The following is a 144,179-nucleotide window of genomic DNA, read 5'->3' on the forward strand; positions in this document are numbered from 1 at the left end:
CTACAATTTTACCATGAAGTATCTAGCTTATTATTAACCACTGTTTTTTTTAAGAACTGTTTGCCTCTTTTCTAGAAAGAAGCTATAGGAATAAAAATAAAAATGTAAGTTCAATAAAACTGCCAGCCTACTGTGTAAAAGATCTTATATTCTCCGACACAGAATATTAAATGATTTAACTTTTTCCATGACGCATAGCAAAGGTAATTCATATAAATAAGGTTTTGAAGCAAGGTAGCCAGGTCTGTATTCAAGCTACTCAAGAAGCTAGAGAGGAAGGAAGAAAATGGAAAGCTCACAGCCAACCTGGGAACAAAGTAATTTCAAGACCTGAGACTGCACAGTTAAGCAGGCAGGGACAGCTCCGGGGTAGAACAATCACCTAGCCTGTCAGGTGCTAGGTTCAATCACCAGTACTGGGGGAAATTGTTTAAGTGTAATAAGTATCATTTCAGTTGACCTTTAGTTCTGAGCCTTTTTCAAGTTGTATAAACTTTTGAAAAACAAATTTCAAAGGTACAAAAGAACTGAAATCCAAAATCCAAGAGAACTTGATCCAAAACCGCATTTCATGAGGTTGTCCTCCATTCCTCAGCCTTCCTGGCTGGCAGAGGCACGGACTGGTCCTAAAAGGCACTATGTGGCTCATCAAAAACTTAAAAGCTGCATTTCCATGTTTTCCTTTTGGCCCCCACCCCCACACCTTAAAGTGCACAAAGCAAAGAGAGAAGAAAGTAGCCTTGGGTCTGTCAGCAAGAAAAAGAAATGCTTCCAAGACAAGTGGAATGGGAAACCATAGGAGAGGTCAGTTCATTTATTATGGTGCCCTGTCTCAGCTCTTCCAGGATGGTCTCAGATCAGCCATTCCTTTGGAACTGGACCCATGATGGCATTAGCAGAAACACAGGTGCTGATTGGGCTTTTGTTGAATCTTGTCATTAAGATGCTATTGAGCCTTTTTATCCGTAGGTGGTCTCCCAACGATGGCATCCCTCACTGCAGCCTGAGTAGAATTACCAATATGAGAAGAAGCCTGCAAAAGTTCATTTAGTTAATGTATTAGTTATTAAACTACAACACAGCATAAAAAAAAAAAAAAAAAAAAAAAACTAAGTCCTAGGCCATAACTTCTAATTATCTTTCCTCATCAGCAGTGAATGAGACCAAGTGGTGAGAGGAAACCACGGCCATAGCTGATTCCTAAGGGTCAGTGGAGCATATGCTCCTCTGCTGAGGAGGTGGAGGCTTCACACCATTGACCTAATAGATCTGTTTATGCTACAGAAAAAGAAACAAACTTGTGCTAAAAATATACAAAATGACCAGCTGTAGTGGTACACACCTGCAATGCAATTTACTCAGGAGGCTGAGGTAGAAGGATTATAGATGTTTCAGGCCATTCTGCATAACACAGTGAGTTCCAGGCCATCCTAAACTATGGAAAGACCCTTTCTCAAAAATCAATTTATGAAAACTAGAGCTCAGCCAGGTATAGCATATAGGATATGCCTATACCCTCAGCACTTATATAGCACTTAAGAGCTCTTTAGAGACAGCAAAATCAGAAGTTCGAGAGTTTAAGTTCATCTTCTAATTACGAACTCTGAAACCAGCCTAGGCAACATGAGACTATCTCAAACAAACAAACAAAAACCTAAATGGGCTAGCAAGATGGCTCATCAGGTAAATACTTGCTGTTCAACCCTAACGACCTGAGTAAATACTTGCTGTTCAACCCTAACGACCTGAGTTCAATTCCCAGAACCCATATAAAGGTAAATGACAAAAACTGACTCCACAAAGTTGTCCTCTAACCTCCACATCTTGTGCTCTGGGTTTCATACACCCACATTCACATATCATATACAACACAACACACACAATAGTAACAAACTTAAACTTTAAAAATAAAAAAATCTCAGATTATGTCAATCTCAAAAACCATTTGCAGCCAAGCAGTGGTGGCGCACGACATTAATCCCAGCACTCTGAAGGCAGAGGCAGGCAGATCTCTGTGAGTTTAAGGCCAGCCTGGTCTACAGAGTGAGTTCCAGAACAGCTAGGACTGTTACATAGAAATCCTGTCTCAAAAAACCAAAAAAAAGGAAAAAAAAATTGCATTTTGAAGACACAAATGATAGTATATATGAAGATGCCATAAAGAACCCCACTACTTTGCATGTTAACCAAAACAATTAATTAAAAATAAAAATAAAACTGCTCCAGGAGAAACAGAGTAGATCAAAGGCCTTTTTTTTTTTTTTTTTTTTTGCATTAAAGGGCCATTTTCGGCCTTAAAACGAAGTATCAGGATTAAGTATTAATATACTAAAAAGGAATAAAATATAAAGCCTATCAGAAAATGGGCTTAACCCCTTTTTTCACTATGAAATTCTTCCAAATTTTACAACATAAGCACAATCACCACAGACCCCCCACACACCCTAGCCTCAGCCAGCACCACTCACCTGCTCTAACACATATGCTGCACCAGAGTCAATAGCTCCACCCAGCTCACGATACTGACCGGAATACCTGACATACCCCCAGGTAAGGAGTGCTATTAACAGCAATCCAACCAGACAGTTGAACAGCTGAGCCACAACCTCAAGCCCAATGAAGCCAGTGAAGCCCGAGGCTATGTATAACGCTGCTATGACTGTGAACAGAACTGCAGGGGTTCGGAAGGTGCTGAAGACATTCTTGCTGCCATTGTGTTTGCAGAAGTTCTCATACAGTTCCTTGATTTCCTCCTCCAGCTCCTGCTGGTAACGGAAGCTGAAGTCCTTCCCACCCATCTTTTTGGTCTTCTTAAAGTGGTCCAAAGAGAGTTGTCTGAATTCTTGGTGCTTCTCTTCTAAAATGTCTGGAGACAAATAAGGTTTCTCTCCCCCACAAACCTAAAAATGACAAAGACACGTGATGAAAATTCTTGTTCATACCAAATAAAACAAGTAAAAAGAGACAGTAAAGATTAGAATGCTCTTAAAAGTTTAGAAAAAAAGCTTAGAAGTTAACTTCAGAAAATATTCAAGGAAGACTGAGGACATAACACATACGGTAGAGTACTTGCCTAGTATGCAGAGCCCTGGGTTCAATCTCAATATCATATAAATCAGTATTGTGGTGCACATGTATAATTCCAACATTCCAGAGGTGGTTACCAGAGGATCAGAAAGTCCAAGGTCATTCTCAACTACATAGAGTTTGAGGCCCACCTAGGCTACATGAGATCCTACTTTAATAAGAAGTCAGAAAAGGGGCTGGAGAGACGGCTAAGCGGTCAAGAGCACTGACCCAGGTTCAATTCCCAGCACCCACATGGCAGCTCACAATTGTCTGTAACTCCAATTCCAAGAGACCCAACACTCACACAGACATACATGCAGGCAAAAATACCAATGCATATAAAAAATTTTTTTAAAGGGGCTGGAGAGATGGCTCAGAGGTTAAGAACACTGACTGCTCTTCCAGAGGTCCTGAGTTCAATTCCCAGCATCCACATGGTGGCTCACAACCATCTGTAATGAGATCTGGCACCCTCTCCTGTTTACATAATAAATAAATAAATCTTTAAAAAAAAAATTTTTTTTAAAGTCAGAAAAGACAAATAGCTAAGGCCAAAGCCAGACATACTAGTATAACTAGTATATATCTATAATCCCAGCACTCAGGAGGCAGAGGCAACAGACAGAGCTGGAGCTGGTCTATATAAATTCCAGGCCAACCAGGGCTACATAGCAAGCCCTGGTATACAAATATGATAATTAATTTTAAAATTAAAAAAAAAGAAAAAACAGGGTAACACTAATTAGAAAGAACAAAAATACTCTTGAGAAAGCTTGGTTAGAAATGGTTAATAACCAGACACAGAGAGGCTGGAGAGATGGCTCAGCAGTTAAGAACACTTGCTGCTCTTGCATACAATCAGAGTTCAGTTCCCAGCAAACAATCAGGAAGCTCACAACCACCTGTAACTAGAGCTCCAGGGGATCTAATGCCCACCTCTGGCCCACTCAGGTACCTACAGGTACAGATACACATAAATAGTAAATCTTAAAAGAAAAGAAATAATACACATAGCAGCACACATTTGCAATCTAAGACTCAGGAGACTTGTCATGAGAGGATTGTCATGAGTTTGAAACCAACCTGGACTACATATCAAGACCCTGTCTCAGAAAAACAAAAATAACTAGAAGATCCCAATTACACAGACTCTGTTTCAAAAGAAAAGAAAAAATTTTAAAAAATAATTAGAAAATCCCAATTACCAGGGTGATCTGAAAAACAGCTTGTGTCTCATCATCTTAAGACACATTAAGCTGGGACTGTAAAGACAGCTAGTAGTTTAAAGAGGGCTTTCAGCTTTCCCAAATAACCAGGTTACATTTCCATCACGCATGCTAAGCCATTCACAAACACCTAAAACCTTAGCTTCAGAGGATCCAACGCCCTCTTCTGGTGTCCGTAAACACCCACATATATGTGTCATGAATTCACAAAGATTCGTAAGTGCAAACAAATCTTTAAAGCACATCCTGTGCCACAGCATTAGTGAGGTAAAGGCAGTACAATCAGACGTTTCAAGCCAGCCTCTACTACACAGTGATTTTCAGGGCAGCCTAGTACATAAAACCCTATCTCAAACAAAAAGGCTACATTGAGTAGCATAAAGTTTGGCTCTCTGAAGTCAACAGTCATGCTCAGGAAATAGAGAAATAGACACTCCAGAAAAAAAGGTGTTACCAACATACCTCCTCCATGTTGTTGTAATAAATATCTTTGGCAGAGGCTGCAGCTGCCAAATTGTTGGCTTCAGCAGTGGCCTTTTAAAAAAGAAAAGTATGAACTATAAATACTTCTTGAAACTTTTTCCCAGAAACCAAACAAAAATATCACTTATTCTCATTCTTTCTTTTTTATTAACCTGTCATTATTTATATTTCCATATAATTCAACTGATAAAATATATACTTTTGCCAAATTTTGTGCCAAAACATCTATCCTAGCACTTAAGAATCTTTAGTATAAACCAAACCTCCAAAACTCAAGAAAATATAATTCCCTTTACTTCAATTTCCACCTTAACAGTTGCATACTTTGGACTGGGGAGGAAGCTCAGTGGTAGAACACTTACCTAACCTATAAGGTGTAAGCACCTGAGTTTAATCCCAGTGCCTCAAAATAAGAAAAACAAAAACAAGGGCAAAAATTTCATTTATACTATTAATCATGAGGTCCAGTGATTTTGTGAAAATATTTTGCTACTAAAGAAATCAGTATTTAGCAATAAATGCCTACATATTCAGCATATGAAAGTGAGAGGCTGTTTTAACCAAATGACCAATGAATCCTCAGGACAAGAGCCAGAAGTTATACCAAAGTACAGCACCAATGACTGGAAGTGGCTTGTCTAACACAGCAACTATACTTCAGCTGCGTATAGCAAAGCAGTGTTTCCCAAGTGAGTCGTGAAAGGAGAGCAGCCCCAAATGCATTAACTGCCCTACAGAGAACACAGATGAAGCAGAGGGTACCCACACTTGCTGCAAATGTGCTCTCAAAAGTCAAGGTAAGGCTATAAGAAGAAGAGTGGTCTTGCTCTCATCTTCAGGACTCAGTTATGTCATGTCTGGGCCAATTCCAGCAATTACAACATGTAATTTAGGATACCAAAGACTTTATTACCTGAAGCATGGATTTTGGATGAGGCAGATCTTCTCCTTGGTAAATTTTAATATATGCCTTAAAACATAAACATAGAAGCAATCACAAAAATACAATTCTAAAATATTTTGCTCATATTTTAAAATAGTGAAACCACACAACTGCATTTTCCTAAAATCCTAGATCAACAATCAAAAATTAGCAGAAGCAGGACACACTTCTGAGTGCATGTTAGCATTTTTAGTTATCTAAAAGTACTCTCAAGCAGCACAAGCCTACCAAGGCCAAGATTACAGTCAGGCCCCCATGCACAATGGTCTCACCACGACCTGTGGGCAGAGACTATCCACCTGGAGATAGTTGCGTCCCATTTACGTGCGTCTCCTACTCACAGCAACCTCCTAACCACCTCCTGTCCACATCATCTTCCTTGGAGACACGGTAATGACTACTCTAAGAGAGTGCAAAGAACATCATTTGGTTCTTATGCCCATACTGCCACCCAGTGGCCCACTCCTGGAAGGATACTATGGTTGTAAAATGCCTCTGACCATCTCCCAGAGAAAACTACTAACAATAAAATCAATTTTACCAAAAAAAAAAAAAAAAAAAGTTTAGAACTAAAACTCACATTTACCTTAAAATATTCCAACAGTCCCCGGCAGGTGACTTTGGAGCCATTGATCTCCTTTTCCATTAACTTAGATGGGTTTAGTACATACGGTATCAGTGCCTGCAACTGCTCTTTGAATTCACTTGCAATATCTATATACAGGATCATAAAGAAACAAAAAGCCAAAATGAGCACAAAACAAAACTCTTGCAGAAAGGGGGTGAAGACTATGTTTGCTAGCCAGAATTGAAACACAAGAAAAAGGGTTTTTTCCCCTGTGTAACCCTGGCTGTCCTGTAACTCATTGTGTAGAGGAGGCTGGCCTTGAACTCACAAAAATCCACCTGCTTCTGCCTCCCAAGTGCTAGGATTAAAGGCATGCATCACCACTGCCTGGCTAGATAAGTATAGTCTCTTTATTTTATTCTGAACTGGAAAGGACTTAAATGTGACAGGAAGGAAGGGTACAAATGAAAGCAGATCTTAGACTTTATCCCTGTTGCTAAGTGATACTGTACTTTTAGATTAAGTGACTGTATTTTTAGATTTATAGATGGGTATTGTATAATTTTAGACCCAACAAAAGGCATTTAAAATTTTCATATTACCAAATTACTATGCATAAAAACTGTAACACAGCCAGGTGGCAATGGTGCACATCTTCAATCCCAACACTCGGGAGGCAGAGGCAGAGGCAGGCAGACCTCTGTAAGTTCAAGGCCAGCCTGGTCTACAGAGAAACCCTGTCTTGGGGGAAGAAAAAAAAAAACTGTAACATACTAACATATTTTTGTTTTTCTGATTGTTGTAATGGCTCACTATTTTCAATAATTTGGGTTTGGGAATTTAGAGATTAGGGTCTGTAACTGGATTTGGGCTGTTTTGTTTGCTTTTTGGTTTCTGCTCAATGCTAAGGATCACACTCAGGGCTTCATGCATGCCAGGGAAGCCTCTATAAATGAGCTACATACCTCTAACCCTTCTTGGACTTGCCTTCTCATACATATATTTAAAAAAAAGACTTAAACTCTATTTTATTTTATAGTTCTATTTTGAAGCTAGTCATAGTGGTGCACACCTTTAATTCCAGCATTCCAGAAACAGAGATAGGCATATCTCTGTGAGTTCAAGGCCAGCCTGGTCTACATACATAGTAAATTTCAAAGGACAGCTAAGACTATATAGTGAGACCCTCTCTCAAAAAATAATTTAAAAAAATATAGTTCTACCTTGAATGAGGGAACCAAATGGTTCCTAGTCATGAGACTGGAGACTACTTACACTAAATTTGCTCCCTGTCTCATAAACATATACAGTGTGAAACAACATACTTCCTGTTTAGTGACTAAACCACCTGTAAACTATGTGTGGACAGTGGAGTAAATAGCGCTGCCTCCCCCAAACATGCCCATATGTAACCTCAGAATGTGACCTTATTTGTAAGGTGTCCCAGCAAATGTGATTCACTAAAATGAGGACTTAAAATGGCTCTGAGGGGGCCTTAAATCCAGAGATGGGCTGGTAGGAGGAAGAACAAACAAAGAAGACAGTCACGTGACAACAAAAAAGATAAGAGTGTAAGAGTGGTACAACCACAGCCGAAGAATGCCAGGATTGCCATCACCTCCCGGGGCCACGAGAGCGAAATGGGACAGATTCTCCTCAGCACCCCTGGAGGGAACCAGCCACTACTTCACACTTCTAGCCTCCTGAACTGTAAAGGAATAAATCTCTGTCGTCTTAAGCTGCCTAGCTTGTAGTAACTTGTTAAAGGCAACCACTGGAATGTAAACAACGTGCATCCCAGTAACAATATACCTTCAAGTCACAGTCAAACAACTTTTAAAAACTGCCCACTTTCTAAATAAAAATGTTAAAATGAAACTTAGTTTCAAAACAGAACGCTTTGAAATATTAAAATGCCTTAAAATAGGAAAGGATGCCATTTTTCTATGCTTATATCTGGTAACCTGACCTCCCCATGAGACAATGGCATGAAAAGTCACTCTGGTCCATCCTCCTAAACCAGGTGTGGTAGAATATGTCTGTAATCCCAGCACTTAGGAAGTGGAAACAAGAGAACTGCTCCAAGTTCAAAGCCAGCCTGGTCTACATATCAACTCCCAGGTAAGGCAGGTCAAAATACCAAGACCTCAACTCAAAACAAACAAAAATCCAACAGTTTAGATTTTGTAAAAATACAGCTAATCATGAAGTGCCATAACACTGAAAGAACATTACAGCTAGGCACAGTGGTGTGTATCTTAATCCCAGCAGTCAGGTGGGAAGATAAGATCAAAGTTACCCTTGGCTACCAAGTGAATTTGAGGCCAGCCTGGGCTACATGAGATCCTGCCCCTCCAAAAAAATAAAAAGGAAAAAAACAAATGTTATCACTACTCACACACATACACAAACACATAAACACACACACACACAAATGCACTTAACTCTGAAAAATTCTCTCCCAGTTCTTTAGGTACAGTCTATAGTTCCACTGTTTGCCTAAGCAGATATCTCTACCAAGCCCAGGCCTTGCCCTTGAATCTCTCAATCATTGTAGGGTGCCATCCCACCTCCACTTTTCCCCAGGGTACTCTTGAGCAGGAGCAGCATGAAATATTAGATAGAAAGACAGCTTGGGGGGGGGGGGGGCTGGAGAGATGGCTCAGCGGTTAAGAGCACTAACTGCTCTTCCAGAGGTCCTGAGTTCAATTCCCAGCAACCACATGGTAGCTCACAACCATCTATAATGAGATCTGGTGCCCTCTTCTGGCCTGCAGATGTACATGCAGGCAGAACACTGTATACATAATAAATATATGTTTAAAAAAAAAAAAAAAAAAAAAAAGACATCTGGAGAGAGAGAGCCAGAAACACAGGATAGCCTCGGGAGGGCCTAGATCCTAATCCATTGGGCCCTGACTGTCTCTGCCAAAGAGCTTTTAAAGGAATGCCAAGGGGTGGAGCAAAAGACCTCCCCCTAGCACAGCCAAGTACAGACCATCCCAGATACCTGGTAACCATGCATGTGGTCAAGCCATCCCCTAATGCAGCCCTGCTTTGTAAAGCAAGCTCAGATCTAATGAGGAAACCTTTGTGGGCTCCCACAAATCATTAAGTGGCAAACTCTCAGAGTATCCCCTTCAGGAAAGCTGCCAACTGCTTGACATATCATGCAAGTGTCAAACAGAAGGTAAAGGTTACACCTCTCAAAGTCAATTTGTTCCACAGAACTTTGACCAGCTGGTCTGTAAATCTTTTTTAAAAATTTATTAGTGGGAGGAGGGGACAGGGTAAGAGCGATGGCTCAGCAGACGAGCACTGCTCTTCCAGAGGATTCCAATGTGATTTCCAGCACCCACATAATGGCTCAAAAACATCTGTAACTCCAGTTCCAGAGGATCAGACACCCTCTTCTGGCCTCTGCAGGCAATATACGTACGTAAGTGGTGCACAGACATACATGCTGGCAAAACACTCATACACATTAAATAAAAAAATAAATCTTTGAGGAAAAAAGATGGAGAGATGGCTCAGCAGTTAGGCATACTCGTTGCCCTTGCAGAGGACCCAGGTTCAGTTCTCAGCATCCACATGGAGGCTCACAACAATCAGTAACTCCAGTTCCAGGGGATCCAGCACTTTTCTGAGCTCTGCAGGCACCAGGTGTACACATGGTGCACAAACATACACGCAGGCAAAACACTCATACACACAGAATAAATTTTTTTAAAAAAAGTTAAGTATCTCCTTTTATGGGGGGCTGCTGCATGTATATATGTGTCCTATGTTCGTGCCAGCACCCAGGTCAGAAGAAGGCAGCAGATCCCCTGAAACTGCAGTTACAGACAGTTGTGAACTATTTGATGCAGGTGCTAGGAACAGAACCCAAGAACACTCTAAACTACTGAGTTATCTCTTTAGCCTTGACTTAGACAAATATATTATTCTTCTTAGATTAACTAAATCAAAAAAATTAAAACTATATATTTTTTAAAAAGGCAAGTTGTCCTGGTAACTCAACAAGTACATATTCTCTGAAGACTTCCTCCAAAGAACAATGAACTTCTATTCCCATGGTGTGGGCTTTAAGGCACCAGAACCCGGATGTGAACCTCTGCCCCATTGCTTTTAGCAGAGAACTTTGAGTGAGTTGCTTAACTTTCCTTGTTTCCACCAGCTTCCTCATGTTGAGATAAAAGAAATGATGTAACTTCATGGAATGACTGTGAATTTAGTTTGAAAGCACTTTGCACAACAGTGGGAACCCAACTGGACTGCAAAGCTGGCACCTACTATGATCAGTGTTTTAGGGAAAATTAAGAGGCCCTGATCAGCCTATGAACAAACTGCTTAACAAGTATAAACTGTGGGCCAGCCATCAGGTGACTCAAGGCCTCCAGGAATAGGGAACAAAATAAGATAATGGTACCCAAGCATCCCGACTCTGATTCTCTAACCTACCAACTACTCAGCACTTCCTGACATTAGCCCATGACCCAGCATCAGGTTTTGCTACAAGCACAAATAAGCTTAAACAGTAACTTAGCCATGTATCATGGTACTTTTCCTGAGGAAGATAATTTTACTTGAAAAATATTAGCTGTCTTAGCTTTCAGTCTTCCTTTATTTAGCACTTTGATCTCTTATAAAGTGGGAACTATAATATGTCTCTTAGAAAGATCCCTAAAGAACAACATCTTATTTTCAGTTTGTGAAACAGGCAAAATACTTCTGATGGTCACAGTAGGTCAAGAGCAAAATCTGAACTAGACTAACACTATTCTTTCTATAAGACCATATTCATTCTCATAACCATCCATTTGACTTATAATTGACACTTACTGCTCATTCTGGGATTCCAAAGATCAAATCATATGTACAGTAACAATGTCTGTAACACACCTTTCAATTTCCCATCAAAGTCAGGACTTGTGGCCACCTGGAGCCCTGGATGTGGTAAGAGAAAACAGGTAACATCCGAGAAACATGAGTGAATATGATTTCGAACGTTCTGAATTTCTTCATGTTGATGTTCCTTCACCTGCCAAGGAAAATCAACACTTTACCAGCCAAAAATGATTTACTATTCTTCACTAACAGCCACTAGCATAAGGACAAAGGAAAGAAGACTTCCTGACTGACAGATCAGAGTGACCAATGGGAAGAGCCAGAACCCCAAGAAGCAGTAAGTATATGAATGTGCACTTGGCTGTCATAGCTAACAGAGAGCAGGTACTAAAGACTTGGTTTTAAAGGGTATTGCAGGCTGAAGAGATGGCTCAGCAGTTAAGAGATCTGGTTGTTCTTCCAGAGAACCCGGGTTCAATTTCCAGCACCTACATAGCAGCTCACAACTGTCTGTAACTCCAAGATCTGACAGTCTCACATAGACATACATGCAGGCAAAACACCAATGTACATAAATAAAATAAAGTTTAAAAAAAAGGGAGGGGTGGTACTGTACAACATTTAAGAAGAACAGCAGGCTTGCTGGCCAGAAGGAGGATCCAATAAGCTAGCAGTGACTGACAAAGGTCTCCTGTGCTTCGATTTCAGGGAACAGACTAGGCTGCTTTTATACATATAAGCCAAAGCAAATAATAATGACTAAGGACAGAACTACAATTCTAAACATGACATTCTAAAGGCACAAATAGAACCTGATTCAAAATAATAACTCAAAATTATAATTATAATGGCCTTTTGCTCACAGTTCCTCTACAGTACCTATATATTATATACCCAGGCTCTTCAATTTTACCATGAAAAAAATACTAGGGCCAGAAAGGTGGCTCAGCAAGTAAAGGTACTTGCCACCAAGTCTACTGACCTGAGTTTGATCCCTGAGACCCACGTGGTGGAAAGAGAGAACTAACTCCCACAAGTTGTCCTGACCTTCATATGAGTACTGTAGTGCTCTCCTCTCTACCACACATACAAATATATACATGTAATTTTAAAAATTTTAAACAAAAAAGTATGCTGGTTTATGCTAATATTTATAAACATTTTACAGAGTATCATTTTCAATAATATGCTTTAAATACAACAGTCAAAAGCAAATGAGAAAGTTACTTTTAGATAATTATTCAGATTTCCCACTTACCTGTAAACGCTTATCCAAAAATGCCATTCCTCCTTGCAATCCATAGCTATACTCATAAGGGAAACTCCAGTCTCGAATCAAAAACATCAGTGTCTATTGTGACAGAGCAGAACAGAATTATAACACTGTACAAGTGCATATGCAAGATTAGTTACAGTTATTGTAATACTTTCTCCTAATCTTTTCAAAGGGGGCAAGGGCATGCTGAAGGAGACCAGTCTGAGCTATATAACAAGAGTCAGTCTCAACCAAAAAAACAAAAACAAAAAACAAAACCTGTAGGTTACAGGTCATATTAAAAACAGGCAGATCGGCTGAACTGTGAACTAAACAAAGATATGAATAACATCCATAGTGCTTTACCTGGAAGGGTTTTTGGAAAATTTCATCCATTGCCAGACGGCCATATTCTGTGAAGAGCTTTAAAAAAGAAGAGTTAGTGGCTTGAAACTACTTTAAATAGTTTTATGGTATTCTTTTGCAAAAATATTTGAGGAGCTGGTAAGATGGTTCAGTGGTTAAGAATATTTGTTCTGCCAGAGGACCTGGGTTCAATTCTAGCACCCACATGAAGGCTCACAACCATTTGTAACTCCAGTTCCAGGGGATACAACACTCTTCTGGTCTCCACGGGCACCAGGCACATTCATACATGTAGGCAAAACACTCATACACATAAAATAAATCTAAAAAACACTTAAAATATTCATTTGGCTGGGCCTGGTAGCCTTTAATCACCATGAGCACTCAGACTAGTGTGTAGGGACATTCCCATTTTGTGCACTGTTATAATAAATATATTATATTGGTGATATAGTAAATATCTACGCCATTCAAATGACTGAATGAATTAACTCAGATTAGGATTCCCGCATATATTTACCTGCTTCTTATGAAGCCACAGTTAAGTATAATAAAATGAAGCTTAAATGTCAAATTCACTGGACAAAGGGGGCATGAAATAATATGACAGTACAAAGAACTTGTCACAAACACTATGAACGAAAAGAAACAGAGGGCAACTGACTAGTTCTGGCATTTTTTTATGTCCTGCTAACAAATGGGAGGAAGCAAAAGGCCCAAGAAGTAAAACATTCTCTCAGCAGAATCCTTGACTGGCTAAGAAATGAAAAGCTGAGTTCCTTGCAGGAGGGCAAAGGAGTGGGACTGACAGCTGAAGAAATGTTTACAAGTCTCCCCTAGATCTCCACCCGCTACCAGAGACATACAACAGTAATGCATGTGGTCTTAACAACAAAAATCTAGCCTTGGGGCTGAGAAAATCACTTAGTGGGTAAAAGCTTTAGGCATACAAGCCTGAGGACCCTAACCCAAATTCAATCCCTAGAATCCACACAAAAAGCCAGATGTGGTAGCTTGTATCTACAACCCCAGCACTCCTATAGCAAGACGCTGGAGCATCAGGACAGACACCCAAAGCTACCAAGCTAGCTAGCTGAAGACACACAGCAGCACAAGACAAGTTCTGCCTCAACAAGGTGGAAAGTGAATACTGACTCCCAAATTAAGCTCCACGTGTGTACCATAGCATGCAAACACACAAACATATACATATATAATTTTTTAAATCTAGTCTTTAATACCAAACTTCGTAATGGCATGTTGGACATTGAACTAAGGTTATACGCATGATAAGCAGTTGCTTTACCACTTAGCCACATCTCCAGCCTCCCTTATTTAACTTATTCATTTTGTGTGTGTGAGACCACTTTTATGTGGGTTAAGGGACAACTTTGTAGAATTGGTTCTCCACTGCCACCCTGTGGGATCCAGGGATTGAACTTGAGGCATCAGGCCTGCATGCAATCGCCTGTACCCAGTGAACCATCTCACTGGCCCATCTCCAACACTTTATTTTCAGCAATTCTGCAGAAAATATACCATCCAGTTTGCAGAGTATTTTGATAGCAGTCTTTGACCACTATGCCTGTTCATTCATGTCTATCTCACAAACTGGACTATAAAACCTGTGAAGGTAGCCAGGCGAGGTGGTGCGTGCCTTTAATCCCTTGAGAGGCAGAGACAGATGGATCTCTCTGAATTTGAGGCCAGCTTGATCTACAGAGCAAGTTCCAGGACAGCCAGGGCTACACAGACAAACCCTGTCTCAACCTGTGAAGGTAAGAATTGTCCATCTCACTGGGTGTGGTAGTACATGCCTTTAATCCCAGCAGAGGCAGAGGCTGAGGCAGGATTTCTGAGTTCTTGAGGCCAGCCAAAACTACACAGAGACCCTGAAAGGGAAAAAAAATAATTGTGTCTATCTCAACCACTGCTATATCTATAACATGTGGCCCCTTTTCATACAGGATAAGATTTTTGAAAAATTGTGAAAGAGGAATCAAAAACCCTGGAGAGATGGCTCAACTGTTTTTACTCACAGTGTTCTCACAGTTCAGTTCCCTGCAGCCAAGTCAGATGGCTCACAACCACCTCTAACTCCACCTCAGCAACAGATACGGCCTGTTGTAGTAGAGCATACCTGTAATCACAGCACTTGGGAGGTAGAGGCAAGAAAATCAGAAGTCCAAGACCAGCCTGTCTCAAGAGAAGGAAAAAAGAGAGAGACAAGTGTAGTAGAATATTATTTTAAGGTGTGTTACTTTTGTTTATGTTGCGTTTGTTTAACTCTGTGAAGCTGTTACTGTGCCTGTCTAAAACACCTGATGGTCTAATAAAGAACTGAATGGCCAATAGCAAGGCAGGAGAGAGATAGGCAGGGCTGGCAGGCAGAGAGAATACATAGAAGGAGAAATCTAGGAGGGGAGGAAAATAAGAGATGGAGGAAAGAAAGAGTGAAGAAAGGAGGAGCCAGAGAAGGAAGAGGACTCTAGGGGCCAGCCACCCAGCTACATAGCAAGCCATAGAGTAAGAAGCAAAGAAAGGTATGCAGGAATAAAAAAGGAAAAGCCCAGAGGCAAAAGATAGACAGGATAATATAAGTTAAGAAAAATTGCCAGATGGTGGTGGCACACGCCTTTAATCCCAGCACTTGGGAGGCAGAGCCAAGAGAATCTCTGTGAGTTCAAAGCCAACCTGGTCTACAGAGTAAGTTCCAGGATAGCCAGGACTGCTTCACAGAGAAACCCTGTCTCAAAAAACCAGAAAAAAAAAAAAGAAAAGAAAAGTTGGCAGTTGGCAAGAAACTAAGCCAAGCTTAGGCTGGGCATCCATAATTAAGAACAAGCCTCTGTGTGTGATTTATTTGGGAGCTGGGTGGTAGGCCCCCCAAAAGACCAAAAAACCCAAAAAAGAAAAAACAAACAACAACAGACAGCTACAGAGTGGAGGATTACTTCAACCAAAACCCTTTTTTTTTTTTTTTAAAGACGGGGTTTCTCTATGTAGCCCTGGCTGTCTGGCCTCAAACTCACAGAGATCCACCTGCCTCTGCCTCCTAAGTGCTGGGATTAAAGGTGTGCACCACCACCACCACCACCTGACTTGTTTAAGTTTTTTTGTATTTATTTATTTGTGCACACACACATACACACACACAACAGTGTGCACATGTAGAGGTTAGAGGACAACTTTAAGAAGTTGATTTTCTCTTACCATGGGGGTTCTAGGGACCTAACTCTTCCACTGAGTCATTGCACCAGATCTCACCAGATCCATTTGTTTGTTTGTTTGTTTGACACAGGGTTTCTCTGTGAAGCAGTCCTGACTGTCCTGGAACTAACTCTGTAGACCAGGCTGGCCTCAAACTCAGAGATCCACCTGCCTCTGCCTCCCAAGTCCTGGAATTAATGGCGTGTGCCACCACCGCCCAGCTTATTCTTGAATTCTTTAAAATGATGTATTATGATATTAAAATGTTTATGAGGCCAGCTGTAGTGGCACATGGCTTTAATCACAGCACTTTGGAGGCTTAGGCAAGTGGATCTCTATGAGTTCCAGGCCAGCCACGGATACATAGAGAGACCCTGTCTCAAAAAACAAATATTCTTTTTATATAAATGTTCTTCAATTTACATTTGTTCTTATGATAAGAGGAAAAATTAATATGTTAATATGAGGAATCCCTAAGCTAGATGAAAAAATAACTATTTAATAAAGCTTGAATACTATGAAAATGTGCACCACACTGCATAAATAGAAACAGAGTGAATGTAAGCCATGTGATTTTTAATGCTTCTATACAAAACACTTAGCTCCAAATATCACATAGTGTCACTATCTCCATATCTCTTCAGAAAGTAGCCCCAAGTCCATATTAAACTAATAAGCTTTAAACTTTTACCAAGCTGCTGTGAACTACTACTTTGCTTGCCAAAGTTCTTGTCTTTTTCTTTCCTTTCAAATCCATCTATGACGGTTTCTAGAAGTGTTTTGAGATCATTGAAAAAATAGTAAGCCATATTACCTCTAAAAGCCCAATACCTTCTTGCAATTTAGAAATGTTGAAATACATAGCTTCAGTTTTTAAATACAGTTTGAATTTCTTCTCTATTAATTATTGATAGTTTCATTTATAAACACTAAATCCTATCACCTGCCATTATATTTCTTACTCATTTAAATGTGGTTTTTCTTATGTATATTACAAAAATATTTTATGACTGCCTACATAAATAAATAATTGTAAATGGTCAAAAAAAATATTCAAAAAAAACCCACATAAAATTATGAGGAATATATACCTACAGCTGTTTGCTTTTATTTTTGTTTTTTTATGTGTATGTTTATGCTATGTGTGTGTAATGTGTGTGTGGTATATGCATGTGTACATGCTCATGTATATATATACATGTGCATGTGAGGTGTGTGTGTATGTTGTGGCCTGTGTATGTGAGACCAGAGGAAAATGTCAGGTTTCTTCTATAACTTTCAACCTTAGTTTATGAGACAAGGTCTCTCACTGAACCTGGAGCTAACCAGTTGCCTAGACTACTGGCCAGTGAGCTCTAGATACTGTCCTATTTTCACCTCTCCAAAAGTAGGGTTAGCAAACCACCATGCTGGAACTCACTTTGTAGACCAGCCTGGCCTCAAGCTTAGAGAGCCACATGCCTCTGCCTCCTGAGTGCTGTGATAAAAGGCATGTGTCACCACTCCTGGTTGTTCATTTTATGTGAGTGCTCAGGTCCTCAGGTCCTCTTGCTTGCACAGCAGGAACTGAGCCTCTTCTTTCCAGCACCACCCACCCACCCACTGCCATTTTCTCACATCCCTCCTCCTCTTTGGTCTCCTTCTGTCCTCAGACAGTACCTCCTTCTGCTTTCACGTCTAGATTCCACATGGGATAGGGAACACTTGACATTTTATCTTTCAGCCACTATTCCCATTACCCTTTCTTATTACCTGTAGCTGCTGAAGATCATCTTCCTGGATGTTCTGGGACAAATTGTAAATCTAGAAAACAAAATCCAGATTGACAGCACTCTGGCTTACTTCAAACAAGTCCCAAATAAGCTTAGAACACTGGATGGAGCTTTGTACAATTGAAGATTTGCATTTAAGCATATGAGGGCTATTTTTATATACAGCAGTATCAGTCTTTGGGAAAAATAAGAATAAAAGGCTAGAATCCAAAAATTCCTTCTTTATAGTTTAAAACAGTTTAAGAGGTTTGAGATTTTTTTCTTGGAATACTTTGTATATAATTATATAAGTAGAAAAAAAAAACTAATTTTGAGCTTAAGAGTTTGTTATACATGTAGCTTGTGCTGGTTAAATTTTTTTTAACAACCTGACACAACCCTAAAGTCACTTGGAAAATCAGAAACCTCAACTGAATAATTTCCTCAATCAGACTGTCCTATGGCCATGATTAAAAGAGATTTTCTTTCTTTCTTTTTGAGATGTATCTTTTTATTTGTTTTTATTTTGCCTGCATGCACAGGTATGTGCACCACATCCATGCCTGGTGCTATGGATCCCCTGGATATGGAGTTACAGACAGTTGTGAACTGCCAAGTAGGTGCTGGGAAATGAACCCAGGTCCTCTAGAGGAGTAGCCAGTGCTCTTAACTGCTGAGCCAGGAAGAGATTTTCTTGATTGGTGACATGAGCAGGAAAAAGCCAGCAAGCAGCATTCCTCTTATGGTTCCTGTCTCCAGATCTCCAGATTCCTGCCTTGAGTTCCTGTCCTTACTTCCCTCAATGATAGATCGTGACCTAGAAGTGTAAGCCAAATAAACCTTTTCTTCCCCAAGTTTGGTTTTAATCAGAGTGGTTTATCACAGCCACAGAAGAGCAAACTAGAACACAGTCTAAAAAGAACACTCATACACAACCACAAGAATTGTGTTAACAGAAAATAACCGACAGACTAGAGAGCTCAGTGTAGAAGAGTTGCCCAGCATTGTCAAGATCCTAAGTTCAATCCCCAGAAGGGAGGGAGGAAGGGAAAGGGGAAGATGGGAAAAAAAGGAAGGGAAAAGAGGAGGGATCTTACCTGAACAGAACTAGTCATGGTGCTTAGAGCAAAGATGGTAGCACAATCTTTCACAGTTGATTGGCTGTCAAATGCTCCCTGAGTATCCATCAGAACAACTGCGACCTAAAATGGAAAGGAAAAACAGAAAAAGATTAAGATGAAGAGAGGGAGAATGCAAAGAATAAATTAAAAGTACACCGTTAGACCTGGTATCCTATAATCCCAGCACTTGAGAAGTTGAAGCAAGAGGATAGCTATAATGTTCAAATCAGTTTGAACTACATAAGGAGTTAAGAGACCAGCATGGACTATAGAATGAGACCCTGTCTCAAAACATCAAAAAGGAAAAAAAAAAATTAAAGTAACATTTACATGAGCCACCCAACACCTGTAGGTTCTATCAGAAAAATGCAATTAGGTGCCTTGCTTCGATAAAAGTACTTCACTGGGCAGTATCTGCTCTGACAGGGTGAAATCACAAATCACAGGCACATGCAGCTACATGAAGATAAAATTATCCCACCAAAGGAAAATGCCAGTGTCATAGCCAGCCACTTCTCACTATCCACCAGGCATCTCATGTTTTAGTATTTTTTAATTAAATTCTAAAATATTTATTTATTGGGAATATGGAATAGCCACTATGGAAATCAGCGGCTTAAAAATTAAAAATAAAAAACATATGATCCAGCTATACCACTCATAGGCATACCAAAAGACTCTATATGCTACCACAGAGATATGTGCTCATGCATGTTATGGAAATCAGCGGCTTAAAAATTAAAAATAAAAAACATATGATCCAGCTATACCACTCATAGGCATACCAAAAGACTCTATATGCTACCACAGAGATATGTGCTCATGCATGTTCATTGCTTCTCTATTCGAAATAAGAAATCACCCTAGATGATGAATGAATAAAAAATGTGGTACATGTAAACAAAACAATTTTATTCAGCCATAAGGAAAAATGCAATTCCCAAGGAAGTGGATAGGAATGAAAAATAGTATATTAAGCAAGGTGACTCAGGCTCAGAAAAACAAACACCACGTTTTCTTTTATATGCAGATGCCAGCTTCTAAATTTTTATATATGCCTTATTTATGTGGATGAATGTGTAGAGGCCAAAAAGAAAAGAGAAGAGGGAGGCTTTAAGAGAGATGGGATTAAACCAGGAGTTGGTGGTGCAGGGTTTAATCCCAGCACTTGAGAGGCAGAGGCAAGCAGATCTCTGAGTTTGAGGCCAGCCTGATCTACAGAGTTCCAGGACATTCAAGGCTGTTACACAGAGAAACCCTGTCTCAAAAAAAAAAAGGGGCAGAGAAATGGGGTTACTAGATGACATGTGATTTAAAAGTGAAAGGGGGAATACTGGGGCTGAAAATATTTAAATGAGAATGAGGGACAAAACAGAGAGGGTGAGGGAAAGGGCCAACCAAAACTATGTATGAAAAAAATCATAAGGAAACCCACTGCTTTGTAAACTAATTTACAAAGATGAGCCAGGGACTAGAGAGATGATTCAATCAATGGTTAAGAGCACTTGCTACTCTTCCAGAGGACCCGGGATCAATTCCCAGTACCCACATGGCAACTCACAACCATCTGTAACTCCAGTTCCAAAGGATCCGATGCCCTCTTCTGGTTCACAGATACCAGTTACGTATGTGGTGAAGACATACACATAGGCAAAACACTCATACACATAAAATAAAAAATTCTGTAAACTTTGGATTTGATTTGAATAGATATTACTCCAAAGAAGTACAAATGGCTCTTAAGTACCTAAAAAAGGTTTAATACCATCAGTCATTAGTAAAATATAAATGAATTATAATATATATATAATACAAAACCACAATGACTTACTACTTCACACCTACTAAGCTGGATATCAAACACACACACACACACACACACACACACACACACACACACACACACAGAGGAGCTGAGAGAAAATGGCTCAGTCAGTAAAGTGCGTTTGTACTCCTCAGAACCCATATGAAGATCCTGCACTTCATGGTATATGCTTATAATCCCAACACTGGGGAGGAAGAGACAAGAGGATCCCTGCAGCTCACTAGCCAACAGTCTAGCCTAATTGGTAAACTCCATGCCAATGAGACACTATCTCAAAAGAGATAAATAACATCCCTAAGGAAAACATCAAAGGCTACAGTTCTCCTCTGGCTTCAACATATATGTACACAAACACACATAAACATATATGCATCAACACAAGAATACACACAAATACACACACACACACACACACACACACACACACACACAGAGACGGGGGGGGGGGGGGGAGTCTTAAGGCAAAGGGAATGGGGGCTATTCAGAAGTGTATGCAAAGTCATCAAGTAAATTACTAGGCATAAAAAGGGCAAACAAGCCAAGCATATTGGTGCACACCTGTAATCCCAGGACTACTCAAGAGGCTAAAGTCTCAAATTGGAGGCCAGCTTTGATTTTAAATCTGATCTCATTCAAAAGAAAGAAAAAATAGTATCAGGGGCTGGAAAGATGTAAAAACTAGAGCCTCTTGCATTGTTAGTTATGCACATAGGTTACTAGAGCTATCTTTAGAAGATATTAGGCATCTTTTTAAAGTTAGTCACAGGGGTTAGAGAGGTGGTTCAGTGGTTAGGAGCACAAGTTGCTCTATCAGGGGACCTGAGTTTGATTCCCAGCATCCACATATAGGGCTCACAACCATCCAAAACCCCAGTTCAGGGGATCTATTGCCCTCCTCCGGCTTCTGTAGGCACTGCATGCACATGGTGCACAGAAATACATGCAGGCCTAACACCTATACACATAAAAAAATAAAGTAAGTTTAAAAAAAAGTTAGTCACAGAGTTGCCATGTGACACAAACACACACAGCATTTTCCCCAAGCAGCTCTTTTGCTGAAGATTCTGTCCTCAGCTGCTGAATCTATTAAGAGGTGACTATATACGAGGGCATTCACCTCATTAATGATGACCCACTAATGAGTTCATATTGAATGAGGAAGTAGGTGGCTCAGGACACAACTGTGAGGCCTATGTTTGCCCTGGCTCTTCCTGTCTGTCTCCAGCTTCTTGTCTACTGCAAACTGAGCTGCTCTGCTCCACCATATGCTTTCCACCATGATATTCAACCTTGCCTCATCACATGCTTCCTCTCATGTTCAGCTTAGCCTCAGGCCCACAGCAATGGACAGCTGAGAACTGAAATTTCTGAAGCTGTGACCAAAATAAACCTTTCCTCCCTTAAGTTGTGTATCTCAGGTATTTGTCACAGACACAAAAAGCAAACATATGGATATATACAAGAAAGCTTCAATCTTAGAGAACTTGTACATAGATGTTTAAGGCAGGTAGTATTTTCATAAGATTTTTTAGATGTGTTTATTTTATTATTTTGTGTATATGACTACTTTGTTTGCATGTATGTCTGTGCAACACATAGGTGGTACCCACTGAGGTTGCAAGAGGGTATTGGATCCCCTGAGACTTGAATTACAGACAGTTGTGAGACATCATGTGGGGGTTGGGAATTGAACCCAGGTCCTCTAAAGGAGCAGCTTTTACAGGATGCTCGTGAGCCACTGAACCAACTCTCCATCTCTGAGTTTTTGTTTATTTTGAAGAGAGAGGTTAATTTAGACAGGATCTCACACTGTAGGCCAAGCTACCCTGAAACTCATGCCTCAGCCTCCCAAAAACTAAGATTACAGGCATGTACAGGCAGCATTATTTATAATATACAAAAGGTATAAGCAGCTCAAATATTCACAACTGATGAATACAAAAATATATTTTCATACAATGGAATATTGCTCAGCCATGAAAGGGAGTAAAGAACTATTGAATGCTGTGAGAGAATTAGGCTGAATGGATGAGGGCAGACCCAAAATACACATCATTTCACTTGTATCATATGCTCAGAATAGACAGTCCATGGAGATACTCAAGATGTAACAGAGCTAGAACATTTGCCTGGCATACACATAGTACTAGGGTCAATCCCTGATGCCAGAAAAGACAGGAAGGCAGGGAAAGGAAGAAGACAGAAAGAGGGAGAGAAGGGAAGGTGGAATGCAAGCACACCTAGTTCTCCATCCCGTTGTACTTCCTAACAGCTCAGACTATAGTAAATTAGTAGAGACAAGGGGCTGGAAGAAGATGGAAATGGAGAGTGACTGCTAACATTACTGCAGGCTTCTTTTGAGGTAACGAATTGTTCTGGAGTCAGATGGTGCTGATACCTGTTCAGCTTTATGTATATATACACTCAAAATCACTGAATCAAGATGAATTCTAAATCACCTTGATATCCCAATTGAACAAAAGTTTGTTAACACATGTCTGCTAATTAGAAAAATGAGACTAAAGAAGAAACAAGGGGATATACTGGAAGCTCTCTGAAGAGCAGAAGCTACATGTGTACTCAACATTGAGAGAATGGTTTCACAGCACACACTAGCAGAGTAAACTTCCAAACCACTTTTTTGTTGTTTTGAAACAGTGTCCCACACTTTACAACCATGCTGTCCTCAAATTTGTGCTAATCTTCCTACCTCAGCCTCTCGAGTGTAGGGATTACAGGCATAAGTCATCATGCTAAGCTCTTTTATGCACATTTTAAGAAACCCAGGCTGGCCTCTAAGTGGTGGCCCTCCTACATCAGCCCCCAGTGCTAAGACTATAGGTACGAACAGCACATATAGCTCTAAGAGTTGCTTTCTTTTGTTTTACAACATTTTTTTTCAAACAGTAGAGTGGCTTTTTCAAAGAAATTCAAAGATGGAAGGGAGGTCTGGGTAAGCAATCAGTTTTACAAAGCAAATATTTTTAATTATAAAATATATACTGATATCTCCCTGAATCAGGCTTTCTACTTAGTAAAGTAGCTAGCTAAGTACATTGTAGGATCTACTGTCAAAAAACTCAACAGAAAAGTAATTACATTAGGGACATAAGAGTTATCATGGACATATAAAGATCAAAGTTATTTTTTGACTGGAATAACACAGAATATGTTAAGGTTCTTATCTAGAGCCAAGCATGGCAATATGCACCTATGATCCCGGCACACAGGCAGCTGAAGCAGGGTTCTCAGGATTCAAGGCCAGCCTGGGGTACCTCATGAGTTCCAGACCCACCTGGCAAACTTATCAAGAAAAATCCCATCTCAAGAAAAAATAAACATTCTCATTTGATTATTCTGTTATAACATCTAAGTCTTTTTCTTTTTCCTTCTCTCTTCCTTCCTTTGTTCCTTCCTTCCTTTTCTTTTTCTTCTATCTTTATTATCCTTACCTTTTTCCCACCTGGCTTCTCCACAGTGAAAACTTCACTCCAAATCTGAATCCCAGTGGTTTCAGGGTCAGAGCCTCCTCGCCATGAAAATCCTGTCAGTGGTTCTTCAGGGTCACCCAACCAATTTGAATGACCATCTTCTTTCTACAGTAGAAATAAGATGTTCCATTACATCTTTGGTTTTGTTTTCTGAAGCACTGGGGATAAAATACAGGGCCTCACACATGCTAGGCAAGCACTTTACCATTATACTACATACCCAGACCCCTCACCAAATCTTAAGTAATTTTAATTTATGAGCTTATTTTGCTCACTTTCTACTTTAAAATAAACTACTTCTTCCTTACCTGAGAATATAAATATCGCAGCATAAAGTCCAGAATGAAGGATTTGCCCTTTCGAAAGGCACCAGCCACTGATACTACCACCACATCAAGATCTCGGACGTGGTCCTGCAGGAGGATGCTGGCCAAGGCGCTCTCTTCTAGCTCAAAGGAGTGTTGTTCTTTGTGAACCAAAACAACCTGCACTGGACCAGGTTTTCCATTCTCCATGGCATCACCTATGCTCATTTACAGACAAAAAAAATTAAGTTTTATACACACACACATACCATGAAGAGAACAAAAGCTTTAATAAGGCACATATATGATAACCATAAAAGAGGGAGTATGTGGAGGTACTAATGAAACTCCATTAACACTAATAACATCTATTAATTAAAAGATCCCAGGGGCCTGAAAGATGGCTCAGCAGGTAAAGGTGCCTGCCGCCAAGCTATACAACCTGAGTTCAATCCCCAAGACCTACATGTTTAAAGAAGAGAACCAATACCTGAAGTGTCCTCTGCTCCCCACATGTGGGATGTGTGTGCCCATATGCTAAATACACACACAGAGACACAAATGAATATAATATTTTTTAATTAAAAGGTCCCAGTAACAGCAGAAACTGCAGAGACTCATAACTGATCAGAGTGCTGAAAATAAAGTGCTGTTGAACATTCAGCCATAAGAGACTCTGTGTCACTTCCCCTGCCAAGATGGAAAGATCATCATAGAGGACAAGGGAGAAAGAATGTGAAGAGCCAGAAGACAGAGCAGAGTGAGATGGAACTGACTTTTCAGAACATGGCATCACCCCTGCACTCTATCTCATAGCAATTGTGAATACTAGCACAAGAACTGGACAAGACTGGATCTGTCAACACCTTGTCATGGGAGAAGAAGCCCATGAAGGAATACTCCCACTGAAGATCAATATGTAGGTGATGGTAGCTAGGGGGAGGGGCTCATGAGGACCCATCTCTCCCTGAGTTATCTATAGCCAATTAATGGTCACTGGGGGACAGAGACACATTTTCTTCAGTGGCAAAGAATCCTACAAATGTACTTCACCCCGGACTATAATGAAGCTCAATGGGTCAAAAAAATAATAAAGGCAGGAGAATAGAAGAGGAACTAGGTGGAAAGAAAAAAGGAATCATTGGGAGTGGGGGCGAGCAGGAAAGGGTAATGAAGTGAACATAATAAAAGTATTATAAATGGGGCCAGTGAGATGGCTCAGCAGGTAAAAGCACTTGCCCTGAATGCCTGAAAACCAGAGTTCAATCTCCAAGACTCACATAAAAAAGCCAGATGCGATGGAATTAATTCCAGTACTCCCACAGCACTTCTACAGAGATAGAAGGCAGAGACAGAACTACTGGGGAGGTCAAGGGCCAGCTAGCCTAGAGTATGCAGTAAAGCAGCAGAAACAAGAAAAACCTGGCCCAACAGGAAGACAAGAAGTCATTCCCAAAAGTTGTCCTCCAACCTCCATATGTACTCACACTCAGTGATGCTCTATTACACACAATAATAACAAACAAATTTTAATTTGTTTTTCAAGACAGGGTTTTTCTGGGTAACAGTCCTGGAAAAAATAAATTTTTTTTTTAATCAAATAAATGGTAGCATACACCTTCAATCCCAACAGTCAGGAGGCAAACATAGACAGATCTGTGAATTTAAGGGCTACATAGTTGAGTTCCAGGTCAGCCAGGGCAACACAATGAGAAGAAAAAGGAAGGAAGGAAGGAAGGAAGGAAGGAAGGAAGGAAAGAGAGGAAAGAGAGAAAGGAAAGAAGAAAAGAAAAAAAGAAAGAAAATTAAATATATTATGTATGTATGAAAATGCTATCATGAAACCAATTATTATGTATAAAGAACATGTGCTAATATGTTACATGCGGAGATCCCAGAACAATTTTCAGAAACTGTTCTTTCCTCCTTCCACCACGGAATCCAGGAATTCAACATAGGTTGTCAGGCTTACATGGCAAGTGTTTTTATCAGATGAGCTATATCATTGACCCCAAAAATATTTTTTAAAAGGATATAAAGAGTCTGCAATGCCTGATTTTGATACAGGAGAGAAGAGACTCCTGTCAAGGTATTCTCTGATCTCCACATGCACACTATGGAACACATATACCCACACACATACACACCAGCATAAAGTAAATGTAATAAAAATATTTTAGTAAAATAAAAAGATACCAATAAAAAGGATGCCAGGCAGGTGGCACATGTCTTGAAGCCCAGCACTTGAGAGGCAAAGTCAGAAGGATCTCTGTGAATTCAAGGCCATCCTGGTCTACAGGGTGAGTTCCAGGACAGCTGGGGCAACACAGAGAACCCCCATCTCAAAAAACCAAATATATATAATTTGGGGCTCACACTTAATAGAATTATAATGAGCTCTAAGACAGCCTGGGATACAGAATGAGACCCTGTCTTAAAACAATAAAAAAACAGGAGCTGGAGATATGGTTCATCTGTTAAAGAGTCCTTATTGCTCTTTCAGAGGACCCAAATTCAATTCCCAGCACCCACATGGCATCTCACAACTATCTGTAACTTCAGTCCCAAGGGATTCAACACTCTATTCTGATCTCTGTGGGTGCCAGACATGCATGCAGAGCAAATACATAGATGCAGGCAAAACACCCATACACATAAAATAAATCTTTAAAAAAAAAAAAAAAAAAAGGCTAAGGGGATGGCTTAGAGATTAAAGTGCTTGAGGACCTAAATTCAGATCCCCAGAACCCAGGGTGGGTTATGGCAGTCTGCTTATAATTCCACCCTCAGAAGGCAGATTCCCCAGAGCAAGTTGGCTAGCTAAACTAGCTACATTGCCGTGCTCTGGGTTTGATTAGCTGACCCTGGCTCAACAAATAAGGTGGAAGAGTATAATCAAGGATGATTCCTGATGTCAACCTTGGGTCTCCAAATGTACCTACACACACATGCAAACAAACATACACACACACACACATACACACACATACACACATACACACACACACACACACACACACACACACCATACAAATGGGAAAGGGGAATTTTTTTTTAGGCCTGGAGTCCATTATGTGCTTCAAATTGGCCTAAAACTCAAGATCCTCCCGCCTCAGCTTCCCAAGTGCTGAGATTACAGGCATGTACCACTACTTCTATCTTATTAATTATTGACACCACAGCAGATAAATCCAAGACTCAAAAGTCTTTAGTCTCTCATACAAAAGAACTAATAAGGGGTTGGGGATTTAGCTCAGTGGTAGAGTGCTTGCCAAGCACAAGGCCCTGGGTTCGATCCTCAGTTCAAAAAAAAAAAAAAAAAAAAAAAAACCTAATGAGAAAAATCTGAGCTGAGGATGCAGCTCAGTAGTAAAGCATTTCCCCACTGCATGCAAGTCCCTGGGTTCCATTCCCAGCACTTTAATAAATTAAAAAAAAAAAAAATCTGGGAAGTTTGTTTGTTTGTTTATTTATTTATGATACAGGGTTTCTCTGTGTAGATTTGGAGCCTTTCCTAAAACTCACTCTGTAGCCCAGGTTAGCCTCAAACTCACAGAGATCCCCCTGCCTCTGCCTCAGAGTGCTGGGATTAAAGGCGTGCACTACCACTACCCAGCTGGGAAGTTTATTCTTAAGGAAAAGCCAGGGTTAAAGTAATATATAGGACTCAAAGAAGTATACAAAACAAGGTCCAACTGTGACGGAGATGGCATTCTCTCAGTCAACAAGAATTCCTAGAAAGGCTGGGCAGTAGTGGCCTTCAGTTCCCAGAACAGCCATTTTCTTGCCTATACTTGCCTTGTTTTTTTTTGTTTGTTTTGGTTTTTTTTGTTGTTTTTTTTTTTGTTTTGTTTTGTTTTGTTTTTTTTTTGGTTTTTTTTTTTGTTTTTTGTTTTTTTGTTTTTCAAGACAGGGTTTCTCTGTGTAGCTTTGCGCCTTTCCTGGAACTCACTTAGTAGCCCAGGCTGGCCTCGAACTCACAGAGATCCGCCGGCCTCTGCCTCCTGAGTGCTGGGATTAAAGGGGTGCGCCACCACCGCCCGGCGCCTTGATTTTTTTACTTGTTATGTTAAACTACAAAACTTCATGACACTGCTTCCATGTTCCTAAGATTTAGGATAGCCTAAATCTATATTCCTGGGCCATGGCCACTCAAATATGGCTCCAGAACAAACTCTTATTTCCCTTTAAGATGAAAGCTGAGTTTTTGCAACAATACCCCAAAACTCTCTGATTTCTCCCTGTTGCTATACAACAGGGTTGGGTGAGTGCCTGTGTGCAGTGTGGTGTTCCTGTTGTCTTGGTTTGGTTTGTTTGGTGGTTTTTTGGTTTGGTTTGGTTTTTTTGTCATACAAAGTAATGGGTTTCATTATGGCATTTGCATACGTATGTACTTATGCAACCAAACAATTGCCATCTTGGGGTGTTCAGTGTTGGCCAAACAACTGCCATCTTGGGGTGTTCAGTGTTGGCTTCTTGCAAAACAGTTATCCCAGCTGGGTGGGGTCGTTGGCCGTTAACACTGCTTTGTGGAGTTGTGAAGAGAGTGACAAGACCCTTATCTGAGTAGTAGTATCCAGTCACTATCAATCACCTACTGTGCTGGCTAGTTTTGTGTCAAGTTGACACAAGCTAGAATCATCCAAGAGGAAGGAGCCTCAATTGAGAAAATGTCTCCCTAAGATCAGGCTGTAGGGCATTTTCTTAACTAGTGATTCATGGGAGAGAGCCCAGCCCATTGTGGGGACACTGGTAGGCTGGTAGTCCTGTCTTCTATAAGAAAGCAGGCTAGCAAGGCTCTATAAAAAGCATGGGGCACTCCTCCATGGCTACTACACCAGCTCTGCCTCCAGGTTCTTGCCCTGCTTGAGTTCCTGCCCTGACTTCCTTTGATGATGAACTGCAATGTGCAAGCTTAAGCCAAATAAACCTTTTCCTCTCAAGTTGCTTTGGTCATGGTGTTTCATTACAGAAACAGTAACCCGGGGCTGGAGAGATGGCTCAGTGGTTAAAAGCACTGGCTGTTCTTCCATAGGTTCAATTCCAAGCACCTACATGGCAGCTCACAACTGTCTGTAACTCCTTTTCCAGGGGGTCCCATACTCTCACACAGGCAAAATACCAATATACATAAAATAAAAATAAATAAATAATTTTAAAAAACAACAGAAACAGTAACTCTAAGACACCTATCATGCAATTCAGCCTTATTTGCACTAATACTCTAGGTAAAGGCTTTCCAGTTGTGACCTATTGGAAGGAGGAGCACTCACGCCCCTGTAATAAACCTCTCAACCTATGTTCTGTAGAGAAGCTCAATAAACTCCTGGATTCCCCAGGGTATACTTTTGACAGAATTGTGCCTTGGTTTGTGCTTGGACCATTAGGAGAAGAGGTAGACAGAGGTTGTTTATGGGATGAAATTTTAACATGTCATTATTGTCCAATTCATGCCCCTCCCCTATGTAAGTTTTTAGCAGGACATTAACCACCCAAAAGAAACACATATCCAGACCAACTTTGTGATCATGTGACACATGAAAGTTTTATCAGTAGAATATGACTGAAAAAAAAAAAAAAAGACAAGCAACTTCCAGATTAAGCATTTTCCCCTTCTGACTGGATGGAAAAATGGAAGTGAGTCACTGAGGGCCAGGCACAGGAGGGCAACACCCTAAAACACTGGCACAACAAGAGAGGCAGGACCTGAGCTCCATGCAGAAGTGCCCTACCAGTTCACTTTTATGGGAAAGAAATCTATCTTGTTTAACTCAGTATCATAGCAACTTTCAGATACAACCAAATCAAGCAATCAATACAAGTCTCCCAAGACTTTATTACTAAGTTTATACACTGGAACATTCAACTTCATCTATTTTTCTATTACAGCTTGATTGAACAATGATAATGACACATGGCAAACACAGTAATTCTCAAATGAGGGGTGATATGCTAAACCTGTTATCCTGAGTTCAGTCCTTGGGACCTACATGGTGGAAAGAGAGAACTAAGCCTTATAAGTTTTCCTCTCATGTCTACACATGAACCCAAGCACCAGTGCAAGCACACATATACACACACAAACAATAAAAGAAATGAAACAAAAAAATTAAAACCAAGTACTCAGAGGGTGAGGTAGTGATCCAGACAAGAGGAGTTGGGTACTGAAGTCTGAGTCAAGAGCAAGAAGAATCTCAGGCCACAAGATAAGTGGTTGTATGGGTCATCTACATGAAATTGTAGAGTTAAGGCAGGCAAAATAGGGCTTGAGCCCAAGCTTTCTCCCTGGAAAAATATCAGTGAGAATGAATTTTCCAAGCAGAATGTGGTTAGGAGTATGGGAAATAGTGAAACATTTTGACTTACAAGATGAAAACTTAGCTTTGAACTGTCAGTCCATAAATGTTTTATTTTATATTTTTGTGTAGCTGGGGGTGGAACATGGGGCTTTGTGCATACTAGACAGGCCTCTGCCACTGAGCTGTATCCCTATACCTTGTAATTTTGATAGCATTTAATGTGGCTGTCTTCATGATAATATTTTTTGGTTTTTCTTTTCATTCTTTTTTTTTTTTTTTTTGGGTTTTTTGGACAGGATTTCTTTGTGTAGCCTTGGTTGTCCTAGAACTAGGTCTCTAGACCAGGCTGGCCTCAAACTCACAGAGATTCACCTGCCTCTGCCTCCCAAGTGCTGGGACTAACGGCTTGTGCCACCATTGCCTGGCTAGTTTTTGGTTTTTCAAGACAGGTTTCTCTGTGTAGCCCTAACTGTCCTAGAACTCACTCTGTAAGCCAGGCTGGTCTTGAACTTTGCGATCTGACTGCCTCTGCCTCCTGAGTGCTGGGATTAAAGGTGTATGCCACTACTTCCTGGCTATGATGTACTTAATATGTAAAAAAGTATAGGAGTGATGTAGTCAAAGGAACAGTCAGAGATAATGATTAGGCTATCTCACCTGCTCTGCTTTCTATAGTATAATTAAAAAATAAATAAAAATAGGCTTTAGCATCAAGACAGAGCAAGGCATGAATTCTGGCATTATCCACTCCAAGTTCTATGAGTGCAGGAAGTTTTGTATTTTGTTCAATGCTATGTCCTCCAAGTTCCCAGAACAATGCCCACAAACAGCAGCCAACAAAAAATTGTGGTATAGCCGGGCAGTGGTGGTGGTGCACACCTTTAATCCCAGCACTCAGGAGGCAGAGCCAGGCAGATCTCTATGAGTTCAAGGCCAGCCTGGTCTATAGAGAGAGATCCAGGACAGGCACCAAAACTACACAGAGAAATCCTGTCTCAAAAAACAAAAACAAAAATTGTGGCATAAACAAAGTATGACTTTGTCTCAGTATAACTCTAGAAAACATATAGCCACTTCAGTCTCCATTTATAAACCTAACCTAGCTGCCAAAAGGAGGAAAACTCAGAAGAACTGTTGATTCAAACCCAAACTAGGCTACAGTATCAGTTCAAAACCAGGATGTTGTCTCAAAAACAAAACAAAACAAAAAAAAGGGCTGGAGAGATGGCTCAGAGGTTAAGAGCACTGGCTGCTCTTCTAGAGGTCCTGAGTTCAATTCCCAGCATCCACATGGTGACTCACAACCATCTATAATGAGATCTGGTGCCCCTTTCTGGCATCCAAACATATGCCCAGGTAGAAGACTGTATACATAATAAATAAATAAAAACTTATTTTAAAAAAAAATCTGCTGGGCAGTGGTGGTGCTCACCTTTAATCCCAGCACTCAAGAGGCAAAGGCAGGTGGATCTCTGTGAGTTCTAGGCCAGCCTAGTCTACAGAGCCCAGGACAGCCAGGGCTACATAGAGAAACCCTGTCTTAAAAAAAAAAAAAAAAAAAAACTAAAGGCTAAAACATAGCACCTGACAATATAAGGTGCTCAATAAACAGTCTTCCTTCCCACATTCCTGTTTCCACTGAGATATGTACATACCATTACTTCATACTTCATTTATTACAATATTGTCATACTATAATTAAGAATTATCAGTTGAAGGATGGTAGCACGTGCCTGCAAATCCCAACACTCAAAAGTCAGAGGCAAGAGAATCAAGCATTTTAGGCCAGCTTTAGAAACATAGGAAGACAAAATGTACACTGGACCACAAATCTTCAAGGAAAAAAAAAGCCTCACAAATAAAAAATCTAGCAACCAGACTGGAAGCTATAACCTAGTAATCCTAGAACTAGGGAGGGTTGAAAGTTTGAGGCAAACTGAGGCTACATAAAGAGAGCCTGTCTCACCCTCCTCTCTCGCAAGGGGTGAAAAAGAAAAGCAACTTAAAACCCCTATTCAAGACACATCCTACCATCCTTTCAGGCCCTTTGGCATCTCCTTGCAGAAGTTCTTTTCTTTCCTCACCTTCAGTGGCTGGATTTGTATCAATGCTCTTCTGTAATCTCTTGTAGTTCTTACTCTCTCAATGAGCTTTTTTGCAGGGACAGAGGGTCTCAAAGTCAGAATGTAACCAAGGCTGACCCCACCTCCCAAGTGCTAGGTGTACAGGCACGACCACTATGGCTAGCCTAATGAGCTCTTTATTTTATAATTTCAACTCTGTGCTCAATTTTCAATTTCTTTCTTTTTCTACCCTGTATTTTGATGATATAACTCGCCTACTCTAACCTACACTGGGGTGACATGTACAAAAGCCTAAGTACAGAGTCACCAGCTGTTCCACTCACACTAGCAAAAGGGATATGTGGAAACACACTGACCTGAAAAGTCAGAAGACAAGTCTTTATTCTAGTTCTGCCACTCAGCCTGTGTGATCCAGCAGGTTTGCCTTCAGACTCCTTTCAAAACTCCGCCGTGATAATTTTACAAGTCTACACTTAGTATTTCAAAATGGTTCTTCTCAATTACTCCATCACTCCCAAGTCCTCTGCATTTTCCCTGCTTTATCTCCCTATATGCAATATACTATCAAGTCTCCCTTCTAGAACTGAAGTTTCTGCTTTAGCAAAGGTTATTTGCAGGTATTTTTATTTGAGCTTTTTGTTTTTACAGGGTCTTGCCCAGGTTCACCTCAAACTCTCAATCTTCCTGCTTCAGCCTGCAGAGTGCTGGAATTACAGGGCTGGGATTAAAGACAAAGGTTGTCACTCTAATGAGGCAATGTGCAAAGAAGAAAAGCCTACCATAACAATAAGGAAGCACTAGAGTTTTGGCCCTGGTTCTGTACTGAGTAAATCATTTCATTTCCACACCTCCATTTGTACTACAAAGTCAGGTAGAAACTATTCGTTTAGCTCTAAAAATCCAACTACTGCTTTTTTGGTAAACACACGTTTGGTTGTTGTTGTTGTTGTTGTTTTGTGTGTGTGTGTGTGTGTGTGTGTGTGTGTGTTTTGAGACATGGTCTCACACTTCAGCTCAAGCTGGCTAAAACTCATGGCAATCCTTCTGCTTAGCCTCCTACATGTTGAGATTACAGGCATGAGCCACAACACCTGGTTTACCTCTCAAGAATCTCAAACTCTTGGTGATTACATTTAATCTTAAGGATAATATCCTCCTCTCCCTTTAAAGAAGCAGTTATTTCCAAAGTACACATCTGCACACTGAGACAATACATAATACTATAGATTATAAGCACTTACACAAATGTGGATAACAGATGTAAGACTTCGAAAATATGCAAAAATCTGGCCTATCTATAGTTATATCCATATCCACAGAAGTAAACTTAAGCCTATACCTGAAGAAAATAGAAACACTGTTATCACTGTTGTCTGACTACTGCTGCAAATTGCTCATGATAACTATCAGTCATCATTTTAGCATGCCAAAAATCTTGAGTAATGAGAAAACAATCTAACAGCTTATGTGGACACTACAACCTTTTTCCTAATTACTTATGAACTATTGACTTATCCTTTACTTTTGACACAATATATCTAATCCACACTAACCAAGAGGTTTAACAGGCCTATTCAAACAATCTCTCTAGTAAACCACATTCCATATATTCTCTGCACTAAAATGACAATCACTCACACTGAATGAAAAATGAAGTTAAATGACTAACAGGTAAAATTATTAGGAAAATTTCTAGACATAAACATTACAGCATTGATTCCTCCTAGAATTACAGGTCTTAAAAACAAAGCCAGGAGTGGTGGTGTTCAACTTTAATCCTAGCACTCAAAAGCCTGGTCTACACAGCAAGTTCCAGGCCACCCCAGGCTGCATAGTAACACCCTGTCTCAAAATGGGGTAGAGGGGGCTGGGAAGCCTGGGAATATAGCTCAGTTTTGTAGCACATGCTTAGGATGAACAAGGCCCCGGATTCAATATTTTGTTAACAAAAAACAATATAGCACTGGGCCTTGTGGCCCACACCTTTGATCCCAGGCAGATCTCTGAGTTTGAAGCCATCCTGCATGGTCTACACACCAAGACAACCAGAGGTACATAATAGAGACCTTGTCTCTTTAAAAAAAAAAAAAAAAAAAAAAAAAATGCTGGACGACGACGACGACGACGACGGCGGCACACGCCTTTAATCCCAGCACTCGGGAGGCAGAGGCAGGCGGATCTCTGTGAGTTCGAGGCCAGCCTGGGCTACAGAGGGAGTTCCAGGAAAGGTGCAAAGCTACACAGAGAAACCCTGTCTCGAAAAACCAAACAAAACAACAACAACAACAAAAAAAAAAACCCAGTACGGCTTGTTTAAAAAGCACAGCATAAGGTTAGCTACTAAAACCTAGTAAGCTCAACTATAAGAACATTACTGGGAGGACTAGGTTCAGAGGTAGAGTGCTTGTCTAACATGCACAGGGCTCTGGATTTGATTCCAAGCACTACAAATACACAGAAGACACACACATACAGCCAGTAAGGTTTCTGATCTGTCTAAGATAGAATATCATGTAGCCCAGGCTGACCTTGAACTTCTGTTCTTCCTGGATCCACTTCCTGAAATTTGGGATCACTGGTCCAGTTTTATGGGATTCTGGGATACAAATCAGGGCTCCATTCATGCTAGATAAGTATTTTACCAACTATGGTACATGCCCAGCCCCATAATGGGTAAGTTTAAGTGGTTCTCAAATATTTAAGAATACCATGGGGGGGGGGGGTCTATGGATAGCATGTGGAGTGAGTAGAAAATTTCTTAATAAAGAAAAATGAAAAAAAAAATACCATCCAAATAGTGATGTATTCAACGAAACTGGTTAATTGAAAGCAGTTACCATTGCTACTTCAAAAATTTTTAATTTAATGAATTAATTAAATAATGTAGATCAAAATTTGGCGACCTTGGCAATATTGACATTAATGGCCATATAACCCTTTGTGGGGAGAAGGGATCTTATGGACTATGTGATATTTAGCAGCATCCCTGGTCTACACCCACCACGTACTAGTGGTATCAATTCAAAAACACCTATAGACATTTTTTAAAGACACATGAACAAAAAAAAAAATCATCTTCTGTTAAGAACCACTGAGGAGCTGGAAAGATGGCTCAGTAGTTTGGATGGACACTTGTTGCTCTTGCAGAAGACACTGGTTTGGTTCCCAGCACCCACACAGTAGCTCACAACTGTCAGTAACTCCATTTCTAGGGTATCCGATGCCTTCTTCAGATCTCTGCAGGCACCAGGCATGCACATGGTGTACATACATACATGCAGGCAAAATCTTAAAAAAAAAATAAAAATAAAAATAAAAAAAGAAACAAATGAAAATAAAAAAAGAACTACTAGGCTAGAACCATCCTCAGTACTCATTCTGAAAAGCACAGGAACCAAAGTTACAGACACATTTTACTGAGCAGACTATATGAGTGAGTCATGGTGGAGTTATGACCTGAGTTTTCCAGTCCTCTTCTGAAATAACGTTCTCTGCTGGGCAAGAGCAACACACAAAAAGGCATACCATCTCCATGCCCTGCCTTTGCTGGCAGTCCTTAAAGTTCCCAACTCACACAGCCAGAGAAAATATCACAAAGAGAAGTCTGCTAAACTTGAAGTTTAAAGCCCTCTCCTAACTCCACAACCACTAGACGCAGTTCTTTCAGTGCTTCTATGTCGCACTTTGGCTTACGGCAGTAAATGTGCCAGCAGGTACACAGAAAAGGTTGTGTGAAAATCCAACTGTACTGGCTGGTTCTATGTGTCAACTTGACACAAGCTAGAGTCATCAGAGAGGAAGGAGCCTCAGTTGAGGAAATGACTCCATGAGATCCAGTTGTAAGACATTTTCTCTATTAGTGATCAGTGTGGGAGGGCCTAACCCATGGTGGGTGGTGCCATCCCTGGGCTGGTAGTCCTGGGTTCTATATAAGCAGGCTGAGCAAGCCATGGGAAGCAAGCCAGTAAGCAGCACCTCTCCATGGCCTCTGCATCAACTCCTGCCTCCTGTTTGAGTTCCTGTCCTGACTTCCTTCAGTAATGAACATCAATGCTGAAGTATAAGCCAAATAAACCCTTTTCTCCCCAACTTGCTTTTTGGTCATAGTGTTTCATCGCAGCAATAGAAACACTAAGACACCAACCAACCAGAATATTTGGGAAATGTGTATATATATATATATATATATATATATATATATATATATATATATATATATATATATATTTTATTTTATTTTATTTTATTTTATTTTATTTTATTTTTCCATAGCTGAGGACCGAACCCAGGGCCTTGTGCTTGCTAGGCAAGCACTCTACCACTGAGCTAAATCCCCAACCCTGGGAAATGTATATTCTAATTAAAGGGTTTAGGAGAAAAATTTTTTTCCCAATTCCTTTTACTATATATAATCTTTGTGCTTCAGTACAAGATGCTAAACAAAACCATTTTGTCTGTTGACACGAAAGTCAATGTTTCATGCGTTTATGACAACCAAGTATGACTAAACAGTATTTATGATTCAGAAACGAGGCAGCCAAGAGGGCTCAGCAAGTAAAGGTGCTTCTTCAAGTCTGCTGACCTGAGTTCCATCACTGGAACCCAGAAGCAGAGAACTGAATGTACAAAGTTGTCTTCTGACCTCCACACACAGGCCTTGGCATAATCAACCACACACAACCATCATGCATGCACATGCAATAATAATAATGATAATCATTTCTAACTAAAAAAAAAAATTCAGGCCGGGCAATGGTGGCTCACACCTTTAATCATAGCCCTTGGGAGGCAAAGGCAGGCGGATCTCTGTGAGTTGAGGTCAGCCTGATCTACAAAGCAAGTTCCAGGACAGCCAGGGCTGTTACACAGAAATCCTATCTCAAAAAAATTTTTATGTGTATGTACGTGTGCTTCCCCAAGTTTATGAGCAAAAGACTCATGCAGGAGCCCAGGGAGACCAGAAGATGGTGACTGAGCTCCTGAAGCAAAATGTACAAACAGTTGTAAAGGTACAGACTGGATGTGGTGCTGGGAGCCAAATGTGTCCTCTGCAAAAGCAGTAATTCCTCTTAACCACGGGGCAATCATCTCTCCAGCCCCAGGGGAAAAAACCAACTTTCTAACAGATAAATTCAATAGTGACTGTACTTGCCTCTTTCCTAAACACAGGAAATCTAACCTGAAGGTTTTAATTAGTCAAATTATAGTTAAATAACCTTTCTTGATTTGTTTTAGTCTGGTTCGGTTTTTTTGTTGTTTTCGTTTGCCTTTTATTTTTCTTTTTGGTTTTTTGAGACAGGGTTTCCCTATGTAACAGCCCTGGCTGTCCTGGAACTCACTTTGTAGTCCAGGCTGGCCTTGAACTCACAGAGAGCCGCCTGCCTCTGCCTCCAGAGTGCTGGGATTAAAGGCATTGGCAAACACCACCCAGCTTATCTTTTGTTTTTGTTTTTTTTTTGTTTTTTTTTTTTGAGAGAGAGGGTCTTACTCTGTAGCTCAGGATGTCCTGAAACTCACTATGCAGTCCAGCGTGGCATCAAGTCCACGGCAATTCTGCCTCACCTCCCAAATATTGGAATTGCAAGTGTGAGCCACCATATCCAGCTTAAAATAAGGCTTTTTTTAGAGAGAAGATGCTAATAACAAGAACATCTTCAATTGGCAATATTTATTTGGCTTAGACTTACCATTTCAGGGTATCCCTGCCCTTACTCCAATCTTTTGCTTACTTGCTATATATGAATAAAGCCTATCACTTAACTTATACTAATTGCTAACAACTGCTTATTTTCTATCAAGTAAAATATTCAAATGTATACAACTACCAACAGGGAAATTTAATTATTTATAAGCATGCAAAATGAAACTAGTGTGGATTTTCTCTTTCACTGTTTCCTGGTCCCTGAATGAATAAAATAATAATCTATGAGTTATGCTTATTGTGATTGGTGATTCAAAAACTGGGAAGGGGAGGCAGATCTCTGTCAGTTCAAGGCCAGCATTATCTACAAAGCACATTCCAAGCCAACTATGGCTACACAGTGAGAGACCCAGGTTTTTTTTGTTTGTCTGTTTTTTAATCTACTCATTTAACCCAAGCATTTGCAGGCTTTAAGTCCCTAGATAATACAGAACCCCAATTCTAAACAACGGGGATTTGTTTTAAATTACATTATTCCTCCCCACTATTTCCCCTAAGCATTAAATATGCTTCTAGACTGTAAGACAGCCACGGAAAATGTTTTAAAATTCAAATTTTAAAATGCAGTTGTTACTTTAACACTTGTCAACCTGAAACACAAGACCATATGGAACTTTTAACAGCATAACTGGTGCAATGGTGCACGTCTGCAATCACATGAAGTAGAAGCAGATCAGAAGTTTAAGGTTGGCCTCAACTGGAGGCCAGCCTAGGCTACATGAGGTCCTGTCTCAAAATAACAGACAAAAGATTAACAGGCATGCTAGTTATTTCTATTATATTTATTTATTTATTTATTTATTTATTTATTTATTTATTTATTTATTTATTTATTTAATGTGTGTTCACATGTACAGTGCACATGTAGAGGTCAAAGAACAACTTGTAGGAATCAGTTCTCTCCTTGCATGAGTGGTGTGGGTCCCACGAATCAAACTCTGGTTGTTAAGCTTGGATGGTTAAAAAAAAAAAAAAAAATGCCTTTACATAATGAGCCATCAGGCTGGCCCATCATGAATAAATTCTAAATCAATTTTCAAACAAGTTCACATCCATCTAAGTTACTCATAGGAACAGGCAAAAATGAACTTCATATTTATGTCATATGATTCTCTATTACTCATTTTAGGATTTTTGTTTGGTTGACTGGGACAAAAACCTGAAACTCAAAATGCTCCTACCTCAACCTCCAGAGTGATAGATCATAGGTATGTACCATCAAGCCCAGCTCCGTTATTTTGTTTTAATTAGTAATTATAATTTTGTTTAGAAAACCAACTCTTTTAATTTTTATTTTTGGAGAGTGGAAGTTTGAGAAAAGGTCTCGTGTAACCCAGGCTGACCTTCAAATTCAATTCACTATGTAGCCAAGCATAATTCTGACTCCATGTTCTGCCTCCACCTCTCAAGGGCTAGGATTACAGGCATGCACCATCATGCCAACTCAAAAAAAAATTTTTTTTTTAAAACCCATTTTGAACAACCGTAGGAACTAGGGTTAAGCTCACAAAAAGTACAAAAATGCAAGGACCTGAGTTCAATCCCTAGTATCACAAAACAAATAGGTCTTATTTACTAAACATGAAGAAAATTATTCTGGCACACAATCACACCTACCTGTTTTTCTTTTTTTTTTTTTTTTTTTGGTTTTTCGAGACAGGGTTTCTCTGTGTAGCTTTGCGCCTGTCCTGGAACTCACTTGGTAGCCCAGGCTGGCCTCGAACTCACAGAGATCCGCCTGCCTCTGCCTCCCGAGTGCTGGGATTAAAGGCGTGCGCCACCACCGCCCGGCCTGTTTTTCTTATTGTTATGACTATCACAGGAGACAGTAAACCACTGCAAATATGTTGGTACTGGCCTAATGCTTAATTATGTGAATTTTTTTTCAATTGAACGTTCCTTCACTCACGTTAAAGCCGCACAGAAACTGACTTTGCACTTTGTATGGATGCTAAATACCTGACACTTCTCCGAAGCAAAAATTCCAACCACGCCGTTTTAGTCCGTTAGTTTTTTCTTCACCTTTCACAAAACATTCCACTTCATATTCAAATTTGAAGACTGAGATTTGCTAAAAGATTCTTCAAACATTGCTATTGACCCCCCTCCCTTTCAGATTTCGCAATTGAAACTTGCAATCATTTCGGGAGCTTACCCATTAAACAAAAATAGTGCCAGGTAAAATGACAGGCGAAATCGCATCCATGAATTTATGGTGGGACTATTTGGTTTTCACTCAGTACTTTTACTACCTCGTGTTATGTCTTCGGAAGAGTCAAAGAACCCAAACTTACTCAAAAACTTGCAAAACAAAACGACCAATTTAGGCTAGTTCTTTTATCTCCTAACATGGAGACAAGCGCGGGTGGAAAACAAACTTTACTAATACTTGTCAGTGCCTCAAGGTCGTTCCGATTAAAATAAAACCTTCCAACTCCAAGGCCGCACCGCAGCATTCCAGCACTTTAAGACTCAACAATAAAGCATCTACCTCCCCGCCGATCCCGGCCCGTTAAGACTGACAGTCTCTAGGCTCGGCTTCCCGGCTCCGGAGCGCGCCGCCGCCCGGCACGCCCTGCCATGCACAGGGCGGAGCTCGACGGGCCAGACCACCGGGCGGCCCGCACGAAGTCGTGGGCTCCCGGCTAAGGACGCTGCCCGCTCCGGGAGCCCCCGGCTCCGAACTCGGAGCGGAGGTACCCCGCGGAGCCGCACGAGGAAGGGCGGCGGCGGGGACGGGTTGTCACCTCGGAGCCAAAGCACTGGGAGGCGGCGTGGGTGACCACGGAGCGGGTACAGGAAAAATTGGACGCCTCACCTGCTCCTCTCGATGCCACCGCTGCGGTTCGCTGAGGGGACAACATGGAGCCTCCGCCTTCAGCAGAAGTAGCAGAGGCGCAGAAGACAGGAGAGGTCTGAGGAGGCCCTAGGGGAGGGAAACAGGCGGGGCCTGGACTCCGGGTGAAACCGGGGAGGAGGAGCGCGCGGAGCGAGAGCCTACAGCTTGTGGGAAAGCCCGACCGACGGCGCAGGGCGTGGCGAGGGCGGGAAAGCGCACGCGGGCGAGTCCCGCCACCGTTCGGTGCGCGTGCGCCGGGGCGTGGATCACGACGCGGTACTTAGGATAGCGTACTGGAATCTCGGGCCCGTCGGGAATTGTAGTCCGGCGCTCTCTGGGCCCCGCACCCGAGTCTTCTCCCTCATCCGGAGCGAAGAGGAAACGGAGGAGGGGGTGGGGCCGAGTGAGTCGTCTTACCGCTGAACTACAACTCCCAGCAGGCCTTGTAAACGGTGGGGGGAGAATGAGGAGGACTCTCAGGAGACCCTGCTAAGGCGGAGACCAGGGCCGGGATTTGGCTACCCGGTTCCCGCCGGGAGCCCCCACCCGGCCCGTCTGGTGGGCTTTGGTGTTCCTCGCTGTCTAGGTGGTGGGCTGCAAGAAGGCCACAACCTGGGATGACGTGACGCTTTAGTGATTTTGACTTCACAAGGACAGACCATCGTGACTTCATTACTACCAGTATCATCACCCCCAATTCCTGTCCTCGACTAAGTCTTAAGGGAATCATCACCAATAGTTAAGTAAGACCTTACTAAGTTAGGCTCCGTGTGGCACACTAGTAATCTCAGTACTCAGGAGACCCGGGGAGGACGATCAGGTACCTGCCTGTCAAAAAAAACAAACCAAAAACACAAAAACCATTAGTGTGACCTTTGCTAGAGTTTCTCTGTTCTAAGCCATGAGCCACCTTTAGGCGTATAGGACCTTGTTTCAAAGTTGCTTCTTTTTTTTTTTTAGTTTTTCGAGACAGGGTTTCTCTGTGTAGTTTTGGTGCCTGGATCTCACTCTGTAGACCAGGCTGGCCTTGAGCTCACAGAGATTCGCCTGGCTCTTGCCCCCTCCCTCCCCCCTCCGGGGTGCTGGGATTAAAACCGTGTGTGCGCCACCACCGCCCGGCTCAAAGGTGCTTTACAGAACGAAGTTGTTGGAAAATGCTTTTATTCATACTTGACACATGATTGTGAAAATACGATTTGCCTCAAACTGAAGAATACTGTTTTCTGAGTTCTAACGAATCCTAACAAATGGAGGTAGCTGTCCATCTTCTCCCCAGTCACCACCACCTGTCCTCACCGTTCTCGTTCGTTCAGCAAATGTTTCGACTTTCTTCCTTCTGCCTAGAACTTCCCCTCCAACTACCTCTAGACCCTGCCAAGCCATTCGGCTGTCTTTACTTCCTAAGTGATTAAGCCAGAGGTGATGAAGTAAAGACAATTCTACCTTAGCCTACCTAAAGAAGTCCTATTTACACTTCTTCAGCCCTGCCCGTTTCTGATCCCCCACATACCCCAAACTCTCAAGACTGTTGGGATACTCTCTTCCAGCTTCTAGATTGAAACCTAGATTAGATCCTTTTTTTTTTTTTTTTTTTTTTTTTTTTTTTTTTTTTGGTTTTTCGAGACAGGGTTTCTCTGTGTAGCTTTGCGCCTCTCCTGGAACTCACTTGGTAGCCCAGGCTGGCCTCGAACTCACAGAGATCCGCCTGGCTCTGCCTCCCGAGTGCTGGGATTAAAGGCGTGCGCCACCACCGCCCGGCTTAGATGAGATCTTCTAGGCTGTCATGTAGTTGTTTCTTCTAAGATGGACATGACCATTGCTGTCTTGAATCAGCAGCTGTGTTCATTCACAGGAAACTTTCATTGAACCAGGCCTATTAATGTCCTCTCATGAGGGGAGGTACATATTCAGGAGCTGTCATGAGTTCCTCAGAGACCCCACTGCTCCCAAGGTTGGATACAAGGTGGAAAATTGACCAGAAAGAGGGACTCTTCCATTACTGTAGTTCCCATAAGTGGCCCAAGGAACTCCACAATGGTGCAGATCTTTGTGAGTCATCCATGCTGAAGGAGAGACTCTTAATTTGTATAGTTGCCCATAAATTGCCCGAGGAACTTTGTGGTGATGTAACCGCCTTTGAGTCACCCATGCACCTATAAGTAGCCCCAATAAACTCAATGTTCACCAAGCTGGACTTGGATAGAATTCTTTCCTTGGTCTGTCAGTGCCCCTCCCCCCAGGATGAATAGGCCTTTGTTTCTATCTCCCAAGAAAAGCACATAGCACAGGCCAACCTGAACCAGCAAGAAACTAAAAGCAAACATCAGTAGAAGAGTTTAATTCAGAAGACAGGGCCTCCAGGACATGACACAAATCCATTATGTTACATGTTCAAACAGAAGAGCCAAAGGTCAATGACTTGTCACTATTAAAAACATTATTGTGAAAGAATTTAAAATCACCATATATCCTATCATTCTCCAATTCCCTTTGCTAAACTATAGTTTTCTTTTAATGATTTTATGGTGTATGTGTGTGTGAATATAGGCACACATATGCCACAGTGCACATAGAAGTCAGAAGATAACTTTTCAGAAGTTGATTCTCTACCTTTTTAAGATTTATTTTTAATTATTATATGCCTGTATGTACACATGAGTATGAGTGGCCATGGAGGCCAGAGGTATTGCTCCTTGGAGCTGGAGTTATAGGTGTTTGTAAGCCACCCAATATGGTGTTCTGGAAACCAAACTTGGGTCCTGTACAAGAGCAAGCGCTCTTAACTGCTGAGCCATCTTTCCAGCCTCTCCACCTTGTTTTTGAGACACTCACTGACTCTGAAAGCTTCCAGAAAACTGCCCTGTCTCTAACTCCCTCTTGCTATAGGAATGCTAAGAAAGCCACTATATCTTTTGTTTTGTTTTGTTTTGTTTTGTTTTGTTTTGTTTTGTTTTTCGAGGCAGGATTTCTCTGTGTAACTTTGGAGCCTGTCCTGGATCTTGCTCTATAGACCAGGCTGGCCTTGAACTCACAGAGATTCTTCTGCCTCTGCTTCCCAAGTACTGGGATTAAAGGCATGTGCCACCACCTGGCTGGCTATCTTTTTTTTTTTTTTTTAAATGTGGGTGTGGGGATCAAACTTGGGTTGTCAGGCACACAGAGTAAGTGCCTTTAACTGCCGAGCCATCTTGCTGGCTCCTGCACTACATTTCTCCCAGTGCCTTCTTACTATCAGATTTGAGTTTTACATTTTTTTGTATTTATTTATTTTTTGGTTTTTTGGAAGAGAGTTTCTCTGTGTAGCCCTGGCTGTCCTGGAAAACCACCATCAAATATGCATTCCCTTGGTAGAGGTTGGTTACTAAGCTGTGACTTAGAATCCTGAAATCTACTGTTTTTACCATGTTGTTTCAAAAGTCAAAACCTTCTTCCAAATGTGAGGAAAACTGATGTACTCTTATTGGCCTCAATGTCATATGTGGGCAGATCTAAAGCTAGCACTTGCTGTTCACTGCCCAACAGATTGGAATTAAGTGCATTTTCATTGGAAGCTGTTAAAAACAGGGTATCACGTTCCATAGCAGAATTAGGTATGTAATATTAAAAGAAGCAGAAAGTTCGTGAGCAGTTAGTGTAATGTATACCCTACCCTCTTCATTCATTAATACAACCGTTTCATTTTCTACTTACTGCCTGTTTAAGGCACTGATGCTGCTGTGGAATAATCCTTTTGTACACTGTAAAGATTTGTTGCTATCTATTTGTAATAGCCAGAACCTGGAAACAACCTAGATGCCCGTCAACTGAAGAATGGGTTAAGAAAATGTGGCACATATACACAATGGAATACTACTCAGCAGAGAAAAACAATGAAAGCATGAAATTTGCAGGCAAATGGATGGAACTAAAAAAAAAATCATCCTGAGTGAGGTAACCCAAACCCAGAAGGACAAACATGGTATGTACTCACTCATAAGTGGATTCTAGATATAAAATAAAGAACAATCAGACTACAACCCACCCTCCTAAAAAAAAGATTTGTTGCTATGATTGGTTTGATAAAGAAGCTCACTGGCCAATAGCTGAACAGGATAAAGTTAGGCAGGAAAGCCAAATTGAGAATGCTGGGAAAGAGAAGGGCTGAGTCAGGAGTTGCCAGCCAGACACAGAGGAGCAGGAGATGAACATGCCATGCTAATAAAGGTACTGCCACATGGCAGAGCATAAATAAGGAATATAGGAAAATAGGGAATAAGTCTGAGCTATTGACCAAGCATTTACAATTAATGTAAGTCTCTGTGTGGTAATTTGGAAGCAGCTCCCAGGACAGGAAAACTCCAAATACAAGGATGCGGTGGCTATTTTGTTCAAAACAAACAAAATTTTCCATTTGGAATTTACATTATAACAGGAAGACCAAAAATGAAACATCGAGGGCCTAGTGGTATAGGCCTTTAATCCCAGTATGTGGGAGGCAGAAACAGGTGAATCTATGTGAGTTCAAGGCCAGCCTTGTCTACATATCAAGTTCCAGCCAGAATTGCATAGACAAAACAAAACGAAAACACACAGCTGAAGTTCAAACTACCAAACTGATTCCCATTGCTGCCTGCCTTTAGAACTGAGTCACCTGATATGACTGAAAGTTGACCTTTCCTTGTGGTTTTCTAGAAGAAGGTGACAGGGGATATATAGACATTTTTGAGTGGTTAAGGCCATTGGATCTGGGGCCAGAATGACTGGCATTAAATTTTAGCACTAATGCTCACTAGCTGTGCAAACTCAGGTGACTTAATCTCTGACTCTGTTTCATCAGCTACAAACTAATTCTAATACCCACAAAGTTTTAGAGTAAATGAGATGTGTTTGTCCCTGATGACTGCTATATGGTTAGTCTGGAACTGGTGATTATATTCATTCTGGAAAAGCCAAACAAAGTCATAAATACTCAAGGCACTTATGAAGCATAAAAATAGCAAAATTGTTATCCAAAATGACATCTACTATGACTCAAGATTCCAAAGCTTTCCCAAAATAGGACATTTGTTATGTTTCAAGCACAGTGAGAGGTAGTAATGCTGCATAAGACACATTCCTGTCTTCCACAGACTCATGGACTTGTGAGGTTAAATGGCTAAGCATCATTCCCTGTTGATGGTACAGCGACACCATTTGGCCTCTTACACCTACTTACAGGACGAATGGCTAAGCAACTTCAAAAGGATAGAATACTACCTGCCTGGAAATTATTTAAATACCCCCTGGATTTGGGGTGGAGCTTGGTGGTAAAACACTTGCCTAGCATGCTCAAAGCCCTAGTTTGGATCAATCAACACAAAAATAAAATGCCTACCTGGGCTCAAGAGATAGCTTAGTGGTAGAGCACATGTTTAACATGTAGAAGGTCCTGAGTTTGATTCCCAACTATCACAAAATAAGATAGCTATTGGCATCTTAATTTTCTTGTTTATAAAGTAGAGTGATGAGTGTTGGGCATGGTTGTAGGCACAAGTTTCTGTCCTGCCAGCAGCTCCCAAATAAACACACTGAGGCTTATATTAATTTTTTTTGAGTTTTGTTTTTTGTTTTGTTTTTTCAAGACAGGGTTTCTCTGTGTGGTTTTGGTGCCTGTCCTGGATCTCTCTCTATAGACCAGGCTGGCCTCGAACTCAGAGATCTGGCTGGTTCTGCCTCCCGAGTGCTGGGATCAAAGGAGTGCACCACCACCGCCCTGAGGCTTATATTAATTATAAATGCTCGGCCAATAGTTCAGGCTTGTTACTAACTAGCTCTTACAACTAAACCCATTTCTATTAATCTATGTGCTGCCCTGAGGCTCATGACTTTTACCTCTATCTCATTTTGTGTGTCTGACTCCAACTGCATCTGCTGGCGACTCCTCTGACTCCACCCTTCCTCATCTATCATTCTCAATTTGGCTTTCCTGCCTAACTTTATCCTGTTCAGCTATTGGCTTGTTTATTAAATCAATCATAGTGACATATATTCACACAGTGTGCAGAAGGATTATTGTACAGCACATGGTGGCATATGCCTTTAATCCCAGAACTCAGGAGGCAGAGGCAGGTGGATCTCTGAGCTCCAGGAGACAATGAGGACTTCAGAATGAGACCCTGTCTCAAAAACTAAATAAATAGGGTGATGATTTGGTTACAATAGTCAACTCCACTTCATGGTGTGTTATAAAGCTGAATTAGTCCTAGTAACAAAAAGAAAAAGAAAAAGCCTGAAGTCCCAAATACTGAGGAAGCTAAAGCAAGAAGGTGATTTGAGGCCAGTCAACAGAGAGATTTCATCTCTTTAAAAAGGAGGGGTGTGGCTCAGCTGGCAAAAGCATTTGCTTAGAAAGTCTGATGACCTGAGTTCAAATGAAACCCAGGGACCCACAGAAAAAAGTTGCATTTGGCCGGGCGGTGGTGACACACACCTTTAATCCCAGCACTCGGGAGGCAGAGCCAGGCGGATCTCTGTGAGTTCAAGGCCAGCCTGGGCTACCAAGTGAGTCCCAGGAAAGGCACAAAGCTACACAGAGAAACCCTGTCTCGAAAAACAAAACAAAAAAAAAAAAGTTGCATTTGGTAATCCCAGCACTCCTATGGGTTTGGGTTGATGGGAGAGATAGGAGAAGCTCACAGAACTACTGGCTAGGAGTAGCTGGTAGCTGGCAAAGTGTCAGGCATGTTAAGTGTGATCCTACCTCAGCCGGGCAGTGGTGGCACACACCTTTAATTCCAGCACTCGGGAGGCAAAGGCAGTCAGATCTCTGTGAGTTCAAGGCCAGCCTAGTCTACAGAGCTTATTCCAGGACAGTCAGGGCTATACAGAGAAACTCTTTATCAGTTCGAGGCCAGCCTGGGCTACAGAGTGAGTTCCAGGAAAGGCCCAAAGCTACACAGAGAAACCCTGTCTCAGGAAAAAAAAAAAAAAAAAAAAAAGAGGAAGAAAGAAAGAAAAAAGAAAGGAGGATATGGGCCAGCTGTGGTGGTTCATGCTTATAATTTTACTGAGGAAGAGGAAGGAGGGTCTCTGACTTGGGGGCCAGCCTGGTCTACGAAGTGAGTTCCAGGACTGTCTAGGCTATGTAGAAAGATCCTATGTCAAACAACAAAAAGTGGGTGTGCAAGGCAGAAGAGAAGGCTCAATGGGTAAGAGCATTTACAGCTCTTCTAGAAGCCCCAAGTTTGGTTTCCAGCACCACTCAGGTAACTCCAGCTCCACAGGATACAATGCCTCTGGCCTATGAGGACACTTGCACTCATGTGCACATACCTCTCCTCACACACACATATATATAATCAAAGATAAGAAAAGGACTTTCAAAGCTGGATGTGGTGGTGAATATCGTTAATCTCAGCACTTGGGAGGCAGAGGCAGGCTGATGTGTGAATTTGAGGCCAGTTTGGTCTACATAATGATTCCAGGACAGTCAAAGCTATATAGTGAGACCCTGTCTTGAGAAAATAAAATAATGATAATAATAATAATTTTTTGTGTAGCTTTGGAGCCTTTCCTAGAATTCACTCTGTACCCCAGGCTGGCCTGGGCTTTTTTAAAAAGGTAGATGTAGGTATAGATTTGCCACACTTATTGTTGTTTATAGAAGATTTTAACCAGCCGGGCAATGGTGGTGCATACCTTTCATCCCAGCACTGGGGAGGCAGAGGCAGGGGAATCTCTGTGAGTTCGAGGTCAGCCTCGTCTACAGAGTGAGTTCCAGGACAGCCAGGACTGTTTCACTGAGAAACCCTGTCTCAGGGGAAAGCAAAATAAAAGATGATGATTTTAACCAAGGTTACCTCTCTATGTGTAACAATGTGGAGGAGGTTAGAAACAAAAGAAACTACAATATAGTCATATGCCACATAATGACATTTTGGTCAATGACCGAAAAACTATCATTTAGTGATGTGGGCATTGTGGTGCATATCCTCTCACTCATGTGATTATGCTAATGCTGAGCAAACCTACTGGACTGTCAGTCACGTGAAGAATTTGTACATCCAAGTGTATATCGCTAATAATGCCTGGACATGGCAAGTACCATGTCTATCAGTGAATGAATGGATAAGGGAAATGTGGTATATATGCACAATAAAATACAATTCTGGAATAAAAAAAGGAAATCCTGTGATTTGCAGCAACATTCAGGAACTGACAGTCATTATGTTGAGTAAAATAAAAGTCACAGAAAAAACAAATACCACATGTTCATTTAAAATTTTTTTTATTAGTCTACAGGGATGGCTCAGTGGTTAAGAAAGAGCACATTCACTCTTGCAGGGGACCCACATTCAATTCTCAGCACACACATGGCAGCTCAAAACCACTCACTATTCCATTTTCAGGGGACGCAATGCCATCCTCTGGCCCCTACAGGCATGCATGTGATATTACACATGAACTCACAAAAGTGCACACATACACATGAAAATATATTTTTTAAAGTCTCTGAGCTGGGCAAGATGGTGTGTGCCTGTAATTCTACCACTTGGGAGTTGGAGAGGGGCAGCAGGATGGAACACTCAAGCCCAGCCTGAGTTTCATAGCAAGGCCCTATCTCATAACAAAGCTGAGACGTGGCTCAGTGGTAGTTTGCCCTGCATTTGTGTTGCCCTGGGTTCAATGCCCACTATAACAATAATAAGAGTGATAGTAAGGACAGGTGTGATAGCACGCAACTTTAATTCCAACACTCAAAAGGCAGAAACAACTGGATCTCTTTGAGTTCAAGGCCAATTTTGTATATATATAGTGAGGTCCAGGCCAGCCAAGGCCATACAGTGAGACCCGCCTTCAAAATGATAATTTCTGCCAGGCAGTGGTGGTATACACCTTTATTCCCAGTTCTTGGGATCTCTATGAGTTCGAGGCCAGCATTGTCTATAGAGAGAGTTCTACAGAAAGAGTTCCAGGCCAGCCAAGGCTACATAGAGAAACTTGTCTCGAAAAAAGCATGTGTGTGTGTGTGTGTGTGTGTGTAATAATAACAACAACAATAATAATATAATAATAATAATTTCTTCTGAGTCATTCCCCACCTAAAAACTTTTTACTGAATTCCTGCTAACCCTAAGATAAGGCCTCAAGTCCCCTTCCTATCCTTCTACTTTAACCTCCAGAATGCTGGGATAACAGGTATTGTCACCACACCTGGTATCTTAGGACATAAAACTATCCAGCACAATTGACCCCTTGTCAACCTGACACATAAACAAATCACTACAAAGTCACAACCTTTCTTTTCTTGTTCATCCCCAAGATCACACATTAATATAAACATCACAGTATAAAACATTTTACTAACTTAAAAAGTCCCACAGCCTTACAAATCCAAACACTTTAAAAATTCAGTCTTTTAAAAGAATATACAACTTCTTTTAAAATCCAAATTCTCTGTAAAACTCCAAAATTTCCTTTTTTAAAAATGTAAAGTCTTGGGGTTGGGGATTTAGCTCAGTGGTAGAGTGCTTGCCTAGCAAGCACAAGGCCCTGGGTTTGGCCCTCAGCTTCAGAAAAAGAAAAGAAAAAAGAAAAAAGTAAAGTCTTTCAACTGTGGGCTCCTGTAACATAAAAAAATAAGTACTTTCATACTTTAATAGGGGAAGAAATAGGGCAAAATAACTATCTGAACAAAGCAGAACCAAACTCCAACAGTGTAAATAACTCAGCATCCAGCGTCTGGGATCCACTCACAATCTCCTGGGCTCCTCCAAAGGGCTTGAGTCACTTTTCCAGCTCTGCTCTCTGCAGCACACACAGCTTGTCTTCTAGGCTCCAGCTGGCTCCATTCCACAACTGCTGCTGTTCTTGGCTATCCCATGGTACTGGCATCTCCAAAATGCTGGAATCTTCTGCCGAAACTAGGCTGCACATTCACCAATAACCTCTCCTGGGCTCTCTTCAGGGACTCCAGCATTGCCACATAGTGCCAAGCCTCAGCTGCTCTCCATGACCTGTTCATGCCTTCAAAACCAGTACCACCTGGGTGACTCATACTAGCAAGTTCAGCTGCTGCACAAGAGGTATAACCTTGACCATTTCTGGAACACAGCATTCTGTGTGCTGACTCTGAGGAAACACTTCCCAGAAGACTTCACCTCAGTGACTTGATCTTTTCTTAATCACATCTGATTATTTTGACCTATTGTTCCAGCAAAGCCAAGGTTTTACTTTAGTGATTCTGGTCTCTTGTTAATCACAGACAACTCTTCAACTCCAGCTGACCAGACACCACAGATTCTTCACATTAAAGGCCCGGTCAAGTCTTTGCATCTCTCTGAAACTTCCCAAGTCAGACCTCCATCGTCCACACTGCTCTCAACAGTATTTTTTTTTTTTTTTTTTTTTTTTGAGACAGGGTTTCTCTGTGTAGCTCTGGCTGTCCTGGAACTCGCTCTGTAGACCAGGCTGGCCTCGAATTCACAGAGATCCACCTGCCTCTGCCTCCTGAGTGCTGGGATTAAAGGCCTGTGCCACCATCGCCCGGCACTCCCAACATTCTTATCTTCCAAACTCGTACAGATTATTCCACTGAACTCTCAACATTCAATGGCTTTTCTAGCCCAAAGTTTCAAAGTCCTTTGACAATCTTCCCAGAAAACATGGTCAGGGCTGTCACAGTGATACCCCACTACACCGGTACCAGTTTGTCTTAGTTAGGGTTTCTATTGCTGCAACGAAACACCATGACCAAAAAGCAAGTTGGAGGAGAAAAGGTTTTATTCTGCTTACACTTCCATATCAATGTTCACCATCAAAGGAAGCCAGGACAGAAACTCCAGCAGAGCAGGAATCTGAAGGCAGGAGCTGATGCAGAGGCTATGAAGAGGTGCTCCTCACTGACTTGCTCCCTCTAGCTTGCTCAGAGCTGCTTTCTTATAGAACTCAAGACCTCCAGGCCAGGGATAGCCCCACCCGCAATAGGCTGGGCCCTCCCCAATCAATTAAGAAAATGCCATACAGCATGATCTTATGAAGGCTTTCTCTCTCTCTCTCTCTCTCTCTCTCCCCCTCGCCCTGGCCATCCTGGAACTCTCTCTGTAGACCAGGGACTGGCCTCGAACTCTGAGATCCACCTGCCTTTGCCTCCAGAGTGCTAGAATTAAAAGCATGTACCACTACCGCCCATCAGTTTGCTGCATTATTAATTGATGTTGTTGTGTGCCGGAGTAAGATATTTTCCATAGTTATTTTGGAAAATATTCTGGGTGTTTTTCGGAGCATTGGCAACAACCAGGATGCTGACCTTAAAAAACTGTCTAGGACAGATGAGGTCCACAGCTTGTTTTAAGATTTCCAGTGGTCAGATGGCTTTCCCCCTCTGCAGCAGCCTGCTTGTCTAGCGCCCCATGAGTTTGCACCTTTACAGGATTTGCTGAACCTGCAATTGTACTTCGGGTCATCGATTGCTGCTTAGCAACATCAAATCCCACAGTTTTGATTTTCATCATCATTATGTACTTTCAAAAATTTTGACTAGATATAGGGAGGCTTTGAATTTAGCAAGCCAACCATGAAGATCGAAGAAAAAGGTCCTATATAAACTAGTGTCCAGTTTCAAATGTTTTCGTTTGAGGACTCACCTTAGGATATGAATAAAATTGGGTAATGTGTATCTGTACCTCCTTTTTATACCTCATTTTATGTCCTCCCAGTCACAACCAAGATGTTATCTCCTGGTTTTCCTTTCCTCAGAAGCTTTTTTTTCCCCCTTCCAAAGTATGTCTTTTCCCGCTCAGAACCTATTCAGAGAAAAGGCAACCTGAAGCCCTCTTTGAGAAGAAAAACAAGATAAAAATATGAAGCTGATTCTGAGACTGCATTGCAATGTGATTGGAATGAGTAATAGTTTCTCATTCTGTTTAGCATTTCTCTCCACCTATCAAACGTGGGACTGGGCCATGTCTGCCTCGGTGAGGCGATATTACGACACGGCCAGATAACTCAAAAAGCACATTACAGAGGGGGTCTCTATATATTGTGGCTTTCACTTTTCTTTGGAATCACCGGCAAAAGACATCAACTAGAATTTATGATTAAAAATTCATTTGTAGTGTACGGAAGCACAAAGAAACCTCCTCGATCATTAAAACATAATCTGCCAACTAGAAAACATTCACATAAAGAACCAGGGGGTGGGCAGGAAACGGGGCGTTATTAATCCGCAGCCGGGGCTGCAGTGATCGGTGGGTTCTGGTGCTTAGCCAGGTCCCTTACGTCAGGTTTCTACACCCTCCTATCCCCCCCGCGCGCGCACATACACACACACGCACACACACGCACACACGCACACGCATCCTCTAGAGGCTCGCCCCACCCGCGGGGCCAGTCACGCTGCGTCCTTTGCTGCGGGAGCGCAGAGGGACAGTTCTTGCGCCTGCGCATTGTGTCGCTGCGCGCCTCCGAGGCCGCCGCCCGCGCGTCCTCGGGTTCTTTGTGCGCATGCGCGCTCGTACACCTCTCCCCGCGGAGCTCGGCTGAGTCAGTCAGTCTGTCGGAGTCGGTCTGCGGAGCACCCCGCGCCGGGTACTTCGGAGAGCCAGCTGCTGGATTATTCTGTGTGCCCTCCCACTCTCCTGCCCCGCGTCTCGCTTCACCCCTCTCCCGCCCTTGCTCGTACAGCCATGGCGGAGTCGTCGGCGGCCACTCAGTCCCCGTCAATCTCCTCGTCGTCCTCCGGGGCCGAGCCGTCCGCGCTCGGCAGCGGCGGGAGCCCCGGAGCCTGCCCCGCCCTGGGGGCGAAGAGCTGCGGCTCCTCGTGTGCAGGTGAGGCGCGCGGGGAGCTCGGTCCCTGGGGAGCGCGAGCAACCGGGTCTCCGGGCGGGGGCGGGGGCCCTACCCGGGCGGCGGGCGGCGGGCGGCGGGCGGCGGGCGGCGGGCGGCGGGCGGCGGGCGGCTTCAGCCCCTAGGCGGGCATTTGAGGAACAGCAAAGGGGGAGGGGAGTGAAGGGCCGAGCCGCGGTGAGGAAATAACGGGGTGTGAAGAAACAGGTTGGGGGCGGGGAGGTGGTCTAGAGAGTGGGCGTTGATGCTGACTCCCTGCCGGTGAGGACACGGTCGTGGGCTGAAAACGGAGAAAGGCTAGGTGAACCGAATGGATCGTGTTCGGGAGGCCGGAGAGCCCTGGGGTGGAACGGGGCGCGGGGCGGGGGGTGGGGGGGGGCTGACTTAGTGGAGGATTAGCTAGCTTCAGAGGATTGTGACAGGTGGGTCGTAGGAGAAATGATGTTAGGGTTGTGAGTGGTGGTGGAAGGGATGGCGTTGCAGCTTTGCAGACAGGTGTTGACACGATCTCACATGGGTGATAGTCCTCCCCCCCAAAAAAAAATTTTTTTTTTTTTTTTTTTTTTTTTTTTTGCCGGGATCGGGAAGTTCTATTACTGTTTTGGGCTAAACTGAATGCCAGATTTATCTGAGGTAGAGGAGGCGTGATGAAAGAATAGCACAGGAAGATTTGGGAGGGAGCTGCCGATAGTCCAAGATGGATCCTTGGCTGCATCTGCAATACAGCCGGCTCTTCACAGGCGCACCGTGGGGGTGGGGACACGCAATCAGTTGCTATATTCTAGAAGATAATAAATAGTTATGCCAAGCCATCACCATGTTTTGATTTCATGTTTTCGATGGCCTATTCTCGGTAGCAGTATAGCAAAAGGGAACGTTTACTGCAGGGAAAAGAGGAGAAAATTCAGACAAAGCCTGGGCTGGTTGGACCCCCTTCTCTCTTGTCTGTGAAAAGACTAGGAGGGACGCTGCCGGCCTCCTTTAGTTTCTATTGTATACATGTCTGCCTGCTGGTGGGAGCTGACAAGCAAGCTCCCCTATGCAGAGAGCTGCAGTGCAGATGCCTTCTTGAAAAATAAGCCCGCTGGCAGGTGGTGGTTCTTAAAGGAACGGAGTCTTTGGCGGAAAAAATGCGATTTGTCAAAGGAAGAATTTTGAGAGGTTTGAAAAATGCTTTGTTATCTCCAACGTACTCTTGTGTTGGTCTTTCTAATGAACACAATATTCCTGATCTTAGCATCAAATATATTCTCTTGTGTTTCCTAATACTGGCTTTCCACCTGTCTGAGACCTTTGTTGCCCTGCCGGATTCTCCAGGGTGGTTATAGCCATGTGGGTAAACGGTATGGGAGGAAGCTTCTGCAGATAAAGGAATGAGGCAGCATATTTGGAACCCTGGTTGTTTAAACGGCCAGCACTTCTCCTCCAAATTTTTGTGTTCTGGGCTAACTTCCAAATGAACAGTGGCTTTCTATAACTTAGCAGCTTGGTCCCTTGGCTTTAATTACATCACTACTTACTGTTATGTTGGCCTCTTCCTATTCTTAATTTCCAAATTTCTGATAAAGATCTAGGTTTTAGAAGTTGGCCATTTGTGCTCAAGATCAAAACTTAATTATTGAGGAATCATTCTAGCTAGCAGCCAGGGAATTAAAATTTTAGTCCTGATTATGATCAAATGGTGAAAAAAAAATTTTTAAGACAAAAGTGGCTCAGGCTGGCCTTGAATGCAAGATGATTCTGCCTCAGCCTCCACTGGGACTATGTGCAGGTCACCATACCTAGCAAGAATCCACATTTTTATTCTTTTAATGCATTGTCATCGATTGGCTTCCTTGGTGCATCAGAAAAATGCAAGAATATATATATATATGTATGTATATATATATGTGTTTTAATAGCTAATGATATTGAAATTTCACAGTTTGCTAGAAACTACTTTTCTGAAAATCATGATGTCAAAGCTACATTTCTCTTTATGAAATTAGCTCAAATAATAGCTTGGGCAGTTGAAAAATATTTTGTTTTAACCTTTTTTTGTTTGTTTTTTGTTTTTTGAGACAGGGTTTCTCTGTGTAACATCTCTGGCTGTCCTGGAACTCGGCTCTGTAGACTAGGCTGGCTTCAAGCTCACAGAGATTCGCCTGCCTCTGGAGTGCTGAGGCTAAAGGCGTGGGCCACCCCCACCCTTGGGTTTACCTCTTAATAACCGTTGTTCTTGTATGAGGGCTGTGTCTTATTTTACACATCATTAAAATTATAGTAGTTGGTATGAAAATTAAGCACACAGAAAGGGCTTTGCCCATAAGTGAATGTTAGCAAATAATAGAGATTAATCTGAAGGGATAAAATACAAATCAGCAGTGTGAACTCTATGCTTTTGCTTTGTGTCTTTAAAGCAAACTACTTCAAACCTGATTTTTATTAACAATATCTAATACTTGATGCATCTGCAAGTTACAAATTATCTGCACATAGAATAATAGTTGAATTACAAGTGAAAAAACATCTCAGTCTTCCTAAACAATAAAAGAAAATTATTATTGTTGTTTTCCCAATACTACCAAGATGTGAATGCAGGAGCTGGCCTGTGCTAGACACACAGTCCACCAGTGAGCTATGTATTCCCAGACTTTTTGTTTTTGTTTTTGTTTTGTTGTTGTTTTTCAAGTCAGGGTTTCTCTGTGTAACAGCCCTGACTGTTCTGGAACTCTCTGTAGATCAGGCTAGCCTCCAACTCACAGAGATCCATCTGCCTCTTACTCTCAAGTGACCCAGCTACTTTTGTAAATACATATTTTTAAATTTTAATTATGTGTATATGTGTAGGTATGTATATACAAGTACAGGTTCCCATAGAGGCCAGAGGTGTCAGATCCACCTGGAACTAGACTTACATGTGGTTGTGAGCCAGCCAGTGTGAATGCTGAGAACTGAACTCCAGTTCTCAAAAGCAATATGTGCTTATGTGCTCTTAACTGTTGATCCATTTCTCCAGCCCTCTCCCCAGCCATTTAAAAAAAAACAAAAAAAAAAAAAACAGTTTTTTATTATTATTAATTTTTTTTCCCGAGACAGGGTTTCTCTGTGTAGTTTTGGTGCCTTTCCTGGATCTCACTTTGTAGACTAGACTGGCCTCAAACTCACAGAGATCTGCCTGGCTCTGCCTCCCAAGTGCTGGGATCAAAGGCGCGCGCCACCACGGCCCAACCAAAAAAAAAAAAAAAAAAAAAAAATTAACAGCTAGACATAGTGGCTTTGTCTTATCCCAGCACTTAGAAGGCAGAGACAAGCAATTCTCTGTGCATTCAAGGTTAACCTGATGTACATATCCAATCCTAGCCTGCCAAAGCTAAATACAGAGACCCAATCTTAAAAAACAAAACAAACAAACAAAACAACAACAGCAAGGAGGGGTGCAACTTGTTTCTTAGGTGGCTTGGCATAGTATCAGTATGCTTAAATATTTCCTGTAGCATTCTGGCTATAGTAAATATAGTTAGGATACACTATAAAATGCTTGTCACAGCAGACATGTGTAAGAGATAGCAAGAATGGTCAGACTAGTCTACGAACACCCACTGACTTTATTATTTTTATTATTCCTGGGAAAGAAAAGGTTTCCTTGAATGCTGTTTTCCATTGAAGCCAAGTTCCTAAGTGATTTAACTACTCAGCTCATATAAAAGTACTTGCCAACATAAATTTAATGGATGCACCTTAACCCTAACTTCAATCTCCAGGTGGTTATTTACAAAGTTTAGGGTAAGACTTTCAGTGTTTTTATTTTTTTATTGTTGTTCATTTATCCTTCCCACTGCTTTTGTATTGAACCCTTTTTTTGCTTTTTAGTATTTTAGAGATGGTCTGAAAACCATAGCAGGAATAGTGTTGCTTTTGTTAATTCAGCTTTGAGGAAATTGTTCCTCATGATACGCCAGTCACCTGTTCCACTCAGGTGAGTGTTGCAAGCGCTTGTGAAGTGAAGTTTGGTAATGAAGGAATTAGTGACATATCATTAGAGGAAAAGAGAAAGTTAAGTTTATCAGTTTTGTTTGAGCCAAGCAGTGTTTCTGTTGAAAGACACTTCTCTAGTTGAAAGTAGTTATAGTCTTAGAATTGACCATTTCCTAGTTCTTGGCAGAATTACATTGGCTCCAAGTAAATTTTATGTTAGTGTGTGTAGTAATCATGTGTACCCAGTGTTGTGTTCAGCTTTATGGTTAATGAGTTTAACCTTCTAAATTTTACAGACTTTTAAAACATAAAAGGACAGAGTGTTTACCTGGGATGTGCTAAACTGTGGGTTCAATTCCCAGTACTGGAAAAAGAAAATAAAAAAAAAAAATCTTTTTTGTTTTTAAATAACTTTCTGGCCAGGTGTGATCTACACATCTTTAATTCCAGCACTTGGAGGCAAAGATAGGTGGACTTTTGTGAGTTCCAGACCAGCCAGGGCTACATATTGGGACCTTACTTCAAGAAAAGAAAGAAAAGGTGTTGCCTTGCTTTTGTTTTTTTGTTTTTTTGTTTTTTTTTGTTTTTTTTTTTTGTTTTTTTTGTTTTTTGTTTTTTTTTGTTTTTTTTTTTGTTTTTTTTTGTTTTTTTTGTTTTTTTTTTTTTTTTAGACAGGGTTTCTCTGTGTAACAGTCCTGGCTGTCCTGGAACTCACTTTGTAGACCAGGCTGGCCTGGAACTCACTGAGATCCGCCTGCCTCTGCCTCCCAAGTGCTGGCATTAAAGGCGTGCACCACCACCGCCTGACTTGCTTTGCTTTTATTCTAATTCATTTATAACAATATAATTCTACAGTTGTTTTAGATTATGGGTTATTGTAAATGTTTTGAAAGATATGAACATGCTAACTCAGTTTAAGCTATAACACTATTGTTCCTAATTGCATCATGGAAATCTATCTTTTTTTTAAGTTGTTTTTTGTTTATTTGTTTGTTTGGTTTTTTTTTTTTTTTTTTTTTTCCGAGATAGGGTTTCTCTGTGTAGTGTTGGTGCCTGTCCTGGATCTCGCTCTGTAGACCAGGCTGGCCTCGAACTCACAGAGATCTGCCTGGCTCTGCCTCCCTAGTGCTGGGATTAAAGGTGTGCACCACCGCCACCCAGCTGTAAAATATCTTTAATTGGTATTCCTTAAAACTGTCGAGATCAGGGGCTGGGGAGATGACTTGGTGGGTACAAGCACAGGGACTTGAATTCAGACCCCAGCACTCATGTAAAAGCTAGGTGTGATACACATGTTTGTAACCCCAGTACTGCAGGAGGGAGCTTTAGAGACAAGCAGATCCTGGGGTACATTGGCCCGCCAGTCTAGCCAAAGTAGCAAGCTCCAGGCTCAGTGGGGGCTGGGGGGAGATAGTGGTGAACAACAGAGGAAGATAAGTGATGTCTGCTTCTAGTCCCCACATATAGGCAGGTGTACCTTGAACTTGCATGCTTAATACAAACCAACACCACACACACACACACACACACACACACACACACACACTCATTCAAGATCATAAAGCCAGAAAAGTCTGAGAAGCTGTCATCTTCTGCAAGTTAAGGGACTGAAAATGTGACATCCTGCATGTGTTCTTGACTCATGAAGAGGGCATTGGATCTGGGGACATAGCTCAGTTGATAAAAATGCTTGGTTAGGATGCACAAAGCTCTGTCTGTGTTCAGTCTCCAGCACCATATAAGCCAGTGGTCGTACGTAGCACATGCCTGTAATCCCAGCACTTGAGAGTCTGAAGCAGGAGCATCACCAATTTGAATCTAGCGTTGATTACATACTGATTTCCAAACTGCATCAAGTTCCAGACTAATTGAGATACACAGTAAGATCCTCTTTTAAACCTTAAAAGAGACAGAATATAAACGAATAAGGAAGAATACTATAAGCTATCTCTTGTCACAAATGACATTGAGTCCTTTCCTTTTCTTTTTCCTTTTCCTTCCTTTCCTTTCCTTTTTCCTTTTAGACAAGGTCACACTGTGTCATCCTGATTGGCCTCAAACTTACAGTGATCTTCCTGTCTCTGCTTTCCAAGTACCAGCATTACACGTGTGTACCACCACCACTCCCACTTCCTTGGTTATCTTTGACTATTATTTCTCTAGTGTTTAGCATCCGATCAGAAGATTCCAAGTTGTCTCCTTCAGTCTTGCTGAGGTGGTGATTTTTTTTTTTCTATTTTGTACTGGGATTATAGGTGTGTACCATCATTCCTGACTTTATTTATGTATATGAGTGCTCTGTCTTCATGCGTGCCAGAAGAAGGAATCAGATCCCATTATAGATGGTTGTGAGCCACCATGTGGGTGCTGGGAATTGAACTCAGGACCTTTGGAAGAGTAGCTGGTGCTCTTAACCACTGAGCCATCTTTCCAGCCCATCATGCCTGACTTCATGCAGGAGCTTTCCAATTTAGTAGAGATTTGAGTTCTTTTTTTCACTTTTTGTTTGTTTTGTTTTGTTTTTTGTTTTTTTCGAGACAGGGTTTCTCTGGATAGCCCTGGCTGTCCTGGAACTCACTTTGTAGAACAGGCTGGCCTGCCTCTGCCTCCTGAGTGCTAGGATTAAAGGTATGTGCCACCATGCCCAGCCAAGATCTGAGTTCTTTTTAAAAACGTGTGAAAGCTGGGTGTAATGCACATGGTTGTGAACCCAGCACTCTCGAAGGATGCAGAGTGAAACCCTGTCTCCAAACAAAACAGTCTCCCCGCAAAAACACTTATATGATAGTGTCACACCCTTTAGTGATTCCTCATAGTACAAAGTGTATCATTTAGATATGTAAAGGCCCAGTTCCTTCTCTCCAGAATACCTGCCCCTACCCCACCCTCATCTTCCCACCCCACACCCTGGCACTTGTTCACCTACAAAGATGGCAAAGTCTTCTGGGGTGATCTTCATTTACCCCAGTGGCTGTCCCTGCTGATTCCAACAACTCACACTAGTTCGATGGCTCTTACATTTCGCTTGTTTTGGAGGATTAAGATCACCATTCTAGAGTTCACTTCTGTAGGGTAGATAGGAGTAGGAATGTCATGTGGTTTTTGTAAGTTAGAAACCTCGTACAATATTGTTGCAAACTGCTGGTTATCTCTCTTCTCTATCAGAACAGATGCTATGCATACAAATTAACAGGGTAGAATTTTCCACTGGGTGGGGGGGTATAAGTAGAAATGAACAGGCAGACAGCTGGCAGGTACATAGGGCTGGCTGGCTGGCTGGCTGGCTTGCTTGCTTATTTATTTATTTATTTATTTATTTATTTATTTATTTATTTAGGCATTGGGTTTACTTAAAGGAGGGCCCTCCCCAACCAGGTTTGTCAGATACATTTATTTTGTTTTTGTGTATTCTTTGAGACAGGGTCTTACTATGTAGCCCAGGCTGTCTGTCCTTAAACCCACAATCTCCTGCCTTAGCCTTCTGAATTCTAGGGTTGTAGGTGTGTGCCACCACACCTGACTGTTTAGATTTAAACTGATCGGTTGATAGATTTAATGTTGATAGTAATTGCATGTAGAAATGAACCCATCTGGAAACACTGAACAAGAGATAGTAAGATTTTCCTTTAAAAAGGGGGAGAGGCTGGAGAGATGGCTTTGAGCTTAAGGGTATATTCTGCTCTTGCAGAGTCGGTTCCCAGCACCCACACTCAGTGGCTCACAACTGCCTATAACTTTAGTACTAGAGGATCTAATGTCCCCTTCTAGACTCTGCATGCACTTGAACTCATGTATACATGTCCACACATAGATATACAATAATTTAAAATAATAAGTCGTTTTAAAAAGAGCAAGAATGGTTCTTATGTTTAAGAATGTATGTGATGATTTATCTTAAAGCAACTTGAAAGTGCATTTCAAATTCTGGTCTTGAATTAATGAGTGACTATTTGATCCCCACCAAATTCTGCCTTGATTTTATTTCTTTTCTTTTTTTTTTTTTTTTTTTTTTAATTTTTCGAGACCTGGTTTCTCTGGGTAACATTCCTGGCTGTCCTGGAACTCACTCTGTAGACCAGGCTGGCCTTGAACTCACAGAGATTCACCTACCTCTGCCTCCCAACTGCCTTGGTTTTAATGTGCTCTGTATTTGTTGTTATTTGTCGGTATTATTTACCGGCTCGAGAAAACACAAGGTGCAATGGAACCCACTCTTAGAGTTTTTATTAGGGAAGGTAAAGGGTGAAGGTCGGTAGGCCTACAGAAAAGAAAGGTGCAGGGTGGGGGGGTGGGGGTGCGCGCTACCTCTTGGGGAGAGTGAGAGTGGGGAATGGGTAGAGCCTACTTTTATAGGTCACCTCACACATGTGTATATGGGCTTCTGTAGCTACGCCATGCAGGCGCATAGATTATGTGATCACACTGCGCACGGATTACATAGGACGTAGGGCCCTGGGGTGACTAAGCATTTTGCCTGATTGCTGACAGCATGTGCACAGTCATGTGACTCCATAAGTGGCTAAGAATAACAACATTTGTTACAAAATAATTCTCCTAAATTAATACTTACAGATAACTGCTATGGCTTAGTTATTTAAAGCAATTTTCTGGTTTTAAGTAAAACTTTAATATTTGTGAAAACATTTTTATAATTTGAAGAAAAGGAGTTCATGCATAATGTTTTGTATATTTAGGACATTTTGGGGAATGTTTTGTTTTTCATATGACTTTTTAACATTTATTTTGTATGTCTGTTTATATGGGTACATGCATGCCACAGTGTTTGTATGGAGATCAGAGGTAAACTTGTGGAAGTCAGTTATCTCCTATTATGTGTGAACTCTGATACTGAATTTAAATTATCAAGCTTGGTGGCAAGCACTGCTGAACCATTCTGCTATCTCGGGAGACTTTTTTTAAAAAAATATTTTATTTTTATTGAAAAGATCATGTTTTCTTAAGTGCCAAAAAGCAAAATCTTCCTCCTATCCCAGACAGTAACTTCTCCTATTTCTCTTTTCCTTTCCTTTCCTTTTTTTTCTTTTCTGGAAACAGGGTCTCACTAGTTAACTCTGCTGGCCTAGAGCTCTCTATATAGACCAGGCTGGCCTCAACTCACAAAGATCTGGCTGCTTTTGCCTCTGCCTGTTGAATGCTGGGATTAAAAGGTGTGCTGCCATGCATGGCTCTATGTGTGTGTAGGAGAGAGACACAGAGACAGAGGTGACAGACTTTCATGTTTCCCAGGCTGCCTTCAAGTGACCCTCTTGCATTTAATTCCCAAATGCTGGAGTTACAGACCTTCATTACCGTTTGGGTTTCACCAGACCATTAATCCCTCTGCTAGTCCCTTTTGTTGTACTGAACAAATGGCAGCACCTCCAGGCTTAGATGTTGTTTTCTAGTCATCTGTTGTTGTTGGACAGTTACATTATTTCTAGTACTTAAAACCGGCACTCTTACTGGATGTCCTTACACACATGTCCTTGTACATATATGTGCCTTGTTTGTAGGATGGATTCCTGGAAGCATTAACTGCTTAGTTAAAGGGTATGTTTATCGAACAGATAAAAAGGGGATGTTATGTGTATGTTACATTTTTTATATGCTGACAGATTGGAGGAGTGTGATTTTCAAAGATGAAAGATTTCTCATGTCAGCCCTATTTTCCAATGAATTGTGATTTTGTTTTTAAATTATCGAGGGTCAGGTTTTGCCAGGTTTTGTTGTTGTTGTTTTTCTTTTCTTGTTGTTTGCTTTTTGAGACAGGGTTTCTCTGTGTAGCCCTGGCTGTTCTGGAACTCCATCTGTAGACCAGGCTGGCTTTGAACTCAGAGATTTGCCTGCTTCTGCCTGCCAATTGCTGGATTTAAAGGCATGCATCACCACCACCCAGCTCAGTTCGAAGTGCTCAACTTAGTTGTTTGTTTGTTTGTTTGTTTGTTTGTTTTTCCGAGACAGGGTTTCTCTGTGTAACAGTGCTAGCTATCCTGAAACTTGCTCTGTAGACTATGCTGGTCTCGAACTCACAGAGATCCACCTGCCTTTGTCATCTTAGTGACTTAATGCTTCAAAATGTAGTTGGAAACTATTTAAAGCAAGTGGCAATTAGTACTTAGAAACCACTTTGCCAGAAGGTAGCAGAGGAACATCTGCTCTTGAAGTTGTAGCTGTTGTGAAATGGTAGGACTTCCTCTTTTCTCCTGAAGGTGATAATGCTTGTCTAAAAGCGATTGACTTGGTAAACTTTTAGAAGTGCATCCTGGAAGTGAAATGAGGTGTCGCTGGCAGGTGAGTGGAAACAGTCATTGGAATAAAGTTTGAATCTTCCCTTGGCTAAATAAACCTCCAGAAAAAGAAAGTTGAAGTTAAGATTCCTGTGTAAGGTTGTCAAACTTTTATGCTGTATATTTTCTTTCAGATTCCTTTGTTTCTTCCTCTTCCTCTCAGCCTGTATCTATATTTTCGACCTCACAAGGCAAGTCTGTAACTTTTTTTTTGCACATTAACATAAGAAAAATGTTAAGAAAGAGGCTGTAACTGAGGATGAGATGGAAATTTTTTATTGCCTCCATATCTCTTAAAATGGAAAATAGTGACTAGCCCATCCTTTTGCTACTTAAGGTAGGTCTCAAATGAGGCCGAGCGAACCATTTAATACAGCGTAAGCTTTAGATGTAGTTTTGACTATTACTTAAAAATTAAAAACTAGGGCTGGAGAGATGGCTTAGTGGTTAAGAGCACTGGCTGCTCTTCCAGAGGACCCACATAGCAGCTCACAACTGTCCTTAGTTCCAGTTCCAGGGGATCCAACACCCTCACACAGACATACAGGCTGGCAAAAGACCAATGAATATAAAAGTTTTTAAAAATCATTAAAAAAAATTAAAAACTTGGGCCAGTGAGATGTCTCAGCAGGTTAAGATGCCTTCCACCTGGCCTAATAATCTGAATTCAGTCTTCAGGACCACATGGTAGAAGGAGAGAATCAATTTACATAGGTTGTCCTCTGATGTCACTCACACACACACACACACACACACACACACTCACACACACACACACACACACACACACACTCACACTCACACTCACACACACACACACAGAGTTAAAAGTATATTGCATTGGAAATGGTAGCTCAGCAGTTAAGATAAAAGCTCCTGCTGCTTTTCCAGAGGCCCTAAATTTGATTACCAGCAATTATGTTGGGTGAGTTACTGTATTTCTAGCTTCAGGGGATCCAGTGCCCCCTTCCTGCCTCCACAGGCACTACACTCTACATGAGTATACCACCCCACTCCCCCACAGAGACACACAATTAAAATAAATCTTAAAATGTTTTAAAGCTTGCCTGTAGGGTTTGGGACTTCTCAATCCCAGCATGCCCTTAACCTATTAATTTGGATTTATGTAATTGATATAGAGGGCAGTGGCCTTAGAAAGCAGTGCACTTCCACTGACCTACCACATAACAGCCTAGCTACGGGATTTTTAATGTCAGTCTGACTGAAGTTCGTTCCACTATGGAGGCTGCTTTCTGATCCTTAGGAATATTGAACAAGTCAGTTGACTTGTAGCAGTTAAGGCTCCTTATCCTAGAGATTAAGCTTGTGACTTAAAAAAAAAAATCCAAGTGTGGTAGCTCACACCTATAATCCTAGGACTGTGAAGACAAAGGCAGGAAGGTCACCTGAGAGTTCCAAGCCAGCCAGGATTGCACAGCAAGATCAACCCAGTGACAAAACAAACAACCAAACAAAAAAATTGTCTACCAATGGGGAAGGCATCTTCTTGGCAGCTCCTACCAAGAATTTGAGAGTGTGCTGTATGCTTTGTTGATTAATACTGCTGGTAAAGTGTACTCCATTTGTACTGTGGTACTAAACCCAAATACAGGTCAGTGGGAAACTCTTAGTTTTTAAAGATAAAATGATAAGACTGTTATGGCTCAGTAATAGAACACTTGCCTTCCATGCACAAGTCCCTGGGTTCAGTCCCAGCATCAACTGAGTGCTAGGGGTGGGGGGAGGGGGCATCTATAATTAAAGTCACTAGTACATCTCAAAAGTTCTGTGTGAAGTGTTCATTATTCTAGCTGGGATTTTCTACAGGTTGGATGCTGGTTCATTAGGAAGACTGACCTTATAATAATAAAAACACAGCACTGGGGATGTAGCTCAATTTAGGGCCCTGAGTTAGATACCCAGCACTGCAAAAATTAAAAATTAAAGGCTGGAGAGAGATGGCTCAGTGGTTAAGAGTACTAGCTGCTCTTGCAGAGGACCAGGGTTCAGTTCCCAGCACCCACATGGCAATTTATAAACCGTCTGTAAATCCAGTTCTGGGGAATCCAGTGGCTTCTGTTCCCGCAGGCACCAGGCAGGCATGAAGTGAACTTACATATAGGCACATAAAACACTTGTGTTCATAAAATAAATAGAAATATTTTTTTTAATTTGAAAAGAAAGAATAAAAATCTTATGAAATGTTTTAATCAGACTGATAACATTAGAGCCCCTAACTCCTTTATAGTAGCCATAATTATATGATACTAAGATAAGTAGATTCATTTTTCTGTTATAAGCCAAATCATGACCTTTGAAATACATGTTTATTTTTTGCTTACCAAGAATTTTATTTTGACTCATGCAAATTCAGAATAGTCTTATTGTAAAGGCAGTTAATGGTGCCTTATCCCTAACAGTGTTCCAGCCCAGCCTCTTTAGTAGCAGTTCCCTTACAAAACAAAACAAAACAAAACAAAAAAACAGTATCTAAAAATCATTCCAGGGGAGCTCTGCTAGTCTGGAGGCCAGCCTGTTTATAGTGTAAAGAAGCGCTTGGTAGATGATTAGTTATGCTCTAGGGTAGCCAATATTGGAAGCTTCTAGTCTGCCTTTAAAAATAAGGAGAGGAAGTTGGTGTGTTTGGTTTAGAAGCAGTTCTGTCTCACAGAGGCTCTTCTGAGTGCTGCCACTAGCGGGAACCTTGAGTCCATAACTGTCACTAACCTGACTAATCTTTTCTGCATCCCTTGGCCCTTTAGTTTTGGAGAAAACACACTACTTTTATCTATCCAAACTGTAGCAATCATTAAGTAGAACATTTTTAGATTTAAGAATGATTTGTTGGCTGGGATTGTAGCTCAGTAATTGTCATATATTAAGGACCTAGGTTCAGTCCTCAGCATACAACAACAAAAATTGTTTTATATTTTTAATACAGAAATACAGATTATCTATTTACCATTATCAGGTTTCAGGGAGGGGCATTTAATCAAAAAGAAAAAAAAGACGTCATTAATTTGGATTGAGTAAAAGTGTTTTTCCAAAATTATATTTATTAACTTACTTTTATGAAAGACATACTACATACCTTGGAAGTCAAGCTTTTTTTTCCCCCCCAGAGCTGAGGACCGAACCCAAGGCCTTGTGCTTGCTAGGCAAGCACTCTACCACTGAGCTAAATCCCCAGCCTCCAAGCTTTTTAATAAATATAGTTAATATGCCAATGGAATAATCAGTTTTTTTTAAATTAACTTGTGCTCTGGAGTAGACCCTTGTAGTCTTCTGCCTCTGGGCTCCTTTTTCCACAGGCAGAGCTAAACTTTAGGCACTCCCTAAGCCTTTCAGAAATGAGGAATGAATTTTAATGGTGACTTCCTGTATAAGACATAAAGGCATTGGCAGACAGTGTATGTGGATACTTTTTAGTGAGCTTTTACCATGTTAGTATTTGATGCAGATCAGTGATCCTCACAGCCAGTGGTAGAGGGAAGGCACCAGCTCAGTGGAGCAACCTGGCTTTAGAATGGAGAGATGCCTAGCTCAGGGTCACACAGACTAAGGACTCCAAAGCCCCTGTGTATAGCTGCTGCCCCTGTGACACAGACGATCAGATAAATAGCTGCATTTAGGATTTAGAAACTTTTTTAAGGATGTTATATTGAAGTTGATATTAAAACCATGAGAGAGAAAAAAAAAAACAACCAAACAAACAAAAAACATGAGAGCAAAAGAGATAGAACTTTAACCATATTCCCATTATTAGTGGTCTAATGTGCTATCATTTTGGGGAGAGACCCTCCATTAAACACAAAATCAAATTGAAATTTGGTTTTGGCTTTGAAGAGAGTAGATCTGAAAAATACTTTGATTTTCTTTAGAAAAATGTTTTGGTTTTTTATTTTGTTTTGTTTTAAGTAGATAGAAATATGATTGGAAAGAGGGGCTCCATCTGCCATTGAGGATTGGAAGTGGAACTGCACTGTGGGCATTTGTGCTCAGTTGACTGATGTAGTGGGTATCTGGAATAGGAAGTTACAACACTGAACTTTGGGGCAAGCATTGAGGAAAACATTTTGCCAGTTACAGCCTTTTTCTAAATACAAATAAAAAATTTTTTTGAAAGTGAAACATTTTTCTTTGTACAAAGGAGACTTTTTGTTTAGGACCTTGCTTGGCTGCAAAGTTGTCTGCTGGCTAACTTCCTATTTGGATGCTGTGGCTGAAAGTCGCTGGTACTGTTGTGCACGGTAATGTGTCTTGCCTTGTTTTGTGAACATAAGAAAATTCAAGTGTAGGAAAACCTGCACCTGAATATTTCAAGCTTCCCTTGTATTGAGATACATACTATCTGTGTGAAAGAGTGACTTAGTGGCTACTGCAGGCTGGCCCCCCTTTGCTAATGTGTGTAGTTTTCGATGTTGAGAGTACCCCTTTAATTAAAACAGTAGAAATCCTGAGTAAGAGGGGAATTAACTAAGAAGTAATCATAACATTAGTCTAAGCTATTCATTCTTTTTAGGAAGAACTCTTTAACAGTCTATCTATGATGCTTCTTGGATTTAGATCATATGTTTTCAGTGATTAAGGTAGGACCATTTACATAGAGAAGTAGTAAACTTTTACTCTTTTCTGAGAGCCGTTTGAGTAGAAAAAATGTAGAGAAGATATTTTTTAAGAGTAGGGTAAGCTGTAAGGGATTTTACAGTTCAGATATATTCATTTGATGTATACCTTGAGTTCACTTAAAGTTGTTATTTTTTTAATTGTGTCATTTTTTAATCCTCATCTTATAAAATATTCTAATTCTAGAAAACTCTCTTCAGTCAATTCCCATGCCAGACTTCCTATTCAAGTGGAGTTTTGCCTTATTCCATTCAAATGTAGTGTTACTGTATTTTTAAAAATAGGCTTAGCTTGGCTTTGTTAGTTTAGTGTGTGATTCTGGGAACGGGACCCAGAGCCGAGCACATGCTCTGCAAGTGCTTTTGCCATTGAGCTCCACCCCGGCTCTATGGGAATAAAGTAGACAAAGAAGATCCACCCCTGCTCCTCTTCTACTGTGTCATTGTGCTCCTGGACAAAATGACAATGAAGACTGGTTACCACTTGTGACTTATAGAACTGGAGCTCTGAAATGCAGCTCTGAACATTCTGCCCCCTAAAATTTACCAGATATGCTGAAGCCTAGAGAATAGACTCTAGGCTCTATCCTTGGAGATTCTGAGTTAGTGAACAAAAGATACATGATGGTGTACACTTTAATCCCAGCACTCAGGAGGCAGAGACAGATGGATCTCTGTTAATTTGGGAACAGCTTCCTCTACAAAATGAGTTCCAGGCATGCCAGGGCTATGTAGGGAGATCTTGTCTCAAAAGAGATTTAATTTTTTTTTTTTTTTTATTTTTTTTTTTTTTTATTTTTTTTTAGATCTATTTATTTATTATGTACACAGAAGAGGGCGCCAGATCTCATTACAGATGGTTATGAGCCACCATGTGAGTGCTGGGAATTGAACTCAGGACCTCTGGAAGAGCAGCCAGTGCTCTTAACCTCTGAGCCATCTCTCCAGCCCCTTTTTTTTTTTTTTTTTTTTTTTTTTTTTTTTTTTTTTTTTTTAAATAAAAAACTCCTATAGCTGGGCAGTGATGGCACATGCCTTTAATCCCAGCAAGTTCCAGGACAGCCAAGGCTACACAGAGAGAAACCTTGTGTGTGTGTGGGGGGGGCTCCTATACAATACTAGTAGTTGCTCAAAGAATTGTAAAAGGTTGTGCCCAAGGCGGTTTTTTTTGTGCTAGGTTATTAAATCATGCAGCTACTTATACACTGAGTTAAGATAGACTTTGGTTTTTCGAGACAGGGTTTCTCTGTGTAGCTTTGCGCTTTCCTGGATCTCGCACTGTAGACCAGGCTGGCCTCGAACTCACAAAGATCCACCTGGCTCTGCCTCCCAAGTGCTGGGATTAAAGGCGTGAGCCACCACCGCCCGGCCAAGATAGACTTTGAATCCTTGGTGAAGATGGTTTGCAGAAACCTTTTTATTTTTCAACCTTGGCTTAGCTTTTGTTGTGTCGATTTTAAACATCTTCATTCACATAGCACCTAACACAAGTTGAAATGCTGTTTGACTTAGACCAAATGATGTAGAAGTTTTTCACTACCCAAAACTTAGAACTGGACAGAAAGCTCTTTAAAGTCAACTGTGGTGGTACAAGCCTATCACCTCAGCATTGCATCTTGCCCCTCTAATAAAAGGCATAAGATAGTATGGAGTCTGTGTCAGGAAAGTTTTTATGTGAGATTGAACAGTTTGCCTACCTTTATACAGTAGTATAAGGACTTTGTGTCTGTGTTTGGTTAGGTGGTTTGCAGAGGAGAAGACACCTCGATGTTTCTCAGGACCTGCTCACCTTGGATTTTTGAGGCTTCCTATATTTCAGTTGGCCTGGAACTTGCTGATTATGCTAAGCTGACTGGCCAGTGAGTCCTAGAGGTCTGTCTGTCTGCATCCTCGGTGCTGTGATAACAGATGTTCACCCCTGTGCCCGGCTTTTTTTAAACTGGGTTTTTTTGGGGAACAAACTCGAGTCCTCATGTTTGATTGACACTACAGACTAAGCTGATACCCCAGCATATATATCTGTGTGTACATCTGTGTATCTGTGTGCAGATGTTCATAGAGGCCAGAAGAAGACATAACCAGCCCCAGAGACCTGCCTGTCTCTGTTCGACATTGCTGGGGTCACAGGCATGCAGGTGGATGCTAGGGATTTGAACTCAGGTTCTCATGCTGATAAGTGCTCTTACCACTGAGCTGTCTCCCCAGCATTTTGTTTGTTTGTTTTGTTTTTGTTTTTGTTTTTGTTTTTTGAGACAGGATTTCTCTGTGTAACAGTCCTGGCTATCCTGGAACTCTCTTTGTAGACCAGGCTGGCCTCAAACTAACAGAGATCTACCTGCCTCTGCCTCCTGAGTATTGAGATTAAAGGTGTGTGCCACCACCACCCAGCTCCCCAGCATCTTTTAATTTTTTTGCCTGGGAATGGTAGGAAACTTATAGTGGTTAAATGTCAACATAATAAATCTATGTGATATTTACCCTTATTTGTTTAATAAAGTAACACCGTACTTTTGAGTGTTTTGAATTCTTAAAATGAATGTGGATAGTGAGTCCCAATGTTGGAGAAACTAATTTAGAAACTACTTGCAATGATTTCTTTTAATATATTTTATTTGAGACAATCTCACTATGTCATCCTAGCTTGCCTGGTATTCACTATGTAGACCAGGCTGGCCTTGAACTCACAGAGATCCGACTGCCTTTACTTCTCTAGTGCTGGGATTAAAGGAATGTCCTCTTATTTTAATGTGTGTGAGTATTTTGCTTGTATGTATGCCTGATGTCCATAGAGGCCAGAAAAGGGCATTGGATCAATCCCCTGAAATTGGAGTTTTAAATGGCCACCATGTGAGTGCTAGGAACTGAACCCAGGTCCTCTGCCAAAAAATTGCTCTTAGCCACAGAGCCATCTTTCCAGCCTTCCCTCTTTTTGTTGTTGTTTGTCTTAGAGACAAGGTGTCATAACACAAGCTGGCTTCAAACTCCTAATCTTACTGGTCCCAACTTTGGGATCCCAGATGTGTGTGCACCATACCCTACTCGTGAGATTTCTTCATGGAGATCTGAGTATATGTGAAACATTGCAAGGTATATATTTGTCTGTATTTATTTTGGTTTTTGAGACAAGATAACTGTGTAGCCTTGGCTAGCCTGGAACTCAGAGCAATCTGCCTGCCTCTGCTTCCTGGGTGCTGGGGTCAAAGTCATGAGGCACTATGGGCTGGATGTTTGAAAAAAGGAAAGCTAGTAGACATTTTCTGAAACATAAAATAATCCAAAAGTGTTTGACCAGCAAGTCATGTAGCATGTAGTAATTTAATAGGTAACAACTTTAAAGTTCTCTGGAATTTTCTGCTATGTGGTAAGATACTGATTTGAACAACACTGATGACTATTAAGTGCACGCTGACTACTAATTGGAGAGTTCTTGTTTAGAGCTGTAGTAAAAGATTTGTTATATTCTGCTTAATGTTTCCACACTATGAACCTTTTACTTCCGGCCCAATTTTTTTTCATTGTGTTAGTACTTATCAGCTCTACCCAAGTTTGTTAGGATTACAGTTAGCTGGAATTTCTTTTCATCTGCCAAAATTCTAATGGAGATCATTAAAATTAAAACACAGATGAAGATGTTACCTTCTTTGACTACACATGGGAAAGTCTGACAGTAATGAGAGCTAGCATCTGTATCTTGTGCTCGCCAAAGAATGAACAAAGCATTGTTCTGTTTACCCTCCAAACTTGCCCTCACTAAACACTGTTCACCCAGATAGTAATGAGTTATGAAATCATTATTAGGGAGCTGTGTGTGTGTCTGTCTGTGTCTGTGTGTGTCTGTCTGTCTTGATATGTAGTCTGTACTGGCCTTGAACTCTCAATCCTACTTCACTCTTACCAGTGCTGGAAACCCTGGAAAGCACACAGCTCTAAGATTATTTGTGTGTACAATAGTTCTGAGCAGGGGCTGTAACCCAATTGATTACTTGCCTAGCATATGTGAAGCCCTGTATTTAATTCCTAGCACCCCATAAACCAGAAATGTTATATTTCTGTAGTACTAGCATTTGGGGAGGTACAGACCAGAGGATCAGGAGTTGAGGGCCATCCTGAGTTACAAAAACAAAATCAGTTTGAAGCCAGCCTGGAACCACAGAAGACTGTCTCCAAAAAAAGGTATAGATTTAATAAAATATTTGCAGTCTGTCAGGTGGTTATGATGTTCATAAGAAAACCCACTAGCATTCTGACAGCAAGAATTCTAGCCTAACGTCATAGTGTTGCCTTAGATTATTCTATACCCAGTTCAGAACCATTGGGAGTGTTCAGAATTCAGGGGAAATATGAGAAGCAGGGGATAGGAAACTGGCATTATCATGTCCTTCCAAAAGCACAGTGTATACTTTTCTAGTAATATACACATTCTGTGATCATCATTTCTTTCTTTCATGCTTTCTTTTTCTTTTCATGGAATATAACCAATACCATTGTTTTATTTGTTTATTGATTATGTGTATTTCTGTTTCTTCTACTCTGTTAGCACCATACAGGACAGGGTTTTTCTGTTTCATTTACTGCATTAAACCTAGTTTCTGAAACAGTTTCTGGCATGTGATAGACATAGTACATATTTGCTGAATGATAATTCACTTTACTGACACTCTCATCTGTGATAGGTGTTCTGAATCATCTGAAACTCCATGTTTATAAAACAAGTAGGCTGCGCTCTCTTTCTGGGGTGTGGTCAGTTTTGTTTGCCTCAGAGTTCTGTTCCTGTTAGGAAAGCTTCAGAATTTTAACCCACTTTGCTGGGGTTCGTTTATCTTACACACTTTTCATGCTGAGTATCTCAGGTATGTAGTAATGGATGTAAGCCATGTTTGCTACATTTAAAGCCTCATTTTTTTCTGTTAGTTTTATAACCAGACTCTCCCTCCCCCCTCCCCGCCTTTTTTTTTTCTTTTTTCATTTATGAAGAGTTTCCTACTACCTAGGTTACAGCTTTGCTGTTCTAAAGCTCAGATCTTGTGACATAAAATTTTAGTGATGTGCCAGAATAAGGCAACTTTTTTTTTTTTTTTTTTTTTAAAGGCAGGGTCTCTCTACATAGCTCTGGCTGTCCTGGAACTCACTATGTAGACCAGGCTGGCCTCTGACTCACAGAGAACCTCCTGCCTCTGGTGCCCCCAACCCCACTCCCACCCAATACTAGGGCTAAAGGCATGCACCACCGCTCTGAGATAGTAAGACAACTTGTTATATGACATTTGGAAATATCCTATAATAGTGAGATTTTGTTTATTGCACTAAAATTCTTAATTCTTACTTTAGTTTTTAATAAATTTGCATGATGTCATAAATTTCCTTTTATTTGACATAATTAGAACTAGGCTACACATAGAGACAATCTCAAAGGAATTTTTCTTTCAGATCTCCCCAATTACTCATTCATGCTCAAGGCATTGCTATCCTGAGCCTAGTTAGGTCTCCCCTGACCAAGTTGTGCCTTTGATTCATTTATTTAGGAATATTTTAAGGTCTGCTTTGTTCCAGCTCCAGAGATGTATCAGTGTGTGAGAGAGACAGTGCCTTCTCTCATGTGTGGGAAAGACAGTGCCTTTGTTTGGTATGGTTATTTTCATCTTTCCTTAGATTAGAAAGAATATTATAATAAACGAGTGAATGGTTGCTGTGGAATTAATAATCAGTAAGTCTTAATACATCACTCTTGTTTTTAAAAGAATTCTGTTTACTGTCTTAACCAAAGAAACTCATACCAATCAGTCTTTTTCAAATAAGAAAGATTTATTTTGGCTCATGGGTTCAGATTATTCACTAGGTCAGGAAGCAAGAACAGGGTGCTGGTACAACCTTTTGATGGGCCATCTCTTTTCTTGTCTGAGCCCTTACACTAGGCATGGGATGGTGCCACCCACATCCAGGGCAGACCTTCACTCCTTAGTTAACCTCTGAAACATCCTCACAGAGTCTCTGAGGTGATTCTAAATTCTGCCAAAGTGACAGTGAAGATGAACCCTCACGAGTCCACCCTTGTCAATTTGACAACCAAATGTATCACTGTAACACTGCACATCTGCCCCAGTGCGTAAATCCCCATAGCCTTAACAGTTTCAACATGGTTCAAAGTCAGTCCAGAGTCTGTCTCCTCAGAAGCTCAAGGCAATCTTACTGTGATACCCTGTTTGATTTTGGTTAAAATGGCCAGTCAGACAGGAGATTTGGAAGCAGGCAGGCCTTTTCAACACTCTTAAGAACATCAGGCAGTTTGGATCCCTTTCTTAAAAGATGGAATGGAATGATTTTAGTCTGATTTTCAGGCTCAGGAAAGATCTGCTGCCTCTCTAGATCAAGAACTTAAGCCGAGCCACTTCCTGTTCCTTCTCAGATTGTGAGGACTGTAATAGGGGATCTGTAGAGCCAATGTGTTCTGAGTTGTTCAGCTTAAAAGGAAGGTATAGCAGCATGTAATAACAGCAGGGCTGTTTTGTGTAGATTATGTTGCTCCTATTAAATAACCTTTCTCACAAAAAAAAAAAAAAAGAAAGAAAAGAAAAGAAAAACTCCCCAAACCTTCCAGTACCATCACCTCCTTATTATGCAGGGGGAAAAAGTAGACAATTAAAAAATATTTGTCCTGAGAATGTTTTGTCGTTCACAATTTGTAGCATGATACTGGCTTTTGTTTTACTGTTGACGGTTTAATGCATGTTTTGTAGGATAACCATTGATGTTTATTTTGTTATGTATTTGTGTGTGTATGCATATGTTTATATACATACATTTTGTGTGTGTGATTAAAAATAAAAAGCATGCTGCTTGGCCTGACTAGCTAATGTGTACTTGCATCTGGTAAACAATCTTTTTCTTTCAAATTCTGACCATAGCCGGATTGAGCTCTCATTGCTCTAATGAGCCACTTTCAGAAATTATGGCTTCCTTCTTTCTTTCATTTTCTGAAATACATAACCCTGACCTTACAATACTGCTTGGAGAAAAAAGGGAAACATTAGGCAGCCAACTTATTCTAACCAAAGAAGGAAAAGACCCTTTGGTTCCTCTAGGTATGAAAAAGCTGGATGCTTCTCAAGGGACCAGTAAGGACAGAGTAGACACTCCGGTTTCTCTTACAGCTGGCGGGTCTGGCAACCACCCTTCCATTCCAGACAGTTTCCCAGGGCAGCCTGCTTTTCTCTCAAAGGAAACTGGTCCAGCAGAAGAGTGGACAGTTGAGGACCAAGAACCCAAGAACCAGAACAAGGTTCCAAGTGGAGAGGACAGGAGTGCACTGGCTCTTGGGCAGTCTAAGGCCGAACACATTTGTACACACTCCTTGTCCTCGGCTGAACTTTCTGGAACCAGTGTAGAAAAAGATTCTCCTGAGTCACCATTTGAAGTCATTATTGACAAAGCAACTTTTGACAGAGAATTTAAAGATGTGTATAAGGAGAGCACAAATGATTTGGGTGGATGGGCAGCTCCCAGTGATAGAGAATCCCCTGCAGACTTGTTGGAAATGAATGACAAAGTGTTTCCCCTGAGAAATAAAGAGGCAGGGCGTTTCCCAGCCTCTGCTCTGCTCAGTAGACAGTTCTCACACACTACAGCAGCACTGGAAGAGGTGTCTAGATGTGTGAATGATATGCACAACTTCACTAATGAAATACTGACTTGGGACTTAGTTCCCCAAGCAAAACATCAGTCTGATAAATCTTCTTGCACCACAAAAAGTACAGGACTAGACAGAAGTGAACATCGCTCAGAGATTCCAGTTATAAATCTTAAAACAAACGCTCATCAGAAAATGCCTGTATGTTCTCTTAATGGGAACACTCCCATCACCAAATCCACAGATGACTGGGCAGAAGCGTCTTCCTCTCCAGAAAACATTGCTGGAAAACCTGTCAAAGACTACCTCAGTTCCACAAAAGAAGCCAGTGGCAGAGGTGAGCCAGGCAGTTCCCAGCCGCATCCAGAGCTGCCTGGCTCTGTGCCTGAGAAATGGGTCTCAGGCTCTGAAGCAGCCACAGTGGAGGCAGGTTTACCTGATCTGAGGGGTGCCTGGCCTAACTCTGTATTGGGGGAAGTCACAGAGGTTGATAGTTCTGGGGAGTCCGATGACACGGTCATAGAGGACATCACAGCAGATCCCTCATTTGAGACCAACCACGTTCTGCCCCCAAAACCTGACTCCCTTCCAGGTGCTGCTGCAAAAACAAGTGCAAGGGACATCGAAGAGACTCCGAGTTGTGGGACTGGGAGGGGAGAAGCATATGAAAACCCGGGAGAGCCGGGCAGTGCCTCTGAGCTGCATCGGGCCCAGCCAAAAACTGCTCCTCTCGGAAGGAGTGTGGAAGGTGAAGAGGTGTGTTCACAAGTACCTAATACTCTGAATAAAGTCACACCTGAAACAACGCCTGCTGTGACTGACAACCCCACAGCTCCTTCAGCAGCACCTCCAAGTGTTCCTAGTGATACAGGATTCCCACTAACTGTGAAAGCTTCTGTCAACTTGGAGTCTTTGCGTGGAAAATATGTTGAAGATACAGATGGTTCCTCCCCAGAGGACTTGCTGGCTGCCTTCACAGGAGCCAGGGAGAAAGGAATAGTGGATAAAGATCACAGCGGCTTAGAAGCAGTGTTAGAGAAGACAGCAGACTTTAAAAACACTTTGCCTGTGGAACTCTCTCATGAAAGTGAGCTAGATGGTTCTGAAACCCAAGACGTTAAAAGCAAATACAGTGAGCACAGCAAAGAAACAAATGGAGGTGAGCTGGGTGTGCGCTCTCCTCGAGGTGCCCCCATGGTGTCTCCTGACTTAGAACAAGAGCAGCTCACCATCAGAGCCATTAAAGAGTTAGGGGAAAGGCAGACTGAGCAGGTGCAGACTGAAGGAGCAGCTCCTGGAAGAAAACTCAAGCAAGCCTTTGCTCCACAATCTTGGCCACAGAGGTCATCTGACATCCTAGAACACATAGATGTCAAGACTGGATCTGATCTTGGGATTTCCAAAAAGCTCACTATCATCAAAGACACTAGAGTAGATCCTATTTCCAGCCTTAGCAAGACTGAAACGGTTAACAAGCATGTCCTAGCGAGACTTCTGACTGACTTCTCAGGTAACCATTTACATCAGAAATTCTGCATGTGGTTGATTCTTCTGTGATTATCATTCTGCTTTATGCCCTATACATAAAAGGAGATTTCCCTGCACACACATACTTAGTGGTCACTTAACTTGGTTTCTCTATACCTGTATTTCCCAAAGCCACAGACTACTTGGTCATACTAACCTCCTAAGTTTTTAATGTTTCTGTTCTGTTTCAAGGTCCTTTCTTTATAGGTGGCCTGAGTATGGCTACTGCCTTAAAAAAAATTTTTTTTTATGTGTATGAGTGTTTTACCTTAGTGTATATGTCTATGCATCATGTGTGTGCAGTGCCAGCAGAGGCCAGAAGAGGCCAGTGGATCCCCTGAAATTATAGTTACAGAAGGTTGGGAGCTGTCATGTGGGTGCTGAGAGTTAAAACCAAGGTCCTCTGTAAGAGCATCCAGTGCTCTTAAACTTTGAGCCATCTCTCCAGCCCCACCTTTAAAAATATTACCACGTTCTTATTTATTTACTAATTTTTGATTTTGTGGTTTTGTTTGGAGACAGGGTTACCCAGGCTGGCCTAGAACTGACTATGTAGCCCAGGCTATTGAACTGCTGTAGTCCTGCTTCAGCCTCTCGAGTGCTGGGATTGCAGACCAGTCTGTGTCTTTTTATTTTCAAAATTTAGTTTTTTAAAATCTCCATGATAGTTAACATTGATGGACACTTGGATTTTTTTTTTAAATAAGGGACTTGTAAATTTTAGTTAACAAAGATAAAAGAATTCCTGCAGGGACACTCAATAAATGTAACTTTTAATTAATTTACTGTGTTCCACAGAGGATTTATGCTCTAAAAGTAGGTGACCATTATTATAGTGCTCTTTTGGAGTAATACTTAAGAGAAACTCATTCACTCATACTTCAGACCTACTGAATAGTCTTCAGACAAGAGAACATTTGACAATACAAGAAGCTCTTCTTGTGAGCTGTTTATTTTAAATGATCCCTTTCCTAGCAGTTAGCTTCCAGTAAAGTGGTTTTGAATGCTGTTTGTCTCACAAAGTGTATTAGGTTACTTTTTATTGCTATGAAGAAACACCACGACCAAAGCAACTTATAAAAGAAAGCATTTAAGAAGGGCTGGCTTACAGTTTCAGAATATGAATTCATGACTATCATGGTGAAGAACACAGAGGCAAGTAGGCAGGCATGGCTCTGGAGCAATAGCTGAGAGCCTACATTTGATACACAGTCAGGAAACAGAGAACAAACTGGGGTGGCATGGGCTTTTGAAACTTCAGTGGCACACCTCCACCAACAAGGCCATACCTATTAGTGCTTACCAAAACAGTTCCACCAACTAGGGACCAAGCATTCAAATATATGAGCCTATGAGGGCCATTCTCATTCAAACTACCACAGAAAGTTTAAGGGGGGAAAGGGATATTTAAAGCTCTGCACATAGCCCACCTTGTGGCTCATACTTGTAATCCTAGCACTCGGAATGCTGAAGCAGGAATATTGCCTTGAATTCAAGGTTAGCCTGGGCTACACATTAAGACCCTATTTCCAAAAACAAAGCCAAGATAACAAAACAAGACTGTCCATAAAAATGGCTCCGGACCTCACATCTGATACCCAAGCTTTTTACCCTTACTGCATAGACAGTGTTAGGTGCTGTATAGACTTCCATAGTTTTTAAACTTTTTTGATTCTTGATCCTTGTTTGCAAATGAAGTCATACTTAAAAGTTGTAGTATTTACAACAAAAGTTAAGATTTTGGTCAGGCATGATGGTACACACCTACAATTCTCACACCTGGGAGGTTAAGCAGGCGTGCAGTCATCCTTGGTTACATAGTAAGTTTGAGGTCAGCCTAGGATATATGAAACTGTCTTGGACGGGGGCGGGGGGCGGGGTCAGGGAGGGAGTTGCATTTAAAATAAACATTTATGCCTAATTTTTCTATAAATGTATTTCTTTATTAAAGACCATGGGCAGCCAGGCGGTGGTGGTGCACGCCTTTAATCCCAGAACTCAGGAGGCAGAGGCAGGCGGATCTCTGTGAGTTTGAGGCCAGCCTGGTCTCCAAAGCAAGTTCCAGGAAAGGCGCAAAGCTACACAGAGAAACCCTGTCTCGACCCCCCCCCCCCCAAAAAAAAAAAAAGACCATGGGCAACCAGGCAGTGGTGACACACGCCTTTAGTCCCAGCATTCCAGAATCAGAAGCAGGCACATCTCTGTGAGTTCCAGGACAGCCAAGGCTACACAAAGAAACCCTGTCTCGAAAACAAAACAACAACAACAAAAAAGGCAGACTACTGTCCTTTAATCTTAAATTGTAATCTTTAAAATCAAGAACTATTGAACATTCTAACAGTATTTTAAAGATTAAATGTGAAAATATGATAATGCATTGTTGAGTATATAGTTAATAGTCAGATGTGGTATGGGACCTGCCTGGCATGTAGTTGATATTGGATAATTATTTGTTGAAAAACCCTAAAATTTGATGTACACCTTCAATACTAGCCCTCCAGAGGCAGAGGCAGGCAGATCTCTGTAAGTTCTAATCCAGCCTGGTCTATATGGTGAATTCCAGGACAGCCAGAGCTATAGAGACTCTGTCTCAAAAAGAAAGAAAGAAAAACAACCAAATAAACCCTAATTTTGTGTGTGTGTGCATGTATTATTTTATGTGTGTGGGTATTTGTCTGCATATATGTCTGTGCACCACATGCATGCTTCGTGCTCAAGGAGAGCAGAAGAGGACCCCGACCCCCTGGCACTGGAGTAGCAAGATGGTTGTGAGTCACCATGTGGGTACTGGGAATCAAACCCAGGTCCTCTGGAAGAGCAGCCAAGTGTTCTTAACCACTGAGCCATCTCTCTAGCTCCCTAAAATTTATATTTTTAAAGATTTATTTTAGTTTTTTTTGTATCTCTTCATAGTCTCTCTCTCTCTCTCTCTCTCTCTCTCTCTCTGTGTGTGTGTGTGTGAGAGAGAGAGAGGGAGACTTGGACACACGTGCATCATGACCTCTTGAAGCAACCAGTTTTTCTTACTCCACCATGCCAGGAATAAAACTCAAGTTGTCAGACTTGGCAGCAAGCATCTTTACCCACTAAACCATCTCACTACCCTATTTATGTATTTTAATTGGTTGGGTGTTTGGTGTGAAACCAGGGCCCGGATGGGTTTCTTTCGCTGGCCTCTTTTCTCTACATTGGGGAGCAGAGATTGAATTCAAGGCCCTATCTGCCAGACAAGCACAATTCCACTGAGCTACATCCCCTCCCCATCCCCAAAAATCTGAAGAATTAAAGAAAGCAATTGGAGAGGGTTTTTTTTGAGTAATGAGGCATACAAAACTTAGGCCTTAACACCTCCTGTCTAATTTTGGCAATTTTAGACTTCAGTGTAACCTTAGTCAACAAGCCTAACTGGTTCAGCATCTTCCTTTAGTAATGAGGTAAAGCTAATTATTTTGCTATGTTTTATAGTGTTGTTATAAGTAAAGAACTTTGTAAATAGTAATTATTGGTAATTCCCAGCTGAGCTATTTCATCTAGACTGAGAGATGAAAAGAGATGTGGAAGTTAAGGATATTTCTCACTCACCAAATTTTGTTATAGGCAAATATTTTTAGATTATAGTTAAGGCAGATTGACATATAGTTAGAAGCTTAAAGGTTATCTTTACAAATTTAAAATTAAAAACCTTGTCACTTATTTTATGACCATATTTTTAATGATATAAACCATTTCAGTAAAATGCATCAACTTCTTGTTTTCACAAGGTGTATATACATGATACCTGTACACATGTACACATAATTAGAAATAAAATCTTAGGATTTGTTTATAAGCTGGGTGGTGGTGGCGCAGGCCTTTAATCCCAGCACTCAGGAGACAGAGGCAGGTGGATCTCTGTGAGTTTGAGGCCAGCCTGGGCTACAGAGTGAGTTCCAGGAAAGGCTCCAAAGCTACACAGAGGAACCCTGTCTCCAAAAAAAAAGGAAAGAAAAGAAAAAATTTGTTTATTTATGTACTTTGTGTATATGAGTGCTCTACCTGCATGTACTCCTGTATACCATAGAAATAAAATCCCATTATATATAAGCCAACATGTGGTTCCTGGGAATTGAACTCAGGACCTCTGGAAGAACAGCCAGTGCTCTTAACCACTGAGCCATCTCTCCAGCCCTAGAAAGAAAATATTTAGATAAAATTTTAAAATAAAGTCATATTTGTTTTTTATTATAGCCAGGTAGACTTCTATTGGACCCAGTCTTCTTGCACATGACTATACTTTGAACAAAATTTTTAAATGAAGGCAATGTAGAATATACAGAAGCAAGCAGATTCTGAAAGAGTTAGCACTTATAAGAAAGAATGGAATATATTTGAACAATTAAATTCAATCCATTTTTACTGCTTGTAACCAGAAAAACAGGCTGAAGTTGGGACTTGACAGTTGGAGAAAACTGAGAGAAGATAACTTAAGTCATTCTCAATGACTAGAAATTAAAAGGGAAGAAGGATCTGGAAAAGGGATCTAGAAGATGAAAGCCTAAAATTCTTTCTATAAAGTAATGTCTGTATAAGCTTCTTTCGCATCTCTGACCTACGTGTGTGCGTGAGAGATCCAGGCAAACCAGCTAAGGATGAAAGAACTGAGCCGTGACTTTATCTTCTGCACCAGAGACAAGAGTTTGCAAATAGGGTTTAAAGAAATATTATGGCATGCTTAAAGCAACCCCCCCAAATTAATACTCTCCAGGGCTCAGTGGTTATAAGCCTATTGCAGAGGGCTATTTATTTGTGTTGGGGATGTTGAGGCAGGGTCTCTCTATGTAACCCTGGCTGTTCTAGAGCTCTCTATGACCTTGAACTCATTAGAAATCCATCTGACTGCTTCCTGAGTAGTGGGATTAGAATTATCCAGGTAAGTGATTTTTTAAATGCATACTCTAGAGGACTATAACAGAATAAATATAGCACCTGTAAAACATGTTAGTTGTGGTGTCTAGAATGGAACCTAAACTAACTTTAAAAACCAGAAAAATATAATCCTCTGGAGAAAAGGGATTTATATAAACTAAGTTTGTATATTAGAATTACATCAAGACCAACCTGGTCTATATAGTGAGGTTCAAGACAGCCAGTGAACCCTGGAGAAGGAAAGAGAGGTTATTATAGCCACCCAACAAAGTGAAGGAAAATGTATTGAATGAAAATAAAGGAAATTTCAGCCTTAAAAATAGAATCAAAAATAGCCTAGAGGAAACCCTAGAATATCTGAAGTTTGTAATTCATTAAGTGACCTTAATAGCAAAATGAAGATGATGGAGGAAGGGATCTGTGAATTTGATGATAAACAGGGAATTACACAACCTGAAGAACAAGGGAGGAAAAATACCACCAGAAATTCAAAGATCTGTGGAATGATCAAAATATTAAACAATAGGATTCCCACAGCAGACCAGAGAAGAGCTTTTTGAAGACAAAGTGATCACAGGTTTCCTAGTCTATGAAACACACACACACACACACACACACACACACACACACACACACACACACTGACTGGCCAAAGCAACTCAGCAGTCACCTACTAGGGTAAGTCCAAAGACAACCTTGGAATGGAACAGGTGTCAGGGGCCTCGAGACCACTCCCAGACTGACTGATAGGACTCAGTGGGTTCAGAAACTGATAACATTACTCTTGACAATTGATTGCTGCAAAAGGACACACAGAGGAAGATGCCATAGGTAAGCTTCCAGCTGTCAACACACTCATGCAGGAAGTACTGAACTCTTCCACAACTATCAAAGCACAGAGTTGCCATCCAAGAATGCTTGTTAAGTCCTTGGTATCCAGGATGACAAGCAGTGCCCATGTGACTGCTACATGACTACTCAGACTCCAGCATCTCCACCAAGCCAAAACAAGCATTTGCCATAAATCATCTTACTAGACTACACTTAATCTGATCACTGTGAAAGAGCATAGCCCTGAGGGAGACTTGTAAAATGTAAAAAAAAAAAAAAAGTTCATCAGGAGATATTTTATCCTTCTCTCTTGCTTCCACCTCCCAAGTGCTGGGATGTGCCACCATGCTCAGCTTTAACCCAGATTTCTGTATTAAGTAATGGAAGACTAAAAATAAAATCAAGGGGCTGGAGAAGTGGCTCAGCAGTTAAGAGCCCTGGTTGTTCCTGCAGAGGATGCCCTCTTATGGCCTCTGTGGTACTGCACATAATGTGGTACACATACACATAAATACTCTTATACATGAAATAAAAACAAGTCTTTAATAATAAAAGTGGTTTTTTAGATGTGAGGTTAAGGGGATTTGTTATGGACAATCTAGACTACAAAAATGCTAAAGGAAGTTTTCCAGAAAGAAAAATGACATCAGTCTCATCAAGCAGCAAAGGCAAAAGAATCGAGAATTCGAGGCCAAGACTGTCAGACTGGTAAGCCTGACAACTTGAGTTCAGTCTCCCAGAACCCACATGATAGGAAGAGAGAACCAACTCCCACAAGTTGTCCTCTGTCTTTTATGCATGACAGTGAGCTCAGTCCCAGCCTGTGCTACATCATGAAACCCTTTTGAGAAAAAAAAAAAAAATGGACTAGAGAGAGATGGTTCATCAACTAAGAGCTCTTGCTGCTCTTATAGAAGACCCAAGTTTAGTTCCCAGTACCCATGTCAGGCAAATCATGACAGCCTGTAAGTCGAACTCCAGAGGGATCCAACTCTGGCCTCCACAGGTAACCTGCACTCACTTGGAGCACACACATAGAGAGTACACTTATAAATAACTCTAAAAGGAAAAAAAAAGGAGCATAAAAGAAGGAAGGAATCCGTCCTACAGAATCTATAAAACAACCACTAGCACTGATAAATGAATTTAACAAAAATACAGGAGAGACACTGGTTAATGTTCAAAATGTAAGTAATAAAGCATATGTCTAGTGTGCACAAGGCCCTGGGTTTGATCCCCAGAACTACAATAAAATACTCGGGCTGGACAGATGAGTCAGCAGTCACCTATGACTCCAGCTCTAAGAGGTCCAATGCTCTGTAAAGACTGTGAAGAGGGATAGGGAGTTGCAAATCAGGAAGAGTAGTGCATGCATAAAGTTCCAGCACTTGAGAAGCTAAAGGAGGAAGACCTTGAGTTTGAGAGTAGCCTGGGCTACTGGACTCTGCCAACCCCCCATACAAAAACAATTCCATTTAAAATCATATTTAACTCAAAAGGGCTGGAGAGATGACTTGGTGGCTTAGAATACTTGTTGCAAAAGACCAAGGTTTGATACCCAGCACCCACATGTTTTTTAGTTAACCGATATTTTTAAGACATGCTAGAAAGCCTGGCAGTGGTGGCACATACTTTTAATCTTAGCACTCGGGAGCAGAAGCAGGCAGATTTCTGAGTTCAAGACCAGCCTGGGCTACGCACAGAGAAATCTTGTCTCAAGAAACAGAATAGGATCTAGGAAGATGGCTCAGCAGATGAAAGTACTGCCTGCTGTTCCACTTTGTATTTTTTATTTATTTTGGTAAGAGTTGGTGGCAGATGGCTGGAGAGGTAGCTTAGTGGTTAAGAGCATGCACTGTTTTTGCAGAAACCCAAGTTCAGTCCCAGCACCCACATTGGGTGACTCACAACCACCTGTAACTGTGGCTTCACCAGCCACTTGGATTCATGTGTACACACACACACACACACACACACACACACACACACACACACACAAACACATTTTAAAATTTTAGGTAATTTAAAAAAAAAAAAAGATTTAGGGCTAGGCATGGTGGCATACACCTTTAATCCCAGCACTTAGGAGTCAGAGACAGGTGGATCTCTGGGTTTGGGGCCAGCCTGGTCTACATAGTGATATCCTGTCTCAAAAACAAGCAGAAAACCTGTGTGTGTGTGTGTGTGTGTTTTGTACACATGAGTGCGAGTACCTGCAAAGGTCAGGAAAGGACACCAGAACCTCTGGGCTTGTGAGCCACTGCATGTCGGTGCTAGGAACTGACAATCAGTCCTCCGCAAAAGCAGTACTTGTAATAGCTACACCTTCTCTTTCACCCTAGCTCTCCACTCTCACTGGCTGTCACCTGGGGAGTGGGGAGTGGTGGACATGTTTAGCTTCTGGAGCTTCTCTTAGGTTCTAGTCTCTAGTCCTCTCATGTGGTAGCTTACTTCAGTGACTAGCCTATCCTAATCACAGGATCCTTTCGTATTTGAGGATGGGAGGGCATTCTCTACAGGACAAGTGACAGGTCTTAGATGGTGTCTTAGCATGTTGCCCACCAGTCCTAACATCACATGGTATGCAAAGTTAATTGAAAATCAATCAGTAAATATAAGAACTTTAAAAAAAAAAAATCTTACAAGGCCAGGGTGGTGGCATATACCTAAGGTTAGGTAAGAGGACTGAGTTCAGCCCGGGCTGAATAGCAAGGCTCTGTTTGAAAGGGAGAGAAGAAAAGAGTATCTCCATGGTTTGGGACTAGGCAAAGGGTTCTTAGGTCATTGGGTGCACTATAGTCAAAATAAGTTAGTTAGACTTTATCAAAATTAATTTTTAATTTTTGCGCAATGAAAGGCATTACTAGTAAGCACTGCTTTGAGAAAATACTTGCCATAGTATATCTATTAGACTATCAGAAACTGGACTGTACAGATTAATGGCATTTCCCAAAAGAACTTTACACAAATGACTGGTAAGACAGTATAAATGTGTCCAACACTCAATCTCACACAATTTAAACAGTTACCACCATCTGTGGGAGGCCAGCTCCCATCTTTTCTGGGGTTCCTATGAGGAGGGGAGAGGGATAAGAAATATTAGAAAGAGATCTAGATGACGAGAGGAAAGAGAGAAACACAAGATAGCTTCAGGAGGACTTGGGTCAATACCCATTGGCCTTTTCCATTTATTCAAAAGGGCTTTTTTAACAATGCCAAGGGGCGAGGCAAAAGACCTCCTCCTTGCTAGATCAAAGCACACTGCACAGCCAAGTATAGACCCTTCCAGACACCTGGTATCCATGCCTGTGGTCCAGTCATCCCCTTATGCAGCCCTTATGGGTAAAACAAGCTCAAATTCTCAGATTCTGAGTAATTTGGGCCTCCATAACCATCCATATATTTTATTTTTAGTTTATTTTTGGTTTTTCAAGACAGGGTTTCACTGTGTAGCTTTGCCACTATCCATACATTCTAATGGCTAAATTTAAAGACAGCCCCCAGTGATGGTGAGGTGGTAGAGCAATGAGTCTCATGGACTGTGGCTGAGAGTGTAAGGAAAGTTGGGCAGATTCTTAAAAAAAATACTCATTTGTCCTGTGAACTAGCAGCTCTACTGTAGAAGAATAAAAACTCCTTCACAAAGATTTTTCTTCACGGCAGTGTTAGTAATAATGTCGTGAAGCTGGAAATAGTAATTTATCAGTTAGGGGACAAATATCCCTTGACATAGTTTGTGTGGGGGTCATGGGACAACTTGTGGAGTCAGTCCTCTACTTCTGTCATGTGGGTCCCAGGGATGGAACCCAAGTCTGCCAGACTTGGCAGCAAGTGGTCTTAGCTGCTGAGCCGTCTCGATAGCCGGACATGGCTGTGTTTTGGTGCTTGCGTCAGTACAAACAAATCTCAGAAATTATGCTCAGTGAAAAAGGCAGCATAAAATAATGTGAACTATGTTAGATACAGCTGTGTGGGCCTGTAGAGTAAGAACTGGAGCAGAGAGAGGAGAGACGGTGGGGTTAGTCTGCTGAAATAACAGAAAAAGTTTGTTTGGCTCACAGTTGACTTTGTTGCTCTTGGGCCTGTGGCATCACCCATTGTAGGGCAAATGTGCTGAAGCAAAGCTGCCAACCTTATGACCAGGACACAAAAGAAGAAGCCTGTCCCACAGTCTCCTCAATACGCCATAACCTAAGACCTCCACTAGGCCTCACCTCCCTGCCTCCCTGTTAAAGCTGCCACTCTGGGGATCAGCCTTATAACCAGTGGGCTTTGTGGGGTGGTCAGGGTCCAAACTCCACAATGAGAAAGGTATATTAGGGAAAGTGTGGTCTTTTCGATACACTGATGGAATTGAAAAGATGTCCATATTGTACATATACTTGGTGACTATATTACAAACTTTTGACCCTAGCATGGTTAAAGGCAAGTACCTGTCATTGAGCATTCCACAGGCTTTCTTTCTGTTGCTTTGACTTTCTTGGAATGCACTCTGTAAACAAAGCTGGCCTCAGACTCAGAGATCTGCCTGCCTCTGCCACTACGCCTGGCTAGCATTCCTCTTTATTAATGACCAGTGTTCCCTTTTGTAGTCAAAGCCTGTCTTTAGCCAGGCAGGTAGCAAGGACTGTGATCCCAGCACTCAGGGAACTGACGAAGATCACTAGTTGGTGTCCCTACTCTATAAACTAGTCAACCAACCTAGCCACCCAGCCTGACTTTCCCCCACCTGAATTTTCTTAGATGTATTGAATGTTGGCAGGTTAAAACAAAAGACTGCAAAAAAAATAAAACGTGTAAATTCTGAACTGTTCTTTAAAAATGAAGTTAATCCCAGCACTCGGGAGGCAGAGAGAGCCTGGCTGATCTCTGTGAGTTTGAGGCCAGCCTGGTCTATAGAGCGAGTTCCAGGACAGGCTCCAAAGCTACAGAGAAACCCTAGCTCGAAAAACAAAAACAAAAACAAAAAAACAAACAAACAAAAAAAAGAATGCTTGGGTGGTAGCACATGCCTTTGGTCCCTGCATTCGAGAGGCAGAGGCAGGCAGATCTCTGAATTTGAGGGCAGCCTAGTTTACAGAGTAAGTTCTAGGACTACACAGAATATTCTGCTTGGGAGAGTAGATTAAATTCTGTTGACCCTTGGGGATAATAGGTTAAAATCAAACTGAGCTTAAAATCAAACTGTTTGCCTAAATTTGGTAACACAGCAAATAAGTGGATCGGGAAATCAGCAAGGAGGGGCGGCTTCCGTCTCGTGAGACTGCCATGAGCCACGGCAGCTCCCTCTTTTGGTGTATTATGGTTACTGCAGCTAGCATCCTTTAATCTCTTTAGCAAGAGATAGAAAACTTTTTTTTTTCTTTTTTCAGTAATAATAAAAATAATGCCTTGGGCCTGGTCTGGGTTCCTGGAGTTGCTCCCTTGTAGCACTGTGCGCTTTCTGTTCGCGTGGCTTCTCGAGGCTACTGCAATAACGGCCGCCTTAGCAGAAGTCTCCAGGACGGACCAATGCGGGGGCGGGTGGTGCCTGGGCAGCATGCGATGGGGAACTACTGCTGGACGCCGTGCTTCCGGCTGCTCTGCCAGGAAGGAGGCCTGATGCAGACAGGAGGCGGCAGTACAGGATCCAGGTGTTTTAGAGCATGCCCGAGAGGTGAGCACTTGACTACAGAGTTTGCACATCTTCTTTCTCTCTTTTATTTATTTTTTGTTTTGTTTTGTTTTTGTTTTTCGAGGCAAGGTTTCTCTATGTAGCTTTGGATCCCGGCCTGGCCTCAAACTCACAGAGATCTGCCTGCCTCTGCCTCCCGAGTGCTGGGATTAAAGGCGTGCGCCACCACCGCCCGGCTTCACATCTACCCTTAAGTGATGGCTCGAGAGAGATCAGAAGCAGCCATAGGCTACTTACTGAGGAAGAAATAGTTGGATTTGTGAGAGAGGCTTTATGAGTCGATTACTGCAAAACAGACCTTGGTCAGAATATCCAGAGTTAACTTCACAAGAAGAGTTAAAATTAGAAGAAGCAGCTTGGTATGCCGCCCAATTCCGAACAGCCAAGGCAGCAAAACAGAGAAAGCACTTGGGGCAGGAAAGGTACACATGCCATGTACCTCCTAGCAGTTAAGAACCAGAAAACGAGTTTGGATATTGTTTGAGAAACAGAAAGGGCCAGTGTGGGTCTCACCAGATACACAGTATTGATACCAAGTGATCAAAGCAGCTGTGTCCTAACGACCAAAACTAGGTCAACTAATGACCATGTATCTTTCAGTGAGACCAGAAGATGGAGGAGGAATAACTAGGATGCTTCGCATGAGGCAGCCTTCAAAACAGAAATACATTCCCTAGGCAGCGCTTAGGTATAGCACTGACCCAGACAGGCTCTGATGATCTCTGTGGGAAAGAGAGGAAGGACTTTGTTAGGGCTGAGGTGGGTAACAGTGGCAATTCTGAGTGCTGCAGGTTTGTGAATCCTGTTTAGAACTGTCAGATTCTAGCATCAAACAGTCTGAAACAGATGAACAGATTAGATTGGATAGAGTGAAATTTTGTGATCCTGCTTAGCAGTTCTGACCTAGTGTTGTTAAAAATGGACTAGTGGCACCCACTTTTAATCCCAGCACTCAGGAGACAGAAGCAGGAGGATCTCTATGAGTTCAAGGCCCGCCTATTCTACAGAGTGAGTTCATATCAGTATATATAATTTGTGGCAGGCAGCTTTTCTTTTCCCTAAGTTTATGAACCAATATACAAGGCCAAGAAATGCCACTGATATGGCTCAGCAGATAAAAGCCAAGCTGGACCTGAGTTCATGCCCAGAACCCACATGTTTGAAGGAGAACACCAACCCCTGAAAGTGTCTGATATCACACATGCACACACGCACACTAAATGAATGCATGAATGAATGAATGAATGAATGTAAAATAAAAAGCCAGAAATACAAAACGTTCCCTGGTTGCTCCCTGACTTTGCTAAGGATTGAGCATGGGTTTCTGTAGGCACACTTACTTGGGCTTTCCTTAGTATATTTTCTTTTTTGTTTAGCAGCAGCAACAGTGCAGTGTCCTGAAAAGGGAAGTCCAGATGAGATCTACATCTCATAGAGATAAATAGGACACTTTAATGTGAATAGACATTAAATCATGCTGTTTTTTGCATGTCAGTATCATTGAAGCTGCAGTTTTATCATTAGAAATCACTAGAGATGTTTGTTGTCTGGCCACATTTCCTGTGCTAATGCTGGTTTTAAGTTGTATATTGCACATGAGATAAATGTTTTGTTTTTGTTTTGGCTCAAGCTACTGTAGCAGTTGGTGATTTTTTTTTGTTTTTAGATTTATTTATTTGTGTGTGTGTGTGTGTGTGTGTGTGTGTGCGCGTGCGCGCGCGCGCACACAAGTGCCTGTAGAGGCCAAAAGAGGACATCAGATCCCCTGGAGCTGGAGATACAGTTGTGAGCTACCTCCTATCAGTGCTGAGAATTGAACTCTGGTCCCTTAAAAGAACAGCAATCACTCTTAACCACTGAGCCCCATTTGCTTTTTGTTTATAATGAATTTTCTGAAGGAATGGTAACTGCTCAAGGATTATGAATAAGTCCATTTTTATATTTAAACATTTTTTTAAAAGTAGTATGGCCACTGTATTAGTCAGGGTTTGCTAGAGAAACAGAACTTATAAAATGAAAAAAATGTGTGTGAGTATACACACACACACACACACACACACACACACACACACACACGAGAAGGGGATTTATTAAAATGGCTTACCTGCTCTGGTTCAACTAGTCTAACATCAGCTATCTGCCAACAGAAGATCTAAGAATCCAGTAGTTGTTCAGTTCATGAGGCTGGACATCTTAGCTGGACTTCAGAGTCCATCAGAATCTCAAAAAAGTAAGTTTTAATGCCAGTGAAGGAATAGACTTGCCAGTGAGAGGGAGAACAGGCAAAGATCTAAAGCTTTTTTTCTTCCATGTCCTTTATATAGGCTGCCAACAGAACATGTGGCCCAGATTAAAGGTAGATCTTCCCATCTCAAAAAATCCTTATTAAAAGTGAGTCTTCCCACTTCAAATGAAAAAGTCCTTCATAAGTGTACCCAGCTACTTGGATTTTAGTTAAGTTGATGTAGTCAAACTGACAAACAAGAATGGCCGTCACAGCCATATTATAGAAGACTTGGGAAGTAGGGAGGAATCACTTGTAATTCACCAGCAACATAAATATTCTCAGCACAGAGGCTCTGCATCAGAAACATAGAAAAATAACTAATGAGACTAGAGATGGCTCAGCAGTTAAGAGCACTGGCTGCTCTTCCAGAGGACAGGGGTTTGATTCCCAGCACCCACATGGCAGCTCACAACCCTCTGTAACTACAGTTCCCATGAGATCCAGTGTTGTCTTCTGGCCTCCATGGAAACTGCACAGATTACACATGAAAAAAAAAATAAAATCTTTAAATAAAATTTGTTGTTTTGTTTTGTTTTTCAAGACAAGGTTTCTCTGTGTAGCCCTGGAACTCACTCTGAAGACCAGGCTTACCATGAACTCAGATCTGCCTGCCTCTGCCTCCCGAGTGCTGGGATTAACAATGTGCAACACCACGCCTAGCTCCAAGTATAAGTTTTTTAAAGAAATTTAGTTAAAAATTCCTTTCCAATCCCCCAATATTAATTTTATATCCCGTTAGCAACAATACAAAAAAGGAAACAAATCTTTATTGCTCTGTAGCAAACTTTTGCTCATCAGTTTTCCATCACAAGTGTGCTGAGACTGGCAGCCCATTAAGTCATCATAGCTAACATTAGGCACTAGCTACATGCTCAGCAGTGCGCTGGTGTTTCCACACTCACCCATTCAGTCCTGCAGCATCCCTATAAGGCCGTCACTGTGTTTTACAGTGAGAACCCAACATATAGAAGTTCTGCATCTTGTCCCAAATTACCCAGCTAATCAATGGCAAAAGTTGCAAACCCATGTGCTTCAGAATCTGTTCGTACATTATCAGCTAAAGAAAGGCGAATGATGAATTCCTTTGTGACATTTCACTCATATATGTAATGTATTTTGGTCAGATTCATACCCTGTTATCCCCTCTGGTCTCCTTTCCCATCCCTTGAAAGAGATATACCTGGTGGCACAGGCCTTGTAATCACAGCTATTCAAGAAGCTGGGTCAGCAAGATGGTCAGAACCCCAAGGCCAGCCTCAAAATTAAAAAGTGAGAAATGTGGGAAGGGTAGCTCAGTTGATAGAGTGCCTGCCTAGCATACAGGAAGTCCCTAGTTTGATCCTTAGCACCACATATTCCAGGTAATTTGTGTATGCCTCTCATTTCAGCTGGCTCAGGATGTGGAAATAACCTTGAACTCCTGACCCTTCTGCTTTCACCCTCAAGATCTGGGATTGCAGGTGTACACCACCATAGGTAGCTAATTTTCTATTTTAAAGCAGTAGGAACAAATGGATAACAATAAAAATACATTTATGGAAACAAAACCACTGCAGCTTCTTGCTGGTTTCCTGGTTGTAAGCTGAGCACCCAGTCCAATGGCTTCACATATTAAACCTTAACAGCTGCCCTGTTTCTTACATTTTTCCTCATATTTTTCTTCCTCCTAACTACCAGAGACTCAGAGAGGTAAGAGTTTCAAAAGGTCTTGCCAGTCCCCTTGGTTCTGTGCTGAGAAAGCTTAGTCTCCACTTGGCATATTCCCATGTGAGGGCCAGTATCAGGAAGTGAATGGAAGTTGTGGTCACACTGGCCCTTGGTTATGAGCTGGGCCTGTCATAGATTTGAAGAGCCTGTTAGAAGTAGTGTGTAAGGTGGTGAGTGCTCTGAGGAGAAATAAAGCTGTAAGGGCATACAGTGTGTAGGGCAGGAAATGACTGCAGGCTGGGGCCTGAACGAAGCAAAGGAACAGCTGTGAGGTTTGACATGTATTAATGTCTTTTATCTGCTGTTCTGTCTTCCCATCAGTAAATCCTCTTTTGACCTAGACCCTAATTCCACTGATTATTTTAAGGCTGAACCCAGGGCCTTTCTGTACTGCTATGCACTTTATATTCTGCATACCTGTAGGGGGCACTAGTCACATGTGTAATCATTGTAGGTCTGACTACCTTGTATGACAACTTTCCAGCAGATGGCAGTAAAGTCCATGCAGACACGGTGGCCTTTTCCAACTTGTGCAGTGTGGAAGTCTATTTCTTTTTCTTTCTTTGTAAAAACTTTTATATATTAATTTTATTTATATGAGTGTTTTGCCTGCGTGTATATATGTGCACCGTGTCTGTGCCTGGTGCCCATTGAGGCCAGAAGAGGGCATCAGATCCCCTGGAACTTCAGTTCCAGGCAATTGTGAGCTACCCTGTGAATTCTGGGAACTGAACTCAGGTCTTCTGGAAGATCAAGCAGCCAGTGCTTTTAACCTCTAAGCCATCTCTCCTCCAGCCCCCTGTTGTTTATATTTTACACTAGTTTTTAAGAACATCAATGAGTTATTTTGTAGAATATTTCTCCAGTTGCATTTGTCTAGTTATTTTCTCTTTAAATACAAGGTATGTATTTGAGGCTGGAATTCTATAGAATTCTGATGTGTCATATCCAGGGGCATGTGTCATCTGGTTGTTCTGCTGGTGGTGACATGGAGCCTCTCTGCATTTTGTATTGAAGCTACACTTAACAGACATATAAAGTTTAACATTTGTATGTGCCTGAACTCTGACTGTAGGAATTATCCTACTTAGTACTAGCTTTCTTAAGTAGGTCTGGTTCTGTTCATTTTTCTTGTATAGTCTTAGTTCAGTCATGCGCACCTGAGCAGCACCCTGTTTTCTCCCTGATTTGCGAAACCACTGCAACTGTTCCCGTCAGGAATCACAGAACCTCCCCTTCCCAGTAAAGCGAGTGAATTTATTCCACATAGGTCATAATGCACTCTACCTGCACTGGCCTTATGTTCTCCTGGGAACAGCTTTGGGGAGAAGATTCTATTTTCTTCACTTTGCAGTGGAGGATGGCTTAGAAGGCAGACAAGTCAGGCAGTGGTGGCGCACGCCTTTATTCCCGGCACTCGGGAGGCAGAGCCAGGCAGATCTCTGTGAGTTTGAGACCAGCCTGGTCTACAGAGCAAGTTCCAGGATAGGCTCTAAAGCTACACAGAGAAACCCTGTTTCAGAAAAAAATAAAATAAAATAAAGGTTAAAATAGCACTGGTAGAAATTACTAAGACTCAGATCTGTCAAACTCTAGAGGCCTCATCCATCTTTATAAGGCCAGACTAGGCAATTTAGCAAGACCCTGTCTCAAGGGGAAAAAAAAAGTATGGCCAGGTGTTTGTCACAGGCCTTCAATCCCAGCTCTTAGGAGTTCAGGGGCTCAAGATTGGGGTACAAAAAATAACCCAAAATAGCAAAATCAAAAATAAAGAGGTTCCAGAATACTAAAGAGCTAGATGACCCAGTCAGTAAAGTGCTGGGCCTGAGTTTAATCCCTAGAATCCACATTAGGGTAAGAAGGAGAGGAGGAAGGTGCTGGGGTATAGTAGTGCGGTTTATAATCCCAGTGCTGGGGAAGGAGAGTAGAGACAGGTAGATTCCTGGGTCTCAGCATAACCTGATTAGCAAGCTCCAGAACAGGTGGAGACCCTGTTTTTTTATTGTCATTTTGCTTTTTTGTTTTGTTGTTGTTGTTGTTTGTTTGTTTGTTTTGTTTTTTGAGACAAGGTTTCTCTTTGTAACAGTCCTGGCTGTCCGGAACTCATTTTGTAGACCAGGCTGGCCTCTAACTCAGAGAGATTCACCTGCCTCTGACTCCCGAGTGCTGGGATTAAAGGCGTGCGCCACTACTGCCTGGCTTGTTTGCCTTTAATCCCAGCACTCGGGAGGTAAAGGCAGGTGGGTTTCTGTGAGTTCCAGGACAGCCAAGTCTACACAGTGAAACTCTGTCTCAAAAATGACACTGGAGCCTCTCCTCTGGCCTCCACACATCTGCACCACACCCATATGTATCAATTAAAAGTTATTTTAAAAACAATGCCTTAAAGGGACACAAATCTGTAACTCAGTAGGAAAGTAGTACTTTTACTCAGCATGCATAAGGCCCTGGATTCCCCAATCCTATGCATGTACACACATTGTGGTTTGGATAAGTACATAGTCTCCTACTTACAACCCTTCTGTTTTCAGATTAAGACAAAGACATGTTTCATTTCAAGTAGAGATGGTCTGTCTTTATCACCATTTTCTCTCTTACCCCAACTAGTACATCTCACTTAGTATGTGGCTTTGGGTCTGGGATCTAACCATTTTAGAAGCATTGTCTACTTCATTTAATGGACTGATTAAGATGGGGTCTTGCTTTGTTGTCTATTCTGGTGAACTCTGGTCTCAAGTGATCCTCCTGTCTCAACATCCTGACACACTGTCTGACTTGTTTGCTTCATGTAGTCAACACCTGTCAAGATGTTTCTGTCTGCTTTATCCTTACCACCCCTACCCCTGTAGAACTCAGGGCCTCGCTTGGTAAACAAGCAGTCTGCCATAGAGTCACTACGTTGACCACCTCTATTAGCTTTTCTGCCAAAAAAAAGTTTGATGACACTTTACCCCACTGGACCCAGTAGCCATAATAAATGCCTAGTCTTTCATCTCTGAAGTAGGCACAGTGCATATATGTGCTGGTGAACGCTGTGCTCTGCTGCATGTACAGCACAGGCAGGGTGGTCCTGGTTTTTCTAACTTCTACTCCCTCTCTCTTGGCAGTACGTGATCTGATTTTCTGGCGAGATGTGAAGAAGACTGGGTTTGTCTTTGGTACCACACTGATCATGCTGCTCTCCCTGGCAGCATTCAGTGTTATCAGTGTGGTCTCTTACCTCATCCTGGCTCTTCTCTCCGTCACCATCAGCTTCAGAGTCTACAAGTCTGTCATTCAAGCTGTGCAGAAGTCAGAAGAAGGCCATCCATTCAAGTAAGTTGAAGTCACAACCCACATTTCAGTAGAGGGATTTGCTGAGATTGCTCAGATCTGAAGTTCTGACCTGCCTCTTGCAGCCAATTGATGGCAGAAACATCCCCTAAATACCTTGCAGTCACCCTAAGAAGTCATCAGGTTAGTGTTTAAGAACTTTTAACTAGCTAGAGGCTCATACTTAAGGCTAAAGAGAGCTGCAAATCCTGAGCAGGGCACAAAATAGCTCGCCTAGGGCAGCCCTCAGTGAGCCGCTGTGTCCCTGTTTCAGCCCTTTATGGTAAAGCCCAGAAACAGCTTTGAACTCCTAGTTCTGGAACCAGGCGTTTGCTCTGTGCTTATTTTGAATTTTATTTCTGATTTACTTTAGCTCTTGTGTAGTTTCCCTGGGTCTGGGGACAATTTTTTTAACCTTTATTTTATTGTCTATGTATGTGGGTGTTTTGCCTGCATGTATGTCTGGGCAACATAATATGTGTGGTGCCCTTGCAGGCCAGAAGAGGGCATCTTGTCCACTAGAACTGGAGTTACAGGTTGTGAGCTGCCCTGTGATACCTGGGAATTGAACTTAAGTCCTCTGGAAGAGTAACCAGTGCTCTTAACCACTGAACCATCCCTCCAGCCCCAATCTGGTGACAAATTTTAATGCCTTTCTGGCTGTGTTGTAGCTTTAACAAATGCTTCCTCATGTTTGTGCTGTTGAAATTCTTTGCCCATAAAAATTTGTATTTGAGCTTTAACAAACAGCAGCTTTTAAAAACACTTTGTCTCCTGGTGGTGGTGCTGCATGCCTTTAATCCCAGTACTCAAGAGGCAGATCTCCAAGTTCGAGGCCAGCTTGGTCTATAAAATGAGTTCTAGGACAGCCAGGGCTATACAGAAAAACCCTGTCTCAAAAAAAAATAAAAATAAAAATAAGGGCTGAAGAGATGGCTCAGAGGTTAAGAGCACTGACTGCTCTCCCAGAGGTCCTGAGTTCAATTCCCAGCACCCACATGGTGGCTCACAACCATCTGTAATGAGATCTGGTGCCCTCCTCTGTGTACAAAATAAATAAATATATCTTTTAAATAAATAAATAAACAGACAAATAAATAAAAATAAGATAAAAGCCCTTTGTCTCAGAGAAAGAGCCCCTGCTGTGACCTCCCTGGAATAGCCTGCTGGCTCCTTGCTGGGGCTTGTACTTTTTTTTTTTTGGTTTTTTGAGACAGGGTTTCTCTGTGTAGCTTTGCGCCTTTCCTGGAACTCAGTTGGTAGCCCAGGCTGGCCTCGAACTCACAGAGATCCGCCTGCCTCTGCCTCCCAAGTGCTGGGATTAAAGGCGTGAGCCACCACCGCCTGGCAATAAGTGAATGTTTCTTTTTTTTTTTTTAAGATTTATTTATTTATTATATATACAGCATGTATGCCTACAGGCCAGAAGAGGGCACCAGATCTCGTTACAGATGGTTATGAGCCACCATGTGGTTGCTGGGAATTGAACTCAGGACCTCTAGAAGACCAGTCAGTGCTCTTAACCTCTGAGCCATCTCTCCAGCTCCCTGGCTTTCTGTTGGTAGAAATAGAAAGGATAACTTAAAGATATATGTGCCCTTAATTTTTGTGTGTGTGTGTGTGTGTGTAGTTTTTCGAAACAGGGTTTCTCTGTGTAGCCTGGGCCGTCCTGGAACTCGTTCTGTAGACCAGGCTGGCCTTGAACTCAGAGACACACCTGCCTGTGTCTCCAAAGTGCTGGAATTAAAGGCATGTGCCACTACAGACCAACTGTTTTTTTTTTTTTTTTTTTTTTTTAATGGTTTTTCAACATAGGATTTCTCTGTGTAGATTTGGAGCCTGTCCTGGAACTTCCTCTGTAGACCAGGCTGGCCTTGAACTCACAGAGATCCGTCTGGCTCTGCAACCCAAGTGCTGAGACTAAAGGCGTGCGCCACCACTGCCCAGCACAGACCAACTTTTTGATACTTTCTTAATAAACAGAAAGGAGAACAGTGTCACTCTTCCAAAAGTTTGAGCTCCTCAAGGTATCTTCAAAGTCGACCAGCACTAGGCACTCAGTAGCCACTGGGTGAATGAACAAGCTATTAGTACAGGGTTACACCTCAGAACAAGGTGCTGATTGTGGTGGCACACACCTTTAATTGCAGCATTTTGGAAGCAAAGGCAAACAGATCACTTTAAGCCTTATCTATATAGTAAGGTCGATATAGTGAGTCCCTTTCCCTGCCCACACTCCCCCCATTTTTTTTAAAATCTCACCTTTTAAGAACAAAACAGAGTATATTGTGTAATTTCCAGCCCTAGCATATTCATGATCACTACCTTTTTTTGGGTTTTTTTTGTTTGTTTTTTTGTTTGTTTGTTTGTTTCGAGACAGGGTTTCTCTGTGTTGTTTTGGTGCCTTTCCTGGATCTCACTCTGTATCCCAGGCTGGCCTCAAACTCACAGAGATCCACTTGGCTCTGCCTCCCGAGTGCTGGGATTAAAGGCGTGCGCCACCACCGCCCGGCCCCCAATCATTACCCTTTTAAGTCTTTCCTTTTCTACCCCTTCCCCCCCTTTTTTTTTTTTTTAAATTGGGGATTGAGTCCAGGACCTTACACATGCTAAAAGTAAGTGCTTTACCACTAAGCCATAGTCCCTGCCCTCTTTTTTCTTTTAGTTTTTGTTTTGGTGGTGCTTGTTCTGGAACTTGTTAAGACAGAGTCTTAGCCAGTGAGATGTTCATCGGTTAAAGGTGTTTGCCTCCAAGCTTGACAACCTGAGTTCAGTCCCCAGGACCCACATGGTAAAAGGAAACAATCAGCGGCCACAGGCTGTCCTCTGACCTCTGCACGTGCACCATAGTATACATGTGCAGATACATACACATGTATGTATCTGTCCTCGTTGGTGTCCTCTTGATCATGGCAACTCTTATAAAGGAAAACATTCAGTTGAAGCTGGCTTACAGTTCTGAGATTTAGTCCATTATCATCATGGCGGGAAGCCTGGTGGCACGCAGGCAGACATGGTGCTGAAGAAAGAGCTGAGAGTTATGCATCTAGATCAGCAGGCAACAGGAAGAGGGAGTGTGAGCCCCTGGGCCTGACTTGAGCTTCTAAAACCTCACAGCACACCCGCGGTGACATACTTCTTCCAGCAAAGCCACACCTCCAAATAGTGCCGCTCCCTATGAGCCTATGGGGGCCATTTTCATTCAACTCCTCCCCAACCCCCCCCCCACACACACACACACGTAAAAAATAAAACAATGTATTTTGGAAAGCTGAAATGGTGCTCACTTGTATCAGGGAGGAGGAGACAGGCAGGTCTCTGGGGCTTACTAGCCAGTTAGCTTAGTCTGCTTAGTGAATTCCAGGCCAGTGGGAAACTATCTCAAAAAAAGTTTAAAAAATGGTGGACAGTGCCAGGGAGATGACACTCAAGGTTGTTCTCTGATCTCCACATGCATATACATACACATACAAATGAATTTTAGGTTTTTGCTTGTTTGTTTTATAATGCTGGGAATAGAACCCAGGATCTCCTGCATGCTAGACAAGTCTTCTGCTATCGATCTACATTCCCATAGAGTGTGTTTTGATATATCCACTCTAGACAGATTATACATGAAAGCCCTACAATTCATATAAATAATTGACATATTTGCTTTTATCCATTAAATGGCAGCTGTGTCCCCTATAGATTTCTAGAATGCCAGTTTCCCACTGAAAAACCACTGTGTTGTTGAAGAATTTTCCCTTATATGTTACATGAGTGACTGTTTCTTCTCTCTTGGAAGGGCCTACCTGGATGTGGACATCACCCTATCCTCAGAAGCTTTCCATAACTACATGAACGCTGCAATGGTGCATGTCAACAGAGCCCTCAAACTCATCATCCGTCTCTTTCTGGTAGAAGACCTGGTTGACTCCTTGAAGGTTAGTTGTTGGTCTGTGACTCAGAGGTAAAACAGAGAATATAGGGTTCTTATCAGACAAGAGGAAGCCTGTAAAAAGGAGGTAGGAGTCAACAGAAAAGCTGTTGCCTCCCTCTAAAGAGCAGCATTACAACAGTAGTCACCAGCTCGGCACCCGAGACAGTGGCAGTTTTCTGACTGTGCAGTCAAGTAGGGGATCTGTACCCTATCACTGCATTGGTGCAGACCTAGTTAGCCTGAACTCGGAGTTATCATTAGTCTTGTCTAACCCTCTGCCATTGGCCTTCACAGCTGGCTGTCTTCATGTGGCTGATGACCTATGTTGGTGCTGTTTTTAATGGAATCACCCTTCTTATTCTTGGTAAGGTGACAAGGAAAGTGTGTCCATGTGTTTATTTCTTGAAGTAGTCTGTAAGACTAAGTATAAATGCTGGGCCAAATGGTACAGACCTATAATCACAGCTGTTCAAGAAGCTGAGGCAGGAGGATCAAACCTGCAAGGGCAACTTAATAAGACCTTGTCTCACAAATTATAAAAAGGGCATAATGGTACACATCTATAATCCCAGCACTTGGTAGATGGAAACAAGAGGATCAAAATGGATTATCATGTTAAGCTTCATAATGAGTTCTAGGCCCACTTAGGACATATGAGACCCTCAATTAAAAAAAAAAAAAATGTAACCCGGGGCAGAGTGGTTGGCTAAAGAGCATGCACACAGCATAACCACTTACTCTGCATGACCAGCCTATGGTGTCTAGAGTGTGTGTTAGATACTGGAGTAACCTGGTCTTGTGGCCCTGTGTTGATTAAATGGCCTGACAAAGAAATTTCAAAATGAGCTGGGCAGTGGTGGCACATGCTTTTAATCCCAGTACTGGGGAGACAGAGGCAGGGGGATCTCTGGGTTTGAGGACAGCCTGGTCTACAGAATGAGTTCCAGGACAGCCAGAGACACACAGAGAAACCCTGTCTCGGGGGAAAACAAAAGAAAAAAGAAAAAAGAAATTTCAAAGCAACTGTAAGTAAAGGGTTGTTTAGGTTTGGTTTAAATGTGGGGACCTTGCTTTTAGAAACCACTTTTGTAGCTTAGAAGTTGATGCCTGTCATACAAAGAAAGCAGCCTGTTTGGGTTTTTAATACAACCCTGATCTGCTCTCTCCTGCTGGCCTCAGTTGGGAGCACTTGTTTTTCTCTTTTTGGTTGTTTCTTTGAACGTCATGAAGAAATGTCTGTGCTGCTTGAGTCTCACTTTTGCCCTTGCCGTGTTTCGATTCTGTCTTACAGCTGAGCTGCTTGTTTTCAGCGTTCCAATTGTCTATGAGAAGTATAAGGTAGGCATTTGTCTGGCAGCAGATATGCTAATAATGTGTGACTGGCTTCAGTTCATTTTAAGGAAAGTAATAGACTGAGAGTCGTGTCTTCCAGCAAGACTGGAGGCCTAGGATAGATGTTCTGTGTCACAGGGGTGAATAATCCTTTCCAAAAAAGGAAGGTGAAGAGTAAAAGTTAAGCTTCTCAAAACTAAACTGCACTTTCAAGAAAATGTTAGTATGTCCAGATGTTTGCATTGTGGGCCGCAAGGATTAGCTTGTCCATCAAAAGACCTTTTGGGAGAGAAGGGAGGTGACTCAGTTGATAAAATGCTTGTCACCCAAGCAGGAGGACCTGAGTTCCGATCTCAAGCACCCACATAAAATTGCCTGTTGTTAGAATGTACATCTGTAATCCCAGCCCTGGGGAGGAGTGCAGGCCAGCCATTCTAACCAAATCAGTGAGCTCTAGGTTCAGTAAGAGACTGAACTGTCTCAAAAATAAAGTAGAGGGCTGGGGATGTAGCTTAGTTTGTAAAGTACTTACTTGCCTAGTATAAACAAAGCCCTGGGTTTTAAGTCCTAACATTACATAAATTGTGTGTAGTGGCACACTCATGTAGCCCTAGCTTGTAGAAGGTGGAGTCAGGATGATCAGAAGTTCAGGGTCATTCTTAGCTACATAATAAGTTGTAGGCCAGCTTAAACTACATGAGACCCTATCATTAATTATCTTATTATTAATTAACTAGTTAGAGAGCAATTGAAGAGAAACCATATGTCAGTTTTTTCCTCCACAGACTCATGCACACTCACACACGTACACACAAATACACACACACACAAAAATTGTGGCTTTTTAATATTAAATAAGTTAATCATGCCCAGGAGCCATCACACCTAACAACTACAGAATACAGATTAAATCTGCAGTTTCTAGTACTCAGAAAATGTATCTCAGTGTTGCTAAAGGAAACACTACATACATCCTACATCTACAAATGATGACTTTTATTTTGAAGTGTTGCATAAGTTGAAGTCTGAAAACAGAAGTTTATAATTCTTTGAAAAACTAGACATTTTTATTTTCCAAAATAGTGACTAGTGGGGTTTTTGATGGTTGCACTAAAAAGAACAGTGCTTTTTGTATGGGGAAAAAAAAAGGCAGCCAGGCTGTAGTGGCACACGCCTTTAATCCAAGCACTGGGGAGGGAGAGGCAGGTGGATCTCTGAGTTAGAGGCCAGCCTGGGCTACAGAGTGAGTTCCAGGACAGCAAAACCCTGTCTCGAAAAAGAAAAAGAAAAAAGGGGGGAAAAAAAGCCTTCAAGAAAACTCTTAACTCCTGTATTACCCAGCTGAATCTTCCTTTCTTTCTTTCTTAAAGACACAGATTGATCACTATGTTGGGATTGCCCGGGATCAGACCAAGTCAATTGTTGAAAAGTAAGTACACTTAGGGATCATGTTCACCATTTCCCATGTATACCATCCCCCTCCCCCTATAATTTCTAGTCTCTTATATAAAACGTTACTGTCAAAGGTAACATTTTCACCCTGAATAAAACCTTAGATAGTTTTATTTATTTGAGCCTCTTGTTAAGAAGCATCTTTGGGTTTTGTTGTGGTAGTTTGGTTTGTTGGGTTATTTGCTTTAGAGACAGGGTCTTGCTATATAGTCCAGGCTGACCTTGAACTTAATATCCTACCCTCCAGCTGTCAAGAAAGAAATAATCAACAGAAATACTTTGGCTGTCAGATATTTTTTGGTTTTTGAACCCTATTTATTCTCATATGTATCCAAGTTAAGGCTTTTGTTTTTTCTAATAAATAATATAAAGCTTATATCCTGGCATTGTGGTAAACACCTGTAAATCCCAGTACTTGGGAGGCAGAAGCAGGTGGATCAATGTGAGTTCAAGGGCAGCAAGGTGGAATCCCTCAGGCTTGTTCCAGGTAGAGAACAGCTGAGCCCTGCCTGATATCCTGGAGGAAATACAAACCCAGGACAAAGGCACATTTAAAACAAATATTTTCAGTTGTCTTCTTCTTTCTTCAATAGGATCCAAGCAAAGCTTCCTGGAATCGCCAAAAAAAAGGCAGAATAAGCACGTGGAAGCCAGAAGTGCAACAGTTACTAAAACGCCATTTAATAGTTATAACATCGTCACTTGTACCATGAAGGGACTTGCTCAGTGTCAGCTTGAGCTTGGTTCCAAGTTGTTTGTTCTTAATTTGGTGTTCTCTCCCCTCCTCCCCCTTTACCCTCAATACCAAGCACAAGATGTGTTAGACTGAAAAAAGAACTGATCTCTTAGAACCCAAAAGAATAAAGAATGAATCAAATTAATAGAATTAATCAGACCATAACAGTGGTGGAGCTTTTACCTGTACCACAAAAGGAGAAAAAGAAGAGAGAAATGCCTTAGGGTCCTCTCTCCTGTTTCAAGGACTCATACACAGTTCCCATTTATAATTTTGCCCTTATTTTTAAGTTAGGAAATAATGATTAACTTATGAATAAATAGTCAGGGGCAGGAGTGGGATTCCTTCCATTGGGTTTGTGCGGCCCTCCAGTCCCACCTTCCTGCCTTACACCTGAGCAGCTACTCCTACTGCTCTTCTTCTTCCTTAAATGAAAGAACTGTCAGCTCTGAGTAACTTACAGGTGATAGAGGTAATTCCCTTTTCCCAGAACGCCATCTGAGAAATTCAGAGGGAACAGAGTGGGGTGGAGCAGTCAGCAGGAGGGTGGCAGTCACCCTCCTGCTGCTGCCCTTCCTAGAAATGGAAGGGCTCTGCCACTGGGAGGGCAGTGTCCGAGCCGTTGGTCTGGGATACCAATGTGAGTGTTGGCTTGAGAAATCATTCCAGAATGTGCTTCTCCCTCTTTTCCCTGCCCACCTTACCTCAAGTTTAATAAATATGGTTGTACTTTTCTTATTATGAAATGTCTGTAACTGCTGTACACTGCTATAAACTTAAGAAAAATAATCTGCATGTGGGCTCCCAGCCTTTGAGTTATTGTAATCCTACCTTAGTCTGTGGGGAACGAGGTACAAGAACACGGGCCTGCCTTCCTTCTGTGTCTTCCTTCCCTGCTGCTTCTCCTCCACTGCTGCTTCCACCTGTGCTCTGCAGGTTTAGCCTGAGGACTGAAGCCCCACTGGCTGCATGCAAGTCATATGTCTGTAGTCCAGAGGCCTCAGTTGGTTAGAGGGGGAGGTACATTTCCAGATTCCCGACATGTAGCTTTGAGAGCAGCTTGTGAGTGTGTGTTATTCTGCGGGGGATCTCCATTTTTAGACACATTTATGACATAGTTCCTACCTTGGCCCACAATGCTCATTTGGAGAGTATTTCCAAGTTTTAGGTTGTGGGTGGCCAGGCAGGACCAGGAGATGTTGATAGACAACATCTGTCATTATGATTGACTGGGGATCTTGATTTCTATTTGAGACCTTGCATCTATCTACCCGTCAGTATGGAAATCTAGTCAGCTTGTAAAGTGGCATCCAAGAATTCCTTCAGTTCTCAGCCCTACCTTTTATGAGGAAGAGCTGGGACTTCAAGGGCTATGGTCTGCAATGGTCACAAAGGTCTGTGACTATAAAAGTAGGAATGGAACCTCTTTCCCCTCCTTTTGGGAAATGACTTAGGGATTTTGATAGGTAGAATGCCTTACTACATTTTTTAGTTTCTTTGCCCATGTTCATTTTGACTTTTTGGTTTCCATTGTAGAAAACACTCCATCGCCATCCTCTGCCCTCCCAGGAAGTAAGTGCACTGATGGTCTTTGGGGCCTCCCAACAAGGGGCCCCATTCTGCACTGGAAGCCTCCACACCTGGCTCTTTTCTTTGTTGCTGCTGTGTTAAAATAATTGGAAAGATTTTTGTGCCACACAGGAATTTTTTTTCTTTTTAAGAAAAATCTATAGATGAAAAAGTTACTAATGAAATTGTGTACGTGTCTGTGCGTGCAACATAAAAATACAGTAGCTTCAAGGAGCTCTCGTGGTCCCTGTAAAACTGCAAATTGATGTATTAATTATAAATAAAGAACACAGTGACTGTCTCATCAGTCTGTAACTTTATTCTTTTTACACAGTTTGGGTGAAGTGAGAACGAAAGGCTTTCACTCGCTCCCACCCTCATTCCGGGAACCTTCAAAAAGAACTCCCAAAATTGCAGGGACTCCGGGCACTAAGCAGAGCTGCACTGATTTGGTTTCTAAAATGAAGTGAAGAGACTGTGTAAAAGGTGACCTTAGAAGTGACTTGGGTTAAAGGGCCTGGTTCAGCTTCTCACCAGCCTGGGGATGGGAAGGGTCCCCACTTACCACAGGAAGCAGCCCATAAACCACATGCAGCCAAAAGCTGAAACTGAGCTGGTCATGGCACATCTGATCTGACTTCAGAACTCATCTCATTCACTCTGCCCCAAAACTAAGTTGGCTGTGACTCATGCTGGACTTTTAAGATTTTATTCAACATACCTCTTGGGAAAACTTAGACTGAAATACTTTTTAAATGACTGATGCAAACAACTTCACAAATACACATACAAATGTTTGAATAGTGTCACTAAGTAACATGGCATATAAATATGTATCCAGAGTAACATTTACATATGGGCCATAATAGCAAGCATACCATTAACAAAACAATGAAGAAATTTCACCTGTTCAATCAGAATCCCGAGGGAGGAGACCCACCAACCCCTTGACCCTCGAGGCCATGGGTCCAGTCATGGTAGAATCACTGAAGAGGTACTTGCCAGACAACCTCCTTGGGAGCTGCAGCTGTATGGGAAGGGCCTATCAGAATACACTGTGGGTCCCACCCTTTTGACTTAGTAGTCAGGTGGGCCCAAGGATTTCTGTCTCTATCAAGTGCCTAAAATGATGCTCGTCTGGGGCTGCCTCTCAAGGGGAAAACCATTTCTACCTTCTGCCCCAGCTAACCTGGACTTCAGCAGTGAGCCCTGGTGATGACAATCAGCAGCTCCAATTTTGCCTACTGTTTATAAAAGGTGGTGTAGGGGCAGGAGAGAATACTGTTTAAAAACATGCATGATGAAAAGTAAAAAAAAAAAAAAAAAAAAAAGGTCAGTGCCCAGCCTGGCACCATCCATAATCTCTGTTCTAAAGATTTTAATACTGTCTCCAAAACTCTGGCTGGTCAAAACTGGAATTTAACTGAGCCAGCAGCCGTTCCAGAGTATCTGGTAACTTTAAAACAAGCACTGATACTGAGCCACTTTCTGCTGGAGAAACCTCGGCCCCAGGAGAGGTAGGCCCCACCTGGAGTTCGGCCCTCTCCTCACCCCTCACTGCCCTAGGCCTGCAGTGCTGAAAGCCGCCTTCATCCTTATTCCCAGGAAGTGCAATGTTCTGCTGCCCTCAGGAGTCACAAGTGCTGAGGGCCTGCAGTGCCCAACACACTACCTCTTGGCAGGCCTAACCGGTAAAGAAATCTTGAAAGCAGTGCAATACAGTGCAAAGCTCACTGAACTGGGAGTTTTTCATTCTAGTTCTCGACTTGTTCCTAGCTGGCTAAGTAATAATTTCTGGGTTTTGGAATTTTGCTCCTCTCTCTGAAAGGGATCAATTTGTGATCTCCAGGGTCCTTTCCCACTACAATCTTGAAATTATATAAAAATGCTATAAAATCCGTGGTATAAAATCCAACTGTCGACCAGGAAGTCTAGGGAACTGGGCCTGAGGCACTTGAACCATGAGCTCTGGCTCTGGCGGGTGAGAGAAGGGATTTCTTTTTCTTGTTTTCTCACCACAGGGGCTACAGTGACCCCAGAACCTAGGGCCCCTCCCAAGTTCCATCTCCTGACCACCACACCCTGACTTTAAAAGGAGGGCACAGTGCCTTCAGTGGCTTCCCTCTGTGAAGAGCAGACACTGGACCTAGAAACAAGGCCAGGGGAACATGGGATATTTAGTATCCTCCTAATCCCCTCGCCACACGCCCATCTCTGTCCTTCCACCACCTCACAGCTTATCTCTGATACACGAATAATAAATAAGACATTTGCACATAAGGGTGATTGGGCCAGTTCCCCTCTCCCTTTCATATAAAAAGCATTAAATACAGTTTCAAAATAAAATACAAAGAGCAAAAAAGGGCCTGATCTCGGGACCACCTGTTCTCCACGGGAGAATGAAATCTACACATCCCTCTCGGACCTGCCTGGGAGATTGAGGGGCCCTTCTGGCACCACCGGGTAAGAGCAAGAGAGGCCAAGGCCCGGCCCCAAGCCCTGGGATCTGAGAACCGGTGTCGCATCCACCGAGGACGAATCACGTTCAGTGGGGGCAGTAATAAGAGACCAACCACCCAGTGCCCCGGGCTCGCACGGTGCTGGCGCTGGACCAAGAGCGCGCCCGCCGCTTTCACTGGGTGGGTAACAAGCTCTCTGAGCAAGAGAGGTTAAGGAAAAAAGTGCTAATCCCTTTATGACCCCGGTCCCGAAGGCATGGCAGCGGCCCAGGATGGATGCACGGTCCCCTGGGCCAGCCCGGGAAGCTGGCGCAAATGACTGGGTCCCATCGCTCCGCCCGCCCTCGTCCCGCCCCCTGCTTTGCCCCAGTCTGCTGCCTGGGCCTCTGAGACCGAGAATACCAATTTGGACCCTACAGCCAGCAGCCTGGGAGCCCAGAGCCAAGCCCGAGGGCGTGCGAGGCCGCACAGATCTGGGCCCTCGGCCAGGGCGAGCGGCCAGCGCGTCTATCCTGACTTCCCTGCGCCCTGCCTTCAACCCTAATACTGACTGCGGGAACCCCCACCCCGGCCTGGCAGCACTGCGCCCTTGGGCGCGGCCGGGAGCATTCGCTGTGAACACTGGAGAGGCGCTTTGGCTTTTCGAGAAGCGCGGGACCCCGGGGCCAGTGTGCACCAGCAGCGCAGGGGCTAGCGGCACATCAGAGTGCCACCGGGGACAGTGGCGGCGCCTCCCCATCCGCAACCCCGGTCCAGCCCGGCCAGCGGGGAGGGGGAGCCCAACGCCTGACATCAGGGTCTCTCAGCCCAAGGGCCAGGCCAGCGCAGGGCGAGTGCTACGCGCGACAAACCGCGCCCGGCTTCAGGTCTGCACTGCCGTCCCGCGGCGCCGGGGCCGGTGGCCCGAAGCCCTCGTGGCCGTAGCAGCGCAGTGCAGCCTCCTCATAGGCCTCCAGAATGGTCTGGCGCTCCTCCGGGGTGAAGTCCATGGAGAAGGGATGCACCTGCAGGATGTGTCGCTTGATGGTGCTCACCTTGAGCGTGGCCAGCGCGCCCCCGCACACCATGCACACCAGGCCGCGCCGGCTGCCGTCGTAGTCCATCAGGTACTCGCCCCGCCAGCGCGGCTGGTAGTTGCGCCGCTGCTCCCGGCTGCGCGGCGGCGGCGGCGGGGGCGGGGGCGGCGGGGGCAATGGCAGCGGCGGGAAGGCCAGCCCCCCAGGCTCCTGACCGTCATCTTCATCCTCCTCTTCTTCAGCCGGCCGCTCCGATGGTGCCCCGGGGGACACCGGCGCGTCGCCTGGGGAGGAACAAAGGGCTGCCTTAGAGCGGGTGGCAGGAATCAGGCCCAGTCCCTACTCTCCGTAGGCCCTCCTGTCCCATCCTCCCGTCTCTCCCTGCAGCATTCCCCTCTCACCACCCTACCCGCCCAGCCCTCTTGACCCTGCCCACTCTCCCTTGCCAGATGCTCCGGCCCTTCACAGGCTCACCCCACCACTCCTCCTCTGGCTCCGCCTCCTCTGCCCCTCCCCCCTCCTCAGAGGCCGAGGCTGCACTGGGGGCGACAGGGTCGTTGGGGGACTCCGGGCTGGGCAGCCCCAAAGCCAGCAGGTGTGCAGCCTTCTCGCTCCATTCCTGGGCGATGAGGGCCTTGACTGGCCCGCTGAGGCTGGTGGAGCCCGGGTGGCGCTGGCGGATGTGTCGCTTGATGGTGCTCATCTTGAGCGAGGCCAGCGCGCCCCCGCACACCATGCACACCAGGCCGCGCCGGCAGCCGTCCAGCTCCATGAGGTACTCCAGCCGCCAGCGCTCCTGGTAGTGGCGGCGATGGTCTCGGCCCCTCCGAGGCCGGACCGGGATGCCCGCCCTCTCGCCCTCGCCCTCGCCCTCGCCCTCCTCCGCCTCCTCCTCCTCCTGCTCTGCCGGCCCGGGCCTCTCAGGCACCCAGCCAGCCTCTTCCTTTACGTCTGGGGGGCTGAGATCCTGAGAGGAGGGGGCTCCAGCAGCGGGGGCCGAGTCCCGGCTCTTTCTGGTCAGGTCCTGGGGGACGAGGTCATCGTCTGTTGGGGAAGGGGTGAAGGAGAAGGGCTCAGCCTGCTGGCTGGGTTGCCCTTAGCCACACAAGAGGGTTCCAATCCTTGCTCCTCACCCCAGCCCCAAGCTAGCCGGCCCTAGCCAGAGAGAGAGAGAGAGAGAGGTGGGGAGTTGCGAGTCTGTGTGTAGAGGAAAAGTAAGCCTGCAGCCCTCAACCAAATGTCCCCGCCTCCCAATTTTGTTTTCAGCTCCCACGCTGCCGCCCTAATATTAAAGGGATCTCAGCCCTGGGACAGCCTCGCACCTGGTGAGGACTGGGTGAGCTCGGTCAGAGCCTCAGGCTGGTCACCCCAGGCCTGCAGCAGGGCACTGCGCTGGGGGCCACTGAGCCCTAGGGAGCTGGGGTGCACCTCCAGCACGTGAGCACGGATGTCGTCCAAGTGCAGGCTGGGCAGTGCCCGGCCACAGGCCATGCACACCAGCCGATTCCCCCGTGGGTCGTAGTCCATGAGACACTCGGCCCGGAACCAGTTCTGCAGGGACTCCTTCAGCCTCCGCTCCAGGCGCCGGGCCCCCAGCCCCCTGCTGCCCCCAGCCCTTCGGGAGGCCGAGAGCCGCCGGCGCCGAGGGGCCACTGGGCCCCCTCGAACCCCTCGCCGCTGGCGCCGGCAGCCCCCACCAGCTGGGGCTTTGCCTGAAAGGGTTGGAGGGAAGCAACTGAGACTCTGGCCCTCTGGGGAATCCCCCACCACAGCCAGGTGTTCCACACACAGCCTCTTCTCACTCCATCTCTGACTCGGGTCCCACGGCTGACCTTTGCCTGTCTTTTCCTCTCCTCTCCTATCTTTTTCTCTTTGTTTTTTAGAGAGAAATTCATACAGCATAGTCTGGGTTCAAACTCTCTATGTCCAGCCCCATCCAACCATTGATGCTCCGCCTACTTTCCTGGTACTAAAATCACAGGCATGTGCCACCACACCCACTCCCTAACCCTCAGGGTCACTCACTAAGTCCACCCAGCAGCCCTAAGCCCAGATTCTGACCCCTTCCCTGGGCTTCACGGTTCTAACACCACACTCCACTGCCCTCACCAACTCACAGCCCTTTCCTCAACTTACCCCAACCCCTACCCCTACTACTCTCCTTGCTCCTTCTCCTGCACACTGTCAAGGCTGTCAGGGAGGCTGGAACTACTCCCACATCACTATCCCTCCCCACACTCAACAGTAAGGAGAGTAAACAGAATCTACCCAAAGATGGAGCAGAGCCTTGCTCAAAATAAATAGGTGAATAAGTAAATAAGTAATGAAAATAAAGAGCTAGAGAGCAGAAAAGCTGCCCACCTACCCAGCCCCGTTACACACAATCCCCTGCCTCTCCATATTCTGTATTACCTGGGCCCTTGGGTGGGCAAGCTTGAAGGTTGGCCCCCTCCTCCTCCTCTTCATCTTCCTCCTCCTCCTCCTCAGCCCCCTGGGCCCCCAGGCTCTCAGCCTCACCACAGGCCCCCAGCCCCAGATGGGCATCCCAGCTGCTGCTGATGACTTCCTTCTCTCGGGGACTCCAATGGAGGGAGTAGGGGTGCTTCTGGCGGATGTGCCTCTTGATGGTGCTGAGCTTGAGGGTGGCCAGGGAGCTGCCACACACCATACACACCATGCCGTGCCGGGAGGGAATGAAATCCATCAGGTACTCCAGTCGCCAGTGGTCATGGTAGTAGCGACGATGGTCCCTGCCAGGGATGCGGCTCTTTCCAGGCCTCGAGGCCCGAGCCTCACAATGATCTGAGTATTTCCTGCCTGAAGATGCTGGTCCCCTGGCCCTGGAGGAGGGTAGGGGGGTACTTCCCCAGGACCCCAAGGCACCCCCTTCCAGCTGAAGAGCTTGTCCTGAAGAAGGGAAAAGGGAGACACATTCTCAATTTCCAGGGAAAGGACCCAAGGCTGTGATGTGGAAGCATGAGAAAGGGATGTGGGGGAGGGGAGTTTAGGGCAAGGAAGGGTTGGCAGGAGCGGTGGAAGGGAAGTGGGTGATGAGGGAGTGGAAACACCCCTTACAAAGAGCAGGGACCCAGTGAGAGGATCAAAACAAAAGGATGTGGGTACTGTGCAAGCTCACTGCAGGAGGCCAGGGACTGTGCACTCTCCAGAGGTACAGGGCGGGATAAAGCTAGATCAGCAGGCTGGGCAGTTACAGCCAGAGCGGAGACAGCAGTAGGGAGTGGGGAACAAAGGGGGTGTCTGTCTGCACACAGATCTATGCATAAGACCCACCCACCTGAGGCCCCACAAGGAAGGCCCCACCCAAAGGTCCCTTCTTCCAATAATACCCCAATTATGCCCTCCTGTAAGTACCAGTTTAGGGATGGGGTGTGAAATGTCAGCTCCCACTGGAGGGCACCTAAGGCAGAGCTGTCAACAGCTCCAGGGAAAGGACTTCAGACCCAGACTTCCCCAGGGTCGGGAGTCCAACGGCCCTGAAGAGGGAAGGTAGGAGGGCCACCAGAGTGACTACTGAACATTCTGCAGATCGGGAACTGTCACCACCCATCAAACCCATTAAGTCTTCCTAGGTATTTATCTCGTCTGGGCTGGCAGGGACTTGGTTACTGCCCAGCCACAGCAAAGGTGGGCACTTCTGGGCCCCACCAACCCATTAGTGTTCTTACATTTTGTCAAAAAGACACCCAGAGCCCTACCTTACCCTCCCTGCAGAGCTGGCTGACCATTTTTATTTAGAAAATGGTCTCCTGGCCACAAAAGCTATACAGGCATGTTCTGGTCATTCTCTCAGTACAGAATCCCAGAGTCAGACAAACAAAAGACAGCATCAGGGAGAGCTCCTGTCCCTGTGTGGAGTTTTCTTTTGTTTTCATTATTATTATTATTATTATTATTATTATTATTATTATTAAGTACAGCTATAGAAAAAAAACACTAGGTCCAAGGTCTGGCTTCACTGATGACTTGCTCAGTGACCTTTGGTAGGTCATGTCCGCTCTCGGCCTAAGCGCCTTTGTCTGCAAACACAGGGGCTGATAACTAGCATCCTACTAGGAAGCATCCTTCCAGTGCGGGAGCCTCTAAGTCCAAGGCAGACTGGCCCTTTAAGAGCAAAAAGTGGGGGGGGGGGGGACCAGAGAATAAAAAGGAGGAGCTGAGATTCTTTAAAAACAAAAGGGGATGGGGGGCTTTTAGGGAGGAGAGCTCAGAAAGTAGGGAACAGTTTCCCTAGTCACGCCGGAACCTTCGCTGATAAAAGCAATAAACCCCGCAGTAGGGGGAAAAAAAAAAAAAAAAAAAAGTCGGCTTTGAGGGCCAACGAGGACCGGCCGGTCCCGGTACAGCTGACAAACCGAGGCCAAAATAAATTCTGAAACGCGACAGTGCACCGGCGAACCCACCCCTTCCTTAAGACCTTCCCGATGTGGGAGACAGCAGAGGGGCCCCCCAGGGCGTAGGCAGTGCTTTTTTTCCCCTTAACGCAACCGTGAAGGGAAGAGTTCCCGTCTCCAGCAAGGCCACGCAGGAGAGGGACGGCGCCCCCGAGAACAGCGGAATCCCGAGCTATGCTACTCTGGGGAAAGCTCCGGGAGGGGACGGGGGGCTGGGCGGCCTTTGAAAAGCAAGGCCACTTGAGAGTCTGAAAGAGAAGGGGCGGGGGCCGTAAGTTCCAGCGCCTTGTCCCCCGTGTCGCTGGTCCCCTAAAAGCGGGCGCCGCGGGGCCCTTTAAGGAGCAGGGATCCGCCCCGGCCCGGCGGGCAGACCCCGGCACCGGCGGGGGGCGCCCCGCGGGCCTTGCAGCTGCGCTCTGTGCCCGCCAGGTGGCGCCCCCGGCCGCCCTGAGCTCGTCCCCCGCTTTGTTCGGCGGCCGAGAGGGGCCCGGAGCCGCAGCCCTCCCCTCCCCCACGCCGGGGCCCCCGCCCCGGGCCGTCGGGCCCAGCTCTTACCGCCGTCGTCCTCCTCGGGCTCCGCGCCGCCGCTCGCCGCAGCGGGCGGCAGCCGTCGGCCCCGTGCCGAGGACACTGCGGGCCCGGGGCCGCCCCTGCCGCCGCCGCCGCCGCTCCGGCTCCGGTGGTCCCCGCCGGGCTCCATGCGCCGTGCTGCGGAGCGGGGGCCCCGGGGCGGCGGGGCGCGGGGCCGCGGAGCCGGCGGCGGCGCGCGCAGGGCGCTCGGTGCGCGGGGCCCCCGGGCGCGGGGCGCATTCACAGGCGGCCGGCCGCACGGACGGCTGGCTGCTCGCTCGGCGGCGCGGGCTGGACCGGGGTGGGGATTCCTGTCTGGGGCCCCTGGGGCTCCTTTAAGGGCTCCTGGGTAAATTTAAAGGGGCCGCGTGCAATTTCCTCCTGCCAGCTCGCGGGGGGCTGGCGCGGGGAAGGCGGGAGGTGGCGAGTCCGCAGCGGGCGCCTGTTACGGACGCGGGGAGCACGGACCTCAGCGCCCTCACGGGCCCGCCCCGCCGCGTCCGCAACTGCAGCTCTGGCTTGGAAAGAGTCGCCGAGGTGACCAGGGGCGCCCGCGTCCAGTCCGCTACGATGCGCTTCAGCCACCGCCCCCTCGGGGCATCTCCGCGAGCAGCTTTCCGCAGCCAGTTAGCAGGGGACCGCCCGGTGCGGCGGCCCGGACCCCCTCCCCGGGTGCCTCCTTGTCCTCCCGCGCGAGCTGGGCGCGGGCCCCGAGCGGACGCGCCTGGCAGGGGCCCCAGATGGCCGCGGCCCCGCGGAGAGGGTGGAGCCGTGGGGGCCGCCGCGCCCCCTCCCGCGGGAGCCTGGGGCTAGCGCAGGCAGCTCTGGCTTCTACCGGGGAGGGGCAGCGGGGCGAGGCTTCCACCGAGGCGGCCCGGGTGAGGGCGGCGGCCGCCAAAGTGCAAGCCTAGGAGAGGGGCGCGCAGAGGACTGGAGGAGAGCGAGCGCGCTGCGCTGGTCCGCCGGCGTTACGAAGCGGAGAAGCGGAGGTGGCCCCCGGCTGGAAGCCGGAAAGAGAGGGCGATTGCGGCGGTGATTCAGGCCCCTGCCCCCGCAGGCCTATAGGTGCCGGGGTAGGCAGTCTGCTGAGCCCCGGGGCTCCTACACAGGACGAAGGGGAGAAGAATGCTGGCCCCGATCGTGGTGTTGGGCACTTGGAGACGCGCGTCCCTAGGCTGGGAACCCTTGGGGCGAATTCTGGTTTCGGCCCCGGGACACCTCCAGGTCCCCCGCTACCGGGAAGCCTTGAGAAGGAACCTCGAGGGTTTGTGATGTCGAGGCAGCCTGGGGTCCTGCCAGGACAGCTGAAGAAGCAGGTGCTCGCTTAGCCTTTGGTTGGTCTCCCACAACAAAGCGAAGGCCTGAGGATCCTAATTACCGGGTGCGGGACACCATGAGGGTCCTGTTATCTAGAGGTGGGTTTTATTCTCTCCCTGCAGGGGAGGCACACAACAGTCGGTCAAAGAAGTCACGTTCACGGGGTCGTCGTTCTCACACGCAACACCTACTATGTGCTACAAGCACTGACTCTGGACATGAAGCAGTGAGCAAGATTGCTGCTACTGCCGGTGACTTAGACATCCTCAGCCAATAAGAAAGAAACAATTACAGCCCCTGGGGAGTAAAGGGAAATATTAAATTACCCGGCACACAGGAAACCATTCCCTGAAGCGTATATGCGGAGAAGACAGAAACTCAAATTTCTGAAGTGCCACAAGGGCGCTTTCACTGGCGGAACACCCCCCATCCCCGTGTTTTCAGCCTCCAGGATGACTTGGGAGAGACTTCACCTTGGGGAAATTTAAGTCCCTATCCTACAACTCTTCTCTGCCATGGCTGGCTGCCCTGCATTTCACCCCTTGGGCTGAACAGGGCCACATGCTCATGGGATGCACCATGAGGTGGAAGGTTGCCAGGCCCAGGAACACAAAGAAAATAACAGGGAATTGGCTTTCACATGCTCATGTGTAAAACTTAAAAAAGAAAGAGGCCAGAGGTCACGCGCATGCCTTTAATCCTAGCACTTGGAGGCAGACGCAGGCAGATTTCTGAATTTGTGGCCAACCTGGTCTACATAGCAAGTTCCAGGCCAGCCAGAGCTACATAGTGAGACTGTGTCTTAAAATAATAATAATAATAATAATAATAATAATAATAATAATAATAATAATAATAAAAAGAAGGAAGAAAGAAAGGGCTGGGTATGATGGAACACACCTGTGATTACAGCACTCTTGGAAACTGAGGCGGGATGATTAGATGTTAGCTCTAGGTTCTATCCCCAGAACTCTTTCTAAGGGAATAAAATACTGCAAAGCAATCTAGTGACCTGAGTGAAAGAAGTCTGTTTTTCTAAGGCCTTCCACTTTAGTTTGTAGGTGCAGGGGTCCCGTAGTGCAGGGCCACCCACTGCAAAATACTTTGTAATCTATCCTTCCAGTCTTATCTATAAAAGGCAATTTGTTACCAAAAGAAAGATATCACAGCCACCTGGAACCATGTTTAAACTTGCCCGTCCTCATCCACACCCTGCTCAGTCTCAGGAAAGGCCCCCAGGTTCCATGATTTGTGAGTTTTCCATCCATAGCTTTGTCCTTGCAGCCAACCCATGAACCTGGAGCTAGCTGTTAAGATGCAAAAACAGAGACTCTTACCAAGACATTGGTCCAAGCCAGGCATCATGGCACACGCCTTTAATCCTTGCACTCAGGAGGCAGAGGTAGGTGGATTTTGTGAGTTTGAGGCCAGCCAGGTCTACATACTAAGCTCCAGGACAGCCACGGATATATACATAATGAGACCTTAGCTTAAAAAGGGACGGAAAAAAGACATTAACCCAAGATCATCTGTTAATTCCTTTGCTTAACCACCTAGTCAGAAAGCATTACCTGAAATCAGGCATGATGATGGACTGCTATAATCCTAGCACTCAAGAGGCTGAGGCAGGAGAAACTGAACTGACAAAATCCTGCCTCAGAAAAGAAAGAGGGAGAGAGAGGAGAGAGACAGAGAGACCAAAGCATAGTAACATAAACCTGTAACCCCAGCATTTAGGAAATGTACACAGGAAGATCAGGAATTCAAGGCCAGCTTTAGCTACATAGTAAGTTCAACGCCAGCTTGGCCTATATGAGATGCTTCCTCAAACACACACAAATCCAATAAGGAGAGCGAGATTCCTGAGCACCAAGCCTGGGGCTGGCAGCAAAGGGTTAAAAATAGCGGTGGGGTGATAGCTCACCCAGTAAAGTGTTTTCCTTCCAAGGATGAGGACCTGCATTTGATGCCCCCCAGACCAACACAAAAAAATTCTGGGCGTGATGTGCTGCTTGTAATCCCAGTGCTGGTAAAATAGAAATAGGTAGTTTCTGGGGACTCCCTGGCCAGCCATCATGGCTTAGTAAGTTCCAAGCCAGTAAGAGACCCTGTATCAGAGAGAGAGAAAGAGAGAGAGATGTCTTGCGCATGCACATGCATACCACACACATATGAACAGAAATAGGTAAATACATATATATGAAAAGTTTGAAACATAATATAGTGCCAAGAGTCCAGCTCAGAGACAGGCCTTATACCTAGGATACTCGAGGCCCAGGTATGGTCCTCAGTGCCACAAAAACAAATGACAGCACAGAGGTGCCCACTTCTTTCCCAGGCACTCTCAGGTAACTGTGGGAAGGAGGAGCCAAGAATGATGATCAGGGCCATGACGTGACCTTCAGGGGACCTAAGTCTATCTTCCTCTATTGAAAAGGAATGTCAGTCAGGTGTAGTGATGCACGCCTTTAATCCCAGCACTCAGGAGGCAGAGGCAGGTGGATCTCTGGGTTCAAGGTCAGCCTGGTCTACACAGTGAGTTCCAGGACAGACAGGGCTACACAGAGAAACTCCTGTCTCAAAAAACTGAAAAAAAGGAAAAAGAAAAGAAACATCCAGTGGACACAGTGGTAGACAAACAGAGGCAGGAGCAGAATTGTCTGTGACCAGCATGGTCTACATAGTGAGTTCCAGGCCACCCAGAGCTACATATATACCCTGTTGCAAAAATAAAATAAAGCAAAAGGAAGAAATAAATTCCAAGCCATGTGTGGTGGTGCATAGGTAATGTCAACAGGTTAGAGGCAAAGGCAAGAGGATCCCAGGTTTGAGGCCAGCATGAAAAAGGAGAGGGGTATGAGGAAAAGGAGGAAAGAGAAAAAGAAAGGGAGGGAGAGAGGAAGGAAGCAGAAAATTTAAAAGAGTACAGTTTTATAAGGGGAAGAAAAACATTTTTTGGAACTTTTCCCCCCCGCAAGACAGGGTTTCTCTGTGTAACAGCTCTGGCTGTCTTGGAACTCTCTTTGTAGACCAGGCTGGCCTTGAACTCACAGAGATATGCCTGCTTCTGTCTTCCAAGTGCTGGGAATATAAGCGTGGACCACCCCCACCTGTCTCCTTTCTTTAATTTAAAAATGTAAAATTATTTTCATGTGTATGGATGTTTTGCCTATGTATATGTCTGAGTACTATGTGTGTACCTGGAGCCTGAAGAGGGCAGAATATGGCATTGGATCCGCTGAAGTGGAATTATGCCTGTAAGCCACCATGTGAGTATTAGGAATAGGAGCTGGGCCCTCTGGAAAAGCAGCCAGTGCTTTTAACCACTGAGCCATCTCTCCAGCCCTTCTTTAACTGTTTGTCTGTCTGTTTGTTTGTTTTTGTTTGTGGTTGTTTTTGTTTTTAGTTTTTTTCAGACAGGGTTTCTTTGTGTAGCCCTGACTGTCCTGGAACTCACTCTATAGACCAGGCTGGCCTCGAACTCACAGAGATCCACCTTCCTCTGCCTCCTGAGTCCTGGGATTAAAGGAGTGCGCCACCACCACCTGGCCCTCTTTAACCCTTTAAATTTTATTTTTTGTTTCCTTCTGATCATAAAAAAATGAATAAATAAACATTTCATAAGTCCCTGAAAGTATTGTGGCTTCTCTGCCTCTGGCACCAATGGCATGCCGGAGTTGGTTGCAATACGGGTCATATGTCCAAGAAAAGCCATCAATTTTGGAAGCCATCCAAGGGACAGCGTGGCTTGAACAAAGCCTGAACAGACTAGGAGGCGTTGCCAGGAGGAGAAAGAGACAGCAGGCCCTGCTGGCCAAGGCCAGGCCTGTTGGGGTGAAGGATAGGCAAAAGGAGAGACAGGAAAGGAAAGGGAGCTTAACAAGGACTAAGCCTAGGGGGCGGCCTTGAAAGTCCAGTCCTTCCTGGAGGACTGGGAAGACTGAACTTCCAGGAGGCAGCCCTGAGGGTGCCAGAGAGGGGAGTTATGGAGCAACACAATGGCGACCTTAGAGCAGCAGCCGCCGCAGCAGCAAGGGGCCTCAGCTGTCAATGCAGCAGTGCCAGTGCCAGTGAGGGCGAGCAGACCACAGCACACGGTAGTACTCTGCACTGCACACAGGAGGGCGTGGGCTGGAAAGTGAGTTCTACCTGTGTCCACCCCTCACCCCTGCAATGGATGCTGGAAGAAGATAACGCTTTATTAGCCACATGACTTAAGCTGCTCACACCCAGAGTTCATCCCTCTGCCCAGTTTCTATCCAGGTTCACCCAGAGGTTTGCAGTGGCTTTGGCTTGAGCCTTATTTAGAAGGTAGAGCTGGGGCTGGAGAGATGGCTCAGAGGTTAAAGCACAGGTTGTTCTTCCAGAGGTCCTGAGTTCAATTTCCAGCAACCACATGGTGGCTCACAACCATCTGTAATGAGATCTGGTGCCCTCCTCTGGCCTGCAGACATACATGCAGGCAACAGTGTAGTATACATAATAAATAAATAAATAAATAAATAAATAAATAAATAAATAAATAAATAAATAAATAATAAATGCTTAAAAAAAAAAAGAAGAAGAAGGTAGAGCTGGAGCCAGGTGGTGGTGGTGCACACCTTTAATCCAGCACTGGAGAGGCAGAGGCAGATCTCTGTGAGTTCGAGGCCAGCCCGGTCTACAAAGTGAGTTCCAGGACAGCCAGGGCTGTTACACAGAGAAACCCTGTCTCCGAGAGAGAAAGAAAGGAAAGAAGAGAGGGAGGGAGGGAGGGGGGGAGGGAGGGAAGGAGGGAGAGAGAGAGAGAGAGAGAGAGAGAGAGAGAGAGAGAGAGAGAAAGAAGAGCTGGGCATAGTAGTGCATATTTGTAATCCCAGCGCTTCAAAGGTAGAGGCAAGAGAATCAGGAGCTCAGTGTCAGAAGCCGGTGAGGTGGCTCAGTGCGGCTTGCTGCACAAACATGAGGCTCAGGTTTGATTCCCCAGAGCCCGTGTAAACCCAGGTTTGGTGGCCCAGACAAGTAAACCTGCTACTCCTGTGTCAGGGTGGAAGGTGAAGAAGCAGAGGGCTCTTGGGCCAGCCTGTTGTACGAAGCATCCATCAATAAATAAAAAGACTCCATCTCAAAACAAGGAGGGAAGCTAGGCATCACGGCACAAACTTTAATCTCGGAATAAGGTAGGCAGATCTCTATGAATTTGAGGCTAGCTTGGTCTGCATAGTGACCAATCAATGCTACATAGTGGAGCCTGAACTAGAGATACTCAGGAGCCTGGACCAGAGGTCTCCTGTTGTTCAAATGCTAAAATGGTCTTTTAATAAAAACCCGGACCCAGATATTGGGGTAAATGCTGAAAGATGAGAGAGACAAAGAAACCAGCTACTGCCATGTCTCATCTCGCCAATTCCATGAATCCTCTGACCAAAATCCTCTGAGTCCTCACCCTAAAGGCTTCAGCCCAAAAAACTTCTAGCTGAAAGGGACACTCTGTCAAGAAGCCTTTAGTTCCTGTCTCCTCGTGCCTTATATACTATTCTCCACCCAGCCATTAAAGGCTTGTGTGCTTCCCAGCACTGAGATTAAAGGTGTGTGCCACCACTGCCTGGCTCTGTTTCTCTCCTAGACTGAATCCATCTTATGTAGTCCAGGGTGGCTTTGAACTCATGGAGATCCAGATGGATCTCTGTCTCAAGAGTGCTAGGATTAAAGGTGTGTGCCACCACTGCCTGGCCTCTATGTTTAATCTAGCGGCTTGTTCTGTTCTCTGATCTTCAGGCAAATTTTATTAGGGTACACAATATATCACCACATTTCCCCTTTTTTGTCTAAAATAATAAAAGAAGGTTATAACTAATATAAGAAAAACTATATACGGTAAGTACAATAAGTATATGCAATATATACAGTCAAGAACTACTTTAACAATGTCCAGTCCATAAACATTTGACAAATTCAGAGAAAATACTGTTATCAATCCTATTTTAGTGAGTCCAAAATGTTGTACCTAATTCACTTTCTATCCTAACTTGTATCCCAACTGAATACTATCCTTTGATGTCTTTCAAACTTCACACTTTACACCTCTTTAGTGAGTTTCTTTTCTGAATTTGCTAACAAGGAAAACTATAACTATCTAATCTTCAACTCCCTCAGAGACCCGAGAAGGAAATAATATTAACTGAGTAAACAGGAAGTGCAAGCAAGCAACTTCCAAAAAATGTGAGAAATGACAGCAACAGCTGGCTGCCTGGACAGTCACCCAAGGTTCCTCGGCAATGGGGCATCCATCTTTGGCCTACAGGCCTAGCATATCTGACAGACATTTCTGTGAAGCAGGATTTTTCTAAAGGGCCTCCCTACCTTGTCTTGGCAAGGTTCGGCAGTCTTTTCTTTTGTGTCCTGCTTGTCCATTTGGACAGCACACTGTCAGCAGTTGAGGCAACGGCATTTTCTTGTCCGGGGGCTAATTTGCCACAAAGAAGGTAAACTCCATGTAGAGTTTCTTCAATGCCCATCATCTTCTCTGAAGTAGATTGGTGCTGCCAGGAGCAGACATGTCTCATTGTCATTAAAAAAAATAAAATAAAGAATCTATGTTTTTGTTTGTTTGTTTGGTTGTTTGTTTGGTTGTTTTTTTTTTTTTTTGGAGCTGAGGATCGAACCCAGGACCTTGTGCTTGCTAGGCAAGCGCTCTACCACTGAGCTAAATCCCCAACCCCAAGACTCTATGTTATTAAAACATCTTAAATGCCATATTCTGCAGATCTCTGAAGTATTTGAAGATTGCCTGTCTATCTAAAATATGTTTGACCTTGAAAATATACCTAATATGACTAAAAGTTCGATTGTAATAAGTGATTAACTACTGATTTACATTTCTTTATATCCTAATTAGTTGGTAATAATAACTTTCAAAGACTAGCAATTTATATTACATTGTTAAATGAGCTTTATAGGTACAATACCTTGAACAAGAGCAGAAATATATGTACAGTATGTTCCAACAAAAAAATCTCAAATTTGTATCAATATACAAAATTTGTATATAATATACAAAAATCCAATCCAATGTGAAGTATTTAAAACTAGTAGTTGCTTTATAAAAGTAAGTTCAATAATCTACCTTTTATCTTATCATATCTATATCCTCTTTTTCTTTTCAGAGTAAATTTTAAAAATTTACCCTTTTATTCTATTATTTCTATATTATAGGTGAATTTCTAAACAGTCTTATTAAATAAGAAATACGGAGCCAAATATAGAGGTGAAAGCCTTAGAGATCAGGGAAATAGTGAGAGCCACCAACCTTACCTCTCCAGTTCTGCAGCTACCAAAAGGGGCTACTTCCTGTCTAACCTGTGCCTTTATTGCCTTGCTGTTCTGCCCTCTCATTGGCTCTTAGCCCAGCTACTTCACTTCCTCGTCACTGCCTGTCTGTACAGACCTTCAGGTCTCTATGGTTGATATGGGGATTAAAGGCATGTGTCACTTTGCTTGGCTGTTCCCTAGTGTGTTCTTGAACACACAGAGATCCTGCCTGCCAAGTGATCAGATTAAGAGCATGTGCTACCACTGCATGACTTTTGTGTTAATGGCTTGCTATTACCTCTGCTCTCCAGGTAAACTTTAGTTATTAACGCACAAATAAAACATCACCACATTTCAGCACAAATAAAATATCACCACACTATATCTTTTTTTCAGAGTAGATTCAAATATCTACACTTTTATCCTATCATTTCTATATTATACATTTCTATATCATATCCTCCTTTCTTCTTTTAGAAAGAGATTGACTATGACCATTTTTTAACCAACCACTAAACAAAGACAAATATCCATAACTCATTAAATGACAAAAAAACACCTATCCCCCCATCTTGGGAATATGAGCATCCTGTTCTTAAAATGACTTCCTGCTGTCTGGGGGTGAAGGCATCTTTAGGGGATCCCGAAAAGAAAATTTTGGGTTAATTGTCAAGTCCTGGGAGAGGTAGCTGCATTATTTGTTGTCCAATCTCTCTGTAATGGGAAAGTGTAGGGGTTGTCTCAAGTCCTGGCTATAGAAGTCAGTGAAGCTGGACCATCTCAGCTACCCATCTCAAAACTGTCCTGAGCAGTTTGTAATCCAAAGCTGATCTTTGGGTGATGTTTTTCAGTTTAATGGTGCTGTGGATATCACTCTGTATAAATAAAATGCTGATTGGCCAGTGGCCAGGCAGGAAGTATAGGCGGGACAAGGAGAGAGGAGAATTCTGGGAAGTGGAAGGCTGAGTGAGGGAGATACTGCCAGCCGCCACCATGACAAGCAGCATGTGAACATGCCAGTAAGCCATGAGCCACGTGGCAAGGTATAGATTTATAGAAATGGGTTAATTTAAGATATAAGAACAGTTAGCAAGAAGCCTACCTGCCACAACCATACAGTTTGTAAGCAATATAAGTCTCTGTGTTTACTTGGTTGGGTCTGAGCGGCTGTGGGACTGGCAGGTAACAGAGATTTGTCCTGACTGTGGGCCAGGCAGGAAAACTCTAGCTACATAATGGCATTATCATTGTCCTGATGGAATCGTTGTTGTGGGGTCCCATCATCTTTTTTGGAGACTTCAAAGTCACTGTTAGGCATGGTTATGGTTCATTGCAGAAAATCTTTTCTTAGGACAAGTTTTCTGAATGATTTGTTCTTTTTCTTTGGATGTCTTATTTGTTTAGTGTTTTTAAGATTCCTTAGCCTTCATTCTCCTGAAAAATAAAAACAAAACCTTTCCCCAACCCTAACTTTGGGGAGGTTCTAAATCTAATCTTTATCAATTCTGATTTATAATTTCTCCTTAATTTTTTGTTTTATTTTCTTTTTTTTTTTTTTTTTTTTTTGGTTTTTTGAGACAGGGTTTCTCTGTGTAGCTTTGCGCCTCTCCTGGAACTCACTTGGTAGCCCAAGCTGGCCTCGAACTCACAGAGATCCGCCTGGCTCTGCCTCCCGAGTGCTGGGATTAAAGGCGTGCGCCACCACCGCCCGGCTTGTTTTATTTTCTAAAGTTGTTCTATCATCCAGAGCAGTATGGTTTCTTATCAAAGGCATTGGGTTCTTTAATTACCCTGGGAAGGAATTTCCTCCATGATTACAGGAAAGGACTGAATGGAATTTGTCACATGGGCCTGTGAGAGGTCCCTCAGAGCATTTCCCAAAGGCAAAGGCAAAGGATTACCTGTCTGTCCCTTGCTGATCTACATTCCTTAGTCCAATGTCTGCCTTTGCCACACCCTCTGCATAATCCAGAAGGGAGGGGTGTTCTATTGGGATTATTCCTAGCAAAAACATTGTTTCTAGAAATGCCCTGTTTACATCCCTTTTTAGGTGACCTTGTTTACCACAATTTGAAACATTTGACATTTTGATTCTTCTTCAAACCTATGAAAATCACCTCTCCTATCCAAGCATCATCATGGTCATGATATTCAATATTAATTGTATCTCAGATCCATTCCTCCAAGGGTGCTAATCTTCCTTTTAATAGCCTAAGTATCCTTTTGCATTGTGTGTTAGCATTTTCAAAAACCAGAGATTCAATTATTATCTGTCTAGCTTCTGAATTTGGTATCATTCTATTTCCTGCTGAAGTCAATCTTTGTAAGAAATCAGTGAAGATTTCTTTTGGGCCTTGTATAACTTTTATAAATGACTCAATTTTCTTTTCTACTTCTTCAATTCTGTCCCAAGCATTTAAGGCTGCCCTGCAGCATAAAGCCAGGGTGTGGCCATCATATAAAGATTGTCTTTGTATATCAGCATAATTGCCTTCTCCAAGAAGTTGATATTGGGAAATTTCCATACCTCTAGCCCTACTTTGTTGTTCAATGGTCTTAGCCTCATCCTTCCACCAGGTCCTCCATTGTAAGTGGAGACCAGCTTCTAAGACAGCTGTAACCAAATCTCTCCAGTCTTGAGGGATAATTATATTACAATTTGACCACAAATTTAACATCTGCTTCACAAAAGATGAGTGGGTGCCATATGAGACTATTGCTTCTTTGAATCTCCTCAAATCTAACATTTGCACAGAAGTCCAATCAGCTCTTACACAGCTTTGAGGATATCTGTCATTTGGCAGTTCCTGTAAGGTTACTGGATAGATTAACATTGGCTATTTGAAAGCCTTAGGCTGTTTCTCTGTAACCTTATAATGCAATGTTGAGATTGGTTCTTTAAATTCTTCTGTCTGGGTCTGAATATCTCTATGATCTGTTTTAATAAGTTTTTCTAAAACTTTTATCTTGGCACTCATATTAACCAACTTTTAAAATAATAAAACAAAAATGATCAAACAAATAATGTTTATAATTGACATTACATAAATCTCATCTACATTAATTATCCTCTCAGTTAATAGTTCCATTTTCAGATTGCCTAATGTGTTATCAAACAGAGACCAAACACCTTGATTATATTAATTTTTTCCCATCTCTGATTGTGGGGGAAAAAAAACTTTCTTTTAACTAATTCCTCTCTTTAAGAAATCTTAACTGACTCACCGAGTCTGCTGATAATGACTCTTCAGATGACGGTGTGGCAGCAGCCCGAGGAGGGGGCCCAGGGAAAGCCAAAACCCACAGGGAGAGGAAAGAAGCAAAAGATCCAGCCATCTTCATGAGGGAAGTGTGCAAAAGTGACTAACTCCTGTGGTTGTTGGAGCCCAAAAATCTATGGAGTTTTTTTTTGCAGAGAGGCTGCAACAAAAACTTAGCCAGCAGGTTAGGGGTTCCGGCCACATGCAGCTCGGGCCTGAGCTGGGAACTGCAAGGTCACAGGCAAGCAGCTTTTCCATGAATTCGTGCACCAAAAGTAGGACACTAGATTTTGTTCAAATGCTAAAGTGGTCTTTTAATAAAAACCCGGACCCAGATATTGGGGTACATGCTGAAAGATCAGAGAGACAAAGGAACAAACCACTGCCATGTCTCACCTCACCAATTCCACGAATCCTCTGACTGAAATCCTCTGAGTCCTCACCTGAAAGGCTCCAGCCCCAAAAGCCTGTAGCTGAAAGGGACACTTCTGTCAAGAAGCCTTTAGTTCCTGTCTCCTCACGCCATATATACCTTTCTCCGCCCAGCCATTAAATGCATGTGTGCTTCCCAGCACTGGGATTAAAGGTGTGTGCCACTACTGCCTGCCTGGTTCTGTTCTCTCCTAGACGGAGTCAATCTCATGTAGTCCAGGGTGGCCTTGAATTCACAGAGATCCAGATGGATCTCTGCCTCACAAGTGCTAGGATTAAAGGTGTGTGCCACCACTGCCTGGCCTCTATGTTTCATCTAGTGGCTTGTTCTGTTCTCTGATCTTCAGGTAAATTTTATTAGGGTACATAATATCGCACCACATCTCCCAACTTTTTAGATTGATTTATTTTACATGTATGAGTGTGTGTTTTGCCTGCGTGTATATATGTGCACCATGTGCATGCCTGGTGGCCAAGGAGGTTAGAAGAAAACATTGGATGCCTTGGACCTGGAGTTATGGTTGTGAGCCATCATGTGGGTGCTGGGAACTGAACCTGGGTCTTCTTCAAGAGCAACAAGTACTCTTAACTGCTGGGCTGTGCCTCCAGCCTCAGAGACCTACCAGTTTTTACACCTTGCCTCTGCTCTTCTATCCTCAGCCTCAAGAGCTTGGTCTGCCCGCTAGGGTCACCAGCCAGGGCTATGAGCTCACAAGCCTGAAGGTGCCAGAGACCTTCAAAAAGAGAGGCTACTCCCTCTCTTAGACATTTCCTTGTGCAGAACCATGAAAAGAAGGCCCCAGCTGAGAACTAAACCAGAAGAGCTGTGAAAGGAGAGACTTGAAGGGGGTAAATATGTTAACCTCACTGGACCCAAACTGCCCACAAACACTAGTCTAGTCTGTTTTTCAGTATACTCAGAGCTCAGAAACAAATGCTAGTCCTGGAAAGCAGACTTTTGACCTCTCCAACCAGTCAACATATATAGCCAGTAAATGTCAAGTGTGTGTGTGTGTGTGTGTGTGTGTGTGTGTGTGTGTGTGTTGCTGAGATAGAAACCAAAATTCAACATTCTAGGCAAGTTCCTTCCACTGAACTACACCCCAGCCCTCAAAGGAAATTTCTGTATAGACTGGAAATGAAATCGTCCCTTGTAAAATTCCTAAAGAATTCCAGACATAAAGATTATATCCAAGCTGGGTGGTCATGGCTCATGCCTTTAGTCCCAGTATTTACGAGTTGAAAGGATCTGCATGCAATTCAAGACCAGCTTTGACCATATGGCAAACTCAAAGCCAGATTGGGCTATGTTTGATCCAAGTTTAAGCCAAAACAGAAAGTGTTGTGATGGGGAAGAAGGCTAGAATTTTAGTACCACACACATTTGGAAATAAAGTAGTCGATAAATTTCTTGTTTTTAGAAAAGAGAGGGGGCTGGAGAGATGGCTCAGAGGTTAAGAACACTGACTTTTCTTCCAGAGGTCCTGAGTTCAATTCCCAGCACCCATATGGTGGCTCACAACCATCTGTAATGAGATCTGGCTCCCTCTTCTGGCCTGCAGGGATACACGCAAACAGAACACTGTATGCATAATAGAACATTAAAAAAAAAAAAAAAAAAAAAAGAAAAGAAAAGAGAAACCAGGCAAGTTGTTTCCTGACGTTAACTCAATGGAAAGTTCAAAGCAGGGTAAGGTGTGTGACAGCCCAGGAGGGCTAGCAGCAGATGAGAAAGGAGACGATTTGTCCAAAGCACAGATAATGCTTTGGGAAGAGACCCAAGCCTGCTTCCTCCTAAAAAGACTTAAAAAATAAGTAAATAAAATTTAAAATAGAATTCAGTTGGAATAGTATTCACCCAGCATGTACAAAGCTCTGGACTCCATCGCTAGTACCTCATACACCCGACATGGTGCTGCATGCCTGTAATCCCAGCACTTGGGAAGTAGAAGCAAGAAATTCAAAGCCACATAAATTCTACGTCAGCCTGAAATAATGAGGCCCTATCTAAAAAATAATAACCCAACAACAAAATCGTATAACCAGACATGGTGGCCCATAACTGTAATCCCAGCACTTAGGAACCTAAGACAGAGGATCATGATCCAGGCCATCCTGGCCATCTAATCTGTCTCATAAAACAAAAACATTGACAAATCTCTCTCTCTATCCCTCTCTCTCCCTGTCTCTGTCTCTCTCTGTCTCTGTCTCTCTCTCACACACACACATAGAAAAAGAAAATTAGTAATAGCATATGTGCTACAACCATCTCTCTCTCTCTCTCTCTCTCTCTCTCTCTCTCTCTCTCTCTCTCTCTCTCTTTCTCTCTCTTTTCTTTTCTTTTTTTTCCTTTTTTTTTTTTTTGAGAAAGGATTTCTCCGTGTAACAGCTCTGGCTGTCCTGGAACTCACTCTGTTGACCAGGCTGGCCTTGAACTCACAGAGATCCACCTGTCCACCTGCCTCTGCCTCCCAAGGGCTGTGATTAAAAGCGTGAGCCACCACCACCCAGACAGTGCTACAATCGTCTTGAAAGGAAATTATCACTAGATTGTGATGGGGCATGCCTTTAATCACAGCACTCAGGAGGCAAAGGCAGGCAAATCTCTGAGTTAGAGGCCAACCTGGTCTACAGAGCAAGTTCCAGGAAGAGAAGCCTTGTCTCAAAAAGCCAAGAAGAAGAAGAAGAAGGAGGAGGAGGAGGAGGAGGAGGAGGAGGAGGAGGAGGAGGAGGAGGAGAAGAAGAGGAGAAGAAGAAGAAGAAGAAGAAGAAGAAGAAGAAGAAGAAGAAGAAGAAGAAGAAGAAGAAGAAGAAGGAGAAAATTATCAGGCAATCACAGCTCCTACTTTGCTCTTCCCAAGTTAGCCCTTCCTAAGTCAGTACCCCATGTTGCCCTCTGGGTTTGCACACATTCACTGACCCTGAATTAAAAACAATAGCAATGGATCAACTGGGGCAGAGGGATGGCTCCTCAGCAGTTAAGAGAGCTTGCTGAAAAACATCAAGACCCGGGTCAGGGGTTGGGGGTTTAGTTCAGCAGTAGAAGGACCTGAGTTAGATACCCAGCTTCCCACCACCGAAAAACATAATAAGCCAGACATCCCTGGGCACTTGCTGCCAGGCCTGACCACCTGAGTTCAATCCCCACAGGCTGTCCTTTGACCTCCACATGGTGCCATGGTACAGACATGCACACATACACACCTGTGACTGGCTCTGAGGGATCTGACTCTCTTTTGCCTGACCCTGGACACCATGCAAGTCTATATGAACCTGTATAGCCATATATACAAGTGTGCATACACTCACACACATACACACACAAACATAAAAAAATAAAATAACTGGGTTTGGTGGTCCATCCCTTTAATCCCAGGACTTTAGAGGCAGAGGTGATAAGTATTTTGAATCCCTAGTAATGGGTTTCTTTACTGATTCAATAAGCCAAATCAAGGCAAATTAATAAGACCAGGTTTAATCTGAGCAAAGTATTCCCAGGTGATCTCAGGGTAAGAAGAGACATCGCGTGGTAGGTCTATGGCTTAAATACCCTGTAGACAAGATCTTGAGCAGCTTGTGGGGAGGAGCCAAAGATTGGCCTGTCAGGCTTTCTGAGAAGGGGGTGGGGAATGGGGGAGAGTGAGGCTGGGGCAGAGCTTCCAACTTAAACAGAGGTATATAGATCTCTTGAGCTAGAGACCAGCCTGGTCAATATAGTGAGTATGTAGAGTAGGTCTACATAGTTCCAGGACAGCCACCCTGTTTCAAAAAACAACAACAAGAGTCAAGCATGGTGGTGCACGTCTTTACTCCCAGCACTGGGGAGGCAGAGGCAGGTGGATCTCTGTAGTTCAAGGCCAGCCTGGTCTACAGAGCGAGTTCCAGGACAGCCAGGGCTGTTACACAGAAAAACTTTGTCTCAAAAACAAACAAACAAACAAATAAGTAAGTGCAAGACCTGGTGGGACACACCTTTCATCCCAGCACACAGGAGGCTCAGGAAGGTGGATCTCTAAGAGTTTGCTCCAGGTCTGCCATGGCTACATAGTGATACCCTGTCCCAAAAGAAATTTTTTTAAATCAATCAACAATTCTCTCTCTCAGTCTCTTTCTTTGTATCTCTCTCTCTCTTTCTTTCTTTTCTTTTTTTTTTTTTTTCAGTTTTTCAAGACAGGGTGTCTCTGTGTATTCCTGGCTGTCCTGGAACTTACTCTGTAGACCAGGCTGGCCTTGAACTCAGAGAGATCAGCCTGCCTCTGCCTCCTGAGTGCTGAGATTAAAGGTATGTACCACCACTACCCAGTTCTCTCTCTCTCTCTCTCTCTCTCTCTCTCTCTCTCTCTCTCTCTCTCTTTCTTTTTAAAGACAAGGTGGCACTGTGTATCCCAGGTTGGCCTGGAACTCACTCTGTAGACCAGGCTGGCCTCAAACTCAGAGATTCACCTGCCTCTGCCTCCTGAGTGCTAAGATTAAAGGCATGGGCCACCATACCTAGCCATTCTAGTTTCTCTTTTATTATTTTATTTTAGGTCTTTTGTCAGCATGTATGTGCACTATGCATGTGTCTAGTGCCCTCAGAGGCCAGAAGAGAGCATCAGACCACCTAGAACTGGAGTTACAGACAGTTGTGAGGTATCATGTGGGTGCTGGGAACTGAATCTGACTCCTAGCGCTCTTAACCATTGAGCCATCTCTCCAGCACAAATTTTCATTCTTTTTTTTTTCCTAGTGTCTTTTGTTTTTTGTTTGTTTGTCTTGGTTTTATTTGTTTGTTTGTAGACAGGGTTCCTCTGTGTATCCCTTACCGTCCTGGAACTCACTCTGTAGACCAGACCGGCCTCAAACTCACAGAGATGATCTGCCTGCCTCTGCCTCCCCAGTGCTGGGATCAAAGGGGGGTGCCACCACCGCCCAGCTGTGTCTTGTTTTGTTTTTTTTTAATGTGCATGAATGTGTTGCCTGCATGAATGTAGGTCCACCATGTAGGTGCCTAGGGATGGTTATGAGCCACCATATGGATGATGGGAATCTGATCCTCTGAAAGAACAGTAAGTGCTCTTGAAAGACCCTAACCCTTCAGGCTTACACCCCCCAAAGCCCAGGAAAATAAGGAACTAAAAAGAAAACTAGTTCCAAGGGCAACCTGACTCAGCCATTATTCAAACACCCCTGCCACAACATAACAATGTAAAGAGATCTCTGTTAAGAGATGCGCTCAACTGTGACTGGGATAATTGCAAGTGTTCCAGAAAGGACCACTGTGACCTTTGTGTAAACTCCACTCCCACCCTGATACCCCCCTTGAAGTTTCCGGAAGAATGTGCATGCGGACGTGACTGTACCCACTCTGTACCCACCCTGTGATCAGGCCATGATCTTATGAAATTAGCCTCTAGACATAAATCAATCGAAATGAAATTGTATGGGAATTGTAATCTTATGGCTTTTGTGGGTTTTTCCTTTAAAAGTATCCATGTGATCGCAGTAGGTGCGACTCCTGCTCTCTGGAGCTGAGTTTGCCTGACTGTACAGCTGCAACAATAAACCTCTTGCTGTTGCATCAACTGGACCAGAGTCTGGGTTCTTGGGGCGCCCACTCGAGAAGGTAGTACCCTAGATTTTGGGGTCTATCACTCGTAGCTGCTGAGCCATCTCTCCAGCCCCCAATTTTCATTAAACCTTAAAGAAATTGCTGTCAGCCAGGCAGTGGTGGCGCACGCCTTTAATCCCAGCACTCGGGAGGCAGAGCCAGGCGGATGTCTGTGAGTTCAAGGCCAGCCTGGTCTCCAAAGCGAGTTCCAGGAAAGGTGCAAAGCTACACAGAGAAACCCTGTCTTGAAAAACCAAGAAAAAAAAAAAAAAAAAAAAGAAATTGCTGTCACTCTGCCCAAATGATTTTTTAATAAAATATCTTAGTTTTCTGTGTATGAAAGTTTTGTCTGCAAGTGTGCACCACGTACACAAAGAACCCTTTGAGGCCAGGAAAGGGCACCAGAACCCCTGGAACTGGAGTTTCAAAGACTGTAGTCACCATATGGGTGCTGACAACTTAACACAACCTAGATTTTCTACAAGAGCAGCAAGTACTCTTTGTTGTTGTTTTGCAAACAGTCTCTCTCTGTAGCTCTGGCTGGCCAGGAACTCACTATATGGAGCAGGCTGGCCTCAAACGCACAGAGGTCTGCATGGCTCTGCCTGGGAACACCACTCCTGGCTGAAGAATGTACTCTTAACTGCTGAGCCATGTCTCTATCCCCATAAATAGTATCATTCTAGATTTCAAATTCTAGAACTTTTGGGGGCAGATGAGATGACTCAGGAGGTAAAGGGGCTTACAGCCATGCCTGACAACCCAAGTAGAAAATTGACCAGGTGGTCCTCTGACCTTCTCATGAGGTATGATACATGTATCCCAACCCACATACACAAAGTTAATAAGGGTAATTTTTTAATCCTTAACTACCCTGACCAGTTGAGTTCCATCTCTAACACCACATGGTAGAGGGAGAGAACTAAGTTGAGCAGGTTATCTTTTCATTTCCACATGTGCCATGGCTTGGGCGCGCGCACACACACCCACACCCACTCACTCACTCAATAAATGTATAAAAATACATAAAGGTAAAAAAATCAATTACACAATGTTTTAAGTATGTTTACTATTTTGTGTTGGGCCACATCATAGCTATTCCAGGCCCCCAGTTGGATTCTCCTGAATCTGGAAATTTCTCTAGAAAATTAGCTGCTGAAGGGGAGAATAGGCCTGGTGTTGTGGAATATTTCACTGTATAAAGCTGTGTTACATTTGTTTAGCGCATTTGTTTAATTGTGAAAAGATGTGTTGCCGTTTCACCTTGCCTGCCTAAGGCACCTGATTGGTCTAATAAAAAGCTGAATGGCCAATAGCTAGTCAGTAGAAGGACAGGTGGGGCTGGCAGGCAGAGAGAATAAATAGAAGAGAAGAACAAGAGAAAAGAAGGAAGAGGAGAGAACGAGGGAGAGAGAGAGAGAAAGAGATGCCTGGGGCCTGCCAGCCAGGCAGGCAGCCACCAGACAGAGAGACAAGAAAGAAGCAGGAAAAGTAAGACATATAGAGAAAAAACGGTAAAAGCCCCGAGGCAAAAGGTAGATAAAGAGAAACAGGTTAATGTAAGTTAAAAGAGTTAGCAAGAAATGAGCCTAAACTAGGTCGAGCACTCATAACTAATAAGAAGTTTCTGTGGCGAAGGAAAAAGCCTGGTACAGCCTGGGGCGGGATCCTAAGACTGTGACTGTCTAGAGCAGCGTTCTCAGCCTGCGGGTCATGACCCTTTGGGGGTCAAATAACCCTTTCACAGGGGTCTCCTAAGACGGTCATGTAAAACACAGATACTTACATTACAGTTCATACAGTAGCAAAATTACAGTTACGAAGTAGCAATGAAGTCATTTTATGGTTGGGAGTCACTACAACTTGAGGAACTGTGTTAAAGGGTCTCAGCATGAAGAGGGTTGAGAAATACTGGTCTGGGGGTAAGGTGAGAGGAGCCATTACCTCACAGATCTGACAACCTATCTCCAAGTTATATCAATGCATGTATATTTCCTACTTTTGTTTCATCATCCAGTAATCCTAAATTTGCTACAATCAAGGCAGAGAAATTGAAAGTTTCTCTCTCACCAGTTCTGGCCAAACTTCAACCTATTTCCTTCATCAATTTCTTTTCTTTTCTTTTCTTTCTTTCTTTCTTTCTTTCTTTCTTTCTTTTTTTTTTTTTTTTTTTTTTTTTTTTTTTTTTTTTTACTTTTTGAGACAGTTTCTTTGTGTAGCCCTGGCTGACCTGGAACTCACTCTGTAGGCCAGGCTGGCCTTGAACTCAAAGATCTGCCTGCCTCTGCCTCCCAAGTGCTAGGATTAAACAAGCACTGGGATTAAAGGTATGCACCACCACCACCTGGCCCCCATCAATTTAATTTAATTTAATTTATTATGTGTATAAGGGGGTGTGTACACCATGCTGTACATATGGAGGTAGGAGGACAACTCGCAGTACTAAATTCTCTCCTTCTACCCTGTGAGTCCTGGGGCTCAAACTCATATTGTTAGACTTTGTGGCAAGCCCCTTTATCCACAGAGCCATCCCACTGGCCCAAGATATTATTGCTCAACTTTATCCACAGATTAAGTTCAATTTACTTTAAAAAAAATTTAGCAGCCATGTGATGATAACACAATGCCCCTAGTCCCAGTCCTCGGGAGGCAGAGGCAGGAGGATCTCCAAGTTCAAGGCCAGCCTGGTCTACAGATTGAGTCCCAGGACAGCCAGGACTACACAGAAAAACCCAATCTGGAAAAAAGTCAGCAAATTATTTTATGAATATAAAAAAACTGAACCAGATGTGGTGGCACACACCTTTAATTCTAGTACTTGGGAGGCAGAGGCAGAAGGATCTGAGGGCAGGCTGGTCTACAAAGTGAGTTTCAGGACATCTAGGGCTATGTAGAGAGACCCTATTTAAAAGAACAGAAAAATAAGCCAGGCATGGGCACACGCCTTTAGTCCCAGCACTCTGGAGGCAAAGGCAGGTGGATCTCTACATGAGTCTGAAGCCAGCCTGGTCTACAAATCTAGTTCCCAAGGCAGCAAGAGCTACACAGAGAAACCCTATCTCAAACAAACACAAGCGGATTCTAGCAGCCAGGGCATGAACTGGTTACAGAACACAGAGATGGGAGTTTCCTCCCTTCTGGCTAGTGTGTATACTGACAGAAGGTGCTGTTCAGGCTGCTGAGGGAGAATTATCATCAATGGTCTTACTCAGTGTGGGCCCCGAATACCACACTACCAATCTACCATGTGTCTGCTGGTACAGTTGTGACCAATCTGTTATGGGGGTAACCAACTGCTTTCTGATTTCTACTGGAAGAAACTCATGTTTGGTACTATAAATGTGGCCGAAGACCTGGAGAAGTCATAAGAAGTCATGAGCTACTGCTATTGTTTTCCTATGGAGACATTAGACGCCCATCAAATTACCTTCTAAATAATTATGTCCATTGTAGGTGGATGTTTCCCAATCCCGGCCACCAGTCCCAAATAACTGGCACAGAAGCTTAATATTACTTATAAATGTTTGGTCTGCCTGCAGGCTGGAGAGCTCCGCCAGCACACTGCATGGCAGGTGTAGGGTTTTTGCTCATGCAGACAGAAAAGGTTACAGATACACAGTAAAGACAGATTCAGATGGAAAAAAAGCTGCTAAATAGGTTACAGTGCGTTTAAAAATGTGCTTAGGCTTGGAAGAGAGAAGAAAAAGCTATATAAAAAATAGTTTCAAACTAATAAGGTAAAGTCTTTAAAGAGGGAGTAAAGTAATATTTTTTAAAAAGCCACATAAAGATGAAAAATACACAGAGTGTCTGGACCCTGTGTGTTGTTGTGTTGTCTTTAAATTTTTTACCTGCCAGGACACACTGGATTGTTTAGGACTGCTAGATTAAATCAACCTATATATTTTGAAAATATCTTGACTTCAAAATTTAAGTCAAAAGGTATGTTGCTTTGGGAGAGAGGTTATGCTTTTGTTTCCATGGGAAATGAGAGGCTGTGGATTCATTCCGGGTTGAAGAAAATCAGGTTTGACTTGGAAGACCCCCTGAAATCCTGACTACAGACATTAAAAAAAAAAAAAAAAAACCTAGAACTACAAGACACATGATGTATATTTTACCTGCTCAAACATAAAACAAAAAATCATCTTTGGCTTATTTGTGTGCAATGCACAGACTATACTTGTATTAATGCAGACATGGATGTTACCTTTAAAAGTTTATGTATTTTCAGACTCTGATGAAAATGGATGGCCCAGGTGATCCATCATCTCAAAATGCCTCTGTTATAGTCTCCTCAGAATTCTGCATCCAGAATAGCTTCAAGGCTGCTGGCTGAGATGATACAGGCTCAAAGAATACTCCAGTCAGGGCTTGACCATAATCCTGAATTTTCTTAGGGTCCTCCAAAGATTACTAATACCCCTAAACAACAGGAAACAGTCTATAGAACTATGCCCACATTCCCCAAAAATGGATTATGGATTTTATTATCATTTAAGGGAGGTTGCTTACAAGTTGTAACAGTCAAGAAAAAAGCTAACAAAAGAGATTAGATTCAGGAATCTCATTCTAAAAAGAAAAAGATATGAAAAGTATAAAAAGGTAGATTATTGAATCTACTTTTTAAAAAAAGCAACTACTAGAGTTGAATATTTTACATTGGTATCAATTTTTGTATATTGATACAAATTTAAGGTTATTGTTCTTATACTGTACCTTTGGGTGTGGGTGCTGGAACTCAAACCCTGATCCTCTGGAAAAGTGGCCAGTGTTCTGAACCACTGAGCCATTTCTTCAGCCCATAATTTTTTAAAAGAAGTCATCTAGGGGTTGATGATATGGCTCAGTGGGTAAAGGCTCTTGCTGCCAAGCCTCATGATCTGAGTTCAGTCCTTAGGACCCATAGGATGGAAGGAGAAAACTGATTCCCCCAGGTTGTTATCTGACCTTCACGCGTAAACTATGGCAACTGCCTACACTCTGTGACACTCACGTGAGTAAACACACACACAATAAACTAATTAACTAATGTAATAAAAAAATTAAAAGAAATTACCTAACAAGGAAACCAGCAGACCCCAGGACCTGTGTTTTTCTAACTGTGTTAAAACTATTGAAACTAATGGGCCCACCACACTCCAGCCTCATTTGGGTCTTGGTAGTAGGAATAACCCAGCGCTTACCAGGCTGGCAGGAAGTGAACATCCATGCCCTTCCTGCTAAAGCCCAGAATCCAGCTCTAGACAACAGGATGCAGGAAGGAACCCAGAAGCAAAGCCTCCTGTGCAAAGGGGTGGAGTCTTCCTTAGGAAAAGAGAAGTTGCCTTCCTTAGAGACTGGGGAGGAAGCTCTCACCTGCACTCACTGGGTGACCCAAAAGCTGGATGTGGACAGACTCTTTGGAGACTACAGCCCACGCTGCTTTTCTGTGTGCTGCGAGGGCATGTCCAAGGGAGCCAGAACTGCAATCGCTGCTCCTTCTGTAACGTACATTGCATTTGGGAATTTAGCTAACTCAGTGTTGGCAGATGTTAGTGTGCACTCTCATGTGCCTGATAAAGACAGCAGATTCCTGAGCTGTGTGCAGCGGAGGCAAGCAGGCTAGCCTGGAAGCCACTATGTAACCCAGGCTGGCCTTGAATTTGCGGTGATTCTCCTGTCTCTGCACTGTTGAGTGCTGGAATTACAGGCATGCATCACCATGTGAACTAGCAGTTCTTGCTTGTGTCTATTCCGAATCTTCACTTCCTATTTTAGTTCCATTTTGGGGTACCAAGCGGGGAGCTGTGCTGGTTCATATTCATCATCAAGTTGACTGGATTTGGAATTACCTGGGAAATGTGCCTCAGGATCTATCTGTGAGGTTTTTCGAGACAGGGTTTCTCTGTGTAGCTTTGCGCCTCTCCTGGAACTCACTTGGTAGCCCAGGCTGGCCTTGAACTCACGGAGATCCGCCTGGCTCTGCCTCCCGAGTGCTGGGATTAAAGGCGTGTGCCACCACCGCCCGGCTGAGGTTTTCTTTTGAGGGGGCTCAGATAGGGTTGCTGAGATAGCCTCTCCTGTAGCCCAGGCTGGCCTCAGAATTGCTATGTAGATGATGACCTTGAACTCCTGACCCTCCTAGCTCCATCTCCTAAGTACAAGTGTTTTCCGCCTTGCGTGGCTTCATAACCAGAGAGGTTTTTTTTTTTTTTTTTTTTTTTTTTTTTTTTTAAAGATTTATTTATTATGTATACAGTATGCCTACAGGCCAGAAGAGGGCACCAGATCTCATTACAGATGGTTGTGAGCCACCATGTGGTTGCTGGGAATTGAACTCAGGACCTCTGGAAGAGCAGTCAGTGCTCTTAACCTCTGAGCTATCTCTCCAGCCGACCAGAGAGGTTTAACTGATGAAAAGAGAACCATCCTGGACGTGGGCTGGGTCTTGACCTGCGTAAAGAAGGAAAAAGAAAGAAACCATCACCTGCATTCCTCTCTCTCACTTCCTGAGTGGGTGTCACATGACCTCACGCTCCTGGTGCCGTGACCTCCCCAGAGAAGCATTTATCCGTGAGTTCCCATGCCTGTGGCCAATTTCATGCTGCAGTCACAGAAGCCCCAGGGCAGGAGGCCAGAGGTTCTAGGCCTGGGTCCAGTACCTTTGAGTTGTACTTGTGTAAAGCTGACAAAACCTACGTAGCACTGTTTTTAACACTTGGTATCAGGGATCTATGCCTGGACTCCCAGTCACTTGGGAGGCAGAGACAGGTGAGTTCAAGGCTTTCCTGGGCTACTTAGAAAACTCTAGGTCAGCCTGGAATATATAGCAAGACTGTCTCAAAAGCAAAACAAAACAAAACAAAACAAAACAAAAAAAACCTTGCGGATAGCAGTGACTTGATAAAGGAATGGCCAGTAAGCTTCAAGGGGAAACACTAAGATTTCCTGTGCGTTTCATCTGTTTTGTTATTCTTTTTCCATTTCTCATGTGTGTGTGTGTGTGTGTGTGTGTGTGTGTGTGTGTGTGTGTGTGATATGCTTTGTGTATATGTATACACTTGTGTGAGTATGCATGCACCTGGAAGCCTAAGGTGGATGTCAGGAGTCATCCTCAATCCCTCTTCTATCTTATTCTTTGAGGCAGGGTCTCTCAATGTACTCTAGAGCTCCCTGTAAAGCTAGAATTACAGGTAGGCAGCCATGCCCACCTGATGTTTATGTAAGTTTCCAGACCTCACACTTGTCCGGCAAGTGCTTTAACCAATCCCTGATGTTGTTTTTCCATTGGCACAGTGGCTGCACCTGAATCTACTGTGTTGCAGCCAGTAATTTTGGCTCCACAGTTACTGGCCTGCTTTTCAGGCAGTGGCCCTGTAGGACTTTTATGTCCTGCCGGAACCACCTCCTGCCACTGCCACCAAATGTAGTTTTTAACTAAATCTCTATCATTCTATTTATCAACAAGACTCGGGAGTCAGAGACTGGGATTCAAACATGCTAGCTCAGAGAGGTTGAGGAGCAACTAGCTCATCATAGGCATCTCCTTCCTCTCCACCAAACCAAAAAAGACCTCCACACTCAAAGTCCCTCCCTACTCCTTCCTGTGCGGCTCTCTATTTGTCTTCCAGACTCCCTTTGACTCTCTATGATTACTTTCTGTCAACTAGTTGCTGGCTCTGCCTCCTGAAGCAAGGTTAATTTATTTAATAAACGCAAACTCAGGTTCACAGAGTGATCGAATATCCTGCAACACTCTGAACCATCTGTTCAGCCCCTCTGTTTTGTTTGAAATAGGGTTTGATATAGTCCACACTTTCAAGCTTGATATGTACTGAGGCTAACTTTGATCTTTCTGACTCCTGAGTGCTGGGATTAGAGGCATGTGCTGCCATGCCCACCCTACTTCATTTCTTGAATTCCCAGATCTGCCTGAGCCCGAACTAAATCCAGCTTGTGGAAAGAGAATTCATGGAAAAAGTCATCGTCATTATCTTCTCCCTCCTGCACCCAGGATTCTGATCTCGGGGTGGAGGTGTTGATACAGTGGGCAGTACTGCGGGGATCTGAATCCTCCCAGCTTGTCCCCAGAGCTTGCAGTTGTACCAGCACAAAGCCTATAACATAGTGCTGAGGGAGATTTCAGCGTAGGATGCATCCTGGATCAGCAAGAAAGAATACCGTAATTAACTAAGATGTCCTCCATGAACAGGGAGCTTGAAGCTGCAGCTCCGAGAACACAGGCAAACAAAGAATGATAAACTACATCAACATTAAAAACTTGTGCTGAGGGGCTGGAGAGATGTGGAGGCTGGAAAGATGGCTCAGTGGTTAAGTGCTGCTCTTCCGGAGGACCCAGTTCAATTCCCAGCTCTTAGCTGTCTGTAATCCAGCTCCAAATGATCTGATACCCTCACACAGACATACATGCAGGCAAAACACCAATGCACATAAAATAAAAATAAATAAATCATTTTTTATTTATTATGTACAGTGTTCTGCCTGCATGTATGCCTGCACACCAGAAGAGGGCACTAGATCTCATTATAGATGGTTGTGAGCTATCATGTGGTTGCTGGGAATTGAACTCAGGACCTCTGGAAGAGTAGCCAGTGCTCTTTACCTCTGAGCCATCTCTCTGTTCTGCCCAGATCAGGACCCCCAAAGGGACCACCGGAGACTCAAGATGTCCAGAATGCAATAGCAAGGTTTATTGACTCGGCGTGCGTGCTTAGTTAAAGCTAGCAGGGAACCCCCGTCCACCACACCTGACGCCTCAAGGCAGGGAGGAGAGTTACTCTTTCTTGGGGGAGTTAGTTTTTAAAACTAACTCCCCAAAACCCATAAAACTTCTTAGAGGAGAGGGGGTTAGTACGGGTCCATCCTTGATTGGTCCAGTTTTTCCCAGGCCTGGACTTTGTCTTATTTCAGCTTATCTGTTTGCCCTGTCAGGAGTTTTATAACCCATCTCCGGGGTCTGGTCATGTTATCTCCTGAGAGAGGCATCTCGTGGTTAATCGGTCACCACCAGACATCCTGACTTTGTTCTTTTGAAAACACCTGACTTCACCCTCTCCAGGAAGAGGGAACTGACTCCGTTCTGTTTATTTTTAAGATATCTCTTTCCTCAGCTCTTTAGGGTTTCTGGGGGAACTGTGTCTGGGCCTTTGGTGGGGGTCTTTCACTCTCCAGCTCCCAAATAAATTATTTTTTAAAAACTTGTACTGTGGGGGGCTGGAGAGATGGCTCAGAGGTTAAGAGCACTGGCTGCTCTTCCAGAGGACCTGAGTTCAAATCCCAGCAACCACAAGGTGGCTCACAACCATCCATAATGAGATCTGGTGCCCTCTTCTGGCATGCAGTCATACATGCTGTATACATAATAAATAAATAAATCTTTAAAAAAAAAACAAAACTTGTACTGTGGTCAGGCGGTGGTGGTGCATGCCTTTAATCCCAGAACTCAGGAGGCAGAGTCAGGTGGATCTCTGTGAGTTTGAAGCCAGCCTGGTCTACAGAGTGAGTTCCAGGACAGGCTCAAAAGCTACACAGAGGAAACCCTGTCTCAAAAAACAAAAAAACAAACAAACAAACAAAACAAAACAAAACAAAAAAAACCAAAACCTTGTACTGTGGATGTCATTCAACTTGCAGAGGCTTGTCTAGTGTGCACAAGGCCCTCGGTTCAGTCCCTAGCAAGACATTAACTACATGTGGCTCAGCACTCAGGAGGCAGAAGTGGGAGGCCATCCTCAGCTCCAGGAGATCGGAGGCAGCCTGGACATAAGGCCTGTTCTCAAAAAGTAATAAATTATGGGCTGAAGAGATAGCTCAGAGGTTAAGAACACTGGCTGCTTTTGTAGAGGGCCCAGGCTCAGTTCCCAGCACCCACATGGCAGCTCATAACCATCTCTAACTCCACCTCTAGGAATCCAGCAGCCTCCTTTGGCCTCTGTGGGCTCTATACATAAAGACCGCACACACTCCTCCCACAAACATACACATAATCAAAATAAAGTAAATTTATTTATATATTTATTTTGAGACAAGGTCTCTCTATTATGTAGCTATGGTTATCCTGGAATCTGCTATATAGACCAGACTCAAAATCAGAGCTCCATCTGGAGTGCTGAGATTAAAAGGGTACATTACCAAGCCTAAGGCCCAGCTCTAAAACAAACAAACAAAAATGAACAAAAGGGGGCTAACAAGATGGTTTAGTGAATAAAGGCGATTGCCACCAACGCTGATGACTTGAGTTCAATCCCTAGAATCCACAAGGTGAAAGGAAAAAAAACAACTCTGTGTCTCTGACCTCTGCCATGTGCATGTCACCCCCCCCCCCCCGGACACACATTAAATAAATAAAACTTGCTAGAAGTTTGTAGAGGAGAAAGAAAGAAAAGGAGGGAAACAAGAAAAAGAAACGAAGTTGCTTTTAAAAGATAAATAAAATGAGTAGAGCAAGGACTGGAGTATGGCTTTAGTGGTCAAGAGCTTACCTAGCATGCACAGGGTCCTGTGTTCTATCCCTAGCTCTGGGGGGGGGGGGGGCGAGGGGGAATGGGGAAGCAAAATATTTAAACTAACATGTCCAAAGAAGGCACGAAATGGTGAAAAAGTGTCCACCACTGTAGTCACCGAGGAAATGCAAACCAACACCTCCGTGACACATCATGGTTACATCCACTAGGATGACTTTCTACCAAAGATGGACGTAACAAGTGTTGGCCAGGTTATAGAGGAACTGGAACCCACTTAGGCAGCTGGTGGGAAAGCATCACTCGGCAACTGTGGAAAATGACCTGGCAGATTCCCAGGAAGTTGGAAAAAAAACCCTCCAGGCATATGCCCAGGAGACTGAAAACAGATGTTCAAACAAAACTGCACACAAGAGTGTACAAACTGCTCTGTTCACAGTGACCAAAGGGTGGAGACAATCCAAATGATCATAACCGTGACATGAAAGGGGCACTGCTGGGCATGCTTGTAGTCCCAGCACTCAGTGGTTTTGTTTTATTTTCTGTGTCTGAATCTTTTGCTTGCATATATGTCTATTCACCACTTGAGAGCCTGGTGCCTGAGAAAGCCAGCAGGGGGCATCAGAACCCCCCCCCCCCCGAACTAGTTACAGAAGGTTGTGAGCGGCCTAATAGGCACTGAGAATCGAACAGTCCTCTGAAAGAGTAGTCAGTGATCTTTACCACTAAACCATCTCTCCAGCCCCCAAGCTATGGGTTTGTTTTTGTTTTGTTTGTTTTTAACAAACTAAGAAAAAATATGGACAGACCTAGAAAATATTGTGGTAATTAAAAGAAGTCCATCATGGGCTAAGTCACAAAAGGCCACAAATTTTATGGTTCCATTTGATGAAATTTCTAGAATGCAAACAGACAGACTAGAAAGCCCAATGGTTGCATGAGCCTTAGCAGGTATCCTACATTCTGACACTCTATTTTAGATTCTGCAGGCACCTGCATTCACATGCAGAAAAATACACACAGCTGGACAGAGGTGGCACACACCTTTAATCCCAGCACTCAGGAGGCAGAGGCAGGAGGGTCTCTGAGTTTGAGGCCAGCCTGGTCTACAGAGCAAGTTTCAGGACAACCAGGGCTACACAGAGAAACCTTGTCTCAAAAAAAAAAGGGGGGGTCTGGAGAGATGGCTCAGAGGTTAAGAGCACTGGCTGTTCTTCCAGAGGTCCTGAGTTCAATTCCCAGCGACCACATAGTGGCTCACAACCATCAATAATGAGATCTGGTGCCCTCTTCTGGCCTGCAGGCATACTATATACATAATAAATAAATTTTTTTAAAAAAAAAGGAAAAAAGGAAAAAAAGAAACATATACACATAATTTAAAAACTAAATAAATAAAATCTTGAGTTTTTTTTTTTTTTTTTTTTTTTTTTTT

The 144,179-nt window shown here is 43.3% G+C and overlaps 3 protein-coding genes and 1 non-coding gene across 9 annotated transcripts; 1 reads left to right on the forward strand and 3 right to left on the reverse strand.

Annotated features, from left to right (window-relative positions):
• Window positions 1-786: 786 nt before the first annotated feature.
• On the reverse strand, window positions 787-41,997 carry Atl3 (atlastin GTPase 3). 2 transcript variants are annotated; one of them, XM_059261651.1, is made up of 14 exons: window positions 41,802-41,997; window positions 41,364-41,471; window positions 24,465-24,679; window positions 24,118-24,261; window positions 18,817-18,921; window positions 17,721-17,771; window positions 12,759-12,815; window positions 12,396-12,488; window positions 11,192-11,330; window positions 6,308-6,435; window positions 5,692-5,748; window positions 4,758-4,829; window positions 2,469-2,900; window positions 787-1,033 (listed from the first exon to the last, which is right to left on the reverse strand). In XM_059261651.1, the coding sequence occupies exons 2-14, from the start codon at window positions 41,407-41,409 to the stop codon at window positions 947-949; spliced, it is 1,626 nt and encodes a 541-aa protein (XP_059117634.1). In that variant the 5' UTR covers window positions 41,410-41,471; window positions 41,802-41,997; the 3' UTR covers window positions 787-946. The 2 variants fall into 2 exon arrangements, with proteins under 2 accessions (XP_059117634.1, XP_059117643.1); XM_059261660.1 differs by lacking the exon at window positions 41,364-41,471.
• An 11,838-nt stretch (window positions 41,998-53,835) lies between these two features.
• On the forward strand, window positions 53,836-105,155 carry Rtn3 (reticulon 3). 5 transcript variants are annotated; one of them, XM_059261677.1, is made up of 8 exons: window positions 53,836-54,170; window positions 75,960-78,191; window positions 96,720-96,927; window positions 100,712-100,850; window positions 101,141-101,210; window positions 102,138-102,184; window positions 103,549-103,607; window positions 104,224-105,155. In XM_059261677.1, exons 1-8 carry the CDS (start codon window positions 54,029-54,031, stop codon window positions 104,267-104,269), a joined length of 2,943 nt encoding a protein of 980 aa, XP_059117660.1. In that variant the 5' UTR covers window positions 53,836-54,028; the 3' UTR covers window positions 104,270-105,155. The 5 variants fall into 5 exon arrangements, with proteins under 5 accessions (XP_059117660.1, XP_059117674.1, XP_059117654.1 ...); XM_059261671.1 differs by having other exon boundaries at window positions 53,921-54,170; window positions 76,239-78,191; XM_059261691.1 differs by lacking the exon at window positions 75,960-78,191 and having other exon boundaries at window positions 53,847-54,170.
• A 3,898-nt stretch (window positions 105,156-109,053) lies between these two features.
• On the reverse strand, window positions 109,054-114,522 carry Zfta (zinc finger translocation associated). Its single transcript, XM_059253497.1, has 5 exons — window positions 114,378-114,522; window positions 111,823-112,344; window positions 110,733-111,122; window positions 109,885-110,454; window positions 109,054-109,694 (listed from the first exon to the last, which is right to left on the reverse strand). Exons 1-5 carry the CDS (start codon window positions 114,520-114,522, stop codon window positions 109,231-109,233), a joined length of 2,091 nt encoding a protein of 696 aa, XP_059109480.1. The 3' UTR covers window positions 109,054-109,230.
• A 7,811-nt stretch (window positions 114,523-122,333) lies between these two features.
• Window positions 122,334-122,406, reverse strand: Trnaa-agc (transfer RNA alanine (anticodon AGC)). Its single transcript has one exon. It is a non-coding gene; the product is annotated as a tRNA-Ala (tRNA).
• Window positions 122,407-144,179: the final 21,773 nt, after the last annotated feature.

This window comes from Peromyscus eremicus, chromosome 1 (assembly GCF_949786415.1).
Source record: "Peromyscus eremicus chromosome 1, PerEre_H2_v1, whole genome shotgun sequence".
Classification (NCBI taxonomy): domain Eukaryota; kingdom Metazoa; phylum Chordata; class Mammalia; order Rodentia; family Cricetidae; genus Peromyscus; species Peromyscus eremicus.

Excerpts from the sequence above, each read along its gene's own strand:
- Atl3 (XM_059261651.1), bottom strand. The coding sequence starts at position 41,409 with ATGTTGTCCCCTCAGCGAACCGCAGCGGTGGCATCGAGAGGAGCAG. Across the intron at positions 12,489-12,758 it reads TTTTCCAAAAACCCTTCCAG|ACACTGATGTTTTTGATTCG; the intron begins GTAAAGCACTAT and ends CTGTCACAATAG. Across the intron at positions 6,436-11,191 it reads CTTTGATGGGAAATTGAAAG|ATATTGCAAGTGAATTCAAA; the intron begins GTGTGTTACAGA and ends TCCTGTATATAG.
- Rtn3 (XM_059261677.1), top strand. The coding sequence starts at position 54,029 with ATGGCGGAGTCGTCGGCGGCCACTCAGTCCCCGTCAATCTCCTCGTCG. Across the intron at positions 54,171-75,959 it reads CTGCGGCTCCTCGTGTGCAG|CCGGATTGAGCTCTCATTGC; the intron begins GTGAGGCGCGCG and ends TTCTGACCATAG. Across the intron at positions 78,192-96,719 it reads ACTTCTGACTGACTTCTCAG|TACGTGATCTGATTTTCTGG; the intron begins GTAACCATTTAC and ends CTCTCTTGGCAG.
- Zfta (XM_059253497.1), bottom strand. The coding sequence starts at position 114,522 with ATGGAGCCCGGCGGGGACCACCGGAGCCGGAGCGGCGGCGGCGGCGGC. Across the intron at positions 111,123-111,822 it reads TTGCCCACCCAAGGGCCCAG|GCAAAGCCCCAGCTGGTGGG; the intron begins GTAATACAGAAT and ends CAACCCTTTCAG. Across the intron at positions 109,695-109,884 it reads GCCAGAGGAGGAGTGGTGGG|GCGACGCGCCGGTGTCCCCC; the intron begins GTGAGCCTGTGA and ends GTTCCTCCCCAG.